Source organism: Cryptomeria japonica, chromosome 1 (assembly GCF_030272615.1).
Source record: "Cryptomeria japonica chromosome 1, Sugi_1.0, whole genome shotgun sequence".
In the NCBI taxonomy this organism is placed as follows: domain Eukaryota; kingdom Viridiplantae; phylum Streptophyta; class Pinopsida; order Cupressales; family Cupressaceae; genus Cryptomeria; species Cryptomeria japonica.
Window position 1 is genome coordinate 528,951,029 of NC_081405.1, and position 144,179 is coordinate 529,095,207.

At 37.6% G+C, this 144,179-nt stretch overlaps 1 protein-coding gene across 10 annotated transcripts; it reads left to right on the top strand.

The window, feature by feature from the left end:
• The first annotated feature begins 30,427 nt into the window (after positions 1–30,427).
• LOC131059910 (transcriptional corepressor LEUNIG) lies at positions 30,428–80,929 on the top strand. Of its 10 annotated transcripts, XM_057992965.2 has the most exons (20): positions 30,428–30,568; positions 30,679–30,824; positions 53,212–53,309; positions 53,413–53,510; positions 53,675–53,784; positions 54,067–54,483; positions 54,657–54,742; positions 54,932–55,019; positions 55,122–55,227; positions 55,344–55,399; positions 73,700–74,026; positions 76,746–76,976; positions 77,276–77,521; positions 77,694–77,793; positions 78,015–78,124; positions 78,224–78,373; positions 79,667–79,822; positions 79,944–80,060; positions 80,304–80,510; positions 80,645–80,929. In XM_057992965.2, exons 3-20 carry the CDS (start codon positions 53,281–53,283, stop codon positions 80,789–80,791), a joined length of 2,781 nt encoding a protein of 926 aa, XP_057848948.1. In that variant the 5' UTR covers positions 30,428–30,568; positions 30,679–30,824; positions 53,212–53,280; the 3' UTR covers positions 80,792–80,929. The 10 variants fall into 10 exon arrangements, with proteins under 10 accessions (XP_057848948.1, XP_057848952.1, XP_057848955.1 ...); XM_057992969.2 differs by lacking the exon at positions 30,428–30,568 and having other exon boundaries at positions 30,587–30,824; positions 55,122–55,212; positions 55,344–55,387; XM_059219563.1 differs by lacking the exon at positions 30,428–30,568 and having other exon boundaries at positions 30,588–30,831.
• Positions 80,930–144,179: the final 63,250 nt, after the last annotated feature.

Consider the following 144,179-nt stretch of genomic DNA (forward strand, 5'->3'; position numbering starts at 1 on the left):
TCTTTAGATACCAAAATTTAGAAACTCCACAATTAAAAATTACAAAACTCCAAATAAATTCAAATTCAAAATTGGAAACATTTATATTCAAAAATTGCATATATTAAGGTTGTATTTTCCTTTGCATAATGACAAATCTCTTTTATCCTACAATCAAGCTTTTGCTTTCCTCTATGGCAAGAGAATCAACTAACTTGGTCACCTTGTAGGGTTGTTGGTGTTTCCTATCTATTCTCTAGGGTTTCAGTCAAAGTCTTTTTGAGGGAGTGAGTTTCAAGCAAGAATTATTGGGCCCCACTTCTTCTTTTTTATATTGTATGGTTTGGGGAGAAAGTTATTCAATTATCTTTCACCTAAAACATTTTCAACTGATTTGTCCATGTCATGGAGGCTCCATGTCGGAGCCACTTGGTTTTAGGTGAAATACCTTTGATTGAGTATGTTTCGGTAGAAATTATTTGGATAAAAACTATTTAGTTGGCCAAAATTGTGACACAAGTTTGTAATTTTACCCTCAAGTCATACATATTCCCCAAAATAAAAGCACTATTGACTAGGTTATAATCATGGACAATTGTAATGTTGTATACTCCACTCTACAACAAATACACACATCAACATAATATCATTAAATCTATTTAAAATTATTGCAAGGAGTGGTTCAAAGGGCATGCATGTCATGCATTCAACTTAATCCATATTTCTAGATGAATAAATGATGAATGCACAAGAGCCCTTTCATAGATTCTCACACATTCTAATGTACAAACAAGACCTAATAGAATTTAATATGCAATACACATTCATGTTTTCACTATATTTCACTCATCAACTTTTTTATAAGGATAACAAAAAATAAAATTCCATCACAAATGAAAGGTATTCTCAAGCAAAGAAATGCTTGGTAGTGTCATTTCAACCTTTTTAGCTAATTCTAGCAAATGGTATTCTTGGTGAAATCCCATGTAGAAAATTTTCCTCACTACATAACTTGGAGTAGGATAACACAATTCTTATATTAGTATTCCATACAATGAATAATATACTTATATATGAAAATATTGATTGATATTTGTACAAAATATTTTTGCAACATAACTTCCTTGAGTTTGTAACTAGCCCTTTTGAAATGTACAAATAAGATATCTTAGCATTAGTATTCTTATTATACAAATTTTATATTCAAGGCACATTTACACTTGCATTGGAAAACTATTTTATTGACCTTATTAAAGGAACACACATAAGACACTATTCAAAAAATTCAATCTATACTTTTTCAACTCTTTTTTCAATTGATAAATGTGGTCATATCAATATAAAAAAAGATAGTTATAAATTTTGATGGCTACTCTTATGTAGGGGCCCATTAAAAAAATGATGTAAGAGGGCACACACACAAAAACCTCTCTAAAACCTACTCAAAAACATCAAGCCAGTCTCATAACATGAGTAGAATAGGCATATAATTAAATCTGAAAATATAAGCAATTTTCTTCATTCAACAACACTTGAAATGAGACTAAGTTCAAAAAAAGTAATATAATATTAAGCTGCAACTTCATTGGCCATATAAAATATAAAAAATCTAATATATAATCAATCCAATAAAATTTACAGTCATGGAGAATAAGCTACATAAATTTCATACCAAATTGATTCTTCTCACTAGCAATCTTAGCTCTCCAACTTGCAAATCTTCATCATAACCTATATGTCTTCCACAATGGCTTCCAAAAGCTATCTTGTTGCTACAAAACCAACTTCAAACCTGCAAACAAGGGGTAAAAACCACCTCATACTAAAACCCACGTCCACACCTCCCAAAAACAAAATTCCCCAATCAATAATACATCAAAGCTCTCCCAAATCCCACATTTTGGTCCCTTTCAAATAACCACAACCAAACCCTCTAAAAGTCATTAACTCCCATCATTAAATGTATTTTAATATTCTAAAATGACCCTTTTTTTTCAATATGCTAAAATTGTAGATTCTTCTTACCTTCCACTCCTCCTAGTTAAGGCTTGAAATAGAAAAACTTCGAAAGCACCACATGGACACTCAAAATTGGAATCACTATTTTTTAGGAGTAATTAATGAGGTCATAAAAAGCTTCTAAATCACACCAAAATGTACAAATTTGAATTTTCAAATATTAAAATTGCCTCCTACACTTTCTCCACATTAAAAATTGCTAAAACATTAATAAATGATAAAAAATCAAAGAATATTTTGACCTAAACGATGTAATTTATTTTCTCCCACGACAAAATTACCAAACCTTAAAAAAATTAAAATTACACTCTCTTTTTGATTGATGAGGATTGCCATTGATTGTGGATGCTCTTGCATCAAAAAACCTCATAAGATGGACAAAGATTCTTTACATTGTTTAATTTTTACCTACCATAGTTATGTGGTTAACAAAAACCACTACATTTTTTGTATATTCTATTATTTTTTACTCCGTCCTCCATGTTAGAACCTTCACCTTTACACAAGTTAGAGTTTCTAGAATCAATTATAAAAGACCAATCCATTTGCTATGTTGGAGCTACAATAGAAATACCCTTGATGAATTTGAGTCCCTATTTTGTTTTTTATTTCATTTATACTCTTTTTTGGCCCACTATCGAGATGACACATGAGACCCGCATACTAATGTAATGTGGATTATATCATCAATATGAAATCCAAGACCAACCATGCCATTTTTTAGTGTGACCTATAGACATCCTCTCCATTGTGGCTTTATTAGTGCTTCAACTATAATTACAATGACATCCTTTGATTCCCTTGCCTCAAGAAAGACTGCTACAAATATCAAATACATGGTAATGTTAGCTCTATAATAGTTGGATATGTAAATAAAAATCTCGTTCAATGTGATTTTTATTGCATGGATAATAATGATTTCCCCAACCTTGAAGATTATTTAAAATTTCTCAAGTAAGGCAATTTACATTTTCTTAATCATCAACTACACTAAAGTATCCATATTAAAAATCACTAGCTCAAAAAAAAAATGGGATGAAATGAGGTAGTTTTATAGACCTTGGAGAAAGATTCTTAATAATGTTTGTTTTCTCCTTCAAATTCTTAATGATTTTTCTAAAAAATCATATTTATACATTCAAGAGTGAAGTGTACTCCAAGATTTTGTTGATTTGTTTAAAAATTTAAATCAATATGTTTATATCTTGCTAATATATCTGTTCATTAATCTTTCAAAGATAACATAATATTATTAGTTAATCATGCCAATCAAATCCAAAAATATTACAAAACAAATCTCATCTTTCAAATCCAAGAGGACGAGAAAGCAAAAAATTAAATTTGTTTGGCTATAGACAACTGTTTAATAATGTATGTAGGTTAAACCCCGAATTGTAGTTGAACATTATTTTTTCAACATAAGCTTCTTGGCTCATCATTACTTGGGTATAAGTAAGTTCATTATTTGACATTTTTTAGATATATATATATATATATATATTCTTTAACTTTCTATAACAATATATATCTTTGACAAATTTAAATATAGAATGGGTGATATGATCATGATATATTTAGTTAATTTTGCATATTGAAATTCATTATTTTCAAAAACTTTAGACACAACCTTAAGTTCAGTAGTAATTTCAAATGTCAATAAATGACACCAAATCTTAAGCTAATCAATTGGATCCTAACTACCACACTCCTAGTATTGATATGACATTTTAACCTCCTACCAAATAAAAAAGTTACTAAACTAGACATATGATTTACTATATTTCTCGAGTTTGCAATTCATTGAAATTTTGATAGTACAAATGAGTGATGAAAAAATAGTAAACATAAAAATACATACATTGTGACTTTTGTACATTATCCTTACAACTTTTAGAAGTGACTATAGCTGCAATACACCAAGACATCTCTTATTTGTTCTATTATTTTAGGTTGAAAGTGTCGTTGATGCATTAAATGATTTAAAATTTGTCGACTATGAAATTTGTAACGAGTTGAGTGATCTTGACCACTGGAAGTCCTACAAAATAATTATATTTTACAATAGAATTCCATTTCCTATAACTTTAAAAATGAGCTTAGTATTGACAGATAACAACTAATAATATTGAAACTGATTATAAAATTCACGATTATACCTCCTACACATATATTATGAAAAGTATTGTAGATGGAATATAGGTATTTAGAGTCAACTGACAAACCCTTAATTGATTGTTATGGGCATCATTGGTTTTATAAGAAAAAGTTAAACTATCACAAATATCATTCATTTTTGTACATTATATGGGAAATTACTATGGTAATTTTTGGTATGGACAACCGTCAAAATTCTTATATACTTGTGAGTTCATCTATTGCATTAGATGTGATCTATTTATAAAAGCATGACAACATAACAATATTTAGAGCTTGGAATTAATGAATGGGAACTAATAAATTGTATTTGGTTGAGCTTCTTGAGGTCTTCTAAAGGCTCTACATAAGTTGTAATGCCCCATGAGGAAACCCCAAAGGGATAAGCTAAAACACAAGAATAGAGTGCAAATAATATTTTTTTAAAAATTAAACACAACACAATGATACAATGAGATATCAAAGTTCAGATTACACAACAAAAGACTTCAATTAACACCTAAAAAGTTTCCCAACGTGATTACTTAATTCCACATTTAACTCAACTCACGCTAATTAATCCAATTAAGCTGATTAACTTAATGACAAGATAATACTAAAACAAAGGATAATTTATTTCAGTAAAATAGAACTATAGATAACAAGATAAGGTTCATCCATTAAGGTTAAAAGTATAGGTGACATGATTAAGTTCATCCAATAAAATTTAACCATACATTACGTTCAAAATTTCATTAAAACTTAATTCATGCATCTAATTTCATTACATACTTTAATTTCATTATAATACTAAGGAATACTTTCCATGCATGCTTAATTGTGCTATCAATAACTGAATATATTCTATTATTCTAATCTACAATCCTTCATGATCCAAAATATTGCATTTAATAAGATGACTAAACACATGCATTTAAGATTAATTTCATCTAATCCACCTTATACATTCTAACATAATGTCATCCATACATGTTAAAACTAAAAAGGAAACATAAGAACATAAGCATCACATAACACCAAATTGATATCGGAGTTCACCCCTAAAGGGCTACATCTCCGGGTTTGCTCAATTGCAAGACCCCTCTGATAATTAAATAAGTTAAGAATACATAAGGTTCACATCATTTACAATCCTGCCATCAAGGCGAACATAACCAATATTACATACGACCACATCGGTCAAATAAATACATAAATGATCCCTGAATAGGAAAGGATCCAACTGAACATAATAGAAGCAAATACAAAGATCCACTGGAGCATCCGCGAAACTAAGTCTTCGCAACCCATCATAAGCAACCCAAGGTCTAACATGATATCAGGTACTCACAATGGCATAAGCAACAGGACGACTCCACAACAATGCTCCTATCAAGACAACACAATGACACACTAGCGAACATAAGGGACAAGTCTCATCACATAACTTGGTATGGTTACCCTGGCAGGTCTTCATAAGTTCCAACCCCATCCACTGGGTTACCCTAGCAGCCTAATCTGAACCTCCAGACCATCCAAGCCCCATGTGGACCCACACATCCTTTCGTGAAGACAAGGATGATGGTTTGCCATTTCAGGCCTTCTCACTACATGTTGAGTCTGTACTAGCACTCATCCCATACGTGAGGCACAATTAACTTACTTAGTGATTGATTTTTTTTTTGAATAAAGGGGTAAAAACTTTATTGAAATAAAATCAACTGAATTACAAAGAAAGTCAGAGCCCAAAGGCCCCAGCCAGAGGCCACAAGACCAACCCTAACTTAACCAACTTCAAAACCATCTATGTCCTCCGCAAGAATCTTCTGCAAATCCTGACTGTAATCTTCTGCAGCTCTGTTCCACTCCCGAGGGATGTGGATGAAAGACACCTGATCCATTAAAGTACTGAATTGGAGAATCTGCTGGGCAATCCCAGCCAGCTGCCACTGAATCCCACTAAGCTTCTGATCATTCAGCAAGTTAACAACCATTTGTGAGTCTGATTCACAAATCACTTTCCTTTGACCCCTCTCCCAAGCCCTCTCTAGTGCATAGAGAATCACCAATCCCTCTGTAATGTTATTGGACTGCCACCCTCTGTGCACCAAAAAGAGGAACACAACCTCCCCCCTGATGTTCCTGCCAACACCATCAACTCTAGCCGGGCCTGGGTTCCCCCTTTAATAACCATCGGTATTAATCTTGAGAATCCCCTCTAGGGGGGGATCCACCTTCCCACCCTTTGCACCTTCTTCATAGCCCCTCTACCTCTCTTGACATAAACTGAACCAGAAGACATCTCCTGCAGACCAAGCCTACTCACCAAATCAGTCTCCTCTCTACTCAATGGAAAATTCACCTCACATTTAGCTTCCACTGTCTCCCGGACCATAGCAATGATCCTATTCCAAACTTGTTGAACAAACAATCTATCCTCCCGAAAGATCCTCCTATTCCTCTCAAGCCATATCTGCCATAGAATGAAGATGGGCCCAATATACTAGACAGTCTGGAGGAAGGGGGATAGGATAGGAGGTCTTCCCAACCTATTCTAGAACTCTACTAGAGAATCTACATGGACACAAGGATGCTTCCAAGCTCCCCACCAATAATGCCAAATAAGCTGGGAGAAAGGGCATCTAAAGAACAGGTGTGAGGAATCTTCTTCCCCATAACCACACAAAGCACAGATAGAGGGTCCTGAAAATCCTCGCTGGTGGATATTGTCCCAAGTTAGACATATGTTCCAAGCCAAAGTCCAAGTGAAACAATTACACTTCGGCCAAGAAACCTTATTCCACACCTGTTTCCACCAGGCCACCTCTCTTCCCTCCAGACTACGTTTCACCAATTCCCGGTATCCACTAGCCATAGTAAAAATGCCCTTAGGATTTGGTAGCCAAGCCAGCTCATCCCTACTCTTAAGGGAGCTACAATGTCTACTCACCAAAATGCCCTGCAGCTCAGCGCACTCTTCCTCCATCTCAACAATCGGCCACTCAGAAGGAACCTTCCACCGCTCCAACTCCAGCCGACCACACCTATAAGTAACCTTAAAGTCACTCACCCTAGACCAACCCACCTCCAAAAACCTCTGGCAAAGATTCCCAAGGTTAGGAAACTGGTCTAGAATGGGAGGATAACCATCCCAAGAGTCGTACCAGAAAAGGGCCTCCTCCCCCCTTCTGCGTATCCAAAAGAGTCCATCCTTAATGAGAGAGGCCCCCCTTTTGAGAGTATTCCAAATCGAAGAGCCCTTTCCCACCAGTGGATATCTAGGGATTTCCTCCCTCGGGATCCTCTGCATATACTTATTGGCCAAAATCCTGGCCCAACCTCGATCTTGCTCAACACACCACCTCCAGTAAAGTTTAGCCGCCAACGCTTCCCCAAAAAGAACTGACTGCCTTTAACCAAGCCCCCCTGCCTGCTTTGGGCTACACACCAAGTCCCAATTGACCAGACTCCATTTGGAAGAGGAGAGATTGCCTGCCCATAAAAATTGCCTAGCCAGAGAATCCATTCCCTTCAAGAACCACTTAGGAGCCACATGAAGCATACATCGGTAAATCGGAAGAGCCTGAACCACCGATTGAATCAACTGAACCCTTCCAGCGAAGGATAGCCATCTATGAGTCCAATGTTCAACCTTTGTGCGAAATTTAACCAAGAAACCCTGCCAGGTCTCCCTAGGAGGGTTGCCAAGAGAAATGGGAATACCCAAGTAAATCAGGGGAGCAGCACCAACTTGGAATCTCAAGATAAGGGCAATCCTTCTTTGAATAGCATTAGGAGTGTTGAAAAATAGGATTGAAGATTTATCCTCATTGATCAACTGGCCCGAGGCCGCAAGATAAACATCCAAGACCTTACGCAGATTAGTAGCTTCACTGATCTGAGCAAGCCCCATTAGGGTCGTATCATCCACAAACTACAAATGAGATTGTGGTTGCAAGTCATTACCCCAATTCCATCCCTGAATAACACCTAGCCCCACATTATGCTTGATCAGCCTTCCCAAACCCTCCGCCATAATAATGAATAAATAAAGGGATAGGGGGTCCCCTTGGCGTAGACCCCTAGAAGCCCCAAATAACTCTGTATGGTCGCCATTGATAAGCACGAAGAAGGTGGTAGACGTAACACAACTCATAACCCACTGGACCCACTCATCAACAAAACCAAAAGCCCTAAGGATCTTCTGAAGAAAGGACCACCGAACTCTATCATACACTTTAGCCATATCCAGCTTGATGAACATAGCTTTTTCCTTGGATGTTGCCATAGAGTGAATGGTCTCCGTAGCAATAACCACACCATCCAAAAATTTTCGCCCTTCCACAAAACCACTCTGCTCCTCAGAGATAACAATCCCCAAACACTGCTTCAATCTATCCGCAATCACTTTAGATATGATCTTATACGTCACATTGCAGAGAGAGATCGGTCGAAATTGACCTAATCGGTCAGCTCCCTCACATTTTGGGATAAGAGCAATGAAAGTTGCATTCAACGCCCTAAGCATCTGCTTATTCCTTTGAGACTCCTGGACAACCTCCAACATATCTAATTTGATAATCTCCCAGAATTCTTGGAAGAATTCAACTGGGAACCCATCCAGTCCAGGAGCTTTTCCTTTCCGCATATGAAAAACAACCCTTTCCAGCTCTTCCATCAAAATAGGACACAAAATTTTCTCGTTCATCTCCCCTATGACCAGAGAGGGAATGCAAGCAAGGACCTGATTCTCCGCCACCACATCCCTCTATGAGTCCTCCCTGAAGAGGGTCTGGAAGAAAAGTAGTGCCTCCCTCGAAATCTCCTGCAGGGATAGGCACTGCTCACCTCTATCGTTAACTAGAACAGGGATGGAGTTTCCATGTCGTCTTGCTTTCACTAAGTTGAAGAAGAAAGTAGTGTTCTTATCCCCCTCCTTCAGCCAATCAATATGAGCTCTCTGCTTCCAAAAAAATTCTTCCCTAAGCTCCCATTCCTCAACCACCTTGAGAGCCCTGACCTCCTCCCTAAGCAAGTCCTTCGACAACCCATGCTCTCTGATTTCACTAGTGATCCCATTCAACATGCTCTGAGCAGCTTCCTTAGCATGAAAGATGTTCTCGAAACCCTTACGGTTCCACCACTTAAGCTGAAGCTTAACAAATTGTAGCTGTTTGGCAAAAGAGTACATAGTTGTGCCAAAGGCCGGCCTCCCTTTCCTCCACCACCCCGCTACCATATCCTGCAAGGTGGGATCTCGAAGCCACATAAGTTGGAATTTAAAGGAAGGTGAGCGGGCAACCCGAGCTGAAGAAGACACCAATTTGATGGGCCAATGATCTGACCCTCTCCAATCCAAGATCTCAGAACTAACGGACCAACCCCCCCCCCAATCCAAAAATTAGAGACCAAAAAGCGATCCAACCTCTCTGCTATCCAAAAATCTCCCACCCTCCTATTGTTCCAAGTGAACAACCCATTGCCAGGCTTAATGTCAACAAGGTGCAACAAGGATATATTATCCTGAAATAGGTAGGAAGAGGGTTCCAACCTCATAACCCCCCCCTTCTTTTCACTCAACTCGAGGATTGCATTAAAATCTCCTACCATAATCCAAGGGTGAAAGGGGGCCAATCTTCGTACACCTGAGATATGGGCCCAAAGGTTTTGCTTACCCTGGTAGTCTGTAGGGGCGTAGATGTTAGAAAACAAGATAAGTTCCCCAGTCTCTAGACTAGACATAACTCCGGATACCAAGGATCTGGATGCAACCCACTAGACCGGGTGAACTCTTAAAGGGTTCCAAAGGCAGGCCACTCCTCCAGAAGCACCAGCTGCCCCAACACACTGACACTCGCCTCACCCCCATAGCTTTGAAACCTGACCCATCATACTTTCCACTGAAAGTTTAGTTTCTTGCAAAAATAGGACATCAGGAGAATGATTCCTAATCAAATCTCGAATAACTTTTTATCTAGGGCCACTGTTCAAGCCCCTCACATTCCATGAAAGCACAATCATTTAAGAGGGTTGGAAAAGTGAGTATCTAAAGTCTTCACTGACCCTGACTCAACCAGGTTCTCCCCCATCAGTTTGATCTTCTCCAGATCTTTCTTTCTGCCCACCTTTGAACTCTTCTCTGAAGCACTTTTCTTAATATCCTTCTGGTGCAACCCCAGGTGAACAGAGGGCTTATTACTTCTAGCTCCAGCCAGTTCCATTTTCAGAGCTAGCGGAGACCCCTCCCCCACAACCGAGTTCACCTCAAGGCCTGGAGAGATTTCCAACTGAGCCTCTACAGGCTGATCCATCTCCATCTGCTGACTTCCAGCCACAAGCAAGGCCTGGGTAGGATTCTCAATTACTCTTTCCGAAGCCCCCCCTGAATCTCCTTGATCCAAAGGGGTAAACCCTGGATTTACTTCCTAATGGCTAAGATCATCCAGGACTTCAAATTTGTTGAATGAGTCCCCCTCTTGACGCTCCTGTAATGGCCTCTTCTGCCCTCGGTTCCTGTTCTTTGTCTTAACTGGGACAAACCCATCAACACCCTCGCCCTCGACCATCATGGGAGCTTTCCCCTTCTCAGCCCTATCTAGGCTTGGGTCAGACTGCTGAGGCTGGTGCGCAACTGGCTTGTATCTAGAACATTTACGCTGTAGATGACCATACTCATGACATAGCCAACATCGGAAAGGTAGAGTCTCATAATCTAACTATTGAACCCAAGAATAAGAGCCTACACACATTTCTATAGCATTTGGCAAAGGCTTACTAAGATCGATTTCAACACAGATGTGAGCATAGATCATTACCTTTCTCCCTAGGGTTTGTGTTGATGAGCCCATAGGCCTCCCGAAAAGAGTGGCAAGCATCTGCAGCACATCCTCCCAGCAGCATTCCACTGAAAAACGTGGTAGCCGAACCCACACTGGAACCTGATTTGGTAGCTCCTTAGAGGGATTAAACCCCGCATGCCGAGGCTTGATGAATAACCCCACCTGGTTGTAGAAATATGGGCCCCCTTCAAAGATCCTATTGCGATCCTCCATGCAATTGAAAGTAACCATGAAGTAGTTATTGGCTAACAACATGATTTCCATTTCCCCTTCCGGTGCCCAAGTCCTCCGCACCCAGTTTTCCAAAAACTGCAAGGAAACCCTCATTCCCAAAAACTTGCAATACAGCGAGTGTTTTGAAAAATACTCAATGTCTTCCGCTATCAACTCTAGAGGGATAACTAACTTTGGCCACTCGCTACATCTCTCTAGACAACCACTAATCTTCGTCATGCGAGAGTTTGCACCACTCCCTGACCCAGAATCTGAAGCATACAAATTATTGTTAAAGGTCTTCATACCTTGAGGTGGGGGTTTTGTCCCCACCGCTGCACGAAAATCCAAAGTAAGCGCGACCTGTGAGGCCTCACCCCCAACACTCGACATCGCAGCGACAAATAGGATCACTTAGTGATTGATTAACTAACTCTCTAATATGCTATTATTTTATCACTTATTAGACACACTTTTGATGGGTTACCCAACAACCACTTTGGGTGCAGCCCCCAATCGAAAGCCACTTTCCCAAATGACACTAGAATACACTCAAACGAACTCCTAAACCAAGGAATACATTAGGTCAAGCAAACGGAGTTCAAACGGTAGGAATACCCACTTGGTCAAACAAGACTTCATACAAGGTGCACTGACTAACGGTACTCTAACTAGAGACCTGACTAGCTATGGTCAACCACAAATCAACATTCAACACCCGCATAAAGGACATGACTGGTTACAACACCATCACAAGACAACAACCAAAACTCGAGATCGAGGGCAGAAACAGGTACCCAATTCAAACTTACGACAGGATCCAACAAACAAAATCAAAGACTTGCCATTTCTTAAGCAAATGCGGATACAAAAAATTAAACATGCATAGGCATAGATTAGAAAAGACAATCTTCTTTCCTATTGTTTTCACACAACAATCAACCGAGTTTTCTAAAGGATCTAAGTTTTCAAAAAACAATAATAGAAAATCAGCATACAAGATAGATTCAATACCACAATTGGAATAGCACATGAAGACAATCTAAGTAAACATACGTTCAAATAAACCATCATTTAAAGACAATGATAAATTCATTTCAATTAATACCAACTTGGTTATCACAAACATTATTTAAGTTTGAATTTCAAGTTAATAAAAATAATATTTAAAATACATGTGAAAACTAAATTCGATACTTAAATCAAAATAATCCTTTTTAAATAAAAGTCATATTGACTAAACATAAATATAATCTCCATGTTCACAAAAAAAATTCACGATTGTAGCCATGGGAGGAGGGTCGCAAGGTTTAATAGGGCTTCAAAGTAGGATTGCAGGAAAAGGAAGATGGCGACATGATGCCAGCGCAGGGCTGCAAGGAGCAGCAGGGTTGCAGGAAATGGAAGATGGTGGCAAGGTTTCAGTGATCCTCAACAGGCTCGTCAAGGAAAGACTAAGGATTCCCTCCAATTCGCCCAATATTCAAATTTTGATATCAATCCCTTTACCAAAATCTTCAGAAACAAACCTTTTATCAAACCGGTTTCAGACTTACCTCCAGGGAACCGATGGTTGAATTGTTTTGCATGTCTCCAAGAATAGTCAGATAGCCCCTACTCTTTTTTCAATTGACCCTTTGCTCAACTGGCCCGCTCATTTCATATTCAACCCCACAAAGCAAAAAGAAATTTGCAGAATTATTTGAACTTCAACAACTATGACCGGGGAGCTTCACACAACAAAGGGGCTCATAAGGATCCTAGAGAACACTTAGGCCACCGCCCATCTTTTCGAAAACCATTCAGGCAGGACAAAAAAATTTAAACCCTGGCCCATCCTTTCAAAAATCACTCAGGCGAGAATTTTTTTTTCAAAACCCTGCCAAAAAGCTTCCACTTTCGACAGTATTTCGGTCAAAACACCAAGAAAAACAACCAATTTTTGACATCTGTAAAGCATCTCCATCTGTATCCCAACAATCTTTACTCAAGGATTGTTTTGTCGAAGGGGATAATGAAGTAGATCATCAAGGTGATCATGGAGACCCCCTCAAGTCAAAACCAGCGCACCTTGTGTGGAAAAGAAAACAGACAAATTTCAAAGAGGTGGATACCTCTTTTCCCAATCTGGCTCCAGTAGAGAATGCTTCAGCCATCAAGATAACTTATTCTGATCATGTTCTCTCCCAATCGGTCTTTTTTCTCCAAAAGTTGTCTCTCATCGGTAAGTTTAGTTCTTCGATCCCATTTTCGTGACATTTTCTTTATTGATAGCCATTCAAGGTTTTTTATTGCTCTGTTTTCTTCATCTGAAGATAGAGACGCAGTTCATAAAAACAAAGGTTGGTTTTGTCAAGGGGATGGTCTTTTTACCTTGTATTGGATTCCAAACTATAAACCAGATGCTAATCTATGTAGATTTTACCCTCACTGGATTTCTTTACCGAGTTTGCCTTTGGAATATAGAGATCCGAATATTGTTGAGATTATGGCCAATCAAATAGGAATCTTTGTTTCTCACGATCTTATACCCTTTGAAATAATCCAAAGAGATGTTAGAGTTTTCCTTCTTCTTGCCTCAGATAAAATCCTAGCTAGGCACTTTCAATCACATCAAAATGGGGTTTATGGCATCAAGACATTGTTATGGATAATGCAGAGGTCATCTGCAAACAACATCACCAACTAGGACATTTTACTAATGCCTGTAGTGGCCTTGAGTGCTCAGAGCTTTTAGTCTGTAAAAATCACTACTCAGCCCCTCTACTGTGCACTGTCCACCAGCATGAGGCAATTTTGTCTTCTAATTCTATACAACCATGTAATGACCCCTCTGAGCCTCAGGAAGACTTAAATCTTGAGCCATCTTACGTTCAGTGGATTAATCAGTTGACCAATTTCTTTATCATGTATAGTTGGATTCTCTATAGCTATAAATCTTCCTTCATGCCCACACCAGTTCTCCAATTATGTGACAAAACATCTTATGATAGAGAAGCTATAGTTCAGGACCTAATGTTTAACGAATCCCCGATTGATATTCAGAGCTTAATGTAGAATTTATCAGTTTCAGGGGTAGTTGTTTCAAATAAGGAAGGTCATATTCAGGAAGTAGCAGATGATATCCTATCCACTTTAGCTACCACTATGATTGAGAAAATTGCAGAGGTGGAAGGTGTTAGTATGACAAACGTAATGTGTCCCTTACGAAAGGCAAGGTGTTGTTGTTCAACTATTGACCTCTCAGATAAAGAGGAACTTCCCTTGGTGAACGTACCTTCTGTTCTGAGTAAACCTATTGAAATAAATCCTCCAAACAACATCCACCAAAATTTCTCTCCGATCTCCCCTCACTTAGATCTCCATTTGCAGGAAATTGGGCAGGAAGAATGGAAGCCCCTCCACAAGATGGTGAGACAAAGAAAATATTTTTCGACTATGCATAGTCCTTATCGGTTGAGCAGAGCCCCAATTTGAAATCAAAAGTGTTTACAACCCCTAAAAAGAGAGGTAGAAAACCAAACTCTGTGAAGATTCAAGAAGAAATTGAGGTAGGTGTGCAGAGTACTTTAGACGGAAAATTCAAGGTATCAAAAAGAATTACAAGGAGTGCAAAAGACACTCCCATTTCACAATGAAAATGATTTCTTGGAATGTCAGGGGCATTAATGCCCCTGACAAAAGAGGGATAATCAAGTCACACCTTGATTCTTCAAAGGCTAACATCTTTATACTTCAAGAAACGAAGTTATCACATGAAATGTATCACAAAATAGTGGCTAAATGGACACAATTTGGATCTGCCCATATGCAAGGTGTTGGGGCCTCGGGAGGATTGCTTACATTATGGAATCCTAAAAAAGTTCAAGCTCACCTATTAGATCAAGATCATAATTGACAAATGTTGAAAGTAGTATGCTATGACATGACCTTTACGGTATTCAATGTTTATGGCCCCATCCCCACTCAGGAAAAGAAATACCTATGGGACAAACTCACTCTTTTACTCCAACAAGAAGAAACGCAAAATTTTATCATCGGGGGAGATTTTAATGCAATCTTGTCTCATAAGGAGAAACAAGGAGGAATCTTCCCACCCCCACGAACTATGTAGGATTTTCTAAGCTTTACCATAAAAAACAACTTATTGGATGTGATTCCCAATAATGGTGTCTTCACTTGGACTAACAGGAGATCAGACTTCCTTCAGATTGTAGAGAAACTTGATAGGTTTTTTATTCCTTTGGAATGGCGCCTTAATCAATTCAGTTATTGTTCATATATTCTTCCTATTTCAGAATCAGACCGTTTTCCAGTTCAAATTGTTCTTGAATGGAAAAACTAGAACCCCATGTCATTTTTTGGTTCTTCTTTCAAATTTGAGCGCATGTGGTTTAGACATCCACACTTTGAGGCTTTATTAAGACAATGGTGGGTATCTGCCCCTGCATGTAGTGGAACAAAGATGTTCCAATTTTTTAAGAAACTTCAGTTTATTAAGGTTCAGGCTAAGGAGTGGAATAGAAAGGTCTTTAAGAATGTTTTTGCTAAAAAAAAAATCATTGCACAACAATTGGAAGAAGTTAACCAAAATATAATTTCCAAGGGACTAGATCAACTTCTACATTCTACACAGAAGGGTCTTCAAAATGAGTGGGAAGAAGCTTGTAAGAGAGAAGAAGAATACTGGAGATAGAAATCAAGAGAGCTTTGGCTGAAGCGGGGAGATAAGAACACACAATTCTTTCATGCATCCACAAAACAAAGAAAAGCATCAAATGTTATATTCTCAATCAAGCATGCAGACACAGGGGTATTGATTAAAAATTTAGCAGATATTCAAGATGAAGGAGTAAAGTTCTTCAAGAATCTATTAGCCCCTATACCTTCTGATTTAGATCCTTCTTGGAAGGATAATGTTGAGCTTTTATTGCAATCTATCCCTCCTTTGATCTCCGACCAAGATAACAAAGTCCTACTGGCTCCTTTCACTTTGGAGGAAGTCCACAAAGTGGTATTCTCTCTTTTCCCAGATAAAGCTCCAGGTCCAGATGGGTTCACCACCCTCTTTTTCCAAAAGCGTTGGGATGTGATTGGTTTTGACCTCTTGGCAGTCATGGAAGAATCCAGGAAAAGGGGAGCAATGCTAAAAAGTTTTAATGCAACAAATATTGTTCTCATCCCAAAAACACCTTTGCCATCAACATTCGCAGAGTTCAGACCTATTTCACTCTGTAACACAATCTATAAGATCGTAACTAAGGCCATTTACCTCAGACTACATTATCTCAAACCTAAGATCATCTCGCAAGAACAAGGGGGTTTTGTACCAAGTAGGGAGACTATGGAAGGAGCCCTAGTAGCACATGAGGTTTTACACTCTATCCATGAAAACCAGCAAGCAAATTTTGTTGTCAAACTTGATATGATGAAATCATATGACTGGGTTAAGTGGGATTTTCTCTTTACGGTATTAACTAAATTTGGCTTCTCAAACAAATGGTGCAAATGGATCAAAACTTGTGTCTCAGGTGCACACTTTTCTATTCTAATAAATGGATATCCCTCGAGGTTTTTTCAGGGTACACAGGGAGTAAGACAAGGCGACCCTTTGTCACCTTTTCTCTTCATTCTTATGGTAGATGCCTTAGTAGATACATCAAATTTCAGTCTTCAAAAGGGCTTTGGCTTGGTGTCGGTCTTCCAGGTACTTCAATAGCAGTAACTCACTTTCTTTTTGTTGATGATACATTGTTATTTGGTAAGTCTTCTCTAAAAGAAGCCAGGCACATCAAGCAAACATTGGAAATCTATTCTTCTGCTTTGGGCCAGAAAATTAATGCTGCTAAATCTAAGATTTTCATCTTCAATACACCTTCAATCTTGTCACTAAGAATATCCAAGACTTTGGGCTTCCCAATGGATCAAATGCCATCTTCTTACCTTGGCATTCATTTTTTTTGGGAACAAACAAATCTTCTTATTGGTCTGTTGTTATTGGTAGAATCAAGGCTCGAATTTCAGCTTGGAAAGTAAGGTGGCTTTCATTATCAGGTAGAATTCTTCTTATTAAGTCACTGTTAACAACAATACCAAACTATTACATGTATTTTCTCAAAGCTCCCTCATCTATCATTCAACAATTGCAGAAACTTGTTAGAGATTTTCTATGGAATAATAATATGAAAAATGAAAGGAAAATCCCCTTAGCCTCTTTGGAAAATATGTCATGTCAAAAATCTCAAGGTGGAGTAGGTCTTCATAATCTAAAGCATCACAACAAGGCTTTTGGAGGGAAAATGATTTGGAAAATGTATACTAATCTTGTTTCCAAATGGTGCTAGATTATGCAAGCTAAATATCTAGACAACACTCAACCATCTAGAGTATTGACAATTTTGGATCCTCCAAAGGGGTCAACTATTTGGAATTTTATGATGGATTCAAGAAATCTAATATCTAAGTATGTTTCATGGGAAATCAATAATGGTCTTCGTGCTAACTTCTGGACAAACTCATGGTGTAGACATCCTCCAATTGCTCAAATGGATAATATGGAAGATATTATGAATATAGCTATAGCTCATTGGGGTACAAAATTGAGTGCCTATGTGTCCACTATAGAAATATTTCCAGGTAAAATAATTTGGAAAGACCCAACTCTTCTCCCAATATCCACCCAACAATCTTCCTCCTTGGCAACTATCTTATTGAATAGGACAGTTCTCATGTCTAACAGAGAAGATGTGTTAATTTGGGCAACTTCTAAATCAAGGCAATATTCAATTAAAGAAGGTTACAAAGCCTTACAACAGGGTTGCAGCAATAAGGTAAGTAGTCAGGCATACTCATTCTGTTGGAATGATATTGTTCTGCCAAAAGCATGTTGTTTTGCATGGTTAACATTGAACAAAAGAATCCTAACAACAGATAGACTAGTAAAATTGGGCATTTCACAAGCTTTTAATTATGTACTTTGTGGCTTAGAGGAAGAATTAGTTGATCACTTATTTTTGCATTGCACCTTTGCCTCCCAATGTTGGTTCTTCATCATGAATAAACTCCAAGTTATGATGCCCTTCTCGAAATCACTTTGGGATATGTTTAACTCTTGGCCTCTTTTATTTTTTCATCAACTTTCTTAGGCATTTGGAAATGTGCTCCTGCTCACATCATTTAGGCCATTTGGTGGGAGAGGAATAAAATAATTTTCAGAAAAATATCCTCTCCTCTGGATCAAGTTTTGATCAATTTGGAAAATTTGATTACAAAAATTATAAATTCTTCTCTCACTAATTTCAAGGACATTCAGTCATTCACCCAGTAGGATAAGGTAATTGCAAAATCATGGAATGGTATCATTTTTCCAATAGGGATTCCCCTGAGTTGGTCCTCAGCTCATGTTAGAGATAGGTCTTCCATAAAATGGGTACCCCCAACACCTAACTCCTTTAAGATCAACTTTGATGACTCTTCCCCTGGAAACCTAGGGAAGTCGGGGATTGGAGTTTGCATTTGAGATCAATTTGGCAAAATGTGTGCTTTCCAAGCTTCTCCCATCCCTTCGGGTACAAATAACTTGGCGGAGGCAAATGCCTTACTAGCTAGCCTGGTGTTAGCAAGGAAATGCGGTTTCTCCAACATACATATAGAAGGGGATTCATTAGTTATTATCAATTCAATTGCCTCAAAAAGATCTAAGACTTGGCACCTATCGTATGTTTTGAAGCATATCTTGGATTTAGTTGACACATTTTCGGATTACATTGTCACCCACACATTAAGAGAGGGCAACTTTGTTGCTGACAAATTAGCAAATATGGGCTGCAATGGCATTTCAGTTGCATCGGTTGCATCTCCCACCAAACTGTCTTCTTTTCTCGAATTGCTTGAATTGGTACAAAAGGAAAGTACAACACTCAAATCACAAATTATAACTTAATAAGTACTCGCATGTATGCATTTAACCTAAAGCCTGCGAACATGATGACTGACAAGACACTTGCATTTATGCATTTAAATGTAGTTTGTCGATGGTATGAATGAAAGATTAGTGCGAGTACTCTGAGATTTGCAAGATGTCATTTCACACGGGGCAAAACAGATTTTGGCCTCTCACAAATCCTCCCGACTGCATTACGGTCACAAGTTAATGCAAGAAATCAAGAACTTGATTGTAAAGTTCGATTAATTATTGCATTTCTAGATGTTAATTTTTGTTTATAAATGGAAACTTGTCTGTTTTTATATACACAGTTCTCAGCAGAAGTTTTCAAAGTTTTTGATTTTTAAAAGTATCTTAGTGTTCTGCAATATGGAGAACGACTCTTGCGAAGGGTGCAAACAAATGCATTGGGAGTACATGCCATGGAATGACCGTGTTCCAGTGCAAATTACAGAACCCTCGACGACTTGTCATGGACACATCAATGACAGGGACCTTGACCAATTGTTTCTTCTACACAACCCACAACTGAGAAGAGCAGTCAAAGATTTCATTGGTGAGGAAATTTTGTCCCCGCAAGCCAAAATAATTCTTTTTCCCCATCAACTTCTCGGTTCTTTTCTATCCAACGCTCTGGATCTCTTGCAATCGATTCCTCTGCTTGAACTAGTGTTTTTTAAGTTGGTAAGACAGGATGTGCTTGCACCTACCTAGTTCCATGAAGCCCTGGTCAATTATAATCTATGGCAGGGGTCGGCTCTCCTTGGGGGCCTATTTCCACGACATTTTATTCAAAGTAGCCATGCTTACATGGTTCTTTATGACCGAATCAATCATGCCCTTGAACGACAAAACTTTCGCCATGTGAAAAATGGCCTACAACAATTTGGCAGACAATTGGATGAGCATATTATGCACAGAGTCAGAATCAAAGTTGGGGCTCTCATGGTGATCTTGGAAGTAGAAAATGTTGATCCCAATCTACCAATTTCACAACCGGTGGAAAGGGGACTGGCTTTGGATAGGGTGCCAGACCTCAATGCACCGGTGCAAGATGTGGCCTTGGGATCGGGCTGAGGAGTGGGAAAAGATTGCATTGACCCCTTCGAGAGATGCCATACTGCAACAACACACGGAGGTCAATATCTGGGAGGTCCTTCGTCGCCCTCGAGAAGATGCAGTGCCGGTGCGATGGGAGGTAAATATTCCAGCCTTCGATGCCCCTGAAAATCAAACCCAGGGTGAGGCAACCATGGACGAGTAAAATAATTTTGGCTCTGTTTTTTGCTACTTAGAATATGCTCCATTTTGATGTGTAAGGAAATCTCTTGGCAACTGATATGAGCCAAAAATTTTTGACTGCTCCTTGTTAATTCCGGTGTTGGTCTATTCGTTTATTTCCACCGGTATAACAGAACCGGTAGCGGAGTCATCTTGTTAATCAACCGAGTAGTACCGGTAATGGAGGCTCTTTTATGAACCGATTAAGAGGACAACATACCATTATCAAAGTTTTGGTATAACACAACCGGTAACCGGTCGCGGCAGCTCTACAGTGTTCTAAAAACTAGAATTCCGCTTTCCAAGTTTTCATGATAACCGGTTGTGGGGGTGGTTTTTTAAGGTTTCTTTAGGACTTGTCCCGATCCACTACTCTAAATTTGGCCTCTATGAGGCTTGTACTATGGGCGGGTTCTACGTCTCTCTTCGGATCTTTAAGGGGCTCCTTCTCATAGCCTCTTTTCCTCTTTGTTCATTGCATCCGAGCAAGGATATAGGGTTTTCTTCCTGATTCTTTCCCTATTGAGCTCTTGAATCAGTTATCTTATTAATATATATATCAATGGCTTGCCACTTTTGTTCAAAAAAAAAAAAATTTAATCATTTAATTTCTATGATTAAACCCTATTTACATTTTACACACACACACACACACACACACATATATATATATACCCAAATATTATATTATGTAATCCACTAATTTAAATAAATATAAATACATACCCACTAATGAGAGAATATATATAATATTATATTCACTAAACAATATTAATAACAATATTTATTAATTAATATTCATTAAACTAAATATTAATTAAAACCACATTATATATATATATATATATATATATATATATATATATATATATATATATATATATATATATAAACTTTATTTACATGCTTTTTTTTAATAATATTTTTATATATATATTTTTTAGCATTAAATACATTTATTTTATTTATTTTAAAACAAATGCATTTCCAAGGAAATTTTTTTGAGTGTTCAGAGCAAACTCAAAATTTTTGAGTTAATAAACTTTTATGAATTAACACTTTTTTTAAAAAAAAAAATTATTAAAACTAATAAATACAATACCCAATCTCTGGGTATTCACAGACCCAACAAAACATATCTTTTATTTTTATTTTTATTTTTAAACAAAGATTATAAAAATCTCTTTTCCCAGAGATATAAATAATAGAATCTCTTCTCCCAGCACTCTGAGAAAACAGAGTTTAATAAAATCACAAACAAATTTATTTTTGTTTAAATAAAAATGTTTAATAAACTACAACCATCCATAAAATTATTTTCTGAAAAAAGAATTTATACCAGGAACCAAAAAATGTCTGACAGAACAAAGATTTGAGAAAAACATAAAGTTTCCTAAATCTTTCTTTCACAAAGCCTTAAAGAAAATTTATTAAACCAAAAATCTTTAATTTTCTCCATACACAGGAAGAACACAAAAATACACAGCAAGAAGAAATTCCCAAAAAAATTACCGGCATGACTTTTCCTTTCACCACAAATTTGCAAATTCATATAATAGGAAAACAAAACCCTTTCTCAAACCAGGAAACCCTTTCTCAAATTTAAACAACTTTAAAGCTCTCCAAACAGAGATCTTTTAGAAAAATCAACATACAGAGAAGTATTTTTTAAAACTAAATTTCAAAATTTCAAAACAAAAAGAAGAGTGATAAACACCCAACCTGTGATAGCAATCCTGGATGAATACTCTACAAACAATCATAATCAAACCTCCAATCTATAGTTCAGGTTTCCAATCTGGCCTCCAAAATTTCTCCAAAAATATATATTCCCCTTTCCTGTGAACTCAGAGGCATAATCTTGAAAAATATTCAACCTAAACTTTTAGGTTGAAAAATGTTTCTAATAAATCATAATATTTAATAATAAAAGAAATTATTTTTCTAATTTCCAAAAAGTAAATGGGAAAGTTATTTATAAAAATCATTTATTTTATTTCTCTTTTCCCATGACATTTAATTAAATCATTTTTTTAATTTCTCTTTTCCCATGACATTTAATTAACTTTTCTAAAAGTAATTAAGGCAATTGTTTTAACTCTATTATTATTATTATTATTTTTTAATTTTTTTTTAAAGGCAAAGAAATTAAATTAATTCTTATTTTTTTGAATTTAAAATACTTTCTTTTAAATAAAATTAAAAAATTATTCTTTTCAATAAATCAATATATTAAACTTGCTTTTTTCTAATTAAAATTGATTTTCTCAAATAATTTAAATTAACCTTTCTATTCCAAAATGCCAAAGAGATTAAATTAATTCTATTTCAAATAAATTTAATCTTTCCTTTCAAAAAGCATAACTGAAAAATATTTATCATTTAAAATTAACCATTTAATTGAACTTGCTACCAATTTGCATTGAACAATTCTAATTAAAGATTAATCGCATAAAGGGAACCTATTTAATTTAGTTCCTTAATTACTAATGCATAAACACGCATTAAATCAAATTAAACATTGATGATTAATTACTCAATTTAACCACAGACAAAACACACAACCCAAGAAAGCCAAACAGATAGACGACCTGCATACCCCATCAAAGGGGATACCGACGGACGACTGACGACACTCACTTGAGCATGACTAAGGTCAAACGAAGGTCTCACGACCACCTAATTCAATTTCTAAGGGCCAATGAGGAACACTCAAACCTGCGAATCCAAGTGGAGACAAACCTCGCACCCATGCAATATTGTACCTGCAATCTCCTGCAACCATGAAGCACACATGCATACATATATATATTTAATAAAAGTGTTAGCCCGAGATTAATAACACAAATTAGGAGAACTAATAAGCTTACATACAAATTGATGGGAAAACCACATTAACCTGTACGCACAATAATCAAAACATTTGACTATAACATTATAACATGATAAACTAACCAAGGTCAAACCGAAATTAGAAATTGATTAGGGCAGGGGTAGTACATAAGTCCTCCACACACCTTGGTTTTTTAAACCTATAAACCTATAAATGGAAGAAAAGGTTGAGTTCTTTAGATACCAATTTTTTTTTTTTGATGAATAGGCCTTTTCAATTAAGTATAAATATTAAAGTACATATTCACAAAAAAAAAGACCGAAGGATACAAGATCACCCCGCGAGAGTCACACAACAAGATGCCAGAATCAAAAAACAAAGCCATTCATCAAAAAACTTCCTCAAGCAGCCAAAGCAAAGGCAGTCAAAGGAGGAGGATCTATATCATCTTTCTTTCCCCATACATCAACAGGGTCAGGAGTTGGGTCCGACACAGACCACCCATCTTCAGGGTCTTTGTCTTCTTCTCCTTTCTCTCGCTAGGGAGGCAAAATCGCCAGAGCTAGGGGAAGAAACTTGGAGGTGGTGGCAGAGGGCCACCTAGAGCCATCACAAGCAACAGAAGCCAAAGTCACAGGAGTAGCAGAAGGCCACCCCGAGGCAAAGCCACGACGCAGAGGAGAAGTCGAGCGATGCCTCTACACATCGTCTGTCCCGCTAGAGGAGCGACGAGGAGCCTGGGAACATGGGGTCTGAGAGTGTTAGGTGGAGGATTTGCGGCCACGACAGTGACCATGGGGTGAAGTGCAGTCGACAGAGATAGAATCCGATGACACTCTAACAACTGCACAAGGGGCGTTGCCCAATGCTGGAGGAGCTCCTGTAAGTGGCCCACCTCCAGAGCCACTTTGTCAGCTTGCACCTGAATCTGCATTAATACATTATTACAAATGCACACTTTAGCATAAAGCGAGACATTAATATCCAAAGAGCTATGAGTAAAAAGAACTGCATTTCTATCTTTCCAAAGAGTAAATAGGATCTCCATTCTAAAAGCATGCCATATCTGCGAAAATTTGAAGGGGATTCTAGGTGAATCGCTTAAAAGAGCCATATGCCAAGAAAAGGGCTCAAGCCGAAAAAGGCCAAAATAAATCATGGATCCAGCTCCAGTACTGTTGAGCTCTTCTACAAAACCAAAAAATGTGCATAAAAGTTTTTGGGTGATCACAAAAAGGGCATCGGGGATTAGGAAACCCCAAATGCTTAAGTTTGGAACCCAAAGGCAACCCTTGAAAAAGCACACACCAAGCAAAGTGTGCAATCTTGGCTTCAATGGTGGCAGACCAGACAACAAGAAACTCGAGTCTCAAGGAATTATGAGAAGACTGCAAGTGCCACCGCTGATTGTAAAGAATATGAACCATAGGCAAATGAGGAACCAACCAGAGATAACCGATTTTGGGTTTGTAGATGGTGAAAGGAGTCCAAGGATACCACTTCCAATATTTCCACCAAGTTCAGACAAACTGAATGCCAAGCTTATGTAACAAATGTGAGGGTAAGGCCGAAACCAGAAGGTCATAAGTCTGTCGATCTGGTTGAGACAGACGAAATTGGACCTGGAGGTCATCCCATGACCAGAGAATCATAGAAGCTCTGGAAAACAGATGCTTAGGTGTTTGAATGTCGCGTTTGTGAAAATGCAGAGCACTAACACCCTGGATTTTGGCCAGCGGTAACCCTTGCACCTGAAAAGAGGTGACCACCAGAGGTTGTGTTGATTCATGGAGATCTCATCATGAAAACCATCACCCGCCCATCGAAACCAAGGATTGATAGCTTCCCAAGCACGCCAGATGCTTTTAACAACAAAAGTACCCTGGATCTAAACAAGGTCTTTCATAATGAGCAGGGTTTGAAAACTACTCCCCTTCCAAGCCAATCTATTGGCAATAAATCCTGAAGAAATGCAATGCCGAAGAAGGATTTTCCAAGCCTTGTAACCAGATAAGGCTCTGATTATCCATTTAGCACATAAGACAAGACCTTATTTCTGGGTAGAAATAAGGCTGAGCCCTCCGAACTCCTTGGGAAGACAACAATACTCCCAAGAGACTTTGTGGAAACCTTGATGGTCAGACCCAAAGGCCCAAAGAAAATCCCACATAAGTCTTTCCAACTTCATGTAAGAGGTCTTAGAAGGAGCCCAACATGAAGAGTAATAGACATGGGTGGCAGCCAAAACCTTCAAACATATTTGGAATTTACTAACCGAAGAGAGAGGCTTGGTAATCCGATAAGCCAACTTTTTCTCAAACCTGGCTAAAACAACATTCCAAAGATCCGCAGGCGAAGCTTGAAAGTCAAAAGGAATGCCCAGAAAGTGAAATTTTTTTCCATGATGAAGCCATTTCCAATCATATTAAATAATCCAAGGCGGGGCAAGAAGAAAAGACTAGTTATAACATTGCATCTTGTGCCATTTAATGGCCGAACCAAAAGCCAAGAAAAAGGTGTCCAAACATTGAAGTGCGACTTGTATATTGTCTTCTTCCTCAATGAGAGTGAGGAAGGAGTCATCCACAAAATGACCATTGACAAGTTGAGAAGGTGACTCAGGCAAGGAGATACCACAAACACACCCAACAGAGATAACATTAGCAAGTAAGTATCCAAACCCCTCCACTGCAAGAACATATAAAGCAGGAGCTAGAGGACATCCCTGGTGAATGGATCCAAAAAGGCTAAAAGCCTCAGACTGTCGACCATTAATGGTGATACAGGCTGAGGCATCCCCGAATAACATCTGGACAGACTAAATGAATTTGGGACCAAAGCCAAGAGCTTTGAGCATAACCAAAATAAATGGCCACTTAATGCGATCATACACCTTAGCAAAGTCAATCTTAAGAAAGATTGTCTGCTGCTTGGAGCGTCTGGCCCAGTCCATCCCTTTCCAAACACCAATAATATTATCATGAATAAACCTGGACTTGATAAATCCAGTTTGCTCTGGACGAACAATAAGAGGCAGGAGATGACGAATCTTGAGAGCCAAGGCTTTGGCAATGATCTTATACGAGACATTGAGCAAGGCAATAGGCCTCCAATTGCAAATGTCCTCTGAGTCCCCAACCTTAGGGATAAATTTGATGTTACCTCGATTAAGCATCGCTCCCAGGGACTGGGAATGAAAAGCTTCGAGGTAGACCTTATGAAGGTCAGGACCAACACAAGGCCAAAGGTCTTTGTAGAATTCACAGGGGAAGCCATCACACCTAGGGTTTTTATCATCCGCCATAGAAAAAAATGCTTCCTTGAGATCATCAATGGTCAGTAAGAGATCACAAAAAGTTTGCCGAGACTCGGAGAGACGTTTAGGAACAACAACTAAGCAATCTTGCAAAGCTTGGGCTCTGGCCAGAGAGTCTCCCTGCACTGTGAACACCTTCTCATAATGACAAACAAAAGTTTGCAGAATATCAGACAGCTCGGTGAGAACAACATGCCCTTCTTTGATTTTATTAATCCCTACAGAGGTTGTCGGGTGCACAAAGCCAAGAAAAATTCTTTGGAGGCGCTATCGCCCACCTTGAGCCAATATAACCTGCCTTTGATTTGAGCTCCTTTGGCAGAATAACTATTTGCAACTTATTTCTGATGACAGAGCTGGGCTAATCGAAGTTGCATGTTAGAATCAAAAGAATTCAAGGCCAAAGCTTTTGTGGCAGCACAAAGATCTTTGGTGGTCGCGTCATACGACCGCCTATGATACATGGCAAGTTGTCTATTATAAATGCGTAGAAACCTCACAGAGCGGGTAATGGCGTCATTCCACCATACAATCCAACCAGTGTGATGATGAGGCCTTGGCTTTAAATTCCAAACCCTTTGAATGTGGGTCATCATGGCTTGATGATGCAGGAGAGAGATGTTGAGGTAGAATTGCGTCTTGGAAGGACGCTGCCTAGTTGGCTGCCATTCAATGCTAACATTTATGGGGAAGTGATTGGACAACGTCACATAAACAAGAGGAGTGACGGGCATATCTTGATCTTCAAAAAAAGAAAAAAAAGATTGCGCAATTATCATAGCATGAGCAAGCCTTTTAAATATTTTGTCAGACCCAGCTCTGAAATTAGACCAAGTGTGCTAGACCCCACCAAGGTAGTGACAATTTGTGTTGGGGTCGAAAAGACCCAACTTATTACACATATAGTACCAAGCTTCCCTCTCGCTAGCTGTCCATCGAAAAGGCAAAATTTCGTCCTTATCGGTCGCCACCTCAACCATATTGAAGTCCCCACACATGACCCAAGTTGCAGGTGGCAGATTATCAACAATCCAACGCCATAGGTGTGATCTATCAACCACATCATTGGGAGCATAAACATTAACAATCCCAACAAAATGATTATCAATTGACAACAAAACCCATACAATGCATTGCATGGGATCAAAACCGTGAGAAATAATTGTAGAGGGCCAACGAGGTGAAATGAGAGTAGCAACTCCACCTCGACTAGCTTCATGCTGGGAGCTATCCGGCCAAATAACACGACATGCAACAGTGAGAATGAAACCAACTATTTTAACTTCCTAAAGGCAGAGAACATCCAGGCCTACAACACGTTGATGAGCATCTCGAACAAAATACTTTCTGGTGAGGTCTGTGAGAGCTCAAACATTCCATGGGATGTAATTCATGAAAAATCTTGCATATCATCCTCGTCCCCAAGAGAGGAAAACTATTGCGCAAAAAATCTGAATTGAGACCGGGAAGAGAGTCCCCGCCGAAAATAATTAGTTGTTTTTCTGAACCACCATCTGCAATCTCAGCACGCTCAAAAGGGCTGCGAGAATGACGCAGAGAGTGTGGAGTAGAAATCACAAACGCAACCTGAGGAGTGCGAATCCAAGGGGGTCGAGCGACACCCTCAGAAGAATCCTTCCCTCGCTGGTCAGGGTTTGAAACCAAAGCGGACCACGTAGAGACCGCTTGGGCAAACGGTGTTTGTGTAGGAGGCTCCGTTGTCGGCTAGGAACTTGAACTGATGGGCGGCTTTTGGGCTGAAGCCACAAAGTTTTTGCCTTTGCGAACTACAATGGTCCATTCATCCTTCTTAGCTCCCTCAATAGGTTGAGATATGATCTCCTTAGTAGGGGTTTTATTTTCAGAATAGCCAAGGGACAATCCCTGATTTTGTGTTCTCCCTATTGGCACCGATAACAAGTGTTGGGAAGGTTCAAATAAAGTACCTTCTGGGTGAAGGTATTGCCTCCCACTTGAATATCAATAGTTTCTTTCAGGTCACGTGAAAGGTCGACCTTAATGTAGACCCTCTTTTGAGGGCGAGCATTAAAAAAATGGTCTGGCTCAAGGCAGACAACTTTGCCAATAGACTGAGCAATAGTTTGCATGAAAGGCCAACAAGGCAAAGGAAGACCAGGGAACACAACCTTGACTGAGACTCACAACTTTTTGTCATCTAAGACAGAAAAGTCTTGAGACTAGTGCTGAAAAACCAGAAGGGACCATGGCCCATGAGAGAGGATAGCCTCAACATGGGAAGGGTTCGAAAACCGAAACAAAAAGAAGCCCTTGGTGAGACTTTGGACGCCATCAAGACGGACTCCATGAGGAGACCAGGCTTTGGTGACCCAGTCTTGAAGAATGCTTTCAGGAGGGATCCTACCCACAAAATAGCTTATCAAAGTGCATTTTTCAAGCCACTCACAAGCATTATCAAAATCTTGAATAGGAAGCACAACATCAGGCGAGGACATACCTCATGAAACACTTTCAGAACAAATTTGTGAGGGCGCTTGTTCTGAGGCACCATGAGGGTCCGTCGCAGCAACTCCAGCACCAACATCAACTGTTGGGCTAAAGTTGGCCATAATAAATGCAAAAGTCATGCAGTAAATGCTGTCTGAAAAAAGCAATACGCAACCTCAAACCCTAACAAAGCTCATTTCACAATCCATCTAAAAAAAACAATACCAAAATTTAGAAACTCCGTAGTTAGATATTGGAAAAATCCAAAGAAAGTCAAATTCAAAATTGAAAACATTTATATTCATAAATTGCATCTATTAAGGTTGTCTTTTCCTTTGCATAATGACAAATCTCTTTTTTTTCCCTACAATCAAGCTTTTTCTTTCCTCCATTGGCTATTTTCCTCTACAACCTATGATAAATGGAACGAAACAAGTGAAAATATCATGAAATGACAATACAACTTGAATATTTTTGGTTGGTAATCCAAATAATGTGATATGGCTAATAGGACAAACTATGTAAAAGGTGCATGTCTTTAATGGATCCATCATGGTATTTGACGTTTATTATTGATTTACTTGATGTTATGGTATGATATGTTTGAGACGAGATGATGTCTTAGAGTACACAACTTATGAAGAATAGCTGGTTGTCATGCTAATACAACAAAATACTTAATTCAATGTAAGAAAATAACACGCACTAACAAAATTTAAAATTGGTACTGAGTTTCATTAATTTTTTTAACATGAAATTATCTTAAGAATTGACCAAAATCAAATTGATAGATTATTTCAATTTCAAAAATATGTATTATCATAAAAATATATTTTCTATTTGAAACAGACATATTATTATGCGACTTCCACGTTGTCTTCCATCATTAATCTTAAAATCAAATATTTTAATCCACTCCACATTCTTTTCTAAAATAATTTACAATTATTTGATTATTTAGATTTAACAAAACTAACTAAAGTAAGTAGATTTCCACAATTCACGAGACTCTCTATATGTGTTTCTAGATTTGATTGTGTGAATGTTTTTCGCTGATCACAATCCTTATAATGAGTCACGAAATATGTTTTTTACATCAACGTTTCAGATCACACTGCTTATGTTCTCACCAATTAATTCCAGAAACACACACTCACAAAACTAACTAAATTAATATTAATTTTAAAATAAATTAAACTTTAAAGAAAGTTTATTTTCCTTTCCACCACTCCTTGAAAAAATCTCATCCACAAAGAAAGTGAAGAAATGAAAAAAAATAAAAATAAAGTACTAGTGGCAAGATGCTTATCTCCTTAAAGCCGCCTATCAATGTTTTAAAATTGTCCCATTGAACTTTCTTTAAATTCCCTAACATTAAATTAATTTATAATAACATTAAATTAACTGTATAAAATTGAAAACCAATAGAGTCCACGGTTTAATGAGCCTCTACCAATCTAACCAGAGGTTTAAAACTCCGAGCCTAAAAATAGAAGCCGAGCCAGACAGGATTGGGAATATGGCCAGAATTTCTGATATATGCGGTACGCAAAACAAACTTCTTGATTTAGATCAGTTTTATTGGCATAAAGATCTTCTTTAAACCAGGGTTCGATTTTCACGGACCATAATATTCGATTTTGGCTTGTTACAGTATTCTCAAAATGGTCCCAAACCATGGAATTTCTTCATGTGTGAATTACTCTTCTTTTGAGCTCAACATTCTCCAATTTGCTTGACAATGGATTAAATTTGGCGGAAATCAGTTAAATTCGTCCAAGATTGCCGAAATTTTGTGAGGTAAGAGGTAAATCTGCCCAAAATACTGGATTTCAGATGTTTTCATTGTTTGGTTGAAGATTTGCATGTTTTTGCCAGATTCCTGCTAGAGTTTAGGGCGTTTGCTTCTACAATGTGCCAATATAGCTCGAGCTGATGCATTTCTTTGTTGAATAAGCCCAAAGAGTCGTGAATTTAGAGCTTTATCTGCAAATTTAGAAACGCATCTGTAAATTTGAAGCCGTAATGGTGTGTTTGATAAATTGCGAGGTCTATTGGTATCCTTAGAGCCGTATTTACTACCAGACGATATACATGAAGTGTCTAAATATCGTATTTTTCTTTTAAGAGCGTTGTAAGGGTCCAATATATCAGGGTTTGAATAAGCATTTAGGTTAATTATAGCTTTATCTGGCATCCTGTTATTTTTTTCTTGGTTTCTTAGGTGGCTTCGTTAAAAATTAACCTAAGAGGTAGGCAAATCCAGAGCTGGATCATTAATTGAGAGCAGTATCGATAGAATCAGAGCTGCTCCTTTACCTTGTGGTTTGATGAAGGGGGAGGTCGGGAATTTACTTAAGATTACGGCCGAGAAATTTATTCAATGTAAAATAGTCCCATGTAAAATTATTCTTTCTTCTTCTGCTACAGGTCTTTTCAGAATCGGAAAACACACTGCCAGTCATATTTTTGGAAAAAATTTCAAAAAACCTTTCAGAGTATAATTATACCTCCCACTGGCGAAAAAAATCTTAACATCTCAAGCGGGAATTGCATATCTTCAGAACCCTATTGCAGCCAGCAGCCCAGAAATTTTATTCCGAAATAACTTCCTGGTTTTAAGAAAGATTATTTTCTTTGCAATTTTCGATTTTTAATAGGTTACAGAGGACCATCTGCTCCAAAAACATTTCAAAAGTAGCCTTCCATGGGAGACTGCTTTGTTCCTGTGGAATATTCGTCTTCTTCCTTTAGCTGGACTGAAATTTTTTCATGAAGTCACCTGGGCCATAATAAATGGAGCAGTAGCTCTTGTTATGGGATTGCGTTGCTTTAGACTCTTTAGGAAATTTAACAACCAAAAGGAAGGCGCACTCAATTATTTTTTTTAAAATGTATTTTATTTTAAACACATACTAGGATTTCCATATGCAGGTTTCTAAATGTTGAAGTGGATCTGAGATTCTGAAAATTGTACCATGGGAACCTTTAATTGCTGAATGCTTCTAAATGTTTTAATTTGCTTTAGCTGGGTAAATGTTTGAAGCTCCTTTCCGTAGGTCAATAGATTTGTTTGGGCATCTGAACAAATGAGGTTGCTTACTGTAGCTACCTCTCATTAATTAACATTCATTAATAACTAAAAGTTAAGGTTGGTGTCATAGTTATAATTCAAAACTTTAGCTTATTGAAATATCTGTACCAGTGAGCCATCCAAAATTGGCACTTCAGGTTATTTACAATAACAGGTGATGATCAAGGAGTTTCTAGAACTTTTTACATGCTGTTGTACAACAGAAGTACTCTGCAGTTGCACCGTATGTTATTTCACCGTAAGCTTCGAGAGCTTACCAAGCACATGTGATCATACCATGGAATATTGACTCCTCTTTATTCTATGCTGCATGGCTCCAATGGTTTTGGCAATTTCCAGTGCAGCTGTTTAGTGGAGTTTCCAGAAATGACAAAACAGAGTTATGAATCCACAGTAGGTGAGTTATTGTGTATCTTGCAACTGCCATGACATCTCTTCAATTTCCACATTTGTAATTAAAATATCCTATTCTTTCCCTGAACAGTGGATAGGTGATAAGGTGGATATCTTGCTTCATGCATTCAAACACTCAGATATTGTTCAAAACTTTGCATCCTATAAGTTTCAGTCAAAGTTCTGTCATTGTATTTCATTGCTTGTTATTATGTGTCTAAAAACCCTGATTTGTTATTTGCATATTTTTGTACATCCATTTCAGTCTATTTTGTATCTGAATTTGGTGTCCTCTTCAGCACACCTGCACTCTGGATTGGTTGCATCATAGCTCAGTAAATTAAAAGGTTGGAAATTGTTTTGCAATCTTTTAAGGGATACTGTGCAGTTTATAGATTGGAAGGAAATAGACTATATAGCAGAGAATCAATGGAGTGTTTGCATGATTCATTATGCTGTATAATTTGGTGGTTCTGTTTGTATTCATCATGCTTTGTTCTTTGCAGTTCTATTTTGGTTAATTATCAGTTGGATTAGACCACATACTCGCAGCAACAGATTGTCTGCATTAGAATGGTTTCAGAGCATTCTAAAATGTTGGGAGTAGAGAATTTGCAAGAAAAGTTCTAAATATCTCAGAGGAAACTTGTGAGCATGACTGTGGATGCAGAGGTGGATTTGTTTATTATCTGAAAAGAGCATAATCAAGTCGGAAGAAGAAATAAGATAAAGTAAGAGGCAAAAACAAAACAAAAGACAAGCAAGGAAGCTACAAAAATTAGAGTTTGAGCTGGAGGAATTATGATGGATGTTGGAATAGTATGAGGCATACAATAATGTGAGGGCAAAGAAAAATAAAGTTGTAGCAAAGGCATTGAAGGGTCGTGAGAAGGCAAAGAAGAATGGTGAGAATAAATACTCACCTTGTGAGCAAGAGCTGTTTTTAGAGAGGAAAGCCATAGAGTCTAGGATTAGTCAAGGGATAGCACTGCAAGAACAGGAAAAAAATTAAATGCCTTGAGGATGTGACAGAATTATTAGAGGATGGAAGGCCCTTAAATATGATTTGCAGTAGATGAATGGGATGAAAATGTTGAGTTGTGTTATTAGTGGAGAGGAAAAAAATTGAATTTGAAGAAGGTGAATTTGCAATATATTATTATGAAGAGGCAAAATATATATGAGAGTAAAATCCGTCCCAAAGAGGAAACCAACCAACTAGCCCAAACTATTTTATCTCAATAGTAATAGTTGATTAATATACAGTATATCACAATGATATAATACTATTTTATTCCAACAATCACCCTCTTATTACATAATGTTCTCAAGAGAACAAATCTAGAAAGTTTGAAAAGCTTTGAACTTCATTGCTACAAGAGATTGGTAAAGATGTCAGCATGTTGCTCTTGAGGGAAATAATACTGGAGTTGGATATTTTATTGTTTGACATGTTCATTGTTGTAGTGGCATTGAACTGCAATGCTTTTAGTACGTTCATGAATACTAGGATTCCGAACAAGCTTCAGCGCACTTTGATTGTCGTTGAAAAAAGTTGTAGGATGTGTCTTAGGAACACCCATGTTTGTGAAGATGTGACATAACCATATCACCTCATAGACAATTCCATGTGCGATGCAAAATTCTACCTTTGTGGAAAAGCAAGCGACAATTGTTTACTTTTTGTTCCCCCATGATATTAGACCATATCCCAAAAAGAAAACAAAGACTGAAGTAGACTTGTTGCCATCCATAGAACTTGCATAGTTTGCATTCATGTATCCTTGCAAAAATAATGTTTAGTTTGCTTGAATTCCAGCCCATACTCCATTGTACCATAGATGTAACTCAAAACAGACTTTATTGCATTTCAATGTGAAATCTTAGATTCTTGCATGAACCTTGAAAGATAGCTAACAACGTAGCTGATACTTTGTTTGGTGTAGGTCAAGTAAATGATACTTCTAAGCAATTGACGATAAAGAGTAGCATTCAATTGAGGTGATGGATCATGATGGGAATGTTGCAATCTTGTCTCCACATTGGTCAATATGGGCTTGCAATCTTTCATCTTGAATTTCTTGAGCAATGCCTTGGCATATTTCATTTGAGATAGAAAATTCAGTGTTTTCTTTTACCACATTTAAAGTCCAAGACAATAATGTAGGAGCATGAGTTTTGTCATGTCAAATGATTGTCTGAGATTGGTTTTTGTCGCTTTAATCATTTGTGGAGAACTCCTTGTACTAACTAGATCATCAACATATACAAATAAAATCATAATCTCCCATCCTTGCACTTTAAGGTAGAGATTGGGATCGTATGGGTTTTTGATGAATCCATGTTGAAGGAGATGCTCATCAATCTTGATATACTAGGCTTGGGGAGCCTACTTTAGACCGTAAAGGTATTTCACAAGTCTGCACACTTTTTGATATTGTCTAGATGCAATATACCCCCCGAGGTTGAGGTATACAAACCTTTTTGTTGAGATCTCCTTTGAGAAAGAAACTTTCACATTCATTTGATGAACTTGCCAACCATACTATTTTGGCATAGCCAAAACCATTCGGATAGTCTTGATCTTTGTAGTGGCAGCAAAGGTTTCCTCATAGTCAATGCTTTCTTTTTTGGCTGTAGTGCTTAGCCACAAGTTGTGATTTGTCCTTGTCAATACAATTGTCGTCTACCTTGTATTGGATTTTGATGACCCATTTGCATCTAATTTTCTTCCTTGGTGGACAATTAACAAGTTCCCAAGTATTTTCCTTGGCAATGTTTGATATTTTGCATTTATGACATCTTTCCAAGGTGGTGACTTAATAGTTTGTTGCATTATTAAAAGTTTAGAATTTAGAATTATTTTGCACATAAGTGCCAAAATTGCTTCCTTAAGTGACTTGTTGCGAGTCTTTGGCCTAGTGTCAGACTTATTTGTAATTGCATCTATCTTGGCATCCTTCGTTGTGGTATAATACCACTTCGGAATATTTTGTTTGCAAGAGATGAGGACTGAGGTGGAAACTTGTTGATTGGAAACAAAGCTTCGTCTTGTGCTTCTTCAGCAAGTGTTTTATCTCCAAGATCAATAATCCTTGGTGTTTGGGAATTGATAGGCGGTGGCGAAGAAGAGGTGTTGCTTTGGTTTTCCACATCAAAAACATCCCTGTTGATGTACATGTTCTTTGTAGCTAGATCCATGAGTTGATATCCCTTTGACTTTGAATTTCACCCAAGAAAAATACATCTAAAGCTAAGTTATCGGGTTCCTTTAAAAACCCTTGGATACTCATGTGGGTATGGTTTGGGTTCCCCATTGGGTTTGCCCAAGGTCCCCCTTGAGCATCGTGGGGGGGACCTTTGGAGAACTTAGGAAGAACCTAGAGGAACTCAAGGGTTGTCCAAAAATAGGAAAAAAGGTATTTTTTTTAAAACATCTTTATAAACAAAAAAATGCCTACGTACATAATTTTGCCCTTAAGTGATAAAAATGTGAAAGTGTCATGAAGGTTTGTGTCAGTTCAAAGGCTTTAAGAAACTTGATCATAGTGAGAGGATAATGGGGAATTGGGACCTAACTCTTGAGTGTGTTGACATGATTGTTGCACAACTTGCTAGCAAATATCTTTAGATGAGGCATCTTGTATAGTATGTGGCTAGTGGAAGTGGTACTGTAACTCATTGTGGTACTTGAACCAAATGTTAGACTTTGATGCTTTTGATGAAGATCGATATGAAGATTATTAAATATTGATTCTAATTTTCATTGTGTATTGACATCTAACAAATCATTGAATTATGAACTTACGAGTATTTTCATTTTCACAAATTATGATTTACTTGATTCTAATTTTCATTGTGCATTGGCATTTAACAAATCATTGAATTATGAACTTATGAGTATTATCATTTTCACAAATTATGATTTACTTAAATATTCTTATTATTGGCAATTATGAGTATCATTGTTTTATATTATGAAATTTTAAAATTTGTAATACATACATACATGCATGCACACATACATACATATATGCATGCATGCATATGTACATGCATACATTCATACATCCATTCATACATACATCCATACATGCATGCATACGTACATATATGCATGCATACATACATATATGCATGCATGCATACGTACATGCATTCATGCACATGCATACATACATATATGCATGCATGCATATGTACATGCATACATTCATACATCCATTCATACATGCATCCATACATGCATGCATACATACATATATGCATGCATGCATACATACATGCATTCATGCACATGCATACATCCATTCATACATACATACATCCATACTTGCATGCATATATACATACATGATACATACATACATACATACATACATAATATTCACACATACAAACATACACACTTAGACACACACACACATACTTGAACCCAATGTTTTTTTTTGCCTTATTGTTGTACCAATATCTCTACCCGAACTGGTAACTTAGATTTTAAGGACATTTAACCCAACTTTGTACTTTGCACCTTGGTGATGTGCATGAAGGGTGTACACCCTAACACTCTTAGATATGAAATTGAGGGCTTTTTTTCCAATCCATGCTTCTTTTGGAGTGATGTTCTCAATTACTTTGGTGGTTGCTTGATTCAATAATTATATAGATTTATGAATCTTTTTAGCATAAAATGCTTGAACCAGATATGGAAACTTTAACATACATTGCACCATTTCCATAATAGTACGTTTATGCTTCTTAGCAACACCATTTTGTTGAGGCGTGTATATAGTGGGTACTTGTATTTTGATCCCATATTTTTGTAGGTAGTGTGAATTTTTTTAATTGTGAAGTCCACCAATTGATGTATTGCCAAAGGATGAGGCCTACATAGTGCATGGGAGGATTCCTTCCCAACAATTTGCTTCCCCTTTCCTACTGATGAAGTAGGTCTAGGTATAGCAAGGACCGCTGGGGGATGAAAAATCTGAGGAGAAGATTTAGACAGCATGGATGGCTTTCCTCCATTTGTTGCAGGAATAGTAGGAGCCACAAAAAACATCACTTATGGCTGCAAACTGTATGAGGGAACGGTGGTGGGTGGGGGGTGGTCTACCCAACGAAGCATTGTTTATCCTTAGCTCCAGAAGAGGAAGGCGTGGTGATAGCAACATGTTGCTACAACTGAGTAACCATAGGAGAAGTGACCGCAAGAGAGGATGAAGATGGAATGACAAAAAGGACATTGCACAATCCATTTTGAATTTAGAATATGCTTTGAATGATAAATCATCACGAGGCTATAGAGGTCCTAGAGGAGTAGGCCAGGAATAATCTTGAGAAAATCCCCCACAAGACGCAAGTGGTTTATATCTAGAATGCTGGATAGTGTGCACTGTGCTTGCATGAGGAAACTTTAAACATTTGTGTACCACAAAAGCATCTGCATTCATGGAAGTTAGAATGCCTAAGTTCACTTTGAATAATGATGGATCTAGGGATGACAACAAATGCGGTTTCCATTTACTTGGGTCCAACTTGGTCTGACAAAGTAATGGAACCCATTGTAGGAAAAGAAAGGCCATTGTGCTATTGTATGTATCTTTGTGAAATTCATTGATAAAGAGTATTTCTTCTTTTATGACATTGATCATGCTAGCAAGATCAATAAGAACATCATTAATGATCTTCTAGTTGAAACAGGCAAGTATGTAAAGGAGTCCGTACTTTGTATCTTAGGATAGATCATTATCAGAGAAAGATATAATAGGCATTTTGATGTCATACGCCTGAATTGATGGGGTGTGGACATCAACCATGTTTACAAATGTGTTTAGATTATGTTTAGGAAAATTAGAAATTGAATTATCAACTGTTATGAAGTTAGTAGAATGTGATGGGAGTGGATCTGCATACATTTGTAGTTGCTGATTTGGCTTGGCAACCAACTTGTTAGCTCTTTCTTTCTTATCATGTAATTGGATATTATAGACATTGATGTGGTCTTGGACCAAATGGCAAAGTTTGGTATTGACAATGCCCAGTGGACATCATTCAAATAAGACTTCAATTCATGAAACAACATACATATTAAACATCACTTGGAAAAATATCCCATTATTAGATTCAAAATTTGAGCAATACAAGTCCGATTTTTCAAATTTATGTGCAGCTATGGGTTAATTACAAGAGTAATGGCAGGTCCAAATTTGCAACTTAGGGCTGAGTAGCAGGGATACTACTGATAACATTCTCCAGTTGCCTCAAGGACCACCCACTATTGATCAATCTCAATGATAATACCTTCAGCAGTGCACAACAACCTTAAGCTGGTAGAAAGAAGGTAAATCCATGATTGGAACTTAGCAAATTATACCAACACAATACTAAGCACTGGAACAAGGGCGAGGCTGAGAACCCATGGAAAATATACAAACTCATCACCAACTTTTTTGTTGAACCTGAAAAGGATTGCAACAGAAATCTCCATAGAATTGATAATGGGCCACAAAACTTAGGTGTTCCAACCTTAAGGGGAGGGCTCACTCCATGCATAAAGGAACTGCTGCAATGTACAACCCACATTGATAATTTCAAACTTGCCACAAACAGCCACAAAACCAAGCTTGATTGAGTCGCCCAGCCATGACTTAAATATAACCCAGATGATCTTTATTGAATTTAGAATTTAATCAAAGCATCTTCAACAAAATAGTGGTACACCCTGTCTAGGGCTTCACAGAAAACGAAAGATGTATGGTCCGAAATGGTATGAATAGAGGAATTTGGAAATACGAAAAAAGGTCTGCCAAAATCTCCCAAAAGAAAAACCACAAACCCGCAATTAAAAGGCCTTGAATATCTACATTTTTTTGAAATTTCAAACTGCGAAAATTGTGAAAAAAAGGTGATTCATGTGTGAAATCACTCCAACCAGCTAGGAACCATCTCACATATCTGAAACCAGTGATTTGATGAGGGTTTTCTTCCTTGATCAATCCTTAGAAGAACTCTCCATTCAATTTGACGTCATCGTGTTATGTGTGCATTTGAATAGTGCAAATGAGAGTCCAAGATCTCCTTTTATAGAGCTAGATGAAAAAAAGAGCAATCTTTAATTCAAAATAATTCATTTTTCGTCAAATTTTTTATTTTATTTTGACAATTCAAAATTAACTTATGTCCAAGTCCCCCTTCCATAGGCATCCGTTTGAGAGGCCATAACGTTGCTTTATAAAATATAACACTAAAGTAAAATAATTTGAAATTATTATTAACACTAGAACTTTAGTGCATATTTTAAATATTCGTGATCAAATTGCAGAAAGCACTGTTGAAGCACCAGAAACCAAAATTGATCATTCCATGAGGTAATTAAAGCTGAGGGATGATGCTGAGTGCTAAAATGAGAACTTACTAAAATTAGTTATGCTTGCCAAGAAGTGTGGAGAACAACCCAAGAGGTCAAAAACACTTTTGAAGTGTCATTGCAAGCCTGGATACCAACTAAGCTCAAAATCACCATTAGATGCCAAGAAAAGTCTGAAACCAAGCTCTCCATGAACACTAGATTCCCTTACCACCAACAAGTAGCCTACGGGAACTTAGGAATAGGCTAACGGTCTCACTTATTAGGCCTGAGAAGGGGACATTACAATGAGCAAGGAATTGTATCTCATCAATAAGATTTTATCCCCAAGCGTTGGCAGTAGGTTTTATGAATACATGTTGTACATCAGAATCTGTGACCATATTGTAATGAACTAACTCCATTTATTTTGTGCTGCACAACATCAACATTGTTAGACTTGTTCGTCATTGTACAATAGATTTTCAAAAAAAAGAAGAGGATATGAACTGACAACAAGCAAGCGATGAGCGATCACATTTCTTGTAATAGTTATGACAGCCTTATATCTTCACATTTGAATAATAAATGTTCTATTGTATTTTATTTTTCTTGGAGGCATGGATAGGTGATATCATAGACTTCTCGTAGCATACATTTGAGCTCTCAAATCTTCTATAGACTTTTGCATAATATGATTTACGGGTGTAGTAGATCTATCATGTTATCTTATTGCTTATGTATTCTCTTGCCTGAGCGCTAGTCTTTGTCATTTTACACACTTATGTAATGTCCCCTTCCTAATTTGCCCTAGAATCACAATTGCAACAAATTAGGGTTAGGGCTACATCTTATCAAGTAAAATATTTCTTTAAATAATGTGATTCTGAATTTGAATCCTGCAATCATAACATATGAAACATACACACACACACACACAAACTCAAACTTCCAATTATTAGGATTAGACAAGATAACATGCTACTCAAATAATATTATTCAAGCACATTAGGGTTCGGAGGAAGAAACATGATAGGTCCTCTCGAAGCCATTTCTACACTAAGCCCAAGAGCGGAGTGAATGCTAGAGCCCTCTTGGGTTCGGTGGGCAGTCAGTAAGGACATCCACTAATGTGGCCTACTTAGTGGGTTGCTTGTACTTGCTTTCCCTACCAATGTCTCATCCTCCTAACAATAAGTGCCATCATTAGTTGGGCGGAGGTCGTAAGGGGGTTTATTGGTTGTTCTATCTAAGCCCAAGAGCGGATTGATATCAGAGTCCTCTTGGCCCTAGGAGCTAGTTATGTGGTCAACACTAGGGTGGCCTACTTAGATAACCCTCTTATAATTCTCCTCTTACACCCCATGCCCTTCCTACAAGATGGATTTCAGACAATCAAGCACACCTTATATTCTATCATATGAACATATACTTAAGCATTCTCTATTATGTATAATCAACATATACATATATATAAGACAATGTCTGGCAGAAATATCATGTATACCACCAAATATAGGCGTTGTTAATAATAATCTCTGTGATGAACTGAATTTTTTCTCCTTTGTGATTGCTCCTCTCTATCTTATGGGAAATGATTCATCTTGCTGATCCTTTTCCGTTAATTGCTTACTCCTTTTATACCTTCATATCTCATTGTGGAGACATCTCTTTGGAAAGAGATTGTAATGCCCAAAAAGTTCATACTTAATGGACATAACACAACGTATATATCCTAAAGTAGCATCAAAATATGGAGCGTCTATGTCCATCCATAGGTGGGGCCTCACATCCCCCCCCCCATGACTAAACTTCCTTCTAGAAGTTAGTAAGGAGGTAGAGCACCCACCCTAAAGTCAATCTACAAGATGATGGAGTCAAAATTATTTCACATTAGCAAGTAGCATTTGAATCACAACATTGCAAATTAATATTGACACAACCGTACAAGTGCCCACTTAAAGCATCTCCCTACAAATAAGAGTAACATCACATAGTCCATATAGTATCATACACGTTGCACCTAGGACAAGGTCATCAATACTTTAATATAGTTCAAATACTTACAACACACACCCAAGATGGTTTTAATCACACAATCATTAAGTTTTTAGGTTACTACACAATCAAACACCACAAACTATCACGAGTTCTTTGTATAGATTTTTATCCTTAACAAGGAGCGATACATCACATCATGTCATCAATACATCATACCCATCATAATGCAACAATCATTTGATCTCCTCTTCAATCGTTATTCTCTAACACTTGGTTTATCGTTTGTACAACCAAATTGACATTACAAATATACAAATGACCACAATAAGGACCCACTTGACATATAAAACAAGATTCACACAAAGGGATGAGGATGACTAGTGTACAAAATTCTTCTCCGAGAATCCATGTCACATAAATAACTACCATCGGGTCCTTCTCGAGGAACCTCTGCATAGAAATATCAAATAGTATTAGGGGAAATGGATTGTAACCATCCCATATTGGTCTCATTTAGCCCTACATTATAATTCCCTAGGCCATCTACTCCCCCCCCCATACAACTTGTCAGAGACCCCCTACGAGTATGACAGTTTACATATTTCACATCGCGACACATATGCCAGCAGCAACAAACATTTGATAAAGCCCCAAAACAAGAAACTTAATGAAAATACACAAAAGAAGAAGAAATTTTAATGGTGGCCACCAAACAAATTTCAGAATGCATTTAGTCAATAACTTAAAGAATTTCAGAACTGTCGGCTTCATCAATCAATTAAAAAAATCATATAAATAATTAAAATATGAGTCAAAAATCACATAACATTTCACAACATGATCATTTTGTGACTCAACCAAGTCACCTAAGGGGGAAGGAGGGAAAAAAGGTGGTCTCAAACAACATAGAGCTCATGAACAAACTATAATATCACAATATGCAGGTCCCACACAACCTGGGACAATCATGTAATAGTTGAATTGCCAATAATAGACGTACACCAGAATGCAAGTACACTTAAGTCTATCCTCAACCCATGGGGTATAGACATGAAGGGTTAGGTTTACACTATGAACCAACGAATGTGGCTCTACATGTGGGGGAGTCCATAGGGACTAATGTCCTTCGAAGTCTTTCACTCAATGGAGATCCCCTATCTCTCGATATGGTGTGCATCTCATATAGTGGGAAGAAATTCGCTATGGAGCTACTACCAACATATCATTTAACTGTAAGAGTCCAATGAAGGTCCTCTATCACTCGACCTCTAATTAAATAGTGCACATCTCATATAGCGGAAAGAATCTTTGCTACAAAGCTACTGCAAACATAGCATTATACAAAATGCGATTGTTAACATTCATTGCCAAACACAAGTACTTTACCATCACATCATGATTCAATAACACATTCATAACTTTTGTTTACATATACATAATTTACACGAAGGGCACACTTAGGTGGATCGTCCATGGCGTCTACCTCGCCTTACTCAAGTTGGATAAACAATGTCGCCCACTTGAGATACAACACATTTACTAGTCTTTTCACATGTCACTACACATAACTTTATGAAATTCACTACACAAAAGTAGGCACATATATACACGCACTTTTGTAGCTCAACAAGATTCTCTTTTGTAAACTCATGCTCATTTGAATTTATTTTATATTTAGTTGTTTGATGATTCAAAGCAATTTTATGTAGGCATTCACATCAACATAAATTTAATCTTGAGTTTATTTCGTTACGCAAAGTGTTTAGGCATATAAGATTCTTGCGTAGTATCTTATGCTCTGATACCAAATGTAATGCCCAAAAATTCCACACTTAATGGACATTACGCAACCTATATATCCTAGAGTAGCATCAAAATATGGAACGTCTATGTCCATCCATAGGTGGGGCCTCACAAAGATATCCATTCAAATGGGACATGCCTCCTCATCGCCGTCTTATTATTCAAATCAGATCTGCAATTCCGATTTTTCATTACAATGCTTATTTTCTATTCCCCAAGTTGATCTCCTTGGATGTATTCCTCAAATGAAATCTTCTCCTCTTTTTATCTTCCCATGTGAGGGAGAGTCACACCTTTTCATCATATCTGCCCTTTGCAAGGGTCACAACCTTTAATAATTATAACCCTTTGAAAGAGTTACAACCCTTCATCATTTCTGCCCATTTCTTTCTACTTCCATTAATAGCTCCTTGTTTCACATGCAACCTTCTTTCTTCTTCCTCCCCCCATCCTCCTTTCAAATGAGGTTTTCTTCTCTCTTTTATATCTCATGTTTGAGGGAGTCACAACTTCTCATTTCATGCCTTGTGACCATTAATCAAACTTAATTAAATCTTATTTTTATTATTTTGTATTTTAATTTTATTATTATTATTTATAATTAAATCCTATTCAAAGAGGGGACATTGCAGCCCGCCCCACTCAAGATTGCTTGTCCTCAAGCAATGTCAGTTTTAATTTTCTCAAACTGAGTTATGCACCAATATGAGGATCCCCTAAATCAACTTTTGGGAATTTGTAATCTTTCTTGTGATGTAATTAGGTTTTTTGGTACACTAAGATAATTTAGGAATTGGAGGTTCTACACCAAGTGATGTTTCTTTCATTATCTTGGTTATGTCAACTTGTGCTAACATGATAGACATGCTGGAAATACATCAGGTCTAAACAAAACACGGAGCGTACACATGAAAACATGAAGCATACACATGGATATATGCAAACACGAAGCATACACGCCAATACACGTATTGTTAGATTCCTTCTCATTGACTAGAATGATTCCTCGATTCATCTTTACCTTGTAGGATGGCAGGAGCATGCTCTGATACCATTTGTAATGGCCCCTTCCTAATTTGCCCTAGAATCACAATTGCAACAAATTAGGGTTAGGGTTACATTTTACCAAGTAAAATAACTCTTTAAATAATGTGATTCTGAATTTGATTCCTGCAAAAAATAAGAAACACACACACACACACATATAATTCCAATTATTACGGTTAGACAAGATAACATCCTACTCAAATAATATTATACAAGCACATTAGGGTTTGGAGGAAGAAACATGATAGGTCTGCTCAAAGCCATTTCTACACTAAGCCCAAGAGTGGAGTGAATGACAGAGCCCTCTTGGCTTCGGTGGGTAGTCAATGAGGACATCCACCAAGGTGGCCTCCTTAGTGGGTTGCTTGTACCTACTTTCCTTAACAAGGTCGCATCCCCCTAACAAGTGCCATCATTGTGGAGTTGGGTGGAGGTTGTAAGGGGGTTTCTTGGTTGTTCTAACTAAGCCCCAAGAGCAGATTGATATCAAAGCCCTCTTGGCCCTAGGAGCTAATTATATGGTCAACTCTAGGGTGGCTGTAATGTCCTTATCCTCAAAAAATCATAAATATAATTCAGATCTTGAAATATTATTTATAACAGCAAACCAAACTATGTCTTTACATACCAAACTATGCCAAACAATGCTACCGATCTACTCCAAAATTCTCCAACTGTAATAGTTTGTTCATCAACTGAAAATAACAACAAACGGGACTGATTACAGGCTCAATAACAGCAGCATACTGCTGTAATATGTTCATAAACTCACAACAAAAAAATCACAAACCATGCTTCAAAAGCACTCCGAACAACACCCGCAGTAAACTTGGAAACTAGAGAAGCAGCAACAACAATCCACCAAATTTCCTTCAGTCCAAATACAATCTCTGAGTGAGAGTGCCCTCCATGAACAAGGGTTTTCGTCCTTTGCTCATACAATGCTCATGGGTTTTTATCCACAAGCCCTTTCCTTCAATGGGGCTCTGTCCACTGAAGAAGCTCTCTGCAAATCTGCAAATGTAGAGAAGAAAATGGTAATCAACAACCCTCCAAATTCTTAAAATCTCAATATTTGTGTCCATCATGTATGCAAGATTTGGGCGCCCAAATTCAAACTCCCTCCTTTGGAATTCCTGCTAATTTAATTATGATAGTTGCCAAAAGTTGTCATTCAATAATCAAAGATTCTCCTCCACTTGTAATGGTGGAAACTTTCTAAAATTCATCTTGCAGCAACTTTCCCAAAATGGCACAAATTCAAATTCAAATTCCCTCCTTTGGAACTCCTAATTTAATTATGACAGTTGCCAAAACTTGTCACTGAGTTATCAAAGATTCTCCTCCACTTGTAATGACGGAAACTTTCTAAAATTCATCCTGCAACAACTTTCCCAAAATGTCACAAATTCCAATACCCCACTAAGTGTTTCTAATTTAATATTTAAATGTCCTTTGATATTAAGAACATTTGGACATTTCTAAATATTAAATTAATTATTCTCCCTAAGCTTGCCCAATTAACCCATGGAAGAATAAAATGGGTTAATGAATGCCAAAATTAAATTTTAAATAAAAGGGGACGTTACAGTGGCCTGCTTAGATAACCCTCTTATAACCCTCCTCTTACACCAGGCCCTTCCTACAATATGGATTCAGACAATCAAGCAAACCTTATATAATTATATTCTATCATATGAACATATACTTAAGCATTCTCTATTATGCATAAGCAACATATATATATATATATATATATATATATATAAGACAATGTTTGGCAGAAATATCACGTATACCATCAAATATAGGCTTTGGTAATAATAATCTGTGATAACTAGAAATCTGCTGTAATGAACTGGAATTGTCTCCTTCGTGATTGCTGCTCTCTATCTTATGGGAAATGTTTCATCTTGCTGATCCTCTTCCATTAATTGCTTACTCTTTTTATACCTTCATATCTTATTGAGGAGACACATCTCTTTGGAAAGAGATATCCGTTCAAACGGGTCATGTCTCCTTATTGCTATCTTATCAGTCAAATCAGATCTGCATTTCTGATTATTCATTACAATACTTGTTTTCTATTCCCCAAGTTGGTCTCCTTTGGATGTATTCCTCAAATGAAATCTTTTCCCCTTTTTATCTTCCCATGTGAGGGAGAGTCACACCTCTTCATCATATCTGCCGTTTGCAAGGGTCACAATCTTTAATAATTATCACCGTTTGAAAGAGTTACCACCCTTTATCATTTCTGGCCATTCCTTTCTACTTCAATTAATCCCTCCTTGTTTCACATGCTCCTTCTTTCTTCTTCATCTCCCCATCCTGCTTTCAAACGAGGTTCTTTTCTCCCTTTTATATCTCACGTTTGAGGGAGTCACAACTTTTCATTTCATGCCTTTTGACCATTCATCAAACTTAATTAAATTTTAATTTTATTCTTTTATATTTTAATTTTAATTCTTTTTGTATTTTAATTTTTTTATTATTATTTATAATTAAATCCTATTCAAAGAGGGGACATTACAACTTATCATTGTATATTTGCATCTGTTAATAATTCATTTGATTCCATTTGAGCATGTTGTAAGTGAAGGCCTATTCAAGATCACTTACCTTAGGGATTTATAAGGAGGAAGGTCTATTGAAGAAATAGACTAATATATTCTATCAAGTTCTCTTAGGCAGCACTTGGACCAAAGTTAGGTTAAATATTAGGGTGGAGGTTATAGAGAACATGGGGGTGGGCTTGGATCCTTAATATAGTTGCACTCATTCATGCTTCAAGGGTTCCCTATGGTGACCCGCAAGAGTGGGCTTAGGTTCACGTGTTGACCCCTACCTCAAATGTCCCGTTGGACATTACAATGTGCCCACTTGAATGAATGAAACTTACTTTGCGTGAAACTCATCATTCCTCGTTACTCATCCTAAATTTGTTGGCTAAATCTTGAGGGTAAACATTTGGACAAAAGATCATAGAGAACATCATAGTGGGCTTTGGTCCTTAATATGTTTATAATCGACTATGCTTGAAGGAGGGGTGGGAGGTGTCCATTTATTGCCATAAGTTTGATTCCAACCTGAAGGTGCCCCCATGGCCACTACAAGGTGCCATTTCAATGGGAATGGAACCTTGGTCTATTGTGTGAAATTTATTGTTTCCCACCAATTACTCCAAGATTGTTGGGCTTTTAAATGCTAGTTTAACATTTGGGCACCATGTAGAGCTCATGGAGTTAATTGGGAAGGGCTTTGCCCCTTATGGTTATAGTTAAATGTTAATGTAAACATTGTGGCAGAGCTCATTGTGAACATGGTGGTGAACTTGGACCTTTAATATAGTTACACTTGATTATGCCTTAAGGCATTCCCATGACGAGACATAAGGGATGTCTTAGGCACCTACATTGTGAAAAAGTGTAATGTTAGCATAAACATTGGGCCAAATCTCATAAAGAATATGGGGTTGAACTTGGATTTGCAACATATTTACACTCGATTGTGCCGCAAGGTGCCCTCATGGTCATTCATGGAGGTGAGTATAGGTCCATGCGTTGGCATAAGATCAACTACCAAGTGTACTTATGGCCACTACAAGGCGCTCTGCTTGTGGGAATAGAATTTGTGTCTTTAGCGTGGAACTCAACATTCCCCACCACTTGACCCAAATCATTGGGGATTAAGTTACAATAAATATTCAAAGCTCATAAAGAACATGGGGCTTGGATTCTTAATATGGTTACATTTGATCGTGCCTCAAGATTATGTATTGATATATAATTACTATTTGTTTTGATTAATATTTATTTAAATTGATATTCTATATACTCCCCTTCTAGTCATTTTGAGAGTAATTATAATCACCCTCTTACTCACGAGGGGCTGGATATAATCCATTATGCAATATCTATTTACTATCCCTTAGAGCTATTTGATGGCCCCAAGTTTTAAATTAAATGCTATTGGGTTTGAGCATCATAGAACAAGCTCTCAAAAGTATCCATTACAAATGGTTATGTTAGACTAGATTATACTAAAGATATATTTTAGGATGTGTATCAAACATCCTTGTTAAAATTTCAGAATAGCTGCAATGCAATGTTATTTTTGCTTATCACTTTCCAGTCACAGCTAGTGGTGGATGAGCATTATAGAGAGCTCTGTAGGTCTACGATATTTAAATTACTTCTGTTTGTTAGTGTTTGGTAGCTTCAGGAGATACTTTTCTCTAAATTTAAAATAATAAAACTAACAAAGGTAGTGATTCATATAAACAAAGGCAAATATAAAGAGAGGCCATTATAACAAAGGCAAATATAAAGAGAGGCCATTATAACAAAGGCAACAATTAATAGAGTTGTTAACTGAAGACACCCTTTCAAATAATGTCTCCTTTCTAAAGAGGTGCATCATTTCACTAAACATGGAGATATATAAGGAGACTCAAATCATTTGCAAATGTGACGAATACACACTTACATTTTCTGATCCTAAAACTAACATGGTATCAGAGCGGGGAATCACCAAGCTTATCATGGGAACAAGATCTTTCAGCGGCGGCATATCGAGAAAATCGACAGTGGCTGACAATGCAGGATTTGGTGTTGAAGGCTGCTCTCAGGGTTGCGAGGCTCAATGTTGTGCTTGTGGCAGAAGGGAATCCAGAGAGCTGCAAAGCTCGCGGCTTCAGCCATGGCTTCAAATGTGAGAGAGCTCCGCCGTCGTCGGAGACATAGAAGGCGAGCTTCTCCATGAGATAATTTGCACCCAGGATAGACAGGATTGTGTTTGCTGTCACCAGCGGTGGCTCCTTCTCTGGGTCTGCCATCGACACGAACACATCAATTCCCGACAAGTTTGATTTCTTGCTTGGATTGCCGAGGCTCGGCTGTCCAAATTTTTTCTTTGAGAACTTTCAAATCTGTAAAGCGATTGATTGGACGCAACTTGGGTAGCTGATCCAATAACTAGGAGAAGACAAACCAAATTTGCAACAATGGAAGATACGTTATATGGAATATAGTGGAAGGTATGCGCATGATCATTGGTGCAAATGCACCATTCCTAAAAACATTGTATTCCGAGAGTCAAGTCCATTGAATTTATCGATTCAACATTTGTCATCCCATGGGGGAAGATGAATAATTGGAATGAATGATTGAACATTACTCTGCCTAGCAATGCAGTTACATATCTGTGCACACGAGAATCCTTTGTTGTGGCAGGATCAATTATGGTTGATGAGCGATTCCAACAGTTGATGGGAGACAGAGATATACAGGATCCTATCCGAGTTGGCTACAGGGGACGTCATGGCTCTTGAATTCACTGTTGCTCCTATGCCTAAATAATGCGGTTGCTGGTGGAAGATATATTCATATACATGATCGACTCTAACAATGGACGGGCACGATGGATATGTAGTTTCTGGATGTGACTCTGACCACTTATTGTGGCGTGTTGAAACATAAGTTGCATATCTCAGTCTTCTTTGTAGGAAGGCTGCTTTGTTGAAATCGTATATCTTTGACGAGGAGTAAAATAAAGATATTTGCATTGTTGGTCAGCTACATCTGTAGGTCGTGGGTGTGCTCAGATTGTTGTAGTGCTCGGTTCATGTGTATGCCATACACGGGTATAGTCTGAGAAGTAAGTAGTTTTGATTTCTAAAAAGGTGCTTATAGTCCGTCAATGGAGGGGAGTTCACTTCCAGAGGATTTCTTTGCAATCTCTGAGGTTTGGATCAAGAGGGAGTTCTGTGACTCACTGAGAAGAAGTGAAGGTGTCAGCTAAGAAGGTTGCAGTGTTGCAAGGCCAAGTGCTAAGTCCTTGAAAGACCTCTTCAGCTCTAGAGAACAGAATTGCACAAGACAGTTAGTAGGGATTTAACATTGATAGCTCCGCAAACCTATTCATAATAGGGTGATCTAGGATGAGGCTAAGAAGGACAGTCCTGAACTCTTGCTTGTTAGTAGTGCCAGAGGAGTGCGTCGGAAACCATTCCTCTAAGGCAAGCATTGTAGGCAATCTTGGACGAGGAGGTTAGAAGGTTGATGCAAGTTCTTGGAGATTCAGAGGGAGTCTGACAAACCAACAGAGACAACCTTGGACGAGGAGGTCAGGAGGTTGATGCAAGTACTTGGAGCTTCAGAGGGAATCACATCATCATAAAAATTTGTTAATGCATTTTTCTTTGAGATGGAGAAATTTGAGGTGAAAGCCCTTGTCCATCTCTGAGACAGAGATGTGGTTCTCTCCACACTCTGGGAGTAGCCATGGTGGATGTCATGCTGAGAGACTCCATGACAACATCACGTTAAGAGACTCTGTGATGAACTCTTTGTACTTGTGTTTTTCCACACATGGGAGTAGCCATGGTGGACGTGTTAGCAACAATCAAGAAGGAAGACTGAGAGGTGGGGGGGGTGAATCAGTCTTCACCAGAATAACAAATTTAGCCACCAAAAATAGATCTGATAAATTGCAACAATAAAACAGATAAGCAAATTGAAGGCACAACACAACACCAAGATTTTGACTTGGAAAACCCAGTTAAGGGGAAAACCACGGTGGGAACCCACCCACATTAAGATGATACTCTGCAGTACTATGTGAAAATATTACAATTGGGAATGCACATGCATTCAAGCACATTGCCTAGAGCTCGCTGCTCAAATGATAATGGCCCAGAAGGCTACAACCTTCAGGTAAGTCTCACTGACTTAGAATATGATTCAGACTACAATCCAAAAGAAATGAATTGAAAGAGTAGCATCTCCGAATGCCTGATTACAGTTCCGGTTAAGCACAGTTGTCTGCTCAGCAACACCGTTCTCAACACAATCTCAACACCGAAGGATAAATCACTTGTTCGCACATACACCTCTCTCTGATAATGCAGGCACACCATCGACACCTAGTTTACATGAATATATCACCTATATATATAAATCATCAACCTTGATAACAAGGTCGGCTAAACCCTCAACCCTCAATCACAAAATTACATCACACGATACAAAGATCGACCATCGGACCAATATAATGGTTTACATATCATAACATAGTCCTAAAACAAATTCCCAAATGCTCAATGCCACCAGAAATCACGCCAAGATCAACCGTAACACGCTACACCACCAAGAAAACCGCATAACATGAAAATCATCACCGGTTCATAGAAACCACCAAAAACTCACACAACGATCAATGTGGATCGCCAAAACAAATAGGACACAACTAGGAAACACCAACAAAGGCGTTAGAATCATCAGGAAGAGCTGCACCAACACCACTGATCAAATCTTCATTAGTCAACGTCTAAAAGCTCAAGAACACAACCAATCGGCAACTGTCACAAAGAAAGATAACTTGCAGAGCACCAAATCACGAACCATCTGAAATGAAGATACACAAGACCATCCCAAGCAATATCCCAAAAACTCAACACAAGATCTGATCACACCGGAATATACCAAACTCTGCAAAACAGTGATCAGCAAAACAAAACAACAAACTGGATCATAAGATCTTCTCAATCTGCAATCACCGGAGCAATACATAGGAATATGTTGACATCAATGACAACAACATATCCTAGCAGCAGCAATGACCAACAATATCTAACAGGACGTCATGTTGAGTGACTCCATGATGACATCACGTTGAGAGACTCCGTGATGGGCACTTATACGTGTGTTTTTTTCCACACATGGGAGTAGCCATGGTGGACGTAATGTTGAGAGACTCCGTGAGGAACCTTTGTGCTTACCACAAATGAGTGTAGCCATTGTGGGCGTCATGTTGAGAGACTCCATGACGTAGATATCTGGAAAATATCTCTCTAGCTAAGGGGGAGTGTTAGTGTTTGGTAGCTTCAGGAGATATTTTTCTCTAATTTAAAATAATAAAACTAGCGAAGGCAGTGATTCATATAAACAAAGGCAAATACAAAGAGAGGCCATTATAACAAAGGCAACAATTAATAGAGTGCATCATTTCACTAAACATGGAGATACATAAGGAGGCTCAAATCATTTGCAAATGTGACGAATACGCACTTACATTTTCTGATCCTAAAAATTAACACTGTTCACTTAAATACAAATTGTTAAATTACTTTTGACTTTCATGTAACTGTAAGTGTAATTTAGGTTATATCCCACAGCACGTTTCTTATTATATAATTGTGAAAGTGTTTAAAAGTAGCGATGTTACCATTAACTAAAGTGACACATGGACAATGTTAAATGTTAATTTATTTTTGGATTGAAGAATAATATGTGCATCCAAATGTTGTACTTGTTATAAACATCAGTAACCAACCTCTATTGGTTACTTCAGCTTTCATTAGTATAAGCTATGATCAAGGCATGCTTTCGCAATTATTAACGGCTTGTTGTATTACCTAATTATGTGTAAAAGTTCACACTTAAGCTGAATAATGCATGTTAAAGATTCAACACTTTACTTTTGTCTTATTCATGACTTTGCAGGATTCCTCAGATGTCATTTTAGCCATTATTTGTTAGAGCTGCAAACTATACCACTTAAAGTTTGCAATCATGTCACAGAGTTGGGAGGCTGATAAAATGTAAGGCACACATTCTTATGGTTAAATTTAGGGTGTAAAAATTAACACTGAAAATTTCATGGAATTTGGTTGTTTAACTGGTGAAATTCTGTAATTATGGTAGGCTGGATGTCTATATTCATGATTACCTCATAAAGAGAAGCTTGCATGCATCTGCAAAGGCATTTCAGACAGAAAGAAAAGTTTCCCCTGAACCTGTTGGTATGAATGCTGTGCATCCTGCTTACACAGGCTTTTTGTTTTGCACAAAATTATGCCATTTATTGTTTTGTAGTTTATCAGACATAGTTTACTGTTGGATTCTGTCTTTTTGGTTTCAATTTTCATCAGCTTGACCGTTTGATTTTAATGTGAATTCTTTCCAGCTATAGATGCGCCTGCAGGGTTTCTCTTTGAGTGGTGGTCAGTGTTTTGGGATATATTCATTGCTCGAACAAATGAGAAGCATTCTGAAGTTGCTGCTTCATACATAGATGTAAGTTACAATGATCTTTGATGGCTCTGCTGGAGCTTATCTTGTCTCAGAGAACTGTTTTGTATGGTAATGGCTACTTACAGAAGAAGAAGTTAAATAAAGAATCATGCTTGAGAAGTTTGGAAATAATTATGTTTGTGAAGTTGTAAAAGAAAAGTGCTTTTGTAGATAGAATTTGAATCTAAAGAATGCACAGGTTTAAATCCCAACATTGATGATAGCAGTTATTGCATTTCTGGGATCTACTGGTGACTAATACATATTTATGATTTAAAATGACAGACACAATTTTTAAAAGCGCGGGAGCAACAACAGCAACAGCAACAGCAACAACAGCAGCAGCAGCAACAGCAGGAACAGCAACAGCAGCAGCAGCAGCAACAACAGCAACAGCAGCAGCAGCAACAACACCAGCAGCAGCAGCAACAGCAGCAGCAACAGCAACAACAGCAGCAGCATCAGCAACATCAGCAACATCAGCAACAACAGCAACAACAACAACACATGCAAATGCAAATTCAATTGATGAGGCAGCAACAACGTAGAGATGGAGGGCATCTTTTAAGTGGGGCTTCCAATGGTTTGGTTGCTACTGATTCTCTGATCCGTCAGAATCAAGGGAGTGCAATGGCAAAGTTATATGAGGACCGTCTAAAGCTCCCACACCAAAGAGATCCCATGGACGATGCCTCCATGAAGGTAGTGGGGTGATAAGTGTGTTTTTAAATTGTATTTGTATATTCTGGTTTTCTATGGGTGGACATAAACCCGTAAAAAATATCCACATTTTTATCTTCTATAAATGTGGTTAGCTTCCATTCCCCTTTACCATTTTTCTTCAGTTTAATGTTTTTTTTTAATATTTTTGGCAGAGATTTGGAGATAATTCAAGCCAGCTATTAGATGCAAATCATACGGCAATTCTAAAGTCAGCACCTGGACATCTGCAGAATTCAGGGTAGGGGTTTTTATCACACATATCTGCACTGATTTTCTTCTGGATGCACATGCAGTTGCGCAAGTGTTTCTGCACCATTTCTGCTTAATTTGAATTTTTGACCTTATCCTTCGAGATGGTTCTTGCTCTGTGCTTCTTGAAGATAGTTCATCTGTGAGATTGAAGTAGGATTTCATGTTCTATGTACAGACAGGTTTTGCACAATACTGCAGGCAACATGTCAACTACTTTGCAGCAGGTGCAGGCATTGAACCAGCAACTTCCCGGGGCTACGCAGGTGCTTGAAATACCTCAGTACTATAACAATTTTTTATTTATTTTGTGAAATATTTTTTCATGCAGAATGATTTGAACTTATAAAACATTATGAACGTTGCAGGATAACAAGAATGAGATAAATGCAGTTTTGAATCAAAGACCAAATGTAGCAGATCCCTCATTATTTGGAGGGGCTGGGCTTTTAAAATCAAGTTTGTTGAATCCAGGTTTTGAAATTATTAGTCATTTCAAAATCCCTTATTTGTGAATTTTATTTAATCTTCACAAAGTCCTGGAAAAATTCTTATTTTCTCTTTTGTACTTCATCTTTTTCTTTTGGCAGGTGCCAACCAAGTGCCAAATCCTTTACCTCTAAATGGCTTGCCGGTGGGTCAGGGTGTAAGTGCTTCTTATTAATTGGAAGTTGCAATCACGTGAATGTCTTTCCTACTCCTTCCTTGGTTATCCAATTTTTGTTATGGCTGAAATTTTATGTGGCACCATGGTTAATTTTTTTATAACAAGGTGGAATTTGGCCTAAAATTTTTAAGTAACTGTTATTGAAACAGTTGTTGACTATGCTAGTTATAACTTTTACAGTGGATATTGTGCATTACATTTATTTCTTGATAGATAAAAGAGGAGTTTTTATTTGGGACCATCACCCTAACAAAAAAGATAAGCATGAAGGCTTACAACCATGTGCTCATGGGCTGCAGCCTGGACATTAGCATACTTTCCAGGAGAAGCTAAAATACTAGCAAATGTGATACTTTTCTGAGTGAGCATTCAAGGATCAGATGGTGTATGGCATACCAGTAGTTTGGAGTGCTTATGGCAATGATAACCCAGGATCCAACCTTGGCTGGCATCCCTTCCATGTGTTGTGGTGTAATAACCACCTTATATTTTTTGAAAATTTTACAACTAAAATGAACTGTAATGCAATGTCTTTATCACTTTTTGGTCACCTAGTTCCTGAGATGGGCAAGGTGAGAGTATATGTTGTAATATATCTCACCAAATATGTACAATGCAACAACTTGAAAGGAACACTCCAGGCAGCAGTGCCGACCAAATTGTCACTTTTTCAGTGGAGTTCTATGCAAGAACTGAAGGGAAAACACTTCAACACTTATTCAGTCGAGTGTGCAATTACAATAAGCTAGACACTTCCTACAGGCTGTAATGTCCTCTTTTGGGATTGCCCTAATTCTTGCCCTTGTAGATATCAAAGTCTGCTAATTTTCACCCTTATTAACTCTGATATTAGATAATGATCCATTGACTTTCTTGTCTTCTTTGATCTTAGGATTATTCCTCCAATTCCCCCTTCTCAATTGAATTAATCTCTTGTTTATATCTTTATTTGTGGGAAGTCACACCTCTTCATAAGAAATGAGTCATCACTCTTCATTGAATTAGTCTCTTCTTTATATCTTCATTTGTGGAAAGTCACACCTCTTTAGAAGAAATGAGTCATCACTCTTCATTGCTACCCTTTGAGAATTATATTTTATTCTCCAAATTGATCTCCCTTGGATGTCCTCCTCAAATGAGGTTTTCTCCTTTTTATATCCTCCACTGTGAGGGAGAGTCACACCCCTTCACCATGTCTGCCCCTTTGCAAGGGTCACAACCTTTCATAATTACCACTCTTTGAAAGAGACGCAACCCTTCATCATTTTTGCTTATTAAATAAACCAATTTCTTATTTTCTTTTCATTCCTCTTACACATCTTGCATTCTTTCTTTCTTACCCCATCCTTCGCCCCTGTTCAAATGAAGTTCTCTTCTCCCTTTTATATCTCATGTTTGAGGAGTCACAACTTTTCATCTCGTGCCTTTTGACCATTCATTAAACTTAACTAAATTTTAGTATGGTTATGTTTAATTTGATTCTTTTATATTTATAATTAAGTTTTTTTTTATCCTTTTACATTTTAATTTTATTATTATGGTTTATTATTAAATCCTATTTCAAAAAGGGGACATTATAGTGCGCCCTTCCCAAAATTGCTTGTCCTCAAGCAATGAGTGTCCCCAAACCAATCCTTGGGGGTTTGTATTCCTTATTTATTTTGGTTGTCCCAATGTTTGCTCCATATCCTGGATATCTCTTTGTATCATATATCCTATTTCAAAAAGGGGACATTACAGTGCGCCCTTCCCAAAATTGCTTGTCCTTAAGCAATGAGGGTCCCCAAACCAATCCTTGGGGATTTGTATTCCTTATTTATTTTGGTTATCCCAATGTTTGCTCAATATCTTGGATATCTCTTTGTATCATATATTAAGATGAGGATTAGAAGCATGACACACATCTATGACCTTAAATGCAATTGATATCTTTCTAGTTATTCTTACATCTAGAACATATTAGCTATGAACCAAACACAAAGCATACACATAGAAGCACAAAGTATACACACGGAGCATACACATAGAAGCACAAAGTATACACATGAATATATGAAGACACGGAGCATACATATCAAAACACAAAGTATGCACATAAATATGCAGACACGGAGTATACAAACAAATACACATGATGGTAGAGCCTTCCTTTTTTCTTGAGCCAAAAAGTGGGCCTAACCCCAATCTTTCCTCTTGAGCCAGAAAGTGGGCCTAACCCCAATCTTTTTGCTCCTATTTCAATTTGAGCCAGAAAGTGGGCCTAACCCCAATCCTTCTGCGCCCAATCCATTTTGAGTCAGAAAGTGGACCTAACCCCAATCCTTCTGCTCCCAATCTATTTTGAATCAGAAAGTGGGCCTAACCCCAATTCTTCTGCTCCCAATCCATTTCATGTCAGAAAGTGGGCCTAACCCCAATCTTTCTACTCTTGTATGCTCATTGATGTGTCGTAAACTTTCTCCAATATGCTTCAAACATTTTCTTAATATGTCCCATAGGCAATAAACAAATCTGACCTTGCAGCAGCTGTGTATGCAAAATGATAACAAATATATTTCAGAATTCAGCAGACTAGTAGATATAAATTTCGGCTCATTAAACATTACATCAATCAGCAACAGGGAAGCACTAGTTAGCTTTTCCAGCCACCTAAACCAACATGCATATCTCAACCTTCAATTGTTGCCACAAAGAGTATGAAGAAGCAAATGGTAATGCACAAGAACATCGACTGTATAAATTTTCTGATCATATGCTTCAGTAACAAGCTACGGGAATATTAATATGAATAGTAAAACCCTTCGACTAGACTTAGAAGAGCTCACATTGCATCCTAAATCACCCAGCAGCGACCCTTATCCAGGTACCACACTATGATAACTCAGTATGAACCTTTTCCAATTATTTCCAGCGATTAATATGAGCAGCTAGTGCAGAGTAGAAACCAACCATGATCTTGATGTTTTTCCTTGAGTTCCCACGTTTGAGCTTTCACAATGTAGTCAATGTAGCGATACCGATCTGAGTATGAATTCAGCATAAGAGTAAAGATTCACACCACCAATGTAATTGTATGCCCAGCATATTCTCCAATCGTCCCTCTATTTCCAGCAACTGAAACCTCTTTTTGCACCAATTCAAACCCTTGTTTGGATTTGCCTTTGAGCATGTTTATGTTTTGAAGGGTTTGAAGTAATGCTTGGGTTGGCTTTTCATTCTCTTCCAAAAAAAAAACCCTCAGTTCATGCTCCATTTGCGAGTCCTTTGTATTATTTTTGGTAGGTAGCCGCCTTCTTTTCCCTTTCTAGAGCCCTAATTCCTCGTTGACTGAGTTGCATTAACTGTTTTTGCCTCAGGCTGGCAGGAACATGCTCTAATGCCACTTGTAATGTCCCCCTTTTGGGATTGCCCTAAATCTTGCCCTTGTAGATATCAAAGTCTACTAATTTTCACCCCTATTAACTCTGATATTAGATATTGATCCATTGACTTTCTTGTCTTCTTTGATCTTAGGATGATTCCTCCAATTCCCCCTTCTCAATTGAATTAATCTCTTCTTTATATCTTCATTTGTGGGAAGTCACACCTCTTCATAAGAAATGAGTCATCACTCTTCATTGAATTAATCTCTTCTTTATATCTTCATTTGTGGGAAGTCACACCTCTTCATAAGAAATGAGTCATCACTCTTCATTGCTGCCCTTTGAGAATTATATTTTATTCTCCATATTGATCTCCTTTGGATGTCCTCAAACGAGATTTTCTCCTTTTTATATCCTCCACTGTGAGGGAGAGTCACAACCCTTCACCATGTCTGCCCCTTTGCAAGGGTCACAACCTTTCATAATTACCACTCTTTGAAAGAGACACGACCCTTCATCATTTCTGCTTATTAAAGAAACCAATTTCTTATTTTCTTCTCATTCCTCTTACACATCTTCCATTCTTTCTTTCTTCCTCTATCCTTCTCCCCCTTTCAAATGAAGTTCTCTTCTCCCTTTTATATCTCATGTTTGAGGAAGTCACAACTTTTCATCTCATGCCTTTTGACCATTCATTAAACTTAACTAAATTTTAGTTATGGTTATGTTTAATTGATTCTTTTATATTTATAATTTAAATTTTATTTTTCTATCCTTTTACATTTTAATTTTATTATTATTGTTTATTATTAAATCCTATTTCAAAAAGGGGATATTACACAGGTACTCTAATCCAAGGTATTACAAATTTTCATCAAATTCAATACAACTCAACATATTTGCTACAACAATCCATTATAAGTTGATTAATCATAGATACTTAGTGCGTTCAAAGTACCCAACAAAGATATACCTTTGATAGATGATCTTAATGGTTGATGTAGTGTAACACCCCGCCAAGGAACCCTAGAGGATAAGAGAAAACTACATAGATTGTATGGATTTTTTTTTTAAAGTAGTCAAGTCTGAAGTTACACATCTCGGACAAGTATTAAGCTCAAACCTCAAGATTAGGTCAAACTATCACAATCCGACAATGCACAAGCGAAAGACTAAACATCAGAAATTTCTACCAAACAAGGGGAAAGGTCTCCCAAACGCTTGGACATGGTTATTGATGTGTTTAGGATCACAGAAAGAGTCAAAACACCAACAAGATTGACTACTAGGCCCTAGGTGTCACGGATGAGCTCCGCTGAAGCCCCAATCACAGTCGTACGCCCCCAACACCATCCAAACTCAAAAGCAACTGAAGACCCCTCTAAGGGTTCTCTGACGTTGCTACCTTCACAATGCATCTGGAACAGAGTCTATCTAACTTCCCTAGCGCTTAGAATTTTCTTTGGATCCGAGGGCCAATTCTAGCCTCCTGCTTGGAACCAAACATCTCGACAGGACACTTGTGTGTTTTGGGGACACTAGTGTGGCGTGCATGGGTTCGTGACTCGCATTGGTGTCCTTCAAATTGGTGAACTCTCATTGTCGTCCTTTGAGATGTGCATCTTTGACTAGTGAGCTTCCCAGTTAGACAGTTTGGTCTCTCGAACACCTTGAACCCCCTAGTTAAGTCAAAATACTGTCACGAATTTCGATTTGGGAGAATTGGGCACAAATGTGAGAAATTGAGACAAGAACGGTGCCTTCAAGTCACCGGATGACACCTACAAGGCTAGTTGGGAATTGGGTGAACTCAAAACATACTCACTCCACCCAAAACTTCTCAAAAATCGACTCTACAATACCCAAGGATGTTTGAAAAATGTGGAAACCAAGTTGAGACATCTTGGGAAACTCTACGGTTTGTTTTGATGGAGCCAGGAATGACTTCGATCCACACTAAGCCATGTTGAAATATAGCTAGGTCGCATCCCTTGATTGGGCCGACCTAGCTTGGTAAATGTTTGATGGGCCTACTTATGTGATTATATTATGTAGCTTGTGAATGTTAAAGGGCAGGCCCTATTTGGGCGCTCAACTTGTGTAACTTGTAATTTGCCTTAGGTCTGCTGGAGCGTGTCAAGGCTGCCCAAAGGCTGTCTAAGTTTGACAGCGATCTGCACATCACCTTGACTTCCAGATTAAGATAAGTTTTGCTATAGTTGATTTATGCCCTATAAGGGTAAACTTGTAATCTGCTTAATCAAATCAGATTTGAGATTATTGTTGCTGGGTTTTTTCCTCCAAGAGGGAGGTTTTCCCAGGGTATCACTGTGTTATGTGTGCATTTGTGTTTTCTTGTTCTTTATTGTCAATCTGATTGCTAAGTTTAACATAAAACTAACATGGTATCAAAGCTTGGTTCGTAATAGTTGTGATCAGATTCATCAATTACAGTCATTTTTCAGTCTAACCTACTACTCAAGTTCAGGTCAACATGGCTTCTTATCTTAGGACTGAAGATAGGTTGGAAGGTTCCGCCAATTACACTTCATGGAAGGTCAGAATAATGATGGCCTTAAATGACCTTACTGAATACGTCAGCAAGGATGCTGCTGAACCTCAAGACGAAAAGGAGAAGGAAGAGTGGAAGAAGGACTACCAAGCACAAAGGATGATTATTGATTCCGTCAAAGATCACATTGTGTCATCCATCTCCAAGAAGAAGACTGCGAAAGAGATGTTCAACACATTGGAGAAGATGTACGAAGTCAACAACACTAGCTACATATTGCCTTAAGGAATCTAGTAAATAAACCATAGGAAGACGCCTAGTGCTATGGTGGTGTGTGCTTATGTGATGGAGGAAGAGATAGGGAGGTGGAATTCTGTAGTGTGCCAAGGGGTTGAGTGAAAGAAGGTTTTTGGATCTTTTACAAGAATGTAGATTTTGGAAGGGGTTTCTACAACAATGGAGAGTTTGCGTTTGGAGATTTGGAGAGAAAAACCCTAGTAAGTGCAAGAGAGGATTTGGAGTGAGCTATGGATTCTATTGTGAGAAGAGTTGGATAGCAAGGCAAAAGTTCCATAATGGAGGATTTGCAAGATTGTAACCATGGAGGAGAGTTTGGAGGTGAGGGGAATTTGGAAATTTAGCACCAACACCTTAGAAGAAGAGTAAGAGCTAGCATGAAGGAATGGTGATAATAAGTAATTAAGGTTTCCAAGTACACAATAGAGTGTTCTAGATGAAGGTATACACCGGAGAACTTACCAGGCAAATAATTAGAGATTTGGTGGTTTAGGGAATCAAGATTTGAAATCTGAAATTTGGATGCTAGTGTTTGGAGGTGCGAGTGATCTAGCATCCCTAGCACTAGAGATGGGTGCTACTGTCCTTGAAGAATCAACTAAGATTTTAGGGACAATTTGGTAACCGCTAAGTATGAATGGTCACACATGCATTTCACACTAAGATGGCTTTCAAGTTGAAAAATAATTGGATGATTTATTTACGAATATATAATGTATATAAAGAGAATTATAAGATGGTGTTCTAGAAAGAACAAACCGTTAAACTTAAGCTTCAACTTGAAGCTAAAAAGCTAAAAATGCTTAAAAAGGCTAAAAAGCTAACTATGCGTTCTAATAAAAGGAGCAATAGTTGAACTTAAAACACTAAAGGAACTAAAAAGCCAACTAAGTCGACAACTAAGATGACCATTATATATAAATATTTAATATTATTTTAATACCCTCCCTAATGGTCATCGTATTCAATACCCTACAGAAGGCACTACAGGTCTTTTGATTACAAATGCAAAGAAGGCTGCCCCTTCTCTTCAGAACACTCTGCTGCTGCAAAGACCCTCCCAGGATTTGCAAAATGTTAATGAACAAGAGTACCAAAAGCCGTCCAACCTAATGTAATCCTCACATGCCAATTATAGAATTGTTAGACGCAAATTACTAAAGCCTCAAACCATGATTTTGAGGAAAAATTGGCAAACCCTCCAAAGAGAAATAAACACGATTTTGTCAAAAACCACAAATTTTTGCAAAAGAGCACTGACCAGCAACTCCAAAACAGATATCAAGATACCACGGTTGCAGATGTTTGCGCTGACAATTCTAGGTGCGACCCAAAATAGACTGTGACAAAGCATGATTTTTGTGAAAAAACCATCAAACCCATAAATCTGAGGTTACAAATCATCGTTTTTGTGGAAAAAATGGTAAAACCCCAATATAACAAAATCCCTCATGAACATCACGAATTCCAGATGTTACATGATTTTTGAGGAAAAAATCGAACAAAACCCTAAAACCTTAAAACACCGTGTGGCAAAACACCATACATCATGCAGCGAAACCGTGATTTTTGAGGAAAAACTTTAGCAAAACCCTCCCATGATTTTTTGTGCATAAAAATAAAAAATGCAACAAACACAAAATAATTTTTTTTAAGGCAAAAAATAACGAAAAGTATCAATTAATTTTTGTTGATAAAAATTATAAAACCCTCCAAAATAATTTTTTTTAAGGGAAAAATTATAAAAAACCCGAAATAAATTTTTAAGGACAATTTTTTTATAAAAAACCGTGCACTATCTGAAGATTTGCAGAAAGCTCGTGGAATGTAAGCATCAACCCACGAAAGGTTGGAGACCCTTGACGCCCTCTGTCATGGCCACCAAAATAGAAAAAAATCTACTGCAAAAAAATCACGAAATACGTCAGAGGAAAACGCTGGCAAAAAACATAGATCAAAGCTAAAAAGACAGAAAATGTGCTGTCACCACCAAAATCACGAAATACAGACAGAAAATCATGCGGAAACACATACGTGGCTCGAAAAATCCCTTCCTTCACCCTTAAGCAGAATTTTTTATGCAAAAACAGATCCTTTGCGATTTTTTTTACAACAAACCCTCGATTTCGAGCTTCAAACAAACCCGCAACAAATTGATTAAAAAAAATTTGGAAAAAATTCCAAGTAGCACCTCCACAAATTTTTATTAAAAAATTTGCCAAATCTTAAAAAATCCCATCAACTTGCTCTGATACCATGAAAAATAATTGGATGATTTATTTATGAATATACAAGGTATATAAAAAGAATTACATGATGGTGTTCTAAAAAGATTGAACCATTAAGCTAAAGCTTCAATCTAAAGCTAAAAAGCTAAAAACGCTTAAAAAGGCTAAAAAGCTAAAAATTAAAAAGCTAACTATGCGTTCTAATAAAGGATGCAATAGTTGAACTTAAAACACTAAACGAACTAAAAAGCCAACCAAGTCGACAACTAAGATGACCATTATATATAAAGATATAATATTTTTTTAATACAAGTTGAGGAAACATGCTAATTGTGACATTAACATGCTTGAGAAATGGAATGCCAAAATGAGTGCAACAATGTAAGATGAAAATTTTGAAGCATATAATTATTGGTCTTACAACATCTTGCAAGGCTTTGCACAAATTTTCCTTCAAGATATATATTTTTGTGTGCACTACTTTTGCCTAGTATTTTTACAGCATAATTCTACTGTGCATCATGCACTAGGCCATTTCCATGCTAAGATTGTTTCCCTCTCAACCTCTTCATTATCTCAAGGGTTGTATGGGCTTGTCAGTTGTCTTTGAATGCCTTTCTTTTCATAGTAGTCCTAAACTGCTTGAAGTAAACTTGCCTCCATTATCAAATTTTAGGGCTTTGACACACCTATCTTTTTAATTTTCAGCCAATGCTTTAAACTTGACGAAGGTTCCAAAGCAATCAAAATGTTTCTTTAGAACATATAGCCCCATTTTCCTTGAAAAATTATCCATTGAAAAAAGAAAGTACCTTATATTGAGGATTATTGATTATTTCTAGTACGATTAATAGATTTGCCTGAATGAAATCTAAAGATCCCTCTTCACCCCACCTTTAGTAGGGAAGTGTTGACGTGTATTTTGTATACTATCAAATACAGAATAAAATACCCAAGGGTACCTTATCCTCTCTTGAATAAAGCCTCTGATTGCTGAAGATGTCGCGAAAAAGGATCAATCAGGATGACTCCAAGGTTCTTCGATGTAGGGTCTCTACGTGTGGATAAGCTCTCTGTGGTATGATGTGATTTGCTGGAATCACAAGGGGACTTACATTTGATGATTGAACGTCTGATCTGCTTTGAATATTGTTGGAACACAGGCTCTTACTAGCTTTGATTTGGAAAAAAAAAAGGAAAAAAAGATGAGGGCGAGGAAAGAATCTAATCCTAATACTAAGGAATGTAGGAGCAATGATTGATCTTTGATGAAATTCTAACTAAGTCTTGTTTTGACATCCCAGGACCATCTCCACAAGGTTAGTGCGATCTTCGAAGGAAAGCTTTATGATGTTCAAATCATCACTGCAGGCATAGACACCATCAGGTTGATGCATATCAATGAAGAAGCGACAATTGACGTTAGGCTTAAGTTGAACGATTCCAGTTGACTACGCAAGGCAAGTCTGCAATCAACAAACTGCTAGTAGTATGGATATACAAATTTCACCATCAATCAAGCACATTTCTTCCACCCATCTAATAACATGAAATCAAATACGAGAAGTATAGAGACCATGCAAATTGTCGAATCGACCCATAAATTTCACCATTTCTTCAATGAAGTTACAAGTCTTTTACAACATCTTGGCAACAATCTTTGCCTTCTCTCTCTACTCTACTCTAATTGCTATTCTATCAACTAGCTAATCACCTTCTAACTACTCTCTATCTGTCTTCTAACTGCTTCCAACTATTCTTTTACAAAATGAAGAGCCCGGGCTTATATAGTGCCCACAATACAATTCGATGGCTAAGATCAATTTGAGATCAATGGCCAAGATTCAATAATGAAAACCCTAATTAGGGTTTGTTACAACCATTACATAACATTTAATGCTCGACCAATGAAATAATTGTATTGCTTGGACACATGTCCCCTCTGGAAAATTCCACCAATGGATAGCCGGGGTAGGTACATCGGAGTTTGTGCCACCTTCCATGAGTTAGGTACATTGAATCTGGACATGTTGAGGTGGACCAATCCGACTGGAGGAGTGATGACTGGGATGCCAACTCATCTGACACTTGGTTGATGTCAATTTGATGACTTTGAGAAGCTATCTTTAATTAACTCTTCTGAAATTATCTGCTTCTTCAATGAACCCTTGTTCTAACTCCTTGTGTCCTTGATTTGCAAGATGATGATGTACCTCGCCTTGGAATGCTGGATTGGAAGAGGTCGCCCTTATCCTAATGATGCTGGATCGAAGAAGGTCATCCTTGTCGATGCTAGATTGGAGGAGGTTGCCCTTGTCCTTGCTTGATCTTCTTGGAGGAGACCATCCTTGATCTGGCTTGATTTTCCTTGAGTAGAGCCTTCCGACTTGTAGATCTTTTGAGCTTGGGAGTCGCCATCTTGATACCTACACAACATTTCACAATTAATAATATATCTTGAAGTGTAGAAATTAGGATTCGAAAGGAAGATTTAAGATTTTAATTAGGAAACTTCATGATAAATCTTGAGTTATCATTTCCTAATTAACCATGTAATTTTCAAAAACTTGAAGTTCAAAATTCAAAATCTCAACATTGGGACTAGGATGATCTCGCCATACCTCCACTTGAGAATTAATTCTAAAAAATGATGCAAAAATAGATGAAATTCGCTAGGCAAAGTGTAGATCAAAGCTCTCCCTTGGATAAAATGCACCTCCCTTAGCTTGGAAAAGAACTCCACCTTCCTCTTCAAAAATCTGGAAATTCGCCTTCCTATTGCCTCCACACTTAGTAGAAATTCGCTCCACTCCAGCTAGATTTCGCTCCTCAAATTAGCTCTCCAAATTCGCATGAGAGATAATGCAAGAATGATTTGAAATGTGAAAAAACATCTCCAATATATAGAGCACTCACCTTCCACTTACCCATGAGGCCGACCTTGCAAATAAAAGGTGAAATAAAATATAAAAAAACACTAAGAAGAAGGCCGACTTGATAAATAAAGACAAAATAATGCCTTGTGCGCTCCATCTTTTAATTTTTTAATTTCACAAAAATTAATTTTAAATGGCTTTATAATAGAAATTCGATTTTTTTTTTAGGCCCAAAATTAATTTATTAAATGCCAATTTAATTAATTTTTTTTCAAATATTTTTGAAATTGGCGATTTTGGCATTTCATGCGATTTGGAGGATATCAACGTTGGGATATGGCAAAAATAAAGAATGCTAATGACCTTGCTCTGGTCCCTTGGAGAGGGACAGGAGCACCTTTTGGAAAATCGCTCTGGTCCCTTGGAGAGGGACAGGAGCACTTTTTCGTTTTTAGGCTAGGATTCTCAATTTTTTGAAGTCAAACCTTTGTTCACCATGCTTTAGAAGATCCTTACCATCTCACACAACTTTGCCTTAGCATAATCTCGTAGGGAATTTGTTGTTTTCATAAAAAGCGCTCAGGTCCTTCAGTGAGGGACGGGAGCACTTTTGAGTCCTTGTGCAAATTCTTGATCACATTAATCTTCAATTTACCCTTAAGGCGTAGAATATCACATTTCACTCCATCTTGAGCTTTGGTAATAAAAATATCCTTTCAAAATGCAAGGTAAATGGTCATATTTGGAAATTGCGCCCTGGTCCCTTGGTGAGGGACGGGAGCACTTTTGCCAGTTGTCGTCAAAATTTGCAACTCTTGCATCTCAATTCCACTTCAAGGCATTTTAAACACTTTTTCAAACTTGCGCCTTGGCCTCAATTTGTCCAAAATTGGCGAGAAAGGCGAGATAACATGTTAAGTGCTCTGGTCCTTTGGTGAGGGATGGGAGCACTTTTGGAAAATCGCTCTGGTCCCTTGGAGAGGGACGGGAGCACTTTTTGCATCTTGGCATACTTCTTTGTTCTTTAAACCTCTCAATTGCGTCCAAGGCATAAAACATCATTCGTCCTTCCCATCCAAGTCAAGTTTTGCCATAAAATACCAAACAAAGAGGAGAAACTTGAAAAAGTGGCATGGTCCTTCAGTGAGGGACAGGAGCACTTTTTGTCATTTGGGCTGATTTACTCCTTTGTAGGCCGCTTAAATTATATTCAATGGACAAAACATGCTTCCCTTGACCTCTTCAAATCGTAAAATCACTTTAATCTTGCAAAGACAGTGCGAATTTGAAATTCAGTGCTCCGGTCCTTCAGTGAGGGACGGGAGCACTTTTTGTTTTCCAAGCCAAATTGTCTCACTTTTCATCTCGAAATTCCTTTGCTAGGGAAGATTTCATCTTACTTGATGCTATGAATAAAAGTTAATGTCCAATAAAGGTCTAAAATTGTGCATATAAAGAAAAGTGCTCTGGTCCTTCAGTGAGGGACGGGAGCACTTTTTACCTTTTAGGCAAAAACTTCATCATTTCATTGTTTTCAATCAAGTCTGGATGCTTTATCATGTTCATTTCGTCCTTCACCATGCCTTTGATGTCTCAATTTAACCAAACAAGGCCAGGAATGGCTCAAATAAGTCTTTTCGCCTTGGTCCTTCAGTGAGGGACGGGAGCACTTTTTGTTTTAACCTTCAAAATTCACCATTTTCTGTGCCTTCAAAATCTTCAAAAGTATCAAGTCATGTCCAATTATCATTCCGGAAGACCCTGCACAAAACAAAATAGAAAAGTCAGTGACAAATATGCATAAAATAACATTTGTGCTCTGGTCCCTTGGAGAGGGACGGGAGCACTTTTGTCCTTTCTGGCTAAAATATTAAAAATTTAGGTCTCCAATCATTTCACAAGGCAGAGTTAGGTCATCTTCAAGGCAAGGAATTAGTTAGAAAGCCCTCGCAAAACAAGAAATTGCACTTAGAATGAAATTCGCCCTGGGCCTCCAATGAAGGACATGAGCACTTTCTCTGTTTCAGGCATCATCCTGCCTCCGAAATTTGATCAAAATTTACCTAGGCAAGAATATACAATTTCATCTTCAAAATGCTAACACTTAGACAAAATTTGAATTTTCCCTCAAAAAACCCTAACTAGACCTAACCCGAGACATATCTGACTTCTTGACAGACTTATCTTACTTCAATAATCAACCCTCGGAAGGACGCTTAATAACTTTCAAAATTTGACTGGACTCAGCTTGAAAAATATCCAAAAGGAACCCCTAAGGCTTAGCCCTAGCCTAGACAGACCACTCACTCACTCAAAACCCTAAAAGCAGAGAGAAGAACAGGCAAAACAAAAGCAAAAAAAGGGGGTCCCCATTTGCAATGGGGCGATGTGTGAAAACGTCACAACAGGAAGCAACTTTGGTATTTGTTTACCAGCTAAAGACAATGATGTTACTACATATAACCTTCTAGAAAACAATAGATTTTTCAAATATAGGGCTTGGTATATTTTTTTAGATTTTTCAAAAGATAACTAGGGGAAGTCATATTTTGTGCAACATTGGGGAAGATCCTAAATCTTGGCCTAAAATCTGTAATGAAAATAATAAATGCAACATAGTTAGAATTATACTTTTACCAATTAAAATGTCTTTAGAAAGATAAATCTTGGTTTAGTTTTTTGCAATCATGTTAGACAACATTTGAAATATAATTCATAAGAACGATTATTTCTAGAAGGGTTAGGGATCCAAGGACACATACACACACACACACATATATATATATTAGAATATTTAATTATATTTTAATTATCTTTATTGAGTTATTTATTAATGGTAATTTAAGCTTTTTAGCTTTATAGATTTCACTTAAACGACTAGTTCTTCATTTAGAATGTCGTCTTGTAAACTCTATACATAAGGTTGTATATCATTGAATAATTAATCTGTGTCCCGACTTATTTTTCTTTCGTGGCGGCACACAAGTTTGGTTTTATGCTTGAGTTTTTCACCCCCACATCTGTCTCTTCGCTTTTTGCGTTATGTGCGACTGTGTTGGCGTGTGACGACGACGGTTGTAATTTTCACACATTTTCTGTGCGCGATGACAATTTTTGCGCAGAATTTTTCTTGCGACCTTCTGTTTTTGCACGATTTTGTGTGTTATTTTCGGCGAGGGCATTGTGTGGGTTTCAATGCCTTTCCGTGTTTTGTCTGTGCACGACCTCTTGCCCTCTTCTTTGGCGTGTTTGGTCTGTTTTTTTGTGACAGTGATCATGGTTTTCGGTTATCGTGAGAATTTTTTTCTGACATGCAGGCTGGTTTCTTATTTGCACCAAGGGACGGGTCTGGTGAATGTATTTCCAAACATAATAAGATGTTTGGTGAATGGTTTATGATATTGTGGATTTATGGTTTTTAATAATTTTTTGCCTTCAAAAAAAATCATTTTAAGTTTTTTAATAATTTTTTGTCTTTAAAAAAATTATTTATGGGTTTTAATAATTTTGTCCTTAAAAATTATTTGTATGAGTTTTAATAATTGTCCTTAAAAATTACTTGTATGGGTTTTAATAATTATTTTCCACAATTTTTTTTTTTTGGGCAAGGCCTCTCGTCCTACAGGTCCCAAGGTTTTAACAATTTTCTTATTTTTTCTATAAAAAATCATGGGAGTTTTTTGCTTGATTTTTTCCTCAAAAATCTGGTTTTGTCGTGTGATGTCTGGTGTTTTGCCGTTGACATTTTAGGGTTTTTACAATTTTTTCCTCAAAAATTGTTTGTTGGGTTTTCACGATTTTTTCCTCAAAAATTGTTTGTTGGGTTTTCACGATTTTTTCCTCAAAAATTGTTCGTAGGGTTTATAATTTTTCCGTCCTCAAAATCATGGTTTCAGGCTTCTATAATTCGTGTGTGAGGGTTCCATCAGTCATTCAGAATCAACTATTCTTGATCATTACCACTTTGCAGCAGCAGAGTGTTCTTTGCGTTTGTGATCAAAAGACCTTCAGTCTCTTCTGTAGGATAGTTAGTTGATACAATGACCATTAAGGGAGGGTATTAGAATATTTAATTATATTTTAATTAGCTTTATTTAATTATTTATAAATGGTCATTTAAGCTTTTTAGCGTTTTAGTTTTCACTTAAACGACTAGTTCTTAATTTAGAATGTCGTCTTGTAAACTCTTTATAGACGGTTGTACATCGTTGAATAATTGATCTGATTATTTTGAGCAATCAATTTTTCATATAGATATATATATATAATCATCTTAATCTAGCTAGATAATTCATGTAATAGCTATTTGAACTTTAGAAACCAAAGCATCTATAGTTTCATTTCCTTTAATCAACCATAATAGGGGTTGGAGAAGAAGCACGATAAGACGCCTGATGCTCACCACAGCTAAGCCCAAAGGTGTGGAGCATCCAATCAAGACAACTTGAGCCCTTGGCCCCAAGTGGCAGGAGCTCTTGTCCATCCAACATGAGGTGGGCTACTTAGAAGGGAACTTGTACCTACTCTCCTAATTGTGGCTCCATGATAAGGTGCCCAAAATGTTCACCACAACTAAACCCAAGGGTGTGGAGCTTCAATCAAGACAACTCGACCCTTTGGCCTCAAGTGGTAGGAACTCTTGTCCATCCAATATGAGGTGGGCTACTTAGAAGGGGAACTTGTACCTGCTCTCCTTATTGAGGTTCCTCTCTAATTCTTACACGATGGCTTATAGGAGACTCAATTGAATAAATAACTAATTATATAGATTAACTACTTTCATTATAATTATAACAAAATATTGAAAGATTATGTATCAAATATTATATTATATTGCATACCACAAAATAAATTGGACACAAGATTACAGTATTTTGAATGCTGATCCCTATATCAAACGGATCTCCTTTGATATTTGCAGATTGCATATAATGATTTCTGATCCTCATTGATATCCTTCATGCTGTCCTTTGAGTGCCAATCTGCAATATATATTCCTCCGTCAGTAATGGATGGTTATGACCTTTTTCATGGGCACATCCCTCATAAAGTGGTGTCTCCTTTCAAGCTGACCGTCACCCCTTGACTTAATAAATTGTTGTCTTTTGCAAATTAATCACGTACCCCATGGCAACCACATGTTCAGTGATTTGTTAAGTTTATAAGTTCGCTGATTAAGGGAAGGCATTTCATTGTGAGGTGGCTGGTTTAAACAAATGAAAATTGTGAAGTCTTATGAATAAGGCAAATTTCATATGGACGCATGGCTAGTATAATTATTTAATTCTTTTTTCTTAAGGATGGTGGAAGATGTATCATGGCGGGGGCATGACTTTCCGGGCTTTCGGAATCAGGTCATAGACACTGAACAATTTTAATAACAAGGCTTTAATGGTTATCGAAATCTGCAAGATTTGAAACTATTGTTGTTTGAGTTTTTAGGATAATTGTATTGCAATTCTTATACTTAGCCATGCTATTTATTTTGTGACTACACACCTTAAAATTTTGGCATTTCGATTTCCGAGTTTCAGACAAAACCAGTTTTTGTATATTGGCATTGACTATGCAACCTGGGGTTCAGAGGAAAACTTTTAGACCAAAAAAATTTGCAAACTAATATAAGATTTTTTCAAAAAGGTAAACAATTTGTATGTTTGTTGAAAACAATTTTCAAAGGGTTTCTAGGAACTTAGTATTCAAAAACGCCCTTGTGAAAAACACCACTTAGAAGCAGTCCTTTCCAGCAGATCTTTGATAGCGGTCACCTTCTTTGAACATTTGTTTGACAGCAAACAGTTGGCCCCCAAACAACAATATTTTAACAGCAAAGTACAGTAAGCCTTGCAACATCTTCAACCATGGTTTTCACAAAAAAAATATTTCTTTTTGGCAAACCCATTTGAACTCAAAAACTTACACAGATCAGTCCTCCCTAGAAAATAGCAGTTGGCCCTTGACAGAAATTTGCCTTTTGATTTGATAGCAGCGATTCTCCTCTTCTTCTCTGTCAAAAGCTTCATTTCAGGCTTCCTCACTCTGATACCACAATTTGGAAGAATAGAATGCTGAGAGTTTGATACAATTGGCTGGCACACACTTCCATGAGTGTGGCTTGTATTTATTATTGAATGGAAAAGGTACATGGTAGTTGTAAATTAGCCTTAAGTTATATTTTAGACATAAGTTATGTGGTGTTATTACTTCGTTAACATGAACAATAAATGTTTATGTGTACAAAGTGCAACATTATGCCTAATGCTGTATTATATGTAATAGCTTAAAAGCAAGGCATCAATGTTTTATAGGCAACTGTTCCTAAATGAGGATTGGAACTTTTCACTTGCCTTGATATGAGGGCAGCATTATAATAACTCTGCACTTTTCCATAATTTTCTCATGATTCTATAAAGTTTTGATCCCCACAGGGACCAATCATTCAATAATTTAATATTTGTTGGATTAACTGAACAGTAGTTTGCAAGCAAGCTGAGAAGAATTGCTACCATACATACACAAGAAATTGTTGGTGCAATGTAGTGCAATAAAATCTGATTTAAAGATGAAAAAGCTTTACATAAGTTGATAAAAAGCATGACCTGTATTACTATTTGTACATGATTTTGACATTCAGTGTGTATCATAAGAACCAGGACACCCAACATGTGCATCTAAATTTCAAACTAAGTTGGCAACTCTGATAAAGAAGCAATGAATATAATATTCCCACTGGTTTATAAAATATGATTTCAATTTCATTAGATCTAGTAGTTAGAAAATTAAAATAATCTAATGATTGAAGCCTAAGAATAAAGTAAACAAACTGATTTAAGAAAACAAAGAAACTTGTATGGAGTTTCCAACAAGCTCCATACAAAATATCATGATTTTATTTAGAAACCTGTGCCTTCTCTATGATTATTTATTTGTATTCTTCTCTATTGTGCTACTGCGCCAAGATACTGTGGTGTGGCATTTTAATATTCTGTCACCTTTGACTTCAGGGTATAGACCAGATTCGATCGGGTCTTCTACAATCCCATAAATCATTTGTTCATTCACCTCGGTACCAACAATTTCAGATGCTTAGTCCACAGCAACAACAGATTGTGCTTGCGCAAGGGAATTTATCATCACCGTCAGGTGCTGGTGTTATGAATGAAATGGATAGTAGGAATCTTCGGATGATGTTTAGTGGTAGAAATGCTCCCATAAGCAAGGATGGTCACTCCAATGCAGTGAGTGACATGGCTCATAATACTGGTTCTCCAATGCAAGTTGCATCTCCTCTTTCACGAAGCACTGGATCTGATCCAGATTTTGTGTTTAAGGTAAACCCATTTGTTTGTTGTTGGACTGACCACTTTATTTGTAATTTGCTTTTGTATGGTATGTAATGATTGTTTGAATGGATATACATATACATATAGATTGGATCTTGGGATGGTGACATAGCCAAGAGGTAAGGTTGGGGAATTGGAAACACCATATCCCTAATTTATTTTCCAGATGGCATGCTGTTAAGTTAAATAAAGGAAAATAAATGCTATAGTTTGCATTTGCACTACATAAATTTGGAGACAGTATCCACAACTTTGGTTTGTATTACAAACATAGCTGAGTAGGATTCAATGTTATTGTGAATGCATAATCCTATGGGCATTTTAGAGTAATTGGTTTCAACAAATAAATTTTAAAGGTCTCTACTATTGACTCATCTCTCTAGAATAGGAGAGGCGAATGATTTCCTTCTAGTTGTTTGTTTCAAGCATATTTGTTGACTTTAACATGATATTACACAGCCCCACCATCACTATAAATGCACCTGCTGCTTCCATAACTTTCCTAGGTTGGCATTTTAATCTTGAAGAATGGTTCTTTCAAAATTGTTTAGAAAATATTTGCCTGATCCAAACCAATTAATTGATAACACATAATGATTACATGTGTCTTGGCAATCAAGGTCTTTAGCCTTCACCATGATTTCTTCACTTCATTCCTATTGGACAGATAGCAAACCTGGGCAGTGCCTGTCTATTAGAGTGTTGTTCTTAATCTTTGTTCTTTACATGGTGGTGCACGCATGCATGACAAATTAATTTCCTTTAGATATGAAAACCTTTATCAATAATGTATTGCATGATTTGAATATTCATCATTTTTGCCATTGGTACCACTCAAGATTTGAGGGATGCTATTCTAATTTGAATCCACTGGTTCGAAAGGAATCTTGGTACTCTTATGAAAATAAATGGTATTTCTTTTCAAGAAAACCCTTGGGAAGATGTCCAGGAACGATTAGGGAGCAGCAGCTCCTCTAGGTTTCTGCAGTTGAGGGATCAGGTACTCTTTCCAATACAATTCACTGATCACATAAGTCACTAAGAGTCATAGGCCAAGGATGCACATGACAGCAAACTGCCATACCTGGGGTGGGAAAACCAAATGCCTTGGAACCTGAATATTCTTCAAGCACGATCTTCATGGACCGACCTGAAATATGGAATAGCTCTGCTCTTGCAAACACAAAGAGTTTGATTTTTGTGAGATAAGTGGATGCCATAGCATACATATTTATGAGATGTGGAGTCTATTAACTTTTTGATGATTTTATAGATGGTTTTATTTGGTTTACGTTATATTAGAAATAAGTTAGGGTTTTTTTAGTCAACTTTGTGGAAATTTTATTTTTTTGTATGCCCAAGTTGTAGGTACTAGTTGAAGGATATGTTACTGTGTAATACTCTCTAGCTTGTATGTCGACCATTATCCCTTGACCTTGTCTTTCTCTAGACAGATAGGCCTCTGGTTTTATTATTTAATGAAATTACAGACGTTAAATACAAAGTAGCTGGATACCCCCACCCCTGCCTAGGTGCGTGTATCCCTGTACCTGATACGGTTATGAATATGATATGGTGCGGATGCATGTTGGATACTGTACCTATGTGTATCCAAAAAACTCTGATTTTCCACCTGTTTGATTATGTGATTTGATTTTTGAAAAATCTGACATGAATCTCTGAAACTTATATAAAAATTTTAATTATGCAATTTTTTTATTTTTTTGATATAAACAAAACCTACACCAAATGAGGAAGACAAATGAAATGTTTTCCTATTCGAATGACCCATTTTTTTGGGTCTTCTTCCAGCACAACTCTACTATTCTTTTTGGCATTTTAATTTTTAGAGATTTTAATAAATTATTGTTTGTAATTTTACAAAGTTATAATTTTTTGTTTATTTAATATTTATATTATGTTGTTTAAACGTTAGAGATTTAAAATAAACAAATATTTTCTTTAAATAAAAATAAAATTTAGTAATAGATATTAATTGTTTATTCTTTACTAAATTATTAATATTATTTAATTATTAATTACTTAATTTGTAATAGTTTTTAATTTTTAATGAAGATTTAAAAAATTAAATGTGTAAGTGAATTTTTTATTTTCTTAGTTGAGATAATTATTGTTTTTTAAGTTCTTCATATTTAAATTTTACTTTATTTTATTATTAGTTGGACTTAATTGACATTATTGTTAGTAAATTGCTAAATTAACTTATAATTATTTATGCTGCAATTATGTGTCTATATTGCTTTTTAAGTAATGAAAACCTCCTCTAATAACTTAGCAAATTGTGTTCAATAGACATGTAGGTGCTTTTATGATATTGTATCCAGTTGTATCCATATTGGGGATCTTAAAAAATGTCCATATTCTTATCCGTGTCCATGCAACTTTGGTTAAATATAATAAAATATCCTACTTTACTAATTTAAGAAAGACAAACCTTGTCAAGACATGTAGTTTACAAATAACTGTCCAGTCTTCCTGCCTTCCATATACTCTATTCAAAGACCCCTTCTTAATTCTTCTCTTTTGCCTATCATTTTTCAAACTTGCTGCACGGTTTGTTAGTTTTACTTTTAACATTATATATGCATGGTTTTGTCTTGAAAAAACCTAGATAGTTACTACTAACCCCAATTGAATTGTTTCTGCATTTTATCTCATAATCCTCAACAACTTTGGGTTATTGCAGATGAAATTGGCTTTTCAGCATCAGCGACAACAACAACAGCAGCAGCAGCAACTTACCCAGCATGCACAGTCAACACAGCAGTCTCAAGTGGTTCATCCTCATCAGCAGCAGGATAAAAATGGGGCTGCTCTTACAGTTGATAGTAGCCTGTCAAATTCTTTCCGTGGAAATGATCAGGTATACAGTGTGATGGAGCCAAGTCCTAGCACCAACAGTACTGGTACAGGGAAGGTAATTGAAGTTGGTAGTCTGAGAACTGGATCACATGCTCAATGACTGAACCCCATATCAATGTAATATGCTGTGTTTTTGAGTGAAAGATTCCTGTTCTGAGCACCATCTTTTGTGTGACTATCTCTTGATGAGATCCAGTTCTGGCCAGCCTTTAATGAATGGATGGTTCTAATTTGACAATTTATGTATTTTATGTTTTTATAAGTTCCATCATGGGACTTGATTAGAATATCAAACAATTTTCATTCTTTGTCCTCTAATGAATTGTAAACGTGCCTATGTTGTAATCATGAAAGGCTTCTTCCAAAGGTCAAGCTGGTAGAAAAAGAAAGCAGCCTGGTTCCTCTTCTGGTCCTGCAATTAGTTCTGGAACAGTGAATAATACTGGACCTTCTCCAAGTTCTCCACCCTCAACACCATCAAGTCATACCCCTGGCGATGTCATGTCCATGGCTGGTGCATTGCAGCACAGTGGTGGTTCATCAAAACCTTTAATTTTGTATGGGTCAGATGGGACACTTGCTTCCCCTTCAAATCAGTTGGTGAGAATTTTTAACTTTTCAAGAAATCCTAGTGTGATACTTCATTATGGGATTAATATTTGAGCTTAATTCAAAATTATTCATTAGGTTTTGTAGAATATCATTTCATTCCTTCTGTGCAGTCAGATCTATGGGCCCTCAATTTTAGAATGATTAAAACTTTGAATTACAGGCGGATATAGATCGCTTTGGGGAGGATGGATCTTTGGATGACAATGTGGAGTCATTCTTGTCTCATGATGATACAGCTGGACGATCCGCAGATGGTAAAGGTATGGGAAGAATTTCAAGCTGCAGTTGTTGCAAAGTGCAGATCAGTTCTTTGCTATAAATGCTGGACATAGCAAGGAATATGGAAATTGTATCTTCAGTCTTTTATCTGTAACTGGGTTATTAAAGTTTTTATTGAGATATATTTGGGCTTACTAGGTGTATGCCATTTGTTATTTTTGAAAATTTATAAATTCTGATTTTAACATGTTTCTCTTGGCAGTGTTTTCTTTTGAGGAAGTTGGGACGATAAAGGCTAGTACAAGCAAAGTTATATGCTGCCATTTTTCCTCAGATGGTAAATTACTAGCAAGTGCTGGACATGAGAAGAAGGTATTAGATTCTTGTCTGTGTATAAGCCACTTATAATTGTCTTGCCAAACAAATTGGACTGTGATAACATATTATGGTGAATGTTATTTTGTAATGCAGGCCGTGTTGTGGAATATGGATACACTAAAACTGGAAAGTAGTCTTGAAGAGCATAACCTTTTGATTACCGATGTTCGCTTCAGTCCAAACTCAGCTCGCTTGGCTACTTCTTCTTTTGATAAAACAGTCAGAGTTTGGGATGCAGACAATGTCAGTATACAATTTGATTTCTCTCAATCTGATCTAAATTATAACATAAATGATAAACCTCTCCTATTTCACTAACTGAATGTGTTAATATTACTTTCCATCATGATATGTGCCTCAATTTTGATCTGAAACATGTAAAGTTGTATATACAAATTTTAGCTCACATAATTGTAGAAAACACTTTTAAAAAGGCATAGGATATAATGATATTGAATAAGAACAACGTTTTAAGAACATTGATGGAACTTGTTGGGACTCAATTCGACAGTGCCAAAATTTGTTTGATGCTTAGCCCTCTTGTGGATTTCGCCTTATTTTGCCCATCACATATAATTGATTTGAGAAATCTTTTAAGGAACCTCTGTTTGTCAATATTTTTGAAGTGCTGTACCTCTTCATATTCCATGTCTCTATCAAATGTTGGAAGTTGCAAAAGTCTAAGAAAATTTGCAGCAATCTACAGGCACAGATTTGCGTATTTGCAGGCAAAAACACTATACTACAATTCACACAACTGCAATACAGACACAGTGAGATCCTCTTCTATTGTTCTACTCATATATTTCCCTTATTGTTCCTTGTTCGAGAGATTGATCTGTTTAAGGAATCAAACCATCAAATAGATTGTGATCTCTGATATTGAGGCAGTGACTATTTTTCTAAGCTTTACAGTAATTTATAAAATAGAAAAGAGAACAAACAAAAACTTAATTTTTTTTACTATTTTTTGAGAACAAAAACCAGCTTTTTTTTTTCCTGTTCATCTGGGGCCTAGCTGTTCAGGGACATCTGGCTGTCCTTGGGATAGTTGAGAAATGCCACAGACATCCTCACCCATATCCTGCGACCTGATCCTCGGGCTGTTCTGGCCAAAGGCCCAGGAATGTTTTTGAGGCATCTCTGCACCCTCAGAATATATCTGAGATGGGGACACCTGGAAAAGACTTGGAGACATGTACCCATGTATATCCTAGGAAATTTTTTCCACATTTTTATGCTGAAAGATATTTGATGTGTGATTGAGCATCATACAACCTCTTACATTGGAATGTGTTCATTTTATGCACAACAATTTAGTAGTAAGTAGTGTTTCTACTAAATTATGTGTTATCAGGCACGTTACTGGTAAATAAATGCTTGCAGTTGTTAACCATCAATGACTCAGTTATGTAAAGGGCTTTTTTTGTGTGATTAGGTATAATCCATTTAGATACTCTTGGTGATTGATACAGTTGATTTTTTGATGTTGCATTATATGGTTCAAATAATTATGCTATATCAATATGTTTGCAGCCAAGCTATTCCTTGAGAACATTTACTGGTCATTCAACATCTGTGATGTCTCTTGATTTTCATCCAAAAAATGAAGACCTCCTCTGCTCTTGTGACGGAGATAGTGAGATACGTTATTGGAATGTTAAACAGGGTATTTGTGCCAGAACATTCAAGGTTAGCTGTCAACAAAAGATTCCTATTTGTGTTCTGTATGATCACTGTGCTATACTTGGTGGGCACTCCACATTATCTCTATGGATTTTAATATTTAAGTTTTGTTTGGCTTGTCTTACAGGGTGGTACGAGCCAAGTGCGATTTCAAACACGAATTGGTAAACTGCTTGCTGCTGCTGCTGAGAATGTTGTCTCAATATTTGATGTTGAAACTGAAAATTGTTTACATTCTTTACAGGTATTGTTGATCTTATGTTGAATTTTTAATGTTTTATGCACTGTATTTTGAGGATATGTTATGATTTACAAATGAAGAATTAATTGTTTGTGATTTTGACTATTATTAATTCTTTTAGTTTTGCTAATACACAAATGGATTGCTCTAGTTTAGGATAATTTCAATTTCTGGATTGCTCTAGTGTAGGATAATTTCAATAGATGTTGCCATTGTTTAACTTTGAAAGCTGTCATTCTTTTGCAGAGACATACAAAGCCTGTGCACTCTGTTTGCTGGGATTCGACTGGAAATTACTTGGCATCTGTTAGTGAGGACTCAGTGAGGGTATGGTCTCTTGGTGGTGGAAATACAGGTGATTGCATATATGAGCTAAGCTCCAATGGAAATAAGTTCCATTCATGTGTTTTTCATCCAGCATATCCATCAGTCTTGGTTATTGGATGCTATCAGGTTAGTCTGTTGTTTTCTGTCCTGATGTTTGACTCTTGTAGTATATTTTCGTTTTTAATCTAGAGTTTTTTTTTTGAAGTAATAGGTCTTTGAATGAAGATAATGTTTTGCTGATATATCGTATTTGGTTGCAGTCTCTGGAAATATGGGATATGTATGAGAATAGAAGTATGACCCTTAAGGCACATGATGGTCTCATTGCTTCCTTAGCAGCCTCAAATGCAAGTGGCATGGTGGCTTCTGCAAGTCATGATAAGTTTGTAAGATTGTGGAAATCATAATTTGAGATGTAGTAAAGAAAATCTCAGGATATGTTTGTTACTGTTTGATTGGGATTTTGGCGAAGCCTTGAGTAGCTTTTGTATTTGAATTATTTTTTTGTCAAGTTAATTATTAGAAATGCTTTGTTTATAGAGTAATATTTTGTTTGAGAGATTTTATGTTTCCAGTCTATTAGTCATGGAAAAAGAATTTTTTGGTAAATACCTTGTGCATAATTATTTATTAATATTTCAGATCAGGTCCATCATCAAGATGGATAGATATAAGAGGGAGCAGACTAGAGCTCCTTGTAGGTGATTCTAGTTATCCCATTTTGAGACTCACTGTGTTGAATTTAATTAGCTGTTACAACTAATTAATACAACGAGGCTCAATTTACAAAGTTGACAATAGTATTTTAAATTTTATCTATAATAGGCCTTGACCTAAGCGAGGACCACTATTCTTATTGAGTCTTTGCTCACAATTGTTAATTTGCACTGCCTCTCACAGCCTTCTTTTACATAATGATCTTCAATCGCAACAACCCTTTTTCCCTGAATTGTAATGTTATGTTTGGTCATGCAATAATTCCATGCCAAAGCTAGTTGCTTGGTCCTTCATAATATACGTCCTGACTCTGTTATTTAAAATTTTAACCCTTATGTTAATTGATCTTTCATCTCCTCAATATAAGGAACCCCACACAAACTTGCAGTATGATATCCACTGCTTATCTTTTTCGGCTACAATTTATTCTTTAGCTGATTCAACATCTTCCTAAAGTTGCTTTGGAATCTTAGAGATCTTATTGGAGATACCTAAATATATGGAAGAAAAGCTCAATCTGCTTGTGGCCCAGTCTTGCCTGTCAGAAGATCCTAGAGGTTAGTCTGCCCTTATAGCCTGCCTTCTTAAAAACCTTCCTCAAATACTTTAATTCCTGCTCCAACTGTTCATCATCCAAAATTCTAAGGCCTCTTGTGGTAAGTGGTTTTTGGATGCTATATTTCTGAGCTGGGTGGTGGCAAACTGTCATGAAGGTAGAGATCAGTTATATTACTTAACTTATAGTGCTGATGTCCTATCTAAGAAAGGCTACCACCATGTTCTACCCTGTTGATGAAATCAGTGCTAGACAAAATACCATTGATATGCATATGAAATAATGAAGAGCACCTAGTTAATACCCAGGGCGCTGGGGGTGTGGGGTAAATTAGTATAACAACACACTTTTGCTATTCAAAGTTAATTGATGACAACAGCAATACTTCAAAACTTAACCATCCACAACACTAACACAAATGCAAGATCTAGCAATTGGGAACACAAGAACACGATTTATGTGAAAACCTTTGCGGGAGAAAACCACAGCAAAATATTGCTTGCATTGGAAACTTTTTACAAACTTTGCAGGCACCAACCTACATGAGACACCAATCCCCTTTAGATGATTTGTAGGCACCAACCCAATGGAGACACCAATCCCCACAACTGAGCACCAACTCAGCAAGAGGCACCGATCTCCTTGAATAGGAGGCACAAACCTCCAAAAGAATGATGTGATGAGTACTTGATCTTTTTCTTGAATCAGATCTAACTCTCCACAAATCTGCTCTTAAAATGCTTCTTTAAATCTGCTTATAATCTTTAATATTTTCTGCTTATAGTTCTGAAAAAATTCACCTTAAAATCTGCTCATAATCTTCAATATTTCACCTTAAAATCTGTTTATACATGAACCTTAGATCTGCGTTAAGGTCTACTCTAGATTTGCTTTAAAATAGGAATAATATTTAATGAATGCTTGTTCAAATAAACCCCAAAAGATCTCCTTTTTATACATGCAAATGCATCCCTTTACCTAATGGATTCAACCCTTCATGCTGGTCAGCCAAAGGAGCATATTTAAATATTTTATTTAATTTTTATTTGCATGCCAAAGTGGGCACTCAAATCAAAAGAATTTTATTTTATTTATTTTCAGCCCTCAGGCTAAGGCACACCTCTCTAGGGGGTTGTCCCTCTTGAAATAATATTTAAATACATTTTTTCTTAATTTCTATAGTTGGTTGGCATTAAGAGGGGAGTTGACCACATCAATAAAAAATATTTTGCAGTATTTTAACTCTACATTAAATATGCAATTTATCTCGTCCTTGCTTGACAACACCCTAATAATAGTTCATAAGCTATCCTCTATGAAATATGCCACAAAATGTTCTTTGACATCAGCAAGAACAATTTCCAGCAATCACCTCCTTTACCATTGATGGCAAACTTGTAAAGAAATAATCTTCGAATGCAACAAAAACAAACTTCTCCCCTGACTGAATACTCCTCATTACTCTACTCCTTCCCCTTTGACACATGCTCATTTTGAAGAACTTAGTGACTAGATGAGAGTGATATCACTCAACTTCTCCCTTAGATACTCTAAAGTCTCTCTTGGAAGAGGCTTTGTGAAGATGTTTGCAATCTATTTCTTTGTAGGAATGTATTTCAACTTTATTTGCTAATCAACCACCTATTTTCTCAAGTGGTACTTAATGAGAATATGCTTTGTTTTGGAGTGCATGATTAGAATCTTTGAGATGTTTATTGCACTTGTAATGTCACAAACTATAGTGATGGGATACTCATGCAACCTTAGTATCCTTCAAAATCTGTTTCATCGATAGAACATGTGTAGCAAGTTGTTGCAATATAATTTACCTCCGTTGTAGATAAAGAAACCAACAATTATGCACCACCACTTGTACATTTTCTATCATCAACACTATTGGCCCCATTTGCAATTATATATGTTGATAAAGTGAAATCTTCACCTTTTGGATACCATAAGCGAAAATCCAATGTATCTTTCAGATATTTGAATATTCACTTTACTCACATGAGTTTCTTTAGGTGCAGCATGAAACCTTGCTACCATACCATCTTTATAACTTAGGTTTTTTTCTAAATGACCCTTACAAACTAGGGGAAATTTTTTTTTTGCTTTAGAGTGAATTAGGTGGAAAATCCGATGGAACCCTAATTTGCTCCAATCTTTTTAATATTTATTTTGTAATATACTCAATACAATCTTCAAAAAAATGCTACACTTAAAGAGATGTTTGCCTCCCACAATGACCTACAAAATTTTAAAAAATGTGTTGCCTTTATGGTGCCAAGATCATGCTCTAATACCACTTGTAATGAAACAACCTGCAAAATGAAGGAATATAATATAAAATATGTTGCAAAAACTTAATAAAATGCCACTTCCATTTGGCAGCCTTTTAATCCCCTTCGAAAAGGACACCTCCAATAGTCTTCAATAAGAACACAATACTCAATATGATGGCTACTTGCTAGATCGAGTAAAATATTTAACTATAATTGCTAGGATGACCTAACTAATTATATATGATAATATTACTTCCACTCGTAACCGAATTTACATTATAAAATTAGAGATGTATCGTATCAACACAAAAACCTTACATTGAGGGTATGATATATATATATATATATATTTTCATTCCTTCAATCCATAGACACACCTTAAGCACTTGATGGTGAGATAAAAAGTCCCTAGTCCATGGATAAAAACTAGTGAACTAAGAACTGTTAGAAAATGCACCACTGAGAGGGGGGTGAATCAGTGTTTCTCAATATTTTCCCTTTAACTATCTTATGTATGTATACCGGTTATTAGATCTAACTTAATGTAGACTTACTAGTTAGTGGGGGGACTAATCACAAATGCATTCACACATAAAGGGACATCACATGACACCAACATATACAAGGAAAACCTAAGATGAGAAAAACATCGGTGAGAAATCTTGCTGGAGACTATTGCTCCAATCTAGCCTCACAATGAATCTCTGATTACATTGTTTAGGGCACCAACCCAAGGAGCACCAACCCCTGATTTTGGGGCACCAACCCAAGGAGCTACAACCCCTGCACTGAGCTACAACTTAGTGAATACAAAACATAATCATTTACAAATTAATAACCTTGTTACAAATGGATTTTGTAACACTTTTGCAAATCTCTTTGTTGGATCTCAGTTCACCGTCGATCCTCTACCTTACCCTCTCACTGCTGCAACCTTATCGGTTCAGCCTCTTCTCCTTCTCTGTCGGTTCTCTCTCTGGTTGTCTCTCCTCTCAACTACTCTTCTGCTCTCCATCGGTTCTTTACTTGCCTATTCTGCACACTTCTGCAACTCTTCACTGCTAGTTTGGTCACCATCAGTTTCCTCCTCTGTCAGAGTCAATGGCCTACTACCGGTTGCCTAACTGTTGCTGATTGAACTCTTCAACCAGTTTCTCACTCACACACACTCAGTCTCTTTTATGATACTCGTTGAGTACTTGACTGATTTGCTCTCACATGCAGCAACAACACTCTCTCCTTCAGCAACACAAACAATATCTTTGGCTCGCATACATATAGCCATATTTTCTCACCAAGACGTGAGTTTGAACTTGGCACCTTAGGGTTTCTTCCATTGATCACGAGGCACATCGAATCCAATCATATCTCCTTCTAGAGATCGATCACCTGCAACAAATCAATCAAGCTCCGCCACTCATGACTTCCTATACACATTTGCTAAGTTTAGCAAACACGACCCTGTATATCGGCCTACATTTGTCAAACGCCATAAATATATCAGCTATTTCCTTTGACAAACGAGCATAAAGATCAGATCATCCTTCCTTGATCCACTCACCAAACTGCTCCTTCAATCTACTTCGATCTACAAGATTAGTCCTTTCTGGATTTTTGTTGTTTCCTACATTTCGAGCCGCACTCCTCTGCTTTTCTTCCTCGAGCCTCGTAGTCAACATTTAATGTCGACCAACTGCCAGCTACCTCACCAATAGGACACTTCACCGACCTTTGCGAGCTTGCCACTTCAACTCCACGTGGCATCCTTGTTGATATCCATTTCAGCAAAGATCTCTGTGTCGGTTAGACTCAGTCACCAACAATCAACACACAACCGGTCCTTCTTTTCTGCCAGTTCTCTAACCCTGCAAGTGTCTCACACTTTACTAGTTAACCATCATGTCTGCACTTTGTTGATCTGCCGGTGGAACACCTTAACCGGTTGCCAGACATGCCTATCCATAGCATGCTCATTCTCATCAGGTAGGAGCACATCACTTAGCCTCTTTGCTACCTTACCAGTTCTCATGCTCATCGGTAGCCATCCTGATGACACCATGTCATCAATCTTCAACTGATTCCATCTAAGACATCTGCATGCCGGTTGCACTCTCTATCTGTCGCTGCTCCACTCTACCTTCTTCATCATTAGACCAGACATCATCTCAGCCAGTTTGTCAAAGTGACAAACCCATCAGTCTTCATTTGTCTCGGCAGCTCAACATGCCTTCTCTGTCGGTCCAGTGCATATCCCTGATTTCATGCACTTGAGGCATTCCTTTGATTCACTGATAGATCCGATGTGATCCTTCAAACCCCTGCCTTCTACTTCTGTCTTATCTCACATAACTAAGATGCATACTTTGCATAATGGGAGATAAGCTCCACTTATCAGTGGGAGTGGATCCTTGTCATCTGCATCTTGCAATGCATCCATGTGGCTTCCCTGTTTGTGCAACGTATCTTCAAACAAACACATGTGATCCAGTTGGGGTACACTCACTGTTAGTCATCTCTTCACATGGTGACTGCATCTCTATCCGGTGGGAATCCTGTTGTTCTGCGTCCCGCACCATACCGGTGACCTATACATTCTTGTCCCCCAGTGTTGATGTGATTTGGGTAATATTTCACCACTTCATTACAAACAACAACTCAATCATCTCGTTCATCTTGCTTGTAGACTAGTCATAAGCTTGCCGGTTGGAAATCACTCACTCGGTTGATTTATCTTCTTCATGTCATCTCATGCTCACCGGTTAGCAACCATACACTGTCAACACATCACTTACCAGTTGACATGCTCTCCTTATCAGTGCACTACAACACAAGGTGATATCAAAGATATCGCATCCTGTACGCATCCATGACAATGCAACACATACATCTCTTATAGCGGTATCTTGCCTATATGGTGCAAGGGCACTAGGACACATGTCTACTTCATTTTGACATGTGTCTACATCATTTTAATTCATGGTTATGTTAGGAATAGAATGTGTAATGTGTGTGTTTGAAGGCCTATTGATTAGGTCTAGGCAGTGTAATATGTCTCAAGGCCCCAACGTGTGTCAACTTGGTCAAAGGCCTTGTATGGGCATTTTATTTGTATTTTTGATGTTTAGGGGTCTGCAATATGTGGTATGTTCATTTTTGACCTTTGGTGTGAAGGCAAGACCGAATTGTAGAAAGTTGTCAAAAGTTGCAAAGTTGCAATGTCTTAAGCAACTTTTCTTGCAAAATTTTGAAGTATGGTTATTCCAACGGTTAGTTGGTTGATTGTATGCATTGGTGGTAGTTGGAGGAGTTCCTTGGCGTGATATAAGCCTAGAGGAACGATGCCTACTGGTTAGAGAGATGATTTTGAATGAATTTCTTGTCTTCAAAGTAAACGGTTATTGTGATTTCTTGCATTCTTCTTGAGTTTTCTGTTCTTGCATAGTTCTCTGTGAATGGTGGGCATGAATTAAACATTTGGAAAGTTGTAGCAGAGGTTCACTGTCCATTTGGAGTTGATCTGAGGTCTTGAAGCCTTCGGGTTTGGAAGAAAGAGAATTTTCTATCCCACTGGCTTGACAAAACCCTCAAAACTAGGGTTTAGATGCAAACACTGACACAAATCAACATCTCTCTATGGGATCTATCTGAAACCTGGGAAGATGTTGATTTGACATGTATACTAGATGTTCCTGGTGGTTTTGAAGACAAGAAGTGTCATTTGTCTTTCCTAAGATGATGCCCTTGGCTTGACATCGCTCATGTGGCAAGCCTGTGCAGTAGGAAAAAAGGGTGGAAACCTTGAACAACAGATTGAAGGATGGTCAAACTTGGCATGAGAAGGACCCTTGAACAAGTGCAGACCCTTGGCAAATGTTATCCTTTCATTCCTTTGTGACTGGTGAAGCTTTTGAAAGCTTAAACCCCAATATCGGCTATAAGAGGCTACATAGGGTCAGTAGGGTTTGACCATCTGTACTCAAAACCCAGATGCAAAAGTTTGGAATCTTGTAGAATTCCCAAAAGGGTATTTGATTATCAAATTTATTCAGGGGGTTGTTCAGGTAGGTTGTGAGACAAATCAAGAAAAGTCCGAATGAAGGGCTAATTGCTTGTAGCCCTATTTCCTAGGTCCAAAAGGGGAAAAGATACAAAGGGCTAGTAAACACCCATCTAAGGGGTCAAGATCAGTGCAAATGCCATATAACACGTGTAAACACTCACATAGGTTAGATTCCACCTTTTGAGTAAAAATCTCGTTGCTTGGGGTTTGGGGTTGTTAGGTGTCCTTGGTTGAAGGGTTGCAACCTTAGGGGTAGGAGACTCCTTGTCAATTGTGAGTTGTCCCGAGTGAAGATATCCTTGGGAAGGATCTAGGGCAAGCTCTAGAAACCTTGAGAAGGTTAAAGACATTGGTCCATTGGATGGTACCAATTGGAGATCCTTTTGAGTAAAAACCAAGAAAGTGAAAGAACATCTCAAACCCTTTGCATCATATTGGTATCAGAGCTATACCAAGGGTGGAATAGTGTATGTCAGATTCAGAATTTGGAGTAGAGGCTGCTACAATGCCTCCTAAGGCAACGGACCCAGAGGCCATCAATAAGATGGTAGAGGAGTTGCTTGTAGAGAAACTCAAAGAGATCGAACAGTCCAAGGGAAAGGACAAAACTTGTGATGATGAATCAAAAGAGGAGAATGAGGAGCAGGAGGTCATCCCTCAGAATATGGTACCTGATCAAATGATGTTCTTGGATGCCCTGAAATCAGTAAACAAGGATAATGTGGAAAGTCTACCTATCTATAGTGGTAACCTGAATGGAGAAGAGATGCTTGAATGGATAAAAGCACTCAATAACCACTTTGAGTACAAAGAGGTCCCAGAGGAGAAAAGAGTGAGTTTGGCAAAGTCTAGACTCAAGGGGTCTGCCTTGTTGTGGTGGACAATGCTGCAGGAAGAAAGCGTGAACATAGGGAAGAAGAAGATATCCTCTTGGGAAAGGATGAAGAACAAAATCAAAGACCAATTCCGACCAATAGACTATGAGGTTCAGATGTATAAGAAGCTGCAAAATCTTAGACAAAGGGAGTTGGATGTGAATGCATATATCGAAGACTTGCACAAGCTAAGTCTTAGGTCCAAGAAGCATGAAGAGGAGGTGAACAAGGTGGCTAGATACCTGAATGGGTTAAGGCAAAACATCCAAGATGAGATCAACATCATGCACTATGCACAAATGCTTCCAATTGGCATTGAGGGTGGAAGATAACATAAAGAGGAGAGGAGAACAAAATAATAGAGGAAGAGGTGGTAGTAATTTTAGAGGTAGAGGTGGCTTTGGAGGAAGGAATACTCCTTTTAAAAATGGTGATTCTAACTAGCAAGAGTCCAATGGAGAGTTCAATAATAAGAATGGAGGCTTTAGAGGAGGAAGAAGACCTTTTGGTAGGGGTATGCAAGGAAACCAAGACAGAGGACCTAGTGTTTTCATTGGTAAATGTTACAATTGTAACCAAGTGGGTCACACTATGAGTAGATGCTCGAAGAAAGCTTCTAGCTCACATGGACCGGAAAGAAGGACTCAACTTGTGCAAGAAGATGATGGACAAAGTGTCAATTCACCCATGGAAAGTGCAAGTCCTACCTTGGATGGAGAAAGCCTTATGCTAAGGAGAACGTTGTTGAACGTACCCCAAGGCAAAGAGCCCCCACAAAGAAAGTCACTCTTGAAAACTACTTGTAAGTCTCATGGTAAGGTTTGCAAAGTGATTGTTGATTTTGGATCCACAGAGAATATTGTTGCTTTAGAAATGGTAGAGAAGATAAAATTGAGAAGGTTACCACATGTGAGTACTTATAGAGTATCCTGGCTTAACAAGGGGCAACATGTAGTGGTAGATGAACAAACTTGGGTAGATTTTGAAATGGGGGACAATAAGGGGAGGATCTTGTGTGATATCCTTCCTGTGGATGCTTGTCACCTATTGTTAGGTCGCCCTTGGCAGTATTATGTCAAAGCACAACATGATGGTGAGAAAAATGTGTATGTCATTACTAAGAATGGTAGACAGTTTAGGATGGATCCTTTACGTGATCAAGGGGAAGAGAAGATTGTTAGTCCACATGTCATGTTTCTTAGTGGAAAGGATTTTTTAGAAGTCCTCAAACAAGAAGAGACCCAAGGCTATGCTTTAGTTTTACTCAAAAGATGAGTCCAAACAAGGAAATGGTGAGAAATGAGAGATTCCTAGGGAAGTGCAAGCCATGATGGATAGATATAAGGGAGTTGTGACCAAAGACATGCCTGATAACTTGCCTCCCATCGGATAAATCAGTCATCAAATTGATCTAATCCCTGGAGTGACCTTGCCTAATAAAGCTGCCTACAAGATGATTCCTAGTCAGAATGAGGAGATAACAAGACAAGTGCAAGACCTTTTTGATAAGGGGTTGATTAGGAAGAGTTTGAGCCCATGTGCTGTACCCACTATGTTGACACCAAAAAAGGATGGAACATGGAGGATGTGCATTGATTCTAGAGCCATCAACAAGATCACAGTTAGGTACCAGTTTCCTATGCCTAGGATTGAAGACCTAATGGACTATCTTGGACGGTCATGCTACTTTTCAAAGATTGATTTGAATTAAGGTTATCATCATATCAGAATCAGACCTGGTGATGAGTGGAAGACAACTTTTAAAACCAATGAGGGCTTATATGAGTGGATGGTGATGCCATTTGGCCTCACAAATGCACCTAGTACCTTTATGCACCTCATGAATGAGGTATTGGCATAATTTATTGGAAATTTTGTTATTGTTTATCTTGATGACATCTTGGTGTTTAGCAGGTCCAAGGAGGAGCATTTGGATCAGGTTTTGAGGAAGCTTCATGAGGAGAAATTGGTAATCAATCTAGAGAAGTGTGAATTCATGAAAACTGAGTTGGTGTATCTAGGGTTTGTAGTTTCAAATGGATGTTTGAAAATAGATCTTTCTAAGGTTGATGCTATTGTAAATTGGCCTACACCTAGGACAATAGTTGATGCTAGGAGCTTTCATGGATTGACTACTTTTTATAGAAAGTTCATCAAGGGCTTTAGTCATATTTGTGCTCCCATCCTTAACACTATAAAAGGAGGAATCAAATGCAGGTTTGAATGGACAGATCAAGCAACTCAAAGCTTTGAGATTTTGAAGAGGAAGGTAGCAGAATTTACCACCTTGAGACTCCCTAGTTTTGATCAACTTTTTACAGTTGAATGTGATGCAAGCAAGTAGGAAATAGGTGCAGTTCTTAGTCAAGAAGGACATCCAGTGACATTCATTTTAGAGAAGTTGAATGAGGCTAAACAAAGGTGTTCAACTTATGATTTGGAGCTTTATGCCATGGTGCAAGCACTCAAAAAGTGCGCCATTACCTTCTTCCAAAGGAGTTTATTGGTTATACTAATAACCATGCATTGAGTTTTCTTAATGGGCAAGAGAAGTTGAACCAAAGGCACATCAAGTGGGTTGAACAACTCCAACCTTACACTTTTACTATCAAGCACAAGAAGGGTTTGAATAATAAGGTTGTAGATGCTTTGGGCAGGAGAACCCTCATTGTTCAAGAAATTCAGTTGCAAAGAGTTGGTGTTGATTCTCTCAAGGCCATGTACAAGGAGGATCATGATTTCAAGGATGCATATGATGTATGTATTAAGTTTGCTGACTCTTTTCATGTTGAGTTTTCTGATTTTATGTTGCAGGATGGATTTCTCTTCAAGGGGCATCAATAATGCATTCCTCAATGTTCTATGAGGGAGAATATCATTAGAGAGAAACACAATGCTAGTCTTGGAGGTCATTTTGGTTTGGACAAAACCTTAGAGAAGGTATCAAGGTTTTATTTTTGGCCCAAGATGCAGGAAGAGGTAAGAAAATTTGTGGAGCATTGTCCTATTTGTCGGAGGGAAAAAGTTGTTTCAACCAATGCTAGTTTGTATCAACCTTTACTGATTCCTACTAGGCCTTGGGAAAGCCTTAGTATGGATTTTGTACTTGGATTGCCCAAAACTCCTAGGGGATTTGATAGTGTCTTTGCAATTGTTGATAGGTTCAACAAGATAGCTCATTTTGTTCCATGTAAATGCACAAATGATGCATCTCATATTGCAGGTCTGTTTTTCGAAGTTGTAAGGATACATGGATTACCTCTCAATATTGTCACTGATAGAGACTCCAAGTTTGTTGGTCATTTTTGGAGGACTCTCTAGAGGAAATTAGGTACCAATCTGTCATTTTCATCAGCATACCACCCTCATACTGATGGACAAATTGAGGTGGTTAATAAATCCCTTGGCAATCTCCTTAGATGCCTTACCAAGCGACATGGACAAAGTTGGGATTTAGTGATTGGACAAGCTGAATATGCATACAATGATTCAATCAATAAGAGCACAGGGAGAAGTCCATTTGAGGTTGTGTATGGCCTACATCCCATAGGGATATTTGAACTCCATCATATTTGTCAAATTTGTCAAATTTGGGAACATCTGAGTTTGGAGGAAAAGGCACCATGTTCAATCTTCTGTCAAATGGATAAGGACAGATTTCGTTTAAAGAGTACCACACTGTTGTCCCTTGTTGCATGTCATGTATTTGTCTTTGTAACATTTGCATTTGTTGAGTAAGGGCAGCTAAAGGTGCATTATTTTGCCGAGGGAAAAGTTCTTCCCTTGTATTAGTTCTCAGCTAAAAAGGTGTGTTAAATGGTATATTTTGCTTTGGAGTTTCTAGCTCAGGTATACGCATTTCTGGTATACGTTGTTCTGGAATGTGTTGCTCAGGTATGTTTTGCTCAAAGTTACGAGTTTCTTCTTCTCTTTGTTGTTTTTGATATGCATATTGTCGAGATCCGGTTCTAAAGATGTTTGTGTCTAAATCTTCAGGGAGTTTAACGCCTTTATTTGTGAGCATGAGCAGATACTTTTCTTTGTCATTTTCCATAAGCCTTTCTACAAGCTTTTGGAATGAAGGGTTTTCCTGACATTCCTGAAGAAGTGTTTCAAAAATTTCAGTCTCTTCCAAGTGTGGAACTTCAAAAGGATTTGACAACCTTCGATTCATGTTAGACTCTGCGTGTGTCTCGCTTTGTTGGTTTCTTTGAGAGCGAGTAACAAGCATTTTAGTAGAAACTTTCTGTGACAAAGGGAACAAAATCCTCTTCGATGTGTTGCTCGGGGGTGGGTGGTTCTGGTCGAGATATGTTATAAGTGATACACTCGTCGGGCAAGAATGCTGGATTGATTTTTCCTCCGCGGTTTATGATTTGATTAAAAACAGACTTTTGACAGTAAGCTCTTGTCTTCAAGGGTTCTTTGTCAAATTCACTGGATTTGTTTTGGATATAACGTTTGACGTGATGAAGGAATACCCGATGAGATTTGAAGAGTTGACGATTGATGTATAAAAACTTATTTCTCTTGATGAACTTGAAAAAACCAGGTTGTTGTTTCTTCAACGTGATGTTACGATAAAGGTTCTTTTTTCTCAGAATATGGGGATTAGTCATGCATGAGTGATCAATGGTTTCCTTTGATTTGTTTGGATTCAGTTGATCTTGTTTGGAAAATTTCAAATCGTACTCTATCAAAGTGAAGGTTTAGATGCCCCTTCATGACAAAGCGTGTCAAATGATATGGATAAAAGTCTCCCGATATGGAGACTGGATTGACAACTTGAAAATTTTAAACAAGTGTTTTTGAGATGAAATCCGTAAGATGGTAAATGATTCTGTTGATACTGATGATGAGGTTTCCGGATTATGATAAGATAGACATGTTTTATCGCGCGATCAGTTTAGGATTTTTACAACGTTTGTTTTGACACAAATTTGGCTTAAGAAATAGTTTTAACGATTTGTTTTCACTATTCCGCTTTGATGAAAGATGTTGTTGGTAATGAGAGGCCTTTGAAAATGTTTTCAATTTTTTTTAAAAATTCTTTGCTGTTTTGCCCCCTGCCTTTTTGATTTTGGTCACGCGCTAAAACAGAGATTACATGCGCTACTGAAATTACTCCACACGCTAAAATAATGACCACACGCGCTAGGCTATCCCCAGACACGCGCTAAAGTTTTGAATGTTCAAAAATTGTTTTCTATCTGTTTTGAAAAGGCCATGCACTAGCCTGGGCCTGTAACGCGCTAACTGTTGAACTTTATGTGCTAATGTTTGGTTTCCACGCGCTAGACTGTTTCTCTGATGCGCTAAATGCTTCAATACTGGTTTGACTTAGGATAAAACGCTACTGTTTGGACTTGACGTGCTAACTTGAGGTTGGATGCGCTAACATAAGTTCTTCACGCACTAAGAAGTTTCTCTTATGCACTAAACTGCCCTGATTTTTCCTTTGGTTGGTTTTTTTGTAAATTTTGGATTTTTGCTGTGAATTTTTCAAGTTTGATGGATGATTTTCTGAAGTAGTAAATGCAAGCACGACACAAAAAGTACAACCATTTTGCCTAATTTAACAAAAAGTGTATGTTCTGCGAGGATGTGTTCAAATCCCCAATGTTTTAACAGGTTTGGATATGAGTAATACACTTCAGAAAGACTCTTTAGTCAAGGGTCATAAATAACATCATAACCCACTAGTCTCGATACTCCGTCAGCTCAAACAACCGTGTCACCCCCTAGAGGGCGTCCATTTTTTTGCCTTTTGCCAGAAATTAACTCAAATTGAATCGCTTCACAGTTGAGTAGTTATCTTGGGAGATATATGGTGAGTAATCTTGGGGGCGGATTCTTCCCCACCCTTGCACTATGATGTTATAAATGTCTGGTTACTTACTCGGTTCAAAGCTTCTATTTCTATGGTTCGTAATCAGGCTTCCCGTTCGGCTATCAGTGATAAACTCCCTCAGGAGGCTTCCCAACCTTTAGAACAAAGACTTTACATATCTCAAGGATACTGGGGGAAGGCTAATCGCTGCGCGCAACCGTTGAAAATGACTTTCATCACTTTCCACGTTTGATTATAGTGGGTTGGAATTCTTGGCGTCAAAGTCGTTCCCCACTTAGGTCGTTCTCTTCACACTGGCCATAAACGGCTTTAAGAGTTGATTTCAACTCCTCGGGAAGGCAGGCCTGCTAAAGATTTTATGCTTGAAATATAGAAAGTTTTAAGAGTGGTCTAGATTTTTGATCACCCATTTAAGGGGAGAGCATATTCCTTCCACTTTCGAGACAAGGCAATCAAGTTGTTCTTTTTAGCCTTCAAGACAATGATTTGCTAACTTCTATTTGGAGATGTTGCTCCAAAAAGCATGGTGTTCCTTTTAACCCTTCATAGCAAAGTGTGCATTTCCAAAAACCTTTGAAAAATAAACATGGTCAACAAAGTAAATCGTGATGTTTGGTCAACAAAATGAAAGTCGATAGGGGAAAACTTTCCCTCTTTGCCTTGCACAAAATGAAGATGAGGTTCTTTTACTTTGCAAAATGAAATGAATCCTTTTAAACACCAAAGGATGGTGAGGTTCATTTTAAGCTTTGCAGAAAGTAAATTTGTTTGTTCTTTTTAGAGCTTCCAAAATGAAGTGTGTTTCCTAACTTGCAGGGATGAAAGGTTTGCTTTGTTGTTCTTTTTACCATGCAATAAAGAAAGATGATTTTTTTTTTAAAACACCAAAAAGGAAGGCATGAAGTTTATTTTATGCATCCAAATGAAATGATGAGGTTTATTTTTAACTTTATGCAAAGAAAAAAGAAAGGTGAGTTCTTTTTACTAACTTTGAAAGAAAACAAAGAAAACTAGACTAATTCCTTCTGTTCCTGCATAAAAATGTTAGAACCTGCACGCAGTCAGTTAGCAGAAAAAAAATCAAATCATCATGGTGGGCTTCACAAGCCAAATTTTTAACTTTCGGTTACAAATTATTTTCTGTCTGCGATGCGCTACAGAACAAATTGTACCCGCTACAATATAACCTCGATGCGCTAAAAGAAACCTGTGATACGCTATACTGTCTTCGGGATGCGCTACTCTGTTTTTCTCCCGTGCTGAGACCTATAGAAAACTATTAGAAATAGGATGCGTTAAGGAAAAAACTTCACGTGCCATAGAATAGACTGCACGCGCTAAACAGTGAGCCGGATGCGCTATCTAACAGACCTGACGTGCCAAACTATTTTTCAAATGCGCTACTCTGTTTTTCTCCCACGTTGATGCCTATAGGAAAAGATTAGTATAATGCATGCGCTAAAGAAATGACTTCACGCGCTAGAGTATAGACCCCACGCGCTAAACAGTAAGCGAGATGCGCTAGATTGTTAACTGGATGCGCCAGGGAATGTTTCCCACGCGCTGATTCCTGTTTCCCGCGGACCTACAAAAGTGGTTAATTTCAAAAACCGATTTGATATATGGGGTAATGCCCCACGGTGGGCGCCAGAAATGTATGCAGGAAAAACGGGTCGATAGAACTCAATATGTGAAAAATGGAGCTCTATGGAGCCTTGCTCACACACACATAGGACTTCTTGGTGCAAGCTATGGAGTAATGAAGTATCACTCAGCTTCCCAAGGTTGGTCCCATGGTTCTCTATCTTACACGGTCCCTCAAACCAATGTTTTTGCTCTCAGATCACTGAGCAAAATGGTTTAGGGATGACAAATGCAAGAACAAGGGATGCTTTGATAGATTCTAGAATGAAATGCATCCTGAGCTATGCATGATTATAGAAATGCAATAAACTAGATTATAAGATGACAAGGTTAGTATAAATACTATCCTAACATGATATATATTAGTCTATGATTGAGCTAAATGATAAAAAAAGTATCCTCAACATGTATATTTAGACTAATTCCTAGTTAAAAGAGAGGCTAAATGATGAGCATATATGAAATGAAAGCTTGAATGTATTTGAGCATAAGTATGATACTACAAACTTGGATTGATCTACATCCCAAAATGGAGGAATGAGAGCTCTATTTATAACAAAAACAAGGCAATGGATGGTCAGGATTGAAAGAGTTGATCAAGGGTTGAGTTTGAAAGTTGAGGATCCATGTTTGCAATTTGCACCAATGAAATGGTGACAAGTGTCAACATAGGGTTGGGTTGAGAGAAGGGGTTGGAGACATTAAATGCCTGAGAAGATCTTATGGTTATCTAGAGATAAGGGTTAAGCTTAAGTTAGGCTTACCCATTGGATTAAGAGTTAATCCAAGGATAAATTCTTGTGCAAATGATTAAGAGATAATCATGGTCAAAGCATTAAAGGCTTGATGAGACCCTTGGGTTGGATGAAGGTTAAGTTAGGCAAAAAGTCTCTAACCATGTAAGAGAGTTGAATTAACCATTAATGGTTTGAGAGACTTTGGAAAACTAAGTGGTTGAAGACTTGAAGCCTTTAATGGTTATCAAAGACTTTAAGGGTTTGAGAAGTGACTTCCTTTTGCTTAGGGATGTGACAAAGTTTAGAAGATGGGTTAGGTTAAATTAGAAGTGATTAGAAGGGTCTAGAAGAAATTAGGAAGGGGTTTAGGAAGGCAAGTGGGAGATGTAGGAAAATGCAAGTGGATGGAGGGATAATAGGATTTAATTGAAATAAAGTTAATTTAATTCAATTTGGTTGCAATTAAATAAATTAGATTTATTTAATTTAGGATAACTATTTAATTAAATTTGAACTTAATTAAAAGTGGATACGGGGGATTTATTTGAATAAAATGGTTTATTCATTAAATGGGTACAGTGAATTTAATTTAAATAAATTGAGTAATTTACTTAATTAAATAGAGGAATGCTAGCAATTTAATTAAATTGGATTTAATTAAATAGAGAAATGAACACAAAATATTCATTTAGGAATATGGTAGTGTGCCTAAATGCCTATGTGTTCCCCATTGTAATATTTTCACATACTATTGTAGAGTATTATCTTACTGTGGATAGATTCCCATTGTAGTTTTTCCCTTAACCGGGTTTTCAACGTCAAAAATATTGGTGTTGTGTGTTGTTCTTTCAATTTGCTTATCTGTCTTATTATTTTAGTTTATCATATATGTTTTGTAATTAAATTTGTTGATCCAGTGAAGACTGATTCACCCCCCCTCTCACTCTTCCTTCTTGGTTGTTGCTAACAATTGGTATCAGAGCTAGATCCTCTGGTAGAAGCTTAATCACTTGAGGAGATCCGGGATGGAAGCTCAAGGTGTTATCTTTAAGAAGGACAGACCGTGGTTTGATGGAAGTAACTATGCTATATGGAAGAACTGGATGGAAGTGCACTTTAAATGTCTTGGGGAAGATTATTGGAAGATTACAAAGAATGCCTATTTTGCTCCTCCAAATGGACTGACTACTCTCGATGAGATCAAGGAAGATGAACATAATATTAGAGCGAAAGAAGCATTGCTTAGTGCCCTGATTGATTCTAAGATGACAAATGTAATGGGACTTCAAACCCCACATGAGATCTGGGAGAAGATTGAGATCCTATATGAAGGTGATAAACAGGTGAAAGTTGCTAAGTTACAGAGTTTGAAAAGAAAATATGAGACATTGAAGATGGGAGATGATGAGAACATACATTCTTTCATGGCTAAGGTGAATGAACTTGTTCTAGGTATTAGATGTGCCAGTGGAACCATTGAGGAAGATGAAATTATTGCTAAGGCACTGAAATCTTTGCCTCCTTATAAACATAAGGTCGCTTTTATTGATGAGATGCAGAGTGTGTCTATAGTAATAAGATATATGTTTCTTGGAAAGATTGCTGTATTTGAGCTGAGTGAGTTTGGAGAGTCACATGGAAAGTCTGAGACTACATTTAGAGCATCAACATCTGTATTCAAAAAGCAAAAATATGATCCTGATGAGTATAGAATATCTAGATATGAAAGAGAGAGAAGAGAGATGGAAGAGCAAGAAAGAGAGTTGGATGAGCTTGAAGCAATGATTGTTCAGAAATTGCCTAAAAGAGCCAGTAAGTATGATGGAAAGTTGCCTTTGAAATGTTTCTCTTGCAATAAGATAGGAAATTTTTCTTCTAGATGCCCAAAGAGAATGGCTAAGTATGACAGGCATGACAAGTTTGATAAGTATGATAGGAATGATAGATATGAAAAGCATGAGAAGTATGATCAGCCTTACAATCCTAACCGAAAGTATAGGAATCAAAAGAACTGTTATTATGTTGCTAATGAAGGTGTTATCGATGAAGAATCAACAGGGGATGAAGTTGTGTTTATTATCATTAAAGAAGATAAACCTGTACCTGTTTATTCCACAAGTTGTAGTATTGAGGAGAAAGCTTTAGCTGCTAAGGTTAAAGAGAAAGATGAATGGGTAATTGACAACGGTTGTTCACATCATATGACCACTGATAAAAAATAATTTGTGAGCATGGAAAGATATGATGGTGGAAGAGTTAGATTTGGAGATGATAAAGCCTGTGTAATATGTGGGAGAGGTTCTATTTCTTTTGACGGTAAGCATAACATTGATGATGTCTTGTATGTTGAAGGTTTGAAGCATAATATTTTGTGTTGGATAGATGGTTGATAAAGGTTATGATCTACAATTCAAGGATGGAAAATGCAAGATCCTAAATGCCTCGAGTGTAGAGATTGCATATGGAACTAAGAGCGAAGGTAACATTTTTCACTTGAATGTCAGCCAGAAAAGTTGTTTGATTGCTCAGATTGATGAAAGTTGGTTGTGGCATAAGAGGATGTGTCATGTAAATTTTTATTCAATGATTAAGATTTGTTTTACACAAGTTGTTCAAGATCTGCCTAAGATTGTTAAGCCTACTAATCCGGTATGTAAGGAGTGTCAGTTGGGTAAGCAAACACAAATTTCTTTCAAGAGAAAATGGTATACATCTGATGGATTGCTAGATCTTGTGCATACTAACCTATGTGGACCTACAAATGTTAGAGGTGTGCAGGGTGACATATATTTTATGCTGCTAATTGATGATTATTCCAAGATGATGTGGGTTGTCTTTTTGAAGGAGAAATCAGAAGCATTGGAGAAATTCAAGATATTTAAAGCTAAGGTGGAGACTGAGTCTGGTTTGGAGGTAAAGTGTCTGAGATCTAATAGAGGTGGAGAATTTTGTTCTAGTGAGTTCAATTCATTCTATGAGAAGCATGGGATTGGAAGACAATTATCTATTCCTAGAGCTCGTCTAGAGAATGGAGTTCTTGAAAGGAAGAACAAAACTATCCTGGATGCAGCAAAGACTATGCTAATTGAAGGGAATGTTCCGAAGATCTACTGGAGAGAAGCTATTAGCGCTGTTATTTACACATTCAATAGAGTTCATATCAAAGGTGATACCGGTAAGACCCTTTATGAGCTTTGGTTTGGTCATGTTCCTACTATGAGATATTTTAGAGTATTTGGTAGCAAATTTTACATCAAGAGAGATGAGGATATAGGAAATTTTGAAGCTAGAAGTGATGAAGGAATTTTCTTAGGATATTCTACAAAGAGAAAATCCTACCGGTGCTACAATAAGAGACTGACAAAGATAGTGGAAAGTGAAAATGTGAAGGTGGATGAGAACCTTGGGAAAGAGATCAGAGCATGTGGATATGATGATGGACAACATATTGTTTTAGCTCCTATTTAGACCGAAGAGCCTAAGCAGAATGATCCGATAGAGATAGTTAACCAAGATGTTGTTGCTGCCAGTGAAGATGTGCAAGAACTTGATAATCAAAACAATCAGAAGACTCTGAGGTATGTAAGACTAAATCATTCCAAAAATTATATTATTGGTGATAAAAATAAAGGAGTAATGACTAGAAGAAGGTTAGCTGGGGAGGAAGTATGTTTGATTTATAAAGTTGAACCTAAAGATGTTGTTGAAGCTTTGCAAAGATGAAAATTGGATGAGAGCTATGGAAGAAGAATTAGATCAGATTGAAAAGAATAATACATGGGAACTTGTGCCTAGACCTAAGGATATGAATGTTATTGGTACTAAATGGGTATTCAAAAACAAATTAAATGAAGCTGGTGAAGTTGTCAGAAATAAAGCTAGACTGGTTTCCAAAGGATACTCTCAGAAACAAGGAATTGATTATGAGGAGACTTTTTCTCTGGTGGCTAGATTTGAAGTTGTTAGACTATTGCTTGCATATGATTCTTATAAAGATTTCAAGGTATATCAGATGGATGTCAAATCTGCCTTTTTGAATGGTGAGCTAGAGGAAGAAGTCTACATTGAGCAACCTAATGGATTTTCATTATCAGATGATGGGGACATGGTATGTAACCTGAAGAAAGCTTTTTATGGATTGAAGAAAGCTTTTTATGGATTGAAGCAAGCCCCTAGAGCTTGGTATGCTAGATTAGATAAGTATTTATTGAAATTTGGATTTACTAAAGGTGTTGCTGACAATAATATGTATTTTAAGATAGAAAATGATAACATCCTGATTGTTGAAGTCTTTGTTGATGATATTATCTTTGGAGGTGATGATGACTTAAACATGAAGTTTGTCGGTGATATGCATAAAGAATTTGAGATGTCTATGATTGATGAGATGAAATTTTTCTTAGTTTTACAAATTTCACAGATTGAAAAAGGTATATTTATATCTCAAACTAAGTATGTGAAGGAATTGTTGAAGAATTTTAGGTTAGATGACTCCAACCGGTTGGAACTCCTATGGTGACTGGTTGTAAATTGTCTAAGAATGATGAATCTTTGAAAGATAACCAGAGTTTGTACAAATCTATGGTTGGTGGACTGGCATATCTTACTCAAACTAGGTCGTACATTATGCATGTTGTGTGCATGGCTTCTAGATATCAAGCTGATCTGAAAGAAAGTCATGTCACTACTGTTAAGAGGATATTCAAATACCTAAAAGGAACCATGGATTATGGTTTGTGGTATCCAAGGAATGATGATTTCATGCTATGTGCTTACATTGATGTAGATTGGGTTGATGATGTTGATGACCGAAAGAGCACTACTGGTGGACCATTCTTTTTGGGATAGAAATTGGTTTTATGGGCTAGTAAGAAACAAGATTCAGTGTTCGTATCTGTTGTTGAAGCTGAGTACATTGTTGCTGCTAGTAATTGCACTCAGGTAGTTTGGATGAAGCAAATGTTGAAGAATATCAGAGTTATTTATGATGAGCCTACTATTATATACTGTGATAATTCTAGTGCTATTAACATGTCAAAGAATCTGGTGCAACATTCAAAGACTAAGCATGTGCCAATCAAATATCATTACTTGAGAGAGAAATTCAGTGAAGAGAAGGTGAAGCTAGAGTATGTATCTACAAAGGAACAAAGAGCTGATATTTTCACTAAGCATTTGCCTACAGATACATTTGTCTATTTGAGAGACAAGTTATGGGTATCCACCCCTCCTGATGAGAACTAGATGCATTGGTTTGCATCAATCTGGTGGACTTCACAGTCTTATCCTTTTATCTAGATTGATGAGTTGGTGTTGCTGCTCTGGTGGAGTAATCTGTGTTTAAGGGGAGAGATTCCTAATATTTATGTTTCTATTTTGGAGAGAGTTTGATCATTTGTTTTAAGATCTTTGGTATTATTGTCAAAGGGGGAGAGAGATCATGTGAAAAACTATTTTATATGTCTTGATCTTAGGGGGAGTTTGCTAGAGATATCTTCTTGCTTTGCATTGATTGTTTTTCACATTCATATGTTGCCATCAATGCCAAAGGGGGAGATTGTTGGATATTGTTGGTCATTGTTTCTTCTAGGATATGTTGTTGTCATTGTTGACAACATATTTATGTGTATTTCTCCTATGTGTGTAGATTGGGAAAATCTTATGATCCGGTTTGCAGTGTTGTCTTGCTGATCACTATTTTGTAGAGTTAGATATATCCTCCGGTATATTATGGTATGATCAGATCTTGTGATAAGATTTTGGGATGGTCTTGTGTATCTTCATTTTATATGGATCATGATTTGGTGCTCCACAAGTTATTTTTCTTCGTGACAATTGTTGATTGGTTATGTTCTTGAGCTTTCAGACGTTGACGAATAATGATTTGATAAGTGGTGTTGGTGCAACTGTTACTTATGATTCTAATGTGCTTGCTGGTGCTTCCTAGTCACGTCCTATTTATTTTTGTGATCTACATTGATCCTTGTGTGAGTTTTTGGTGGTTTCTATGAACTGGTAATGATTTTTCGTGTTATGCAGTTTTCTTGGTAGTGTAGCGTGTTGCAGTTGATCTTGGCATGATTTTTGGTAGAGTTGTGCATTTGGAAATTTGTATTAGGTCCATGTTATGTCATGAAAATCATTATATTGGTCTGATGGTCGATCTTTGTATTGTGTGATGTAATTTTATAATTGAGGGTTGAGGGTTTAGCCGACTTTGTTATCAAGGTTGATGAATTGTATATATAGGTGATATATTCATGTAATTTACATGTTGATGTTGTGTTTGCATTATCAAAGAGTGGTGTATGTGTGAACAAAATATTTATCCTTCGATGTCGTAATTATGGAGAGATCGGTTTCGCAAGCAGACAACTGTTCTTAAATGGAATTATAATTAGACATTTAGAGATTCTATTATTTTAGTTCAGTTCTTCTGGATTGTAGTCCAAATCTTATTGTAAGTCAGTGAGACTTCCCTGAGGGTTGTAGCTTTTTGGGCCATTATATTTGAGCAGTGAGCTCTAGGCAGTGTGCCTAAATGCTTATGCATTCCCCATTGTAATATCTTCACATACTACTGCAGAGTATCATCTTACTATGGGTAGGTTCCCACTGTTGTTTTTCCCTTAACTAGGTTTTCCATGTCAAAAAACTTGGTGTTGTGTGTTGTGCTTTCAATTTGCTTATTTGTCTTATTACTACAGTTTATCATATTTATTTGTAATTAAATTTGCTGATCTAGTGAAGACTGATTCACCCCCCCCCCTCTCAGTCTTCCTTCTTGGTTGTTGCTAACATATGCCCCCTTGTGTTTTGCCCGCAGCGAGGTGGGGAAAACAAGAAGGAAAACGAAATAAAATTGTCCCAAAAGGAGGAAGAAAAAATTTGGGCAAAATTTAGGCTATATACTCGTAGGTGGGCCCCGATGAGGGTTATTTTCACTATTCACTATGGGCATTTGAGCTAAGATTTGAATAGAGAAAAAATGCCATGCAGACGAGAGCATCGAGCTAACAGGATCAAGGAGTTGCAGACCACAATCGAGTAGGGCAATGAGCCCGACCAAGTATGGTTTGAAACACCTATTAATTTCTTTTCTATGTGTAGACATTGCCCAAGATGCAGGAGCATACTTTTGGGCATCTATTGCAGACTTTACATGGTCGGGTGGAGGAGTTTTTGGTGGCCGATAGATGACTTCTTTAGAGAGTAGGTCTATAGTGGACGTTTACTCTACCCAAGTTTTAGCTCCATGCCCCAATGCTACGAGCATTGATGGAGAGATGGGATGTAGACATCATGTCATTCCAGTTGCCGACAGGGGAGATGACAGTGAATTTGATTGACATGTATCACATCCTTCGACTATCTATCTGGAGGGAGCAGGTGTCATCGACCATACTATTTGTCATGGAGCTAGGCAGACAATAGGAGTGGGCCCTGGGGCGGAGGATTGACGCCACAGGGTATGTGTATCTATGAGCACTAGACCAAGGGTGAGTGTCAATTCCCTTGGTATAGCACATTATGATAGCGACCGTTGCACAACAAGTGCTAACATATAGTCAAGGCTCAGAGTTGACTGTTGGGTTCGTGCCTTTGATACGAGATATGGAGGAGAGGTAGACAATGTATGTCTGGGGTCGTATCATGTTGGCCCACCTCTACTATGAGCTTTCTCAGTACGTACACCACGAGTACCAGAGTCTCACAACATGCACCCTCTTATAGGTTTGGTCCTTTGATCATATCACTTGTATGCGGCTAGTCGGATTTCCAGCACCCATGCCATTAAACATGCCATGGGTACATGCATACCCATTACGGTGTGACAGATGGCAGACAAGAGACCTTACATATTGGAGGGTCACGCTAGATCAGCTCGGGATCAAAGACGTTGTTTGGCATCCATTCTAAGAGATGGGTCTTTGGGTTACAGACCGCACACAACAAGATCACTTCTTACTTGGTCGCCACGATCATATTGTGATGCCTTACCTGTTAGGTCCCAGAGACAACTGAGAGGGGGGGGGGTGAATCAGTTGTCCAATAAATTTAAACCAAAATCAACTTAACCAAAACTTAATGCTTGATACCGGTAAACCAAACTTTATGCTGGTAGACAGTTTATCAATTAAATGTAGTACCGGTAAAGATTAATACATGAAACAGAAAGACAATAACATCCATAACACATAACAACAATATTTGTATGTGGAAACCCTGTAAGGGGAAAAACCACGGTGGGAAACCTTACCCACAATCAGATGATACTACTGCAGATAGTATGTGTGTACAATAGGGGGTCTACACATGCAGAAAGGCCAAGTGCCTAGAGCTCACTGCTCAATCACAAAATGGGAGTCACACTGACTACAATTGGATGGTTAAATCCAATGATAATGTACTACTCAAAATATCATCTTCATATGCTGGATTTAGTACCGGTTTAGCTCTGATATGCCTTCTTCAAACCTTCCTTCAATCTTGAATGATGTTTGCGAGTATAGCTCTACTTATATTCACATATACCTTATTACAATCCTTTTCCCTATCCTTGCCTTGCCTTTCTTGATCTCACAAATGAGATCTTACATTTATATCATAACCTAAGACCAATTAAGTAGGTCGGCTCACTAAAAGATATTATAATAAAATTAATTACAAATGAAACAATATTCGATGCATGATGTCAGCTCAATGCATTTACAATAATAACAAATCATCTTTATGATGTGTCATGCTGATCTGGAATAGATATGCTTGTTGGTGCATAACCTAGACCTATTTGCCGGTAACAACAAATAGGCGAACCCGATAAAAGTAATGAACATATCACCAAAATAGAGTGTCCAAATAATGTCTTCGACATAACCAAGTAGTCTCCAAGGCATTCCAAGTGTCGATGAACAATATAACTTGCCGGTGAACCAAATACCGGTGACTGTGCATAAGTTACTAACTTGCCGGTGAACATAAGCAAATCTCCAAGTGTCGGTAAGTGTTGACAAGTGTTGACATCAATGACAAGACCATATCAACATATCCAAAATACCAACAATCTCCCCCTTTGGAATTGATGGCGACACAAGATGGAAAAACCATCAAAGTGCCAAAACCGAAATGCCAAAAACCAATCAATCTCCAGAAATAAAAAATTATAGATACAGAGAGTAATCAATCTCTCTCCAAAATAACAATCTCTTCCCCAAGGGATAATGTGTTTTTTCATAACAATCTCTCCCCCTTTGACATCAAATGCCAAAGCAATACAAAAATCAGGTTCAGATACAAAATACCAACTACTCCCCCTGAGAAGTAGCTCTCCTCATCAAAGCCAGAACAAAAGATTTCTCTGTTAATTCTGCGTGTTGATGACAAACATCAACTGTCTAAGTCTTTACCGGTGGGGGTATAACCCCAAGCTTCTCTCTGAGATATTCAAAAGTCTCCTTAGGCAAAGGCTTGGTAAAAATATCTGCAATCTGCTCTTTAGTATTCACATAAACCAATTTCACTTCTTTTGCTTCAACATTCTCTTTCAGAATATTCATTTTGATAGAAACATGTTTAGTTTTTGAGTGAAGTATCGGATTCTTAGATATATCAATTGCTGCCATATTATCACAGTAAATTGTTATAGGTTCCTTGCATTTTACCTTTATGTCCTTCAACATTTGCTTAAGCCACAATTCCTGTGTGCAATTAGTTGTTGCTGCAACATATTCTGATTCTGCTGATGATAAAGATGTGCAACTTTATTTCTTGCTCAACCAAGAAATTAATCTGCTACCAAGAAAAAATGCTCCACGAGTGGTGCTTTTTCTGTCATCTACATATTCTGCCCAATTTGCATCTGTGTATGCACATAATTCAAAAATTTCATCTCTAGGATACCATAAGCCAAGATTTGTAGTGCCTTGTAAGTACCGGAAAATCCTTTTTACTGCTGATTCATGATTTTCTTTAGGATTACTCTGAAATCTTAAAACAATACAAACTGCATTCATAATATCAGGTCTTGTTTGTGTCAAATACAGTAAACCTCCTATCATAGACTTGTATCTAGTTGGATTAACAGGTTCTGATTCATCCTTCAAAGATAATTTATCTGTTGTAGTCATAGGTGTACTTACCGGTTTAGAGTTTTCCATGCCAAATTTCTTTAGTAATTCCTTCAAATACTTAGATTGACTCAAGAATATACCTTTATCAGTCTATGAAATCTGCAATCCTAAGAAGAATTTTATCTCCCCAATCATAGACATTTCAAATTCTTGCTGCAATTCATTAGAAAAGTCTTTACATAATCCATCTTCTCTTCCAAAGATTATATCATCAACAAAAACTTCTATAATCAAGATGTCATCATTAGTCACTTTGTAATATAAGTTGCTGTCAGCATTACCTTTAGTAAAACCAATCTTTAAAAGATATTTATCCAATCTAGCATACCAAGCTCTAGGAGCTTGCTTTAGCCCATACAATGCTTTCCTTAACTTGCAAACCATATCTTTGTCATCTGTCAAATAAAATCCATCAGGTTGTTCAATATAAACTTCTTCTTCAAGATCTCCATTCATAAATGCACATTTAATATCCATCTGATATACTTTGTAGTTCTTGTGTGCTGAAGCCAAGAATAATCTGACTGCCTCAATTCTAGCTACCGGTACAAATGTTTCATTATAGTCAACTCCTTTCTCTGATTATCCCTTACACACTAGTCTTGCTTTATTTCTAATTACTTTACCATCTTCATTAAGTTTGTTTCTGAATACCCATTTAGTTCCAATTACATTTTTGTCTTTAGGTCGAGGAACTAATGTCCATGTGTTATTCTTTTCAATTTGTTTCAATTCATCTTCCATAGCTTTAATCCAAAATTTATCTTCACATGCCTCATTAACTGATGTTGGTTCAATTTGAGAAATAAGACATACCTCTTCATTTGCCAATCTTCCTCTAGTCATAACTCTTTGATACTTTTTCCCAATTATCTAATCTTCACAGTGGTTCAATCTTACAAACCAGGGTGTCTTTGCTTCTTGTTGTTCCTTAGTGACTGTGGAATTTTCAGGATGATGCCGGTGTAATTGGATCATCATTATGTACCGGTGTACTCATTGTAGGTTCATTTGATATTATCTCTGTTGCCAGTTCAGAGTCCATGTACCTTGAATTTCCTCTAAATTGTTCATCAATCTTCACATTTGTACTCTCAACAATTTTTTGCAGTCTCTTGTTAAAACATCTATATGCCTTACTCTTAGATGAATAACCAAGAAATATTCCTTCATCACTTCTAGGATCAAATTTGCCAATATACTCATCTCTTCTAATATAGCATTTACTTCCAAATATTCTAAAATATTTAAGAGTAGGAGTAATACCAAACCATAGTTCATGAGGGGTCTTATCGGTTTCTCCTTTGATGTGAAATTTGTTGAATGTGTAAACCGCTGTACTCACTGCTTCTCTCCAATATACATGAGGTAGATTTGCTTCTGATAACATACTTCTAGCGGCATCCAAAATAGTTTTGTTTTTCCTTTCCACAACTCCATTCTACTGGGGTGTTCGGGGTGCTGATAACTGTCTTTTGATTCCATTCACTTCACAGAATGTATTAAATTCCTTAGATGTGAACTCACCTCCTTGATCTGATCTCATACATTTGATTTTATTACTGGTTTCATTTTCTACCATCACCTTGAATATCTTGAATTTCCCAAGTGCTTCTGATTTCTCCCTAAGAAAAGTTACCCAACACATTCTACAAAGTCATCAATGATTTGCATGAAATACCTATCACCTTGTAAGCTTCTAGTTCTTGCTGGACCACATAAATCAGTATGAATCAAGTCAAGAACATTATTGGATTTTTTTGGAATACTCTTAAAAGATGCTCTAACTTGCTTTCCAAATTGACATTCCTTGCATATCAGATTGTGAGGTTTAACAATATTAGGTAAATCTCTCACTACCTTAGTTGTACTGATTTTCACAATGCAATCAAAATTTACATGACAAAGTCTCTTATGCCACAACCAACTTTCATCAATATGTGCAATCAAACATGTTTTTTCACTGTTATTCAAATGAAATATATTACCTCTAGTCTGATTACCGGTTGCAATTTCCAAACCAGTTTTGTTCATAATTTTGCATTTTCCATTCTTGAATTGTAACTGAAATCCTTTTTCAACTAATTGACCAACACTCAAAGATTATGTTTCAAACCTTCAACATAGTAAACATTATCAGTATTGTGCTTACCATCAAAAGATATAGTGCCTTTTCCTTTGATCAAACAAGCTTTATCATCTCCAAATCTCACTAGACCTCCATTGCATTCCTGAAAGGTTAAGAATTTACTTTTATCACCAGTCACATGATGTGAACATCCTGAATCAATGATCCATTCATCCTTATCTTCAATTTTCACTGCCAAGGCCCGCTCTATTGGTTGAACAATAGGTGTCGGTTGATCTTCTGTTATAGCAACAAAAACCCATCTATTGTCTGTCGGATCCTCATCAAAATCATCAGTGACTCTTCATCAACAAGGTAACAAGATTTGTCTCTATTCTTCTTAAATTTGTATCTCTGATATCCAGGGTCAGGCTTGTATGTTCTTCTAGCTTCTTCTTTCAATCTTGCATGTCTATCTGGACACCTGGATGCCATATGACCAATCTTATTGTAGTTAAAACATTTAAAGGGTGCTTTACTTTCATACTTACTTCCAATTGGACCTTTAGGCATTTTCCTTGCAAATAGTGCTTCAAGTTCTTCAATTTTTTCATTTTCTCTCCTTCTTTCTTCAAGTTCTCTTGCATAAAAGGTTTTCCAATCAGATTTATCAAAAGATGATGCCTTAAAAGATAAATCTGTCTTTATAGTAGCAACAAGACCAAATTCCTCAAGTTCAAAAGTTGAAAGTTTTCCAACCAAGGTGTCTCTAGTTACTGATGTATTAGGCATTGTTCTCAATTCATTTATATCAGTTACTTTCATTTTATATGCCGATGGATATGCTCTTAAACCTTTTTAAATAATTTCATCTTCCTACTTAAGGTTCCTCCACAACATTGTATACCCAAAACAATTTCATTTACTCTTTCCATAAAAGCATAAATCCTTTCATCTTCTTCCATTTTCAGACTTTCATACCTAACCCGAAAGCATTCAGGTTTTTCAATTTTGACTGTGGTATCACCTTCATTCAATGTTTCTAATTTGTCCCAAATAGCTTTAGCAGTAGACCTATTTGATAAACCCATGATTTGCTGATCTGATAATGTGTTCAAAAGTGCTTCTCTTGCTTTGCAATCATTTTCCTCATCTTTACCCAAAGTTGGTGGATTAGGTTGACCTTGAGTAGGAGCAACATAACCATTCTTTGTAACCTCCCATATGTCTTTTCCAATGCAATTAAAATGTGTCTTCATCCTGATCTTCCATATGCCATAGTTAGTTCCATCAAGTTTAGGACTGTCCTTCTTGAAATAGTTAATTAGATTTCCTCAAGCTGTTTAACTTCTGCAAAAAGAGGACTATGCTCTGATACCAATTGTTAGGTCCCGAAGAAAACTGAGAGACGAGGGGGGGGGGTGAATCAGTTGTCCAATAAATTTAAACCAAATTCAACTTTACCAAAACTTAATGCTTGATACCGGTAAACCAAACTTTATGCCGGTAGACAGTTTATCAGTTAAATGCGGTATCGGTAAAGATTAATGCATGAAACCGAAAGACAATAACATACACAACACATAACACCAATATTTGTACGTGGAAACCATGTAAGGGGAAAAACCACGATGAGAAACCTTAGCCACAATCAGATGATACTACTGCAGATAGTATGCATGTACAATAGGGGGTCTACACATGCAGAAAGGCCAAGTACCTAGAGCTCACTGATCAATCACAAAATGGGAGTCACACTGACTACAATTGGATGGTTAAATCCAATGATAATATACTGCTCAAAATATCATCTTCATATGCTGGATTCAGTACCAGTTTAGCTCTGATATGCCTTCTTTAAACCTTCCTTCAATCTTGAATGATGTTTGCGTGTATAGCTCTGCTTATATTCACATATACCTTATTACAATCCTTTTCATTATCCTTGCCTTACCTTTCTTGATCTCACAAATGAGATCTTACATTTATATCATAACCTAAGACCAATTGAGTAAGTCAGCTCACTAAAAGATATTATAATAAAATTAATTACAAATGAAACAATATTCGATGCATGATGTCAACTCAATGCATTTACAATAATAAAAAATCATCTTTATGATGTGTCGTGCCGATTTGTAATAGATATGCTTGTCGGTACATAACCTGGACCTATTTGCCAGTAACAACAAATATGCAAACCCGATAAAAGTAATTAACATATCACCAAAACAGAGTGTCCAAATAATGTCTTCGACATAACCAAGTAGTCTCCAAGTCATTCCAAGTGCCAATGAATAATATAACCTGCTGGTGAACCAAATACCAGTGACTATGCATAAGTTACTAACTTGTCGGTGAACATAACCAAATCTCTAAGTGTCGGTAAGTGTTGACAAGTGTTGACATCAATGACAAAACCATATCAACATATCCAAAATGCCAACATTACTACTAGCGGCAATACATGCAACAGTTTGCACAAGTGCAGACTATCCCACTTGTCGCACCCACATACGCACATCGACAAGGAGCACACTACGACCACAGGACCTACCTTTCCCTACCCTAGGAGATGTACAGGGAAGTCATGAGGGTAGCGATGATGAAAAAATCACTCCACAACTGGACAGAGACGATGTCGGAGTCAGACCAAGTTTTTCAGGCTGGTGGGGAAGACTAGGTATGACACCAATCTTCCTGTCAGGCGCAACAAGAGGAGATGTCAGAGCTCTAGGAGGCAACAATGATGATCAGGCCTCCTCAAGCGATGAGGGAGAGAGGCCAGGGCGGAGACAATAGGTTGGGAGCTCGAGCCTAGACAAACCCATTCTTGCCACCAGGAGGCTCCCACCATCACTAGTTGCACCACCTTCTATGCCACCAGTGCGACTAGTAGCAGCGGCAACGATCATGGAGGGATCCGCCAATAGGGTGCCTCCATGATATCCAAATTCGTAGAGGGGTGATCCTGGTATGTGCTTTGATTTCAGTAGATGTAATTGTTTTTCTTTACAGATACTTTTATACACTTGTATAGGTATAGAGATTTTTGATACTATGAATACTAATGTAGAAATTATTTGTTTTTGTAGAGGGCATCACTGAGTTTTATCCACCAGGCGTTCGTAGAGATTATTTTCGATCTACAAACCTGGGGTCCCATGTTGGAAACCTATTTTCCCCTCCGGACGGTAGGGAGACATGTTCAGTTGTTCGAGCATGTAGCACGACTGCATACAACATACTAGGAGGGTCAGGTGGAGTTGGTGCAAGGAGGAGCTTAGTAGACCACCGTGATGGGGCAGTGGGACCAGGCCTTGCTGGAGGTTCATGTTGTCCTCAGAGAGAGAGACCAGGTGGTGACGTGAGTTGAGAGTACCGAGAGGGCACATGATTCTCTATAGAGCCAGGTCAATGACCTTGTTTGATAGGTAGATGTCGCACAATAGGGTACCACAGGTCACTTGGACCACCCTTGAGTGTGTCAGTTGATGGTTGATTTGAAGGCATCGCGTAAACGAGAGATGGTTGTACGAGAGGAGTCGATGATGTAGTGAGACACCATAGTAGATCTACAAAGGGAGCTGAGGGGTATGCAATCATGGAGCACCACTGCCACAGGATCACAGTCCACCTCAGTGAGATAACCCCTTTGCTGAGGTCAGGAACCTTCAGTGCTAGTGGCCTCAAGGACCCGCCCACCAGAGGGGTCATGAGACATTTTTTTATCTATTATGTGTATAACTTTTTCTTGATGTATATACACACAGATGCATTTATGTAGTTCAGAGACACATATGATAGCATCATGTATTTATGTAGTGATGTGATACATGTACATTGATATTAGCATTATATATTATACATATTTATATGAGATTCACCACTTTTGATCTTGCCTTGTGTTATCATGCATGAATGTTTTTGCTATTTTATATGTTCATTATGTATGCTCATGTGATGGATGATGTAGATTAGATGTACATCATGATTTCATTTACATATTATTATATATACATGCATGATTAAACCTTATGATGATCTTTGTATGGATAGAACACATGCTCATGCACACACACACACGTGGATGTAAAAATGCATAGTCACTCCATAAAACAAAAATGAATGTTTTGTTAATGAAGGTATATGTATCATGACATGACTACCATAGAGATCTAGGCATAATGCATACAACACTTATTGTATATTTTCTATGCATAGTACCTATGTAGGTGCGCCACATTGATAGGTTCTTTGAGAGGAGTACCATCCATGGAGGATAAACCATAGGCACCTGAACCATTAACAAAGGTGACGATGTACATAGCTAACAAATTTAGGCTAAATTTCCCTCATAAAGAACCAGGTCACCTATTTTAAAGGTTCAGGGTAACACACCTTCGTTAAATTGTCTAGAGAGAGACTTCTAGTAAGCTTGGAGGTGTTGAAGGGCCTTTAGACGATGCTCATCTAACAACTCAAGCTGATTTAGATGAACAATGTGATAAGTCATCATCGATAACCCCTTTTAAGGAAACACGTAAGGATGAAATCTCCAAGGGCATGATAGCGTCAACACCATACACGAGGTTGTGAAGAGTTGCTCCATTAGCCGCACAAACACATGCAATAGGCCCATAATGCACACACTAATTATACATGTTAGTGCTTACCATGTTTAGTAACGATCTTACGTAAGATTTTCTCAATGGTCCTGTTAGATGCTTTCGCTTGACCATTGGACTGAGGATAACAAGGTGTAGAGAAACCATGTTGGATATGGAATTTTTCAAGAAAATGATTAACCTCTTTGTTCTTAAATGGCATACCATTATCAGAGACAAGAGTAGTAGGTAAACCAAAGAGAGAAATAATATTGTCCATAATAAAGCCACATATCATATCGGTAGTAGTTGATCTTAGTGGTACAACTTCAACCCACTTCGTAAAATAATTTATAGTGGTAATGATCAAGACATAACCCTTAGACAAAGGGGGATATATTTTATCGATGATATCCAATCCCCATGTTTGGAAAGGCCACGAAGAAATCTAACTACGAAGCTTGAATCAGATTGATGTGTTGTTGACATTGGGGGTTCTTCTTGACAAAAGCAAATGAATCTTATTCCATTGTTTTCTAGTAGTACCCCATGTGGATTAATTTATGGATCAAAGAGTTTCCCTCGAAATGTCCACCTCCAGAGTCAGAATGGGCCTCTTGAACGACAAGGGGTATTTCAGCTTTTGTCAAACAATGAAAAAGAAGACCCTTATATGATCTCCTATAAAGAATATTAGATAAGAGAATGTAGCGATTCGCCAACTTCCGAATCAACGCACGTGAACTTGCACTGGTGTCATTGGGAAAAATTTTGGTCTTTAGGTAATTGAAAATATCTGTGAACTATTCCCCTGAGTCAACATGGGCACACATGAGATTATCGAATTGGGTTTGATCAGATACAACTAAAGAGAGACTTGTACCATGAAGCGGTATTCGTCCTGACCAAAGTACGTGCCTACAGGGGAAACGACACTTGCCATTACATCCGCATGACGATTTTTTGTCCATGAAATTTTTGATTGTGTAAGTAGTGAATTGTTTCAGTATAGTTGATACCAAATCCTTATACTGAGATAAATTCAACTTCTTAACATGATAAGCACCTGTAACTTGGTTTACGATAAGTTCTGAATCTCCATGGATGCAGATGTTTTTCACTCCCATGGTAATCATGACATAGAGCCTTGCTATCAAGGCTTTGTACTTAGCAATGTCGTTGGTACAAGGAAATTCTAAATGGAACAAGAGAGGCATTGGCTTTACTTCAGGTGAAACAAAGACTACATCCGCTCCTAAGCTAATCTAACACCTTGACCCGTGAAAATACATGTCCCATATGGAGTCATGGTCAATGACCAACACATCCTCATCAAGGAAGAGGTTCAAGGTAGGAAAGGATTTCTCTGAGGGGGTGTTGACCAATTCATTAGTGATGAATTTCCTTTTGATTGACTTCTTAGTTATGAATTTTAGGTCAAATTCAGAGAGCAACATCACCCACTTGGCCAGCCTTCCTATGAGATTTGACTTTTTGAAGAGGTGCTTTATGATATCATTCTTAGAAATGACTCATGTTTTTGCATGAAGGATGTAATGTCTCAGCTTCTGAGTCACAAAGATAAGAGATAAAATTTTCTTTTCCACAATGAAATATCGGGTTTCGTACTCTATCAAAGTACAACTAGTGTAATAGACTTCTCTTTCTCAACCTTCATCATCGCCTTGAGCTAACAAATTCGCTAGAGCGCGAGATGAGGCATAAATGTACAGGAAGAAAGGTCTATCAGACGTAGCTGGCATTAGGATGGGAGGATTAGCCAAGTAATCTTTGATGGAATTGAAATATTCTTGACACTCTTCATTCCACTTGAAACAGGTATCTTTCTTCAACAGTTGTGTAAAGGGAAGAGTACGATCAGCCCATTGCACTACAAATCGGCGAATGGCCTGAATCTTTCCTTGCAAACTACAAAGTTGAGAGATATTCTTAGGTGGAGGCATGTTCACGACTGCATCAATTTTATCTATATCTATTTCAATCCCTTGGCATGAGACAATGAATCCCAGAAGTTTCCCAACGTTAACACCGAAGAAACACATGAGGGAATTTAGTCTCATCTTATACAATCAAAGCCTTTCAAAGACCAGACGAAGATTTTTAAAATGGATTTTACGCGCTAAAGACTACACCAAGATATCATCGACATAATATTCTAAGATCTTAGGGATGAAATCATGGAATATCAAGGTCATGGCCCGTTGAGAGGTTGCTCCTACATTTTTCAACCCAAATGGCATGACGACATAGAAAAAGGTCCCCAGGGGGTTGTGAAAGTGGTTTTATACTGATCTTCTAGGTTAATGTGAATCTGATTATAACTCGAGAAGCCGTCCATGAAAGAAAGTAGAGCATAACTTGCGGTTGAATCCATGATCATGTCAATGTTCTGGAGTGGAAATTCATCCTTGAGGTAAGCTTTGTTCACATCCTAAAATTCAACGTAGACGTGAATTTGACCATTTGGTTTACTTACTAGGACAATGTTCAAGATCCAAGGTGAATAGTCGATGGGATGAATAAAGCCAGCTTTTAAGAGCTTCTCTATCTCAGTCTTGACTAATAAGGCCACTTTGGGATTCATCTTTTGGATCTTTTGCTTCATCAGCTTAGTATCAAGACTAAGCACAATGTTTTGTAGAACAATTGAGTCATCAATGTTGGGCATCTCTTCATAAGACCAAGCAAAGATGTTAGGAAATTGATGTAAAAGATTAAAATATTCTTTGAATTCCTCAGGAGATAAGCACTTCCCAACTTTGATAGCTTAGTCAGGAGTCTTATCACTCATGATGATGTCATTAGTTTCCCCACTAAGGAGTGCCCTACGGTCTTCTAGATGAGATGTGGATATTTGTTCTTCATTGCAGGATAAGAGGTGCCCCTTGCGCAATGGATTCCTAAAAATACGCCTGGGTATTCAAATAGTAAAGGAATCACCATTTATGATGATAAGAGGGCAACTCATCATATGCTCCTAGAAATTCCTTTAAAGATTTTTTTGAAGGGAACAGGTCCAAGGAAATTTTGTTGGCGACGCATTACCATCAATGAGTTTCTAGATAAACAAGCTTGAGAGGAAGGGGATCAATTAAAATCATGTTAACAGTTAACCATGGTTTTGCCTTTCAACCCATATGACTCTATCCCAGTCTAGTGTTGTGGTGACAAGGTTCAACTTCTAAAGGAATTTGAATACCTTGTCCATTAGGTCCACAACCCTTTCTGTCATAGCCAAGTTGAGATACAAGATTATATCCAAGACCATAAATGTTTTGTAATTATTTAAATGATGGTGGCTTTGTATAGAAGAGGTGATCAACATGATAAGAATCACCTGGATTTATGGATGCATAATCATCTTTTGTAGCCGAGGTGAATGAGATCTTGGGACAACTCAGATGGACAAGATTTACTTTATACTCACCAAGATGAGAGTCGGTGAAATCCAAAGGACCCTAATCATCACCTAAGAATGCATTCATTTTTGATAGAGAAGGCGATTTAACTAGAGGAGACTTATTAAAAGTAGACTCCAACATTTCCACTTCAGGAGGATCTATCTTCAAGGATTTTCCTTTTGAATAATCCTGCTCCTTAGATGATATCTCTTTCACAACATCTTGCACTGTAGTGAATTATTCATTCTTCTATTATTCCTTTTTAGAGGATGAAAGAGAGACAAAAGTTGCCATTGAAGAAGACAAAGTGGGTACATAGTATTGAAATGAAGGTGCAATGGAGGTTTGACTAGCTACCGCTATTTGACATAATTGCATAGCATCAGGATCATCCTTAACTATGACAACTTGATTATTGGCTACAAAATTCACGAACCCATAAAGTGTATATGAAACAACTCCCAAAGAATGAAGCCATGGTCTACCTAAAAGGAGGTTATATGACGAAGGGCTTGGCATCACATGCACAAGGGTCATGATAGTGACAGGTTTGACCTTCAAGGATAGTATGAAATTCCCTACAATGGTTTTACCACTTTTGTCAAATCCTCAATTGAATAAGGAGAAGGTTGCCAAAGAATTTGGGTCCACCTTGATTTTTGGAAACAAATCTAAACCACAAACATTTAATGCAGAACTTGTATCAACAAGTGTTCGTCTGATACCAATGCTATTTACATGGATAATTTTCATTAAAGGATCCGCTAAACTTGTTACTTCGAGAGGCAGAAGTTCATGTAGATAGAAAGTAATATTCAGTGAATCCGCATGAATATGATCCATTAATGCATTCACATATGTCGGTCTCACAAAAGAAGGTAGCAAGATCTTTTGCAAGGTTTCTTGTAGCATACCTTGGTACACCAAATTGGTTTGAAGCAAATCCCACAGTGAGATCTTAGCTGGAGTAACCCTAAGTTGCTTGATAAGATCGTAGTCACTAGGTCGCTTATCTGCCAACAAAGGTGCCTTGGGATGGCTAGGCTGAGAAGGAGGTAAAGAAGCTTGTGGTTGCTCAAGAGCTTGTTTATTCTTTCAAGTATTCTATGTGTGAGCAATGGTATCATGAGATGATTTATTGGATTGCATGGATCTAGTGTACAAGTCAGAAGTTTCTACTTTGAAAGGCTTCCTATTAATGGTATTAACTTTCTTAAAAGAAGGATTTTTTGCAGTCACATGGATGTAAGGTCTCTTAGGCCTTTGTGGAGTCGCGGAGACAACAATAACATTCACAAACTCTTCACCTTTGAAAGAGGATGTCGTAGAGGATGAGTTTCCCTCTACATCTCTTTTGGGGAGAGGTGCTTCTAGGAAGTCATCTAAAACTTCATCTAACATGTCAAAGTCATCCTTAGAGAATTCCTTATTTAAGGCATCAAAATCTAAGAGTAAAAAATCATACATTAGGCATTCATGTTAGGTTCAAATGTAGGGGAGAAGATTTGTCCCCTCCAAGATGATGAATCATAGAGGAAAAATAAGTCCACCACTACCTCTTCGAACTAGCACTAAGATGAGCCAGGGGATATCAAAAAATGAAACTAACTATATGAAAGTAAATAACAGATTTATAATGCAGAAATAGTAAAACACAGGAAACTAGTTTCATAGAATAGAACATAATCAAAAGTGGCATATACCTCTATATCAGGGAACTCTCGGGTTTTGGACTTAAGCATGGGGCACAGACGCCAACACAGTGCATTGTTGTCCGTACAACCCACAAATAGAAAGTTCCAAAAATGCTTCTATGCATGCTTTTTGACATGTATGAATTGTTCACCACCCACACACACAAAGATGAGAAAAATGTTGAGAGCTGTATAGGGGCTTGCCTCGGTCAAATTCTCGTTTAGGTGTTTCCACCGCCACAGACAACCAGATAGATAGATTGGAAAAATAAATTGGAAACTTGGTAAATTGGAAAATTAGAAAGATACAAATAGAAACTATACTCGGCTTAATGGAAGGAAACCCCTATTGCATGTAATGTAAATATTGGTAAATTGGAAATATGAATGCACCTAGATAATAGATACAATTAAAATATGAAAAATTTATGTTTCATGCAATGATAAAAGATAAAGAGAAGACAAGGAATGTAGCCAAACCCCTCTTGTTCGAGATATGAACATGACGAAGCCCTTTGTACGTGATTGTTGGTAAGACTTTGGTACAAGATAGTTGCAGCTTAATGTTGGTAGAAGTGTGTCCAATATTGACAAATGCACACTCCAATGAGAAATTGTGAGTGATTGAAGGTATTGTCATTGATGGCAACCTTTGGTTTACCGGTACACAGTTTTGGAATGCTTTTCATTTAAGAAATTAAGTAAATCCATTAACCGGCAAGATACTGATTCACCCCCCTCTCATTATATTTGGGAATCCTAACATCCAAGAGAATAGTGAGAGAAATATTACCAGAAGGAGTATGTCCATCAAGAAGGTCTTGTATCACTATCAACTATATTTTTTCCATCATCAAGAAGGTCTTGTATCACATGTCGGAGCTGATTGTGACTATTAGTTTTGTGTCCCTTATGTCTATGATATTATCAAATTTTATTGTCATTCTACCATGGGGGTTTGACTTGTGGATTATATTCTTTCATTTCAAGTATTATTATAAGATCGTTCTCAAGAATTTCCTTCAATGTTGACTCAAGTGATTGTCCCAATGGTGTAAAGTTTCATTTAGGAAAGCTCCTATGTTTTTCTTTTCCCTTGTCTAAAGATGAAACTTTGAGGTTATAAATGGGTGTTGAGGTTTTAATAGTTTTTGCATCGACAAATCTATCATTAAGAACATTCTTGTTCTTGGCCTGAAAGGGTGTCTTGTTTGGACTCGAGCCTGTCTTGCAATCTTTATCATCATTTATATTGATAGTACCATCATCAATAAGGGTTTGTTCCATCCAAAATCCCATTTTTATTACTTCATCAAAGAAGTCCAAACATTTAAGGTGAATTTATCTTCCAATTTCCTTGTTCAAATTTCAACAAAAGAGATCTAGTAGTTACTTTCAAGAATGTTGTAAGGTGATCTTTTGGTCAAGTGTCTCCATCATTATAAAAATGAGAAAAAGGATTCTCCTTGTTTTTGTTTGGTGTTAAAGAGGTCTATCATGGCCACTTCATGTTCACAATTATAAGCATAGTGTGAGTTAAATTTGTTAGCCAACTCTTGAAAAGACTCGATAGTTGGGGGTAGTCGTGAAAACCATTCCATAGCACCTCCTCCAAGACTACAATAAAATAATCTCGTAGGTGTGTTTCATCAACTGTAAATTCCAAAGTAGTGGTGCAAAATTCTCTCAAATGATCCTTAGGATCCCCTTTTCCTCTATATCTATCAAGTTTTGGTATCTCCCAATGACTAGGAAAAGTTGGCATTGGAATGCTTGGATCAAAAGGATAGGGACATATATCCTCAATAGAAAAATTGTGAGATGATGTCTTATTGTTCTTGAGAGTGTCCAACTCTTGTCTCAATGTTCTAAGCTCATTCAAAATGCGATCATTGGTAGGTGTTGGTTTTGATGTCTTTGTAGATCTTTCATAACCTAGTTGTAAGTAAAAGGGTATATGATTATTTATCTTGTCATCATTTCTTGTTTTGGTATGTTTAGATTCACTAGATCTAGGTTTGTCATTTGCCATGAGTAATGATACATCAAAATCACGTGGTACTTTGATTCCTTCATAATCAAGAGCCTTGAAATATTGTTGCGGATTACGTTTGACCACTTCTTTAAGCAACTTAATGTATCTATGATAATGAAGTACTTATTCTATATGAGATTAGGTTACTTCATCATCACTTTCACTTGTTTCATTAGTTGCAACACTAATGGTGTTCTTCACCATCACATTTGTTCTCCCAAAGGTTATCTTCATCTTGAAACATTATTTTCCTTGTTTAAGTGGACATAGGCGATTTCTCTTATCTTTGACCTAAGACTTAGAGATATGACAATGTATGAGGCTCAATATTAGGATGCAATGAAAACCCTAGAATGCGGAAGCAACTATATGATGTGATATATGATATGATATATGATTCAACTCTAAATGAGATATGAAGACAAATGATAAGCTTGTTCTGATAAAGAAGTAAGAACTTAAGGAAATTCTAGGTCTGAAAATAATTGTGATGCAAAAGCTTTACCAGTGCTATGATGGATAGACACAAGGACAAGTGATCAAGAGAGAGTATGCTAAAGTAGGAGATGATGAACTCCAAGCGGATGACCCTACTCAAAGATTTTGATATGTTTCTTAACTCAAGGATGATGAACCTCAAGTGACATGGGTGATCAATAATCAATGTTTCATTCAAGACCTAAGAGGAGTGACCTAAGTGCAAGTTGAAAGTTTTGTTTGACCAATGATGAATATTCAAGGACTGCTAATATATTTGTATGAAATGATCATAATATGCAAGGAATAAATGACTAAATGAAATGAATATGCAAGGACTGAAGATGGAACCTAAAAGATGAAAACTAGAAAAAATGATGCCCTAGGAATATGCAATCTAAAGCAAGAGCACTTAACTAGGATCATTTTGGATATGCAGGTTTGGTTCGTTCCTCAAAGAGCGTTGATAAAAATATCTCAATAATATATCACGATTAGAACTACAATTTCTATGTTTGAAAAAGTGGAACGTAGGTATTTGCTTAGGGATTTTGGTTTTTCAAGAGATCATGCAAACATTTATACTATGTGATTTTTGGACAAGTTTTGAGGTTTGAAAGGTGCATTTTCAATGTTATAAGTTTCAGGTGTGGTGTTTGATTGTGATTGAAAATGTTTGATTTGAACACACATAAAACATAGAAGACATAATTTTTTGGATGACTTAGACACAAAATCAAAGTAAAAGTCTAAATATGGGCCTAAATTAGCTCGAATTTTTTAGTAGTCTCAACAAAATTGAAAAAACTTGTAAGCATGTAACCTAGGCTGGAAAGAGGATATTGCTTGCTGGGTTCCCCACTTGGATAAATTCATATACTGAAACAAAGTGAACAAATAGAGATATTGGTGACACTAGGTCCCCTCCACGACATGGGCACACCAATTCTCTTACCTCAAAGGTTATGAACCAAGGAATTCCTATCTCCACAATGAATAGTAGGTGTGGGGTGGCTTCAAAGGTTCGACCTCCTGCACCAGTAAGCAAAAAGAGTTTTAGGCTGCTAAAAAATTGGTCCATAGTGGGGGAAATTTTGGGGTAATACTAGTGTCTATAAATGTGGCGATTCACTCAAGTAAGAGGTCTCCCAACCCTTAGAACAAGGGATTTTACATATCTCATGGATATTGAGGGAGACTTCTATTGGTATAAAATAGCGACACCAAGTGGTTGATGACTTCTGTCGCAACCATAATTATTTATATGGCGGACCAAAAGAAAGTACCACTTGGGTCTTTTCTTGTCACAAATCAAGAGGCATACCCTTTTCTAAAAAAATAAAAATTGGGTGTTGTTAATCTCCTTTCTCTTACACCCAAGATCTTGAAGGAAAGGGGAGAGGATACACAGTGTAACAGTGCATCCACCCTATAGAATGTAGGTGCATCAAATACAATTGACACTTATTATTTTTAAGCACCAAATGAAATGTGAGCTAAGCTTAAAACAAGACAATCTGTTTCCAAATCACAATTCTTCGATAGACATGTCTTGCATCAAACATCATTAGTAGTTTCAAAGCTTGGTCTTTGACAAATGAGGGCAGCATGCTTAAGTCCACAAAGATAAATACCCAAAATCAAAATGAACCAACAAACAATCACAATAAAGAAAATGAAACAATTAACAAAGACCAACTCAAGCCAACAAACAATGAACAAAACAAACCAATCGAATCTAATTAGCAACAAATCAGTCTAACAAACAAAATAATCTAAGCTAAAAACAAACTAATCTAACTTAAAAACAAACCTTCTAACTTGAAAATGAAATAATCTAAATTAAAAAAAAATAAAATTATCCAACCTAAAATGAATTAGTCTAAATTAAAAAAGCAAATTATCTAAATCTAAAAACAAACCAATCTAATTAAGAAATAACTAAAACAAATCTAATTGAAGTTAATAACAAAACTAACAAACTAACTAAAAATTAATCTAATTTAAAAAAAAAAAAAAACTAATCTAATTTAAAGCTAATGTAATTAAAAACTAACAGAAAACTAATTTAATTTAAAAAAAACTTAATTAAAACTAATTTAATTTAAAACGAATCTAATCAAACAAAATCAAACCAAAACAAACACAAATAAAAAATCACCAAATGAAAGCTCATGCAAGGCTAGAAAAACTTCACGGAGGGTTGGCAAAACTTCACGCAGGGCTGTAATGGACTTTAACGTAGGCTATAATGGGAAGATAATGATAATGTATGAGTAGGAAAGAGCAGAGGCAGGGAAAACATTTTTTAATCAACTAGACAAAAATGTTTTTATTGGTTGGAAGACATTATTGTTGCTTGGAAAACATGGCTGAAGCAAACAAAACACAGCTAGAACAGATAAAACGTTATTAATGTCACAAACAGAAGCTATCCAAAAACAATAACAGAAACACATAAAATGATAGGGCAAACACGCTATAAACAAAAACAAAAACGTTATTATTAAAGAAAAACAATATTAATCAAATGTTATTAGTGGCAAAACATTAAATTAGCAACCAAACAGGTTTTTTTAGCAACCAGACGTTATTACAAAATGTTATAAATAAAATGCAATCAACAGAAACAAACATGAACAACAGGAACACTATGCTATCACAGGCGAAACTATGCATAGGCAATCACTATGTTATTGAAGAACGTTATTGGGGAAAGACCAAGATCAAAAGTGTGACTGAAATATGGAGAATGCAAGTGAATTGTTTGAAGGAATGCAAAGATTGCAGCATGGACTGGGCATATGTATTTGTTTATGCAATAAAAAAACATAATATGCCAAAGAAACATATGAACAAAACATAGCCAGCAAATAAAATATGGACATCATACAAGGCACGTGAAGCACTCGACAAAATGCAACAACGAAATGTGGTCTCATTGCCTGCAAATACGCAAAATGATGGTTGAGAAAACAATTCTATCAAGTGAAGCAAAACCATTTAAAAGGAAAAGGGCTGTCCCATCGGGCGTGCTAGATGTAGATGAGGGAAATGGAAGTGAATTAAAGATTTAGATTCGTTTCAATATCAAACAATGGAGTATTTGTGAGAAAAATGTGCATGCAAAGCTAAAATAAAAATAAAAATACACACATGCATTCAACAAAAAATTCACTCCATTGTCCTACTATCTATTAAGATCTTGTGTTCAATAATGGACGCTCTCAGAAGCACATGCATAAGATGCTATGCAGAATGGAGCTTAAGGATGAATGCAAGAATAAGTAGAGATGCAAGAATGATCAAGTAAGAATGCAAGAGAGATTTAAAGATGCAAGCAATTGATGCAAAAGATTCAAAGTTGTACACTAACTCATTTGGGTGCATTTTCCGATGAACATTTCCAACGAACTATGGGATTTTTTTTGTTTTGTCGAATCTTATGAGGCAATTTGTGTCCAAAAAAAATTTAAAATATTCCTCGATGTTCGTCGGAATTCCGATGAAAGTACTTATCCTCGTAAATATGATGGATGTTCGTTCGAATTCTGACAAAAAACAGAAAAGTGAAAAGGTAAAAAAAAAAACCTTAGCATTAGTCAAGTAAATAATAAAAAAAATCGTGCAGATAGTGTTTTTCGTACTTGCAACATCGTTTTGCTTGGTTTGTGAAAGTTATAGACCGAATTTTTCATAGCTTGATTTTTTTGCCTGTGAAGAAAAATCATGTCAAATAATATCAGTGAAGAACAAAATAAGGAGACAATTGCTAGTTGTGGTCTAGCTTGAAAAGAAAAGGTAATGGGAAATGTTATTGTCCCTACAAAAATTGTAAGGGCTTAAAGACTAGAAGACTTTTAATCACAATAGCCGAGAAACATTGTAGGCAACATGGTCACATTGAAGGGCGACATGATTATCGTCCATTGGTAAGTTGTTCATTATATGTGTTTATATTGATTGCATTTGTAATGTTTATATCATTTTAACAATTTATATACATAAAAAATCACTTGATATTGAGATCATGATCATGGTTTATTTATGTTGATCATTTTTATATAGGTGGGGCACCCTCGGGCACATGATATGGACTACCATGACTCGGAGAATATGGTTTTCCAAGTGGAGGAACATGGAGGTGTGAATATCGAAGCTAAAGATAATAATCCTATGGAAGAAAATGATCATGCGCCAAAAAACACAATTGAAGATGATGGTACAAATACATTGATCCATGACACATTTAGTACCAGTGTAGTTGATCATGATGATCAAGATGATTTTTATGTTGTTCATGATTTAATTGTACTTGAGAAGGCATACGAGCCCCTTTATGAAGGCTCCCAAACAACTCTTCTCTTTGCTATATTGTTGTTGGTGAACTTGAAGGTTATGAATGGTTTATCCAACATAACCATCTCACGTATGTTAAGGTATGTCATATATGTAATCTATTTTCATCTATTTTTGTTGTTATTTCATCACTAGTAAATAAAAGGTAAAATATGTACCATTAATATTCTTTATATTAACAAACTATTTTTTTTGTTCTAGATTGATAGGTGATTTTTTGTTACCACCATCAAATATTCTACCTCGCTCATACCTAGAATTATCTGCCATTATGAAAGATATTGGATTGGAGTATCAAGAAATAGATGCATGTCCCAATGATCATATTATGTATCATAAACAACATGAATTTGCAACAGAATGCCCTGAATGTCATATCAATAGATATCGAACAGATCAACTAACAAAAAAGGTATCTCGCAAGGTTCTTCGTTATATTCCCATTATTCCACGTTTGCAACGATTAGTTAGGTGTGAAAGCTTGGTGCAATTTATGGATTACCATGCACACAATAGAAGTCGAGATGACATTCTTCGAATGCCTGCGGATGGTTATGCATTTACGAACATAGAAGAGAAATGGCCACACTTAAAAGAAGAACCTCCTAATCTCAAGCTTTCATTGGCAGTGGACGATGTCAATCCATTCAGAGAGCTGAGATCTATTTACTCGGTGTGGCTTGTTTTTGTTATCAACAATAACATTCCTCCATGGATGTCAATAAAAAGGGAGCACATAATGTTGGCAATGATTGTTCCTTGTACTTTTTTCATTTAATAGTCATGTACATTAAATTTTATATATATATATATATATATATATTGCAGTAAAATGGCTATTATAATTATGTAATGCTTTTGTTCATTCAACTAGATAAGTACCAAGTTAAAGATATGAATGTATATATCGAGTCTCTTATCAACGAGTTGTTGGAGTTATGGAATGGTGTCACTATGTATGACATCTCCAGACCAATAGGACAAAGACAATTTCAATTACATGCAATGCTTGTGTGGACAATTCATGATGCCCCAAAGCTAACACATTTTTGTGGTATGTTATAATGTTCAACTTGCACACTTTAATAATGTTTAATTTTTTACCGATTAAAAAAAAAAAAACGTTTAATTTTTTAAAGTATAAATCATGCATTTTTAAAAATAATCCATTCAATATATATAATTATAAAAATTAACATATTTAATACAATTATACATGATCTTCCAAGTCTTCAAACAAGTTTAGGAAAGTAGGTGTTTGATGAGTATAGGCATTTCCTCCATAAAAATCATAAGTATCGAACTATTGAAAAACATATTTTCAATGGGAAAGAAGAGACTACATCAAAACCACGAAGAATGACACCTCGCTTATGGAAGTTGGAATATATTAAAATTAATCGTCATGGCAATGTCATTCAATCTAATTGGTTATCTATCATATATGATATGTTTGAAATTTATATTTTTACATAGTGTTATTTCAGAAGTGACATACATCCTTAAGTCTCATAAAATTGATACTATGGGATTTTGGATGATATACTTGAGTGTGACTTTAGGTCCTTCAAATTAGTTATTTTCGTCATCCAATGGTACAGGCTACGATTGAATGAAAATGGTCCTAACATAACTGTTATTGAACATGATAATAGATTTACGGTGGTTAATACAAGGGCATTTGAGTGAGATGGAAATGAGCCCTATGTTCTTCCAAGCCAATGTAAGCAGGTATTTTACTCAGAGGTTACACATAAACCAGGTTGGTCATTTGTTGTTAGACATGATCCTAGATGAAGGCCAGTAAAGTATAATGTCATGGAAGAAGAAGATACAAAAGAACTAGAAGATGATGTACATGATGATCAGGATCAACAATTAGTTGATGATGTGCCTGACGAAGATGTCGAAGAAGAGGAACAAGATCACGATGATGTAGGAGTTAATGTTCATGATGAAGAAGAAGAAGAAGAAGATGATGATGATGATGATGACCAATCCTTACAATGTCGATTCTGGATCATATGATACAAACAAAGAGTTGGATGAAGAAGAAGATCAATGACATGATTTAAATGTATAAGGTATGTGATTAGTATATTATCTATTTGATATTGATTTCTTGATATTTTTTGGTAAAATATAAATGTTGTGATTATGTGGGAGGACTTGTAATTTGTGATTATCTTTACATGCATCTTTACATTACAAATATTTGCATCATGTTGTGTTCCATGCTGAGATATTTATGGAAAATAAACATTTTACTTTTTGTTTTTGTGTTTAAGTTTTTCCATGTTCTCAAGGTGTTGAATAAGATAAATATTAAGGATTTAACTAATATTAGGTAGGATCATTTCAATTCTTAGTAAAAATGGGGGAACATTATGCTCTAATCAATATCTGACTGTGTAGAGATTGGTATTTTAGATAGTGAAGTAAGGGATACCCCCCATGTCTAGAAAAGCCTAAAGTGCAAAGGAGAACAAGCCACTATCTCATTTTCATTGACAACTAATCTGAGAGTATTAATAATTGAAGATAATTAATTTATAGAGATAATCAAACAATTAGTTTGGAACACCAACACTACCCATGTTTACCCTTTGCACGTGTTTCATGACATACACACTAAAATACTTTACATACATTTCACCCTCCTATTAAACAATGAATTTCATAGTTTAGTACATATACTTTCCTAGTTCTTCTACTCCATTAGTGACCCCCAAAAACACCCAAAGCTCAAAATTTTAATACATATATAGGTTGTACTACTTTTTTTGGCCACCTATAGTGCCTTAATCACTTTGCTTGATGATGATCAAATAGTACATTATTCATTGTTCCTTAGCTCCTTGTTTTTATTTTCTCTATGAGATCTTAAGGCTAAGAGTAAAAATAAAATATTTTATAGCTCGTACTCCCCAATCCCTATTTATATAAATCTATCCACAACTCTTCCCATTGATAAGTTTTACCCCCTTTCTCCTCTTCTCATTTGATCCATTTATTTTTCAACCTTTTTTTCCTTTCAAATCTTCTCATTTTTCTCTTATATCCTATTTTATCTTCGTTTTTCTTTTCAAAAGACCACTCATGTTATTTTTTTTCTCGACTACCCTCTAGAGGGAGAATAATCCTCATTTTTCTATCCTACTAGGACATATCACCACCTTTTTGCATCCCAAAAGTATGTAATTGAATTAATCCTAATTGAAGCAGATCCCTAATGTGTATAATTAACTAAATATATCTAAAATGAACTCATCTAAGATGAATGGATGAATGTAAGCTAGAGAGAGAGAGAGAGAGGAAAAGAGAGAGGGTGAGAGGGAAGGAGAGAAAGACTTGAGAGAGAAGGAGAGTAATAGGCAAAGAGTGAGAGATGTGAGAGATAAAGAGAAAGTGAGGATAGGGAGAGAATGGAAAAAATGGGATGGAGACATCTGTGTGTGTGTGTGTGTGTGTGAGAGAGAGAGAGAGAGAGAGAGAGAGAGAGAGAGAGAGAGAGAGAGAGAGAGAGAGCTTGATAATATTCATATTATGTACAAGTCATCCACAAGTTAGTTTATCAATCACAATGTCTAGTCAACTAGGTCCTAAAACCCACACGTTACTCCAAGAGTGGGGACATGAACTACATGTCACCCAACCCACACTATACTTGGTCCAATGAACATCCACACACTTTGTCTAGCTAGTGCATAGCGCAATACTCTAGTGCATTTATTTGGAACACCCTGGAACAAACTACGAACTAATCATAGTGAGCATAATGTCAACCTTAACTTTCCTTCTTGATCACCCCCTATAAAATTTGAATAGATTTGTCTTCGTGTTTAGCCTTACTCATTTTTTCAAACTAAAATCCTCAAAACAACATAGTGGTAGAACGTGGTACAAAATATTGCATCAATGTACTAATAGGTTGTGAGCAATAGACCTTTGAAAAATATCATAAATAATTTTTAATATAGAAATGTTTAATATCCCATAGGTCAGTTTTGATTTTTACATATAATTACATATATAAATGTATAATATCCCATATAATATCTCATACCTTGGCAATGTTTACTTATAATTTCATATAAAAATGTGTAATATCCCATAGGTAAATTTTAATTTTTACATATAATTATAATATCCCATTTAATTATAATTACCATGCAAAGAAAAAGACATGTCCATGCAATTGAAATATCCCATTTACATATATTTATAATATATCATAGATCAATTTTAATTTCAAAATACTCTGCAAAGTAAAAGACTTTGAAAAACTTCATTCCTGCAAGGCAAAGCAGAAGACCATTGGCGCGTGCAGGGGAGGAGATTTGCAAGGTTAGAGACAGTGATGAATGAAGAATTCATTCGTACGTGCAGGAGGAGGAAATATTGTAGGGTGAGCATATGTGGTGAATGAAGAACCCGGCTAGAAGACTTCATTCGCTCGCACCAAGGTACCAGTAGAGATATGGTAGGGTAGGGTAGAGATTATAGAAAAATAAATTTTGATTGAGAAAAGTTCATGTAAATAGTTATGTAGTGTTGGTAAACGGATTTGTTGCTTTAAGAAACTTTCTTGAAAAACTCTGTTTTGCCCTGTAATTAGCAACAAAGCGTTCACAACAGTTGAAGAATCACAAAGAAATGGTAATTCTTCTCTGCGTTTGAGAGGGGTAGCTCCCTCGTATAATGGGGGTATTTGGATTTTTCAAAAATTTAAAGAACGAACAATAAAGAAAGATTGAATGCCATATAAGGTATTGTAGACACTCAAAATTGTCATGTCTAATTAAATAAATATTTTATTTATTTAATTATCTAAGCCTAATTCTTCTATTAATTAAATAAATTTTTATTTATTTAATTAATTCATTTATCCTCTTCTAGCCTTATTTCTCATTTAAATAAATACATTTATTTATTTAAATTATCCCTTTCCTATATTAAATAAATATTTTATTTATTTAATTGTCCTACTTCTTCTATTAATTAAATAAATCTTTATTTATTTAATTAATTCATTATCTTTTTCTACATGACACATGTCATTCATCTCTTATTTCCTACACTACCTACCCCTTTCATTATTTTGGTATTTCTTATACCTACCCTCTAATCCTAGCCGACCTCTTTTTTTACACCTCTCAATCTTAACCCTCCATTTTCTATTGTGTCTTCTATTTAAGGAGATGCTTTCTTCATTACCAAACCCTAACTACTGGATCAATTGACTACACTACAATTCTACTTGCAACCACATTCCGTTCTTTGTTGAGCTCTTGTGCATACAAAAATCTGAGAGCAAGCATATCAAACAAGATCAATGGAGATAGGAAGAATGGAGATCAAAACCCTAGTGGACATGTGATGGTATAATCTTTGTGATTTTTGAGTTATTTGCATTGTCTTAGGTTATCTTCATATGTTATGGTGGATCTTTGTTCATTGTTAGGCTAGGGTTTGGTGGTTGAATCCATTTTAGTCTTTCAATATTGTTGTTTATTGCTATCCATTTTCACCATATACATTTTGGCACGCCCGGTGGGACCCTTGTCCCTTTGCATTTAACATTTTGTTGCAGATTTTGCATTTTTGAAGTTGCAGATCGGACGATTTCGACGACATTTTAGGTTTTTTCCGCGTCTGCGAGTGTTCGGATCGCGTTTTTGTATTTCAGAGGCGTCTGTGATATCTTTTATCGCGTCTGTGTTTCTGTCATTTTTATTTTTTGCAGGTTTCCGAAAGTCGCGTCTGTGATCCCGAATCGCGTCTGTGAACCATCTGATCGCGTCTGCAGAATAAAGAGGCGTCTGTGTTCTGAAATCACGTCTGCGAATCACAGAACGGCGTCTGTGTCGGACAGACGCGTCTGTGTCTGGTATAACAGCGTCTGTGCATTCTGTTTTGCAAATTTTTTTTTAAGTTTTTCGATTCGGCTTTTCGGATTTTTTGTACTTAGGGTTTCAGATCTGGTTTATTTTCGGCTAACCTTTGCAGATCTAGCTAACCTGGTTTGTGCAGCTTGCTTTGGAGGCAAATACGTTTTTGTTGAAGGCCCCTTTTCACAAAGTCTTTTTGGGTTTTCTTAAAATTTACCTAACTTGTGTGCTTGCAGGAAGGGGTTATCACTTGAAACAACCCAAACTACTAACAATTTTGTTGCAGGGCCTTAGCTAGGGTTTTGTAATTTTATTTGTGTGCCTTGTCTTCATAGCTTAGCAAACACTTCAATTGGTGCACTAAAATTGAACCATTGTCTTTTGTGTCTTGAGCAATAGGCTCTTTTTGTTTATTCTTTAGAGGGCCTGTCTTCCCGTGTGGTCATTAGGACTACTAGTGAGAAGAGAACGACCCAAGTGGTAGCAAAAGAAAAGCCATCTTCTTCCAAGCCACTATAATCAAATGTATTCATGGTGAAAACTATGAATAACGTGTGCTGATTAGTTCATACCGACACTATGTCTCCCCATAAACCCGTTTGATCAAATTTATTTGATCATTTGTAGGGCGTAACCCCTACCGGCTGGGAGCCTTCTGTATTTACAGAGCTGAAAGTGCCGCATGTATGGCCACACGAGCGGATGCCCTTACTAGCACCTCATTGTTTTAGATGCCCAAATCCTTCTAGTTGTTGAGGCAGGAGGTCGGACCTCTGGTAGCGGCCCACACACATACGGTTCTTAGTAGAGATACAAAGTTCGCCATGGGGAGTTTTTATGGGGACTGATGCTTGGCTGACCCGAGAAGTGAGTGCCGAGGGTGGAGCCAGTGAGGTCAAGCATCTAAGTATCCGCTCTGAATAGCGTAGCCTCGGGGGTAAAACCCCATGTGGGATCAACAATTATTGTCCTGGCCAGCCATAAGAATCGTGCTTGACTTATGATAAACATTCAAACAATCAAGACAAAACAACAAAACATTGTGTCTTTTGTGTCTTCAAGTGTATGCAAAAACTTTTTACATCAAACAACACACTTTTTGGAGTCTAAACAGTCTGCAAACATTGGGTCATCAACACTGTGTCCTCTTGTCACGAAAAACAGTCGAAAAATCAGATTTGGTCACAGCAAAACAAATTCACAGATAGGAAAGATTGCACTAAGGTTACAGAAACGCGTCTGTGTCTGTTAAAACCGCGTCTGTGTCTGATAAACGCGTCTGTGAAGTACAGAATAGCGTCTGTGTTTTTATCAGCGTCTGTGTCGAACAGAGACACGTCTGTGTCTGGAAATCACGTCTGTGAAGTATACAGCAGCGTCTGTGTCCACAATTGCAAAAAACTGTTACAGTCCCAGCAAACATCAACAAGAAATCTCAGAATCACGTTTGTGTCAAACAGAATAGCGTCTGTGTCTTCAAACCGCATCTGTGAAGTATACAGAGGCGTCTGTGTCAGGATTTGAAAAGTTTAACAGTCAAGCAAACAAAGAAATCAGTTTCGGCATACTTGAGCTTCCTAGGTTGTCTCTTCAGGTTTCATCTAGCATTCAGCCTGTTCTAAGGTCTTACACAGTCCATCATTGCTTCATACCTCATTTTACATTCATACTTGTCTAAACTTGAGTCAAAAGGTCACTTGCTTGTCCTCACTATACTTTGTCAACACACTACATACTACAACACTTTGCTAAGTGGTCCCTCATCAAGGTTTCTTACCTTTGGGTCTCATTTGGTCTTACTTAGAGTCAAGGTCAGCTTACCTCATCAAGAGAAACTATCCTCTCTTTGGAAGTCACACCTACTCTACTACGTACATACTTGGTCTTACACTTTGGACATTGCAAGTAAACTTCAGATTCATTTACACTCCATACAATTCTTGGTCTTACATACTCTTGTCATTTTCGTCTAGTCTCTCACATATTGCTAAACACCTAGTTCATGGTTGAAACCCGTCTTCAAAAATCTAGGAGAAAAGCTCAAGAAGCTCAAGGGTCCGTAAACATGAGTTCTTATGAGTATGACAATGATGTCTTCTACAATCCTGAGCACACTACATTACCAGACATGAATGTTTATAGACACAATCCAAATATGGAAAGCGCAAACGCTATACACAACGCCACACACAATGATAATGTGGACAATTCTTCAATACTATCAGCAGACATACAAGAATCTATAATGGATCCTCAATTCAATAGATTGGTTGAAGAGATAATGAGGAGAGATCGTCAATACTTTCTAAACATGATGGCACAAAGTGGAGCTAAAATACCACATGATTTTGACTTATCTCAACTTATGGAAAGTAGACCTTCACAACAAACTCAACCAAATAGTGGAGGACCCAATAATATGATGCCGGAGTCACCATCAGTTTTGCTTCAGAAACCAGCAATCCCACATACACAAGCTCAAATGCATGATACTTACACTCAAAGACCATCATGGAGGCCCTATTCTCAAACACATGCTCAAGATATGGGTCAACCAAGACAAATGGATACACAAGGACTTCCTCAAAATTTTGACACAAGGAGACCTCATGCCAAAATTGGGGGCAACACAATGGAAAATGAAAGGCCCATTGAATATGGCTTATATACACAAAACAGATATGGGGTCCCTCAACAAGAAATTATGCCAAGTGCTCCATACATGTCACAACAATATAGACCTCCATATGGACATGTCTACGATCAATATCATCCATACATGCAACAAGCTCCTCCTCAAATGGGTGTTGCAAACATGGGGTATGCTACAAGAAATCCATCTCCTCCCAAAAATAATTTGGAGCAACAAATTAGAGATCTTCAAAAGAAAGTGGAAGACATGGGCACATCAAAACCCACATATACTATGAGAGATATATGCCCTTATCCATTTGATAAGAGCATTCCAATGCCTCCGTTTCCTCCGCACTTTGCAACACCGAAATTTGACAAATATAGAGGGAGAGGAGACCCCAAGGCACACATAAGACAATTCTTCACAGCTTGCATTGAGGTAGCGGCAGAAGAAACATACTTAATGAGGTTGTTCCCATAGAGCTTAGGAGATCAAGCGATGGAATGGTTTTCTCAATTACCTCCTGGTATTAAGTCATGGGGCGACTTGGCAGAGGCATTCATTCAACATTTCTCTTACAACATTGAAACAGATGTCTCAGTTACTACCTTGTGCAATACGAAACAAAAAGAAGGAGAATCTTTTGCGTCATTTTTACAAAGATGGAGAAACTTAGCTAGCAGATGCTCTTGTGAAATCCCGCAAAAACAAATGGTGGAAATGTTCACACAAAATGTTAACAAGGCTATTGGTTATGATCTCAGAAAAGCTTGTTTGTCTACATTTAAGGATGTCATTGAAAAGGGCCTAGCAACAGAAAAGGTCTTGATTGAACAAGGAGTTATCAAACTATTCAAAGAAAACAAAGAGGACTTTAAGGGAAAGGACAAACCAAAGTTTTGGAACAAGAACAAGAACACAGTTAATGATGGTGTTGTTGATGCCAACACAGTGAGACCAAAGTTCATCTTTTCTGGATCAAGTTCTACCAACAATCAAGTGAACAATCAAACGGCTGCTAAACCACGAAGGAAGTACACTCCATTGGGAGAACCACTTGAATCAGTATTCAAAAAGCTTGTAGCAAACAAGGTGATCACGGTCCCAAATTTTCCTCCATATGAACCAAAGGTAAAACCGAATTGGTGGAATGATGATGAATATTGTGAATTTCATAAGAGCAAGGGTCACAAGACAAGTAATTGCCATCGATTGAAAAACATTGTACAAGATCTCATTGACAGAGGAGATATTGAGATTGAGGGACATTCATCTAACCAAGAGCATGAGGTGTTTAAGGAACCATTCCCGAAACATGACAAGGGAAAAGGCAAAGTCACAGAGGATCAAGCCAATTACACCAGAACATCTTACAATTATGATTCCACTATTAATCACATCTCAATGGACAATCATATTTCTACCATTACTATCAAAAATAAAAATCCTGAGAATCCTCCTCAGCGACCTAAAATTGTCCTAAAAGGTGTGGGATCTTCGTCCGCATCTACCTCTGAATGTCATGTTACAACCCGTCGAGGTAAGATCACATTGCCAGGTACCTCTACTAAGAATACCAATCTTTCGTCAACTAAGCCTGAGTACGATCTTGTAGAGCAATTAGGGAAAACACCCGCACTCATCTCTATTCTTGAGCTCTTACGTATATCTCCTGCACATAAAGCTGTCCTTGACAAAACCTTGAGAGATACTGCTGTCCCTACTGATCTGAACGTGGACCAGTTTCAAGCCATGGTGGGATACCTATCCGTTCCACACTCCCTCACATTCACAGAAGCCGATGACGCCTCCATAAGTCAGCCTCATAATGCACCTCTACATATTGAAGCCTTCATACATAAACACCGAATAAAACGAGTCCTGATAGATGGAGGAGCAGGTCTTAATATTTGTACATTGAGTACCATCAGACAATTGGGATATTCTGACAAAGCTGTGAATGCTACAAACCAAATCACTATTAAGGCTTATGATGATGAAGAGCGTTCGTCCAAGGGCACAGTCATCTTACCACTAAGAATAGGGCCAGTCACAAAGGACGTGATTTGTCAAGTCCTAGATCTAGACCTCACGTATAACATATTGCTAGGACGTCCATGGATTCATGAAATGAGAGCAGTCCCATCAACGTACCATCAGTGCATAAAATTTCCTCATAATGGAGTCGAGGTAACGGTCAATGGTGATCCAAATCCATTCATATATTGCAATAACTTGAGATCACATACTGAGATTATCATTCCCAGCAATCGTGAGGCTACTCCTTCTTCAGCATATATTGATCCTGAGTCATTAAAGCCCTCGACATCCAAACAAGGTGAACTTAGAGCCAAGTTTCAAGACAAAGGCATGGGAGAATACACTCTGAATCAAACAATGTTCTTACGACAAGTCATGAACTCCCCCAAAGAATATGGGAGGCCACATCCTAATAAGCAAATCTCCATCATGCTACTCAAATGGGATCCTACCGTCTTTCAAAAATGGGGCGAACTAGAGGAAGAAAGTTTATATAAAATGCTATATAAGGACGCTGAAGATGATACACATGATCAAATTATAATACCCTGTGAAAACTATGGTAAAGGTTTCAAAATTCTGCAGAGATTCGGGTATGATGGAAAAAGTCCTCTCGGACTACGCAAAGAAGGTGTCATGGAGCCTCTACAACCTGAGCTAACTACAAGAAGGGAACGCTCTAAGGGGCTTGGTTTTCTAAATCCCAAGATTCAAAACAAGAGAACAAAACAGATATGGCGAGTCAAAGTGGCTGAAGTTCAACAAGAGGATAATTATTCCACATACTCCAATGAGTGGGAATGGGGTTCAGACAAATCCTCCAGCGACTATGAACTTAATGAGACATTTAGAGAGCCAGATGAACCTACAGAGGAGGAGGAGTTTTACAAGAAATTCAGAGTTGGTCAAGAACCGACCCATAAGGATCCCTCACAAGCTTCGTTTCAGGGCCCTAGGTCAGGATCACATAGGATGAGGACACCTGTCCCTGAGGGTGCTACTAGTGATGATAATTTGGACTCACTCACGATCGACACTGATGAGGAGAGTGCCATTGACGACCTCGATGACTACCTTGACATACCTGAATATAACCACATCTTCACTATTAGCCTTGCGGACTCTAAAAACACTAAAGACCTTCCCCTCGTTCACCCCCAACTCATTGACTGGGATCAGGATGGACCACCACAGTTTGATACATTTCAAAATGACGAAGCTATTGTTGATTATCTTGGCATTCGCGATGATCTTCCTCTTGGAGACCATAAAGCAGGATACGCCATAGAGCTAAATAACATGGCATACTTTGGTGAGGGTGTCGGGCCTTCTAGTCGCAAAAATGTGAAAATAAAGACAAAACAAGGGTCTTATGGCGAAAACCACACTGTGGCGCTCTCTGACTCTAAAAAAGTAAAAAGAAAGGACGTATCTGAGGGTGAAAACCTCTCTGAGGCGCCCGAAGATGGAAGGCTTGACATTCTCCCAGCATCATACGTGGAAAAATCATCCATGTTGGTAGAAGAGACTATAAAGACAAACATTGGTACAGCAGAGGTTCCACACAACATATTTTTGGCTCAATCATTGACAGAGACCGAGAGAGCAAAATTCATAAGCTTCTTTAAGGAACGACAAGTCAACTTCGCATGGTCTTATGCTGATATGCCTGGACTAGACCCCGACTTAGTAATGCATCATTTAACAGTCAAACCGGGGGCAAAACCAGTAAAACAGAAATTGAGGAAAATGCATCCACAGGTGGCATTGCTAGTCAAGGCAGAGCTGGAGAAATTACTAGATGTCGGATTCATACGCCCAATTGATTATCCCGAATGGATTTCCAACTTAGTGCCTGTTAGCAAACCAGATCGCAGCATCCGAATATGTACAGACTTCAGGGATATCAACAAGGCTTGTCCGAAGGACGATTTCCCATTACCAAACATTGATTTAATTGTTGATCTCACAGCAGGCCATGAGATGTTATCTTTAATGGACGAATTCTCTGGAAATAATCAGATCAGGATTGCACCTGAAGATCAACATAAAACATCATTCACTTGTCCATGGGGAACCTTCTGCTGGAATGTCATGCCCTTTGGGCTGAAAAATGCAGGTGCCACGTATCAACGAGCCATGACTACTATCTTCCATGATCTCATGCATGTAAAGGTGGAAGATTATGTCGACGACCTTTTGGTTAAATCAATAGACAGAAATACACACTTGGACATACTTTCAGTTGCTTTTGATAGGCTGGAAAAATACAAGGTAAGATTAAATCCAAAGAAATGTGTCTTTGGAGTAACCTCCGGGAAGCTCCTAGGATTCATTGTGTCTAAAAGAGGAATAGAAGCGGATCCAGCAAAAGTCAAGGCTATCTTGGACATGCCGCCACCCAAGAATATCAGTCAACTTTGGTCTTTACAAGGGAGACTCCAGTCCATACGAAGATTCATAGCACAACTTGCAGATAAGTGTAATCCTTTCCAGCACCTGCTACACAAAAACATTAAGTTCAAATGGGATGAGAACTGTCAACAGGCTTTTCAGGCACTTAAAGACTATCTTTTGAACCCGCCAGTTTTGATGCCACCAATTCCGGATCAACCATTGCTACTTTACATATCAGCTACTCCAACAGCACTGGGGGCACTACTAGCACAACAAATATCTGACGGCAAGGAAAAAGCAGTCTACTATATCAGTCGCACATTGGTGGGATATGAGCTAAACTACACACCAATTGAGCGTGCATGTCTCGCTGTGGTCTTCGCTTCACAAAAATTACGACATTATATGCTCACTCACAAGACCAAGTTGATTGCCAGAATTGATCCACTAAAATATCTGCTCAACAAAGCTACACTTACTGGGCGACTGGCCAAGTGGGTAATGATTTTGAGTGAATTCGACATTGAATACGTGGACAGAAAAGCCATAAAAGGACAAGCCATTGCAGATCAACTGGCAGATGCTCCCATGATAGATGATGTTCCTCTACAGTCAGAATTTTCAGATGAGTCCATTCTAACAATATCACCTGCAAAGCCATGGCAACTATACTTTGATGGCTCATACACACAGCATGGGGCAGGAGCGGGTATACTCTTTATAACTCCCCAAGGTGATTCTATACCAAAGTCATACCGCTTATCATTTCCTTGCACCAACAATATAGCGGAATACGAGGCATTAACAACTGGGTTAAGAATTGCAGTTCAGTGGAAGATCTAGGAACTTCGTGTTTTTGGCGATTCTCAACTTGTCATCCGTCAAGCAACTGATGATTATCAAACAAAAGATGAAAAGCTAATGCCTTACAAACAACTGGTAGATGATCTGAAACAACACTTTGCAAAGATAGAGTTTGAGCAGATACCAAGAGAACAGAATCGCGCTGCTGATGCCATGGCTACAATTGCTTCGCTCATTGACCTACCGCAAAATGAGACCTGTTATGAGTTCCTGGTTGACAACCTGCTGATTCCGTCATATGAGATCACTCCTACGGAAATGATATGTGTTGTTGGTCCTGAATCCCAGTTATATGGTTCCATATTCACATACCTTCGCGACAACATCTTACCTCCTGATTTATCGAACAACCAACGCCGCACTGTCATCCGCCAATCCTCCCGATACGTTATCCTAGCTGATATCCTATATCGACGAGGTCTAGATGGCACCCTCCTTAGATGTTTAGAGAGTGACGAAGCTCAGATTGCGTTACGAGAAGTGCACGAAGGGATATGTGGTCCGCATACTAGTGGTCCTACCTTGGCCAAGAAACTCATCAGGACTGGATACTACTGGCCTACTATAGAAAAAGATGCATATCAGTTTGTCAAGAGGTGTAAGCAGTGTCAAATTCATGGAGACCTCATACATGCACCAGCACAGGAACTACAGCCACTTGCATCTCCTTGGCCCTTTTGTCAGTGGGGACTCGATCTCATAGGCAAGATTCACCCTCCTTCTTCCAATGGACATAAATTCATTATCACAGCCACAAAGTATTTCAAAAAGTGGATTGAAGCCGTGCCTCTCACACAAGTTACTGGGAAACAAATCGCTACTTTCATCCTGAACTACATCATTTGTCGATACGGGATTCCTACTTCCATTATTACCGATAACGGGCATCCTTTCAAGAACCAGGATGTTCGTGAACTCTGTGAGCGCTTCCATATCTCTCATCGTTTCTCCACACCATATTACCCCCAAGGTAATGGCCAAGCTGAGGCATCTAACAAAACAATTCTCAAAATACTTAAAAAGACAGTCGACGACGCTGGCCGTAACTGGCATGTCCAACTCAATCCCGCACTTTGGGCCTATCGTACCAGTGTCCGCACACCTACAGGGGCTACACCTTACTCACTTGTCTACGGTGCTGAAGCCATCTTGCCTATTGAGGTCGAGTTACCTTCTTTACGGGTCTCCTTGAGAAACATAATCAACGATGAAGACTACAGGGTCTCTCGCTTACAAGAACTAGAACTGCTGGAGGAACGACGACACACTGCTTTTAATCATCTCAAGGCTTACCAACAACGAATGAGTCGCAGTTACAATCACAAGGTCAAGCCTCGCACATTTGAGGTAGGTGACTTAGTCCTCAGAGAGAACCCCAAGAATCAGCAAGATAGAGAAAAGAAGGGCAAATTTGAACCCAACTGGCTTGGTCCTTACATCATCACAGCAGCATATGGATCTGGGGCATATCAACTCTCAACTACAGAAGGGGAATCTTTGGAGGATCCTATCAACAACATGCACCTTTGCAGGTTCCACACATAGCTCTTTTTGAGTATCCTAATGCAAAAATACAAAAAAATTATAAAACAAAAAAATCGTAACTTGGTGAAAACCTGGCAAACAGGCGCCTTGTGACAACAAAAAAATTGCAAAATCCAAAAAAGTAAAGAGAAATAATTTCGTCCAACAGTGAAAACCACTTCGGTGGCGCCTTGGGCAAGTACCATGGTGAAAACTGGGTCACCAGCGCCATGCGTAGGGACTTTGCTCCTCCCTCCTTCAGGATTCTCTTTCATTTTTTCACTTCGCACACACTCACGACCAATTCACTCACAATAAACTTACCCATTCCCATCATGGCTTGTTATTGATCTACCCAAGATTGGTTAGCCATTCATAATAAACCCTCCCTTTTCACTCCCTTTCCATCCATAATAAATCAGATCCTATCTGTGACTACGGCCAATTCCTACGTCTAGTAATGGGTGTGGAACTGAGAACATCACATGTTTCGAGGAGTACAGTTTCTTCTAGTTTCCTTCAAGTCTATCCGCGCGCAATCCGCAATAAAGCAACATTTGCATCGCAAATCCGCAATAAAGTTTCATCTTCTCCACAATAAAGTATCAGTTTCATGGATTCAGTCAGTTTCAAATGAGACACAGCAGCAACAATGGGCTTCAACAAAATCAAATCTTTCAACAGACTCAGACAACATATGGTTCAGTGCTATCTATCCTTTTTGTGAAAGTGAACATTGTGACCACAATCAAAATTTGACTTATACAAGTGACAAGAGACACTAAACTTGAGGACTACAGTGGATGTTGGTGTCGAGTCTTGGTTTTCTTTTGGTTTTATCTTTTTGGTGACATGTCTTTTAGCTTTTTCAGGATGTCTTTGACTAGAGATTTTATCTCCAGGATGTCTTTGACTAGAAAGGCGAGGATGGGGTATCGTCACCTATTTGCATTTGCTGTCTGCGGATTGTCTTTTAGTAATGCTATGACTTGTCCAAGGATATGAGGACACTGTGAGTCTAGTATGAACTGGGGCATTCCTTGTTTGTGACTGTCTTATCTCCATGCAAACAGGTACAATGACTTTCTGGGCCGAACAAATGCCTCGATTGTCATAACCTATTCTGCCATAATAAAGCTCAATGATGATAACGCACAAGAAGCTCTTTCACGTTCATATCTTCTGTCTTTCATCCCCCTTTCTTGATTGACTTCCATTGTCCTTCTCGAGTCCGCGTAGCCCGCTATCACATGACTGAGTATAATGACACACCAAAAATATTTGCATTTCATATAGTTGCACCTGCATCACCACATATAAGCATTTCATACATACATATAGATACCACTGCATCACATCCTGCATACAACACATGTTAACACATTTCACATTTTCATTATGTAAATAATCATTTGCATTATCATATTCATTTGCATTACATACATTCACATTTGCATCATGCATCACATATACAACATAAAAGAACAAAAAAATATTGCATTGCATCATATAAGCATCCATATCATAAAACAGGTATCACATAAGAACATCTCATCACATAAGGTACACATGCATATAGCTGCTGCAAAAGATGAATCATCTCATATATATAATCAAATGTGTCATAATACAATGATGTCAAAAGAATCATATGGCTACAAAAGAATCACCCGCAGGTGTCTACAATACAATAATGGTACATATACTGATACAATGGGAGCCCACTATAGCTATGAGGAACTCCCTCCCTCGGAGCCACCTCGCCTCGACGGAGTCTGAGCTATAGATGGACCCGCCTCTGGATCCCCCTGTCTCTCTGGTGGTGGTGGAGGCCCCATAACCCCACCACTGGATGCCTGCCTCCTGCGGCTCCCTCCCGTAGCCGTCGCTGTGCGCGACGATCTCTGGAAGCTCCTAGCCCGCTGCTCTGCTGGCACGGCTGCATAATATAGATCCCTCCAGTAGGCGATCTCCTCTCCGGCTCGCAAAACATATGCGTAGCCTGCCCCTGCATCCTCTGCTACCCGCCTCCCTGCCCTCAGAGCTGTCTCGGCCTCGGTGTATCTCTGGATGGCCTGATCCCTCTCCCGCTCTGTGTCTCGGACCCTGATCCTGAGGTGGTTCCTCTCTCGAACCAAATCCTCAATCTCATCTGCCTGGCCCTGGCAGATCTCCCACAGCCTAAGCACCTCATCCTCCTCAGAGTCTCCGCTCTCCGTCCCTGCCTGTGGCTCCTCCTCTACAGGTGCCTGTCCCTGTGCCTCTGCCTGCACCTGTCCCTGTGCCTGTATAGGTACCTGTGGCTGTACCTGTCTCTATCCCTCTGGCTGCACCTGTCTCTGTCCCTCTCTGGGACCCTGTGCTGCTGGCACCTGTAGGGGCAGTCCACCCCGTCCTCTCACCACTGGAGCTGCTCTCTCCTGACCTCCCTCCCTCCGAGGTGCTACCCGTCTCTCTCCCACCACTCCCCTCTGCCTCCGCCGGCCCCTACCTCCATCCCCTCCTCCATCATCATCCTCTCCTCCACCCTCTCCATCCACTGGCTCGGCTGGATCTGTCAATCTAGGAAAGGGATGCTCTGCCCAGTACGCAGAGTACTCTGCGTCCATCCCTGCATCATCTACCTCTGGCCACATGTCCCATGGCATCGGCATCATCTTCGCTAGCTGCATAACTGCCTGATCATATGATAGCAGTGGGCCAAACTGCACCTGATCTCTGACCGTACGGGCATACATGCCCGAGCCTCGGGGCATCCTCTGAATCCTGCCATACTGCCTGCATACCCTGTCCACCAGCTATCTCTCTAATATATAGGGCGTCCGCCCAATCAGGTACCTGCTCCGGAAGGTGTAGGGCAGCTCCAGTGCATCGTCCTCCCACTCCTCGCACCCCAGGTACGGCCTCCAGATCACCATGTCAATGTCATC

Coding starts and splice junctions, on each gene's coding strand:
- LOC131059910 (XM_057992965.2), top strand. CDS start 53,281: ATGTCACAGAGTTGGGAGGCTGATAAAAT. Junction 53,310..53,412: donor AGTTGGGAGGCTGATAAAAT/GTAAGGCACACA, acceptor TAATTATGGTAG/GCTGGATGTCTATATTCATG. Junction 74,027..76,745: donor ATCCAGATTTTGTGTTTAAG/GTAAACCCATTT, acceptor GGGTTATTGCAG/ATGAAATTGGCTTTTCAGCA.